Source organism: Notechis scutatus, chromosome 2 (genome assembly GCF_049901735.1).
Source record: "Notechis scutatus isolate UNSWTSFEM ecotype Mainland chromosome 2, rNotScu1.2, whole genome shotgun sequence".
NCBI lineage: Eukaryota > Metazoa > Chordata > Lepidosauria > Squamata > Elapidae > Notechis > Notechis scutatus.
The window spans coordinates 201,762,458-201,906,636 of record NC_142010.1 but is presented as its reverse complement, the minus strand read 5'-3'; the positions used below and the strand labels follow the sequence as shown (position 1 = coordinate 201,906,636).

Below are 144,179 nucleotides of genomic sequence, written 5' to 3'. Positions count from 1 at the left end.
TATGCTAGATCTGATTTTTATCTTGGGCAGTTGCAGTGCAGTCTGGCGTTGGATGATATTACCATCAATCCTTTGCATTCTTTAATTGCCTTCTGGTTCACTGGTACCACTCAGAGAGACGGGGTCTGTTACATTGGCCCAGAGCAGTTAACTGATGGACCTGATTTGAATTCCAGAGAAGCTTGGGATCTTTCTTGAGAATCTGACAGGCAGTTTGATTGGTTGCAGCCCTGGGCCAGATTACTATTGCACACTCTCAATTGTTCTCCCCACAAGAACACTGTGGTAAGGAGGGGAAATGGCCCCTAATTGCATGCATTGGGCAGAATGGAAAAGTTCCACTGTTGTTAGGAGCAAAACATTATTCCAGAGATTAGTTTCCTTTGGATTGCATCTAGAAAGGAACGTGGTTCCTCTAAACATCTCCGACACTGCACGTGAATGACAGATTAAAGATTACTGAAATTTGTGAATTTAGGATTTAAGTGGTTAAGCTTGTGTTTATATGTCTGTACCTACATATGTGAATACATGGTTTTAAGTAAATTAATTAAAACCATTTATTATAAATTGATTTGGCATTGGTGGATAAAGAGGAAGAACACAACTTTAAAGGTAACTAAGCAAGTAAGTATGGAATATGCTCTTTTAATGTATGTAGGATAAAATTGTTAAATATGGAGGCTTAAGAACAAAATTAAAATTCATAGCATCATATTGTGAATATCTATTCAGAAAGACACCACAATTTATTTATTCTCTATTCTTCTGTTTGCTTCCATTAACATGTTAGGAGAGGAATATGTTAAAGTTGAAGAAACTGGTCAAAGGAAGGAGTAAGTACTAATTAATATGAAAAAGCATGAGGAAAAAATGGTCTGTATTTCTCAAAAGCTAAGCTATTAGAATTAGAATATCAGTGGCATTCTAATTGTAATTATAATCTAATTGTTTCAATCTTATCTAATTGTATTTGTAAAGACAGATGATATGTTGAATCCTAGAGCATTTAAGATGAATTGGAGATTTATCCCAGGGAGGAAACCATAGAAAGAGATGAAACAGGAGGATTAAAGAAGGAAAGAAAAACATTTCAGAAAAGAGAAAGGGCTTCTCTGTAACAAAGACCTTGATTAAAAGTACCCCTGCAGTTTGAAATGAAATGAACCTAAGATATAAAGTATTGTATCACAATATACTGCAAAGTGTGACAAACTTAAATTGTTGGTCTTATAGTTTCATGGTATGGGCAAATTAATTTGTATTGTCTGTCCAGAGACACTGCATACAACCTTCAGACAGGAGTGTTAAATTTTTGTGGCATTTGGGAAACCTAATGAATACTTAAGATGCTTTGCAATCTGTTTTTGCCAAACTGGTGTCACTCACAAATCAGGTTTTCAGACCATCTTGTTCTTTAAATAATTATGTAAAGTGATTAAAGGCATCTATTCTCCAAATGGGTAGCTTTAGTGACCCCATTTATACAATGTTTGCTTTTAAGCATTTTTATTGCTAATTTGGATTAGCAAAAACCTGCCTTTTACCTTGCTGTCATAAGAATAAGGAATGCCAAATTCAGCTGTGAAACCGAGTTAAGCATTCCTGTCCCCCCTTGTTATAGATCAGTATCAATGTCTACCCAGTTTTGGACAGTGGTTAAGGCACCAGGCTAGAAAGCAGGCGATCATGAGTTCAGGTCCCCTTTTAGTCATGAAAACCAACTGAGTGACTTTGGGCCAGTCACTTTCTCACTAAGCCCAACTCACCTCACAAGGGTGTTGTGGGGAAAATAGAAGGAAGAAGGAATGTTGGACATGTTTGCCTCCTTGAGTTATTTGTAAAAATAATAAAGGCAGGTTATAAATAAATAAAAAAAGAAAAGTTCATAAGCTTGTCATTCGAAACTATTCTGTGAACATAGATTAAGGAAATGTTGTGTCTCTAAAATGTTATATATTGTATCCATACAATTTCTTGCTGATTCTCCCTTCTCTCCAGGGGTGGGATTCAAATCTTTTAACAACCGGTTCTGTGGGCGTGCCTTAGGTGGTGGGCGTGGCTTGGTGGTCATGTGACTGGTGGACATGGCTAGGTGGTCATGTTATTGGCTGGATGTGGCCAACTCAATATCACTCACATCGAGGCACGCATCTCCTCGCCTGGCCTCTTATGACTATGGGGATGCTGCAACAGTCGTAAGTGTGAAAAATGGTCATGTCACTTTTTTCAGTGCCATTGTAACTTTGAATGGTCACTCCACACAAGCAAAGTACCAGCAAGGGAGGGGAAGAAAAACTCCAGAGACGTTTCTGAGACAGGAAGTCTAGTCCTGCCAAGAATGTAATAAGGGTTAATGGAGAGGCAGTTTCTGTAAGCAACATCAGAATGTTTCCTTCCTGCCTTCCTTACAGGACTAGGCCAGTAATTTCTTCTAATAACTGGTTCTCTGAATTGCTTAGAATGTTAACAACCGGTTCTACCAAATAGGTGCAAACTAGTAGAATCTCACTCCTGCTTCTCTCCCCCCTTCGTTTATTGTATTAATCTGATTGCAAAACGCAAGGAAAGATTTTCAAATGTTCCCACAGTTCTTGCATATAGATCACAGAGGGGATTCAAAAATTTACTACTGGTTCTGTGGGCATAGCTTGGTAGGCATGGCATGGCTTGGTGGGTGTGGCTTGGTGGGTGTGGCAGGGGAAGGATACTGTAAAATCTCCATTCCTACCCCACTCCTGGGGGAAGGTTACCACCGGTTCTCCGAACTACTCAACATTTCTGCTACTGGTCAGAACTGGTCAGAACCTGCTGAATACCACCTCTGATGTAGATGTAAGTGTCTAATGGATTCCATGTCTTGCCATAAAACTGGCCATGAAACAAATACAATCAAGATTAGGCACTGCTTTACGAATTCCCCTTGCATCCACATGCCATTCTTTTTGGAAAGTATTTTGGCATGTCATTAATGCTTCTATGTGTCCTTCTAAATGATTTTAACCACTCACCTCTGAAAGTGTCAGGTATGGCAAATGACACACAGGTAGGTCTCTCAAAAGCAAGCCTTAAATCAGTGTTTCTCAACCTTAGAAATGTTAGGATATATGGACTTCAACTCACAGAATTCCCCAGCATAGATGTCTGGGGAATTCTGAGTTGAAGTGCACATATCTTAAAGTTGCTAAGGTTGAGAAACACTGCCTTAAACTAAATATTTGTTTTGGTTTCAGTACACTTCATCACACCCCTACGATAGGTAGTTTGGACTTTTTGTTCAACTGCCTGATGTTTTGTTGGCTACCTTATCACACTTCCAAAGCAATAGCTTAACATTGTGTTTCTCTTTTTCTTACTCAGTCCACTAACCTTCTAGCAAGCACATATATTTCTACGCAATATTTCTTGAGAACAAATATTTCTTCTTCTAGGAGATTACCAGCACTTTGGAGTTTGATACAAAAGTCATAAATTCACTGAAGGAAAAAAGCATTTTTATTGCACCTAAAACTCAACATTAGGGAATCCAATTTTACTTTTCGCACATCTGGAAAGGTTAAGAACATTTACACCCTCCTGCAGTCTTCCCCCCTCTTCTTAACAATTTTGATCTCTTCCAGGTGTTCTACAAAAACTATGCAGAAAGTTCTATTGCAATTGATTGTAGCTTGTTTGGTATAAGTGGCCAAACATTCTACCATGTTTCTCCAACAATATGACCTCCCCCAATAGGAAGACCCAGCATGTTTTCTAGGCATAAAATGAAATTAAGTCCCTCCCCCCAAATTTAGGCCTATTTTAAAACATGCAAAATGGGGGGAAGGGCGGGGGGACTTGCCGTAAGGAGCGCCCCGCGGGCAGCAATTCCTCGCCACCAGCTGCTCCTAATGGGTGATCATGGCAGAGCACGGAGAGCTCCCTACTCCTGCCAAGCACCTTTGCGGCAGACCCAAGACCTTCAGCGCCCGCTGCTGTTGATTTCCCTTCTGCCCATGCCGCCACTGTGTTTGGAGCTGCCACTTCCACCTTTGGAGCACCACTGCTGTTTGGAGCACTGCTGCTGTTTGGAGCTGCCGCTTCTGCATTTGGAGCTGCCGCCGCATTTGGAGCTGTCACTTCCGCGTTTGAAACCCCACTGCTGTTTGGAGCACTGCCGCTGTTTGGAGTTGCCATGTCCGCATTTGGAGCTGCCACCGTGCTTGGAGCTGCCGCTTCCACGTTTGGAGCACTGCCACTGTTTGGAGCACCACCGCCATTTGGAGTGCCGCCGCCACTCCAAACACAGCGGCAGCTCCAAACGCGGAAGTGGCAGCTCCAAACATGACGGCGGTGATCCAAATGGTGGTGGCACTCCAAATGGCAGCGGCACTCCAAACACAGAAGTGGCAGCTCCAAATGGTGGCGGCAGTGCTCCAAATGGTGGCGGCACTCCAAATGGCAGCAGCACTCCAAACACGGAAGCGGCAGCTCCAAACGTGGTGGTGGAATGGGCAGAAGGGAAAGCAACAGCGGCGGGTGCCAAAGGTCTTGGGTCTGCAGCAAAGGTGTTTGGTGGGAGTAGGGAGCTCTTTGCGCTTCGCCATGATCACCCGTTAGGAGCGGCTGGTGGCGAGGCTGCCCACGGGGCGCTCTAGATGAGGATACAAGGGGGTGAATTAAGTCACCCCCGAAAAGACGGCCCAGCCATTTTTGGGGGATCAAAAAAATATAAGACCCGGCCTTATTTTATGAGAAACACAGTATATTGCTGAGATCCAGCTTTGTTTTGGGTATAATCCAGTCAATCTGCTTTAACAAAGAAAAGAAGAAAAAAAAGAAAGCAATAAGAAAGGGATGCCAAAGAGCTGAAATTAGTTATCAACATGTAACAGATAGTTGATTGTGATCACATCAAGAAACACTAATGGGAGACAATGCTACTGGGTAGCTGTAGAGATGGCTATGGTTTTTGTTTTTTTGACAGTAGTACTTATCAATGGTTATCAACCAAAACCATTACTTTTTTATATATATTATTATTATTATTTCTCAGAAAAAACACAATTGCTCCAGAAGGGAGAATAAATTGAACACTGACGTATTTGAATGCCCTCCCATAGAGTATAGCACACAGAGAATATACATATTACACAAAGGGAATGTGTACAAAGTTTAACAGCAGCTTAATATTACTGAAGAAAATTAGATGACAATCTCTGTTGCACCTTACTACCTGTTAAATCAATTTAAAACATATTTCTTTAGCATCATTAGTGTTGCATCAAGTATGGATCAGACATTTTATTTAAATTATTCCTCTTCACTGCATATTTTAGCCTAGGGAAATTGTTAAAAGATCTTCTGAGCTACATTCTTCTGACAGTAAAAAAGATGAAGCAGAAAATAAATTAGCTTTTCTCCATTTCTTGCAAGGATATTTATTTGCAAAGAAAAATAGAGAAGTTCAAAAATATCCAATTCGCTTCTATGTGTGATGTGAGATGTGAGAACAAGGAAAAGATCGACTTTTACTGTGGAATGAATGCTGTATAAGTTTTTTCTCCATCAGTTGGTTTTGTTTAGCTTGGAGAGAAATATCTTTTTAATTTTCTGTTCAAATATAGAAGTTGCTGTTTCCACATATTTTTATTAATATATATCCCACCTTTATTATTTTTGCAAATAATTCAAGGCGACGAACATATTCAACAAATCTTCCTTCTCCTTCTTGCTTCTCCAACCCTCTGAGGTGTATTGGACTGAGAGAGAGTAACTGGCTCAAAGTCTACTGCTGGCTTTGATGGTTAAGCCAGCAGTAGAACTCACAGTCTCCTAGTGCCTTAACCAACAGACCAAGCCAACTCTCTCATTAATGGAATATGTTTGTTTAATAAGCTAAAATGGACATAGTCCTAGGAGCTAACTTCCCCTCTAAGTCACATAGTTGGGAATAGTTGCCAGGGGATTTTTTTCAATTTCAATTTAAACCCAAGATCTATAAGGATCTTGACAGACTTGAACACTGGGCCCTATTTAACAAAATGAAATTCAGAGGTGAGAAAAATAAAGTGTTACATTTAGGCAAGAAAAACCAAATGCACAGGTATAGAAGAGGTAGATTACCTGGCTCAATAGTAGTAACTATGAAAAGGATCTTGGTGTCCTAGTGGACAAAAATTTAAATAAGAGCCAGCACTATGTTGCAGCTGCCAAAAGAGCCAACACAATCCTAGGGCACATTAACAGAGGGATAGAATCAAGATCGCATGAAGTGTTAATACCACTTCATAATGCCTTAGTAAGTTGACACTTGGATTACTGCATCTAGTTTTGGTTGCCACAATATAAAAAAGATGTTGAGACTCTAGAAAGAGTGTAGAGAAGAGCAACAAAGATGATTAGGAAACTGGAGACTAAAATGTATGTAGAACAGAAGGGATTGGGTATGTCTAGTTTAATGAAAAGAAGGACTAGGGGTGACATGATAACACTATTCCAATTTTTGAGGGGCTGCCACACTTCTGGAAAGCTCTTAAGACATGGTTTTGCCACTGGGTCTAGAGATCCCATGGAAGCATGGATCCTGTTACATGCTTGGTGTAAGTTTAGACTGCATTCTTCCTTGTCTTTTTGTTAGTATAGTTTTTTATTGGTTTTAATGGTTGTATTATATTTATTGTTTGGCTTTTGTTTTAATTGCATAAGTTACCTGGACATGAAATGGGTAGCTACAAAAATTCAGTCAGTCTGTCTGTCTGTCTGTCTGTCTGTCTGTCTATCATCTATCTATCTATCTATCTATCTATCTATCTATCTATCTATCTATCTATCTATCTATCTATCTATCTCTAGGAAGGATAGAAAGCTATAAAGATGTATAATAAATGGTGTAAACTGGTTTTAGCTATGTTTTCTTTTTGTCATCTCATGTCCTTATTTTCTGTTTATTTCCAGGTTATTTCTCTGCTTCTGCACTTTGCGTAATGTTGCACATCCCCAAAGGGAGTAGCATAATGGGTACGTAGGTATGTATTAATGTGAAACAAATTATATGGTTTACGTTACCAGATGTCAGCTGTGAAAAATTGGATAGCTATTACATGACAATTGAGAGTTTTTGTTCTCCTTGGTTACCCTCTGGTGGTTGCCTGGGTTCCTGCAGCCCTGATCTAGCAGCTCTAGATTTACATATTTAATATTTCATCCAGTCATTCCCTAAACCAGAGCAAACTCCTTAGTTTCGGCTCCAATAACATCATATTAACCAAGTCAAGGGTTTGGGTTTTCACCTCCTTCCTCCAGTCCTGCATGATATTCATAGGTTCTTCTACTAGAATACCACTTAAATATCTGTATGTGAGTAGCCCATTCTCTCTGTTGGCTGAGCAGGCAGTAGCGGGCATAGTTTGGATGATGCAACTGATTAATGTTTCTGTTCAGGATACCTGGCTGTCTAGCTCTGGAAATGAGTTTAGAAATGGAGAGCCTTGTATTTTATCCTCATTTCTGGGGGAGAGGGGGAACTGACTGGGTTTACTTAGCCACTATTACATAGCTGGGCTTGGGGAATTAATAAAACAAATTGAGTAGGTGAAAGTAATTGATGCAGAATTGCCCTCATACACTTTTAAATTGTTAGCCTTGAGGGGTAGTTCAGATAAGCACAGCCTGGAGTACTAGCTGTATCTTTATGGTAAAGATATAGGTATCTTACCTTATTGTAAGGTTACACTAACAGAATCAGGTGATTTATTTATTTATTTATTTATTATTTATTTATTTATTTATTTGATTTGCCAATTGTTTACAAGATAATAAGTATAAGTGTATACATAGTTGTGAATACATGAAATGGGTACATATAAGAAAAATAAAAGAAGAATAAGAGAAACAATAGGACAGGGACAGTAGGCACGTTGGTGCGCTTATGCACGCCCCCTACAGACCTCTTAGGAAAGGAGTGAGGTCAATAGTAGACAGTCTAAGGTTAAAGTTTTTGGGGTTTGGGGAAGAAACTACAGAGTCGGGTAGAGTATTCCAGACATTGACCACTCTATTGCTGAAGTCGTATTTCCTGCAATCAAGTTTGGTGCGGTTTACTTTGAGTTTGTATCTATTGTGTGCTCTTGTGTTGTTATGGTTGAAGCTGAAGTATTCATTGACAGGTAGGACATTGCAATGTATGATTTTATATACCATGCTTAAGTCAGACCGAAGACGGTGTAATTCAAGGTTTTCTAGTTCTAGAATTTCAAGTCTGGTGGCATAAGGTATTCTACAACAAGTAGAGGAGTGGAGAACTCTTCTTGTGAAATATTTCTGGACTTTCTCAATTGTGCTAATATCAGATACGTAGTGTGGGTTCCAGACTGATGAACTGTATTCGAGTATTGGTCTAGCAAATGTTTTGTATGCTCTGGTTAGTAGTGTGATATTACCAGAGAAAAAGCTACGTAGGATTAGGTTAACAACTCTTACTGCCTTTTTGGCTATGTAGTTGCAGTGGGCTCTAGCACTTAGATCATTAGAGGTGAGTATTCCAAGGTCCTTTACAGAGCTTGGGTCATCAACAAGTTCTTGACTATTCAGCTTGTATTTTATTTTCTGATTTTTTTTGCCAATATGTAAGATAGAGCATTTATTTGTTGAGATTTGAAGTTGCCATTTGTTTGACCATTCTGATACATAGTCAAGATCTTTTTGTAGGGTAGCAGTATTGTCTGTGGTATTGAACAGCTTTACATCATCAGCGAAGAGAACGCAATTGCTCTTAATATGATCACAGAGGTTGTTTATGTAGAGTATGAAGAGAGTTGGTCCTAGAACACTGCCTTGGGGGACACCACCATTGACAGGTACTGGATTTGATAGGACGCTCCCGATTTTGACCATTTGTTGTCTGTTTGACAGGAATGCTTCTATCCAGTTATTCAGTTGTCCAGAGATACCATAGGATTTTATTTTTAGGAGTAGTTTGTCGTGTACCACTGAATCAAAGGCTTTACAGAAGTCTATGTAGATTGCGTCTATTGCTTTGCCCTGGTCGAGTTGTGTCGTCCATATGTTTTTGCAGTGTAAGAGTTGTAGATTACAGGATAGTTTTTTCTGAAACCAAATTGTTTATTGGAGAGTAGGTTATTTGTCTCTAAGTGGAGGATGATGGATTGGTTAATAATTGATTCCATGACTTTACAGGTGACGCAGCATAAGGAGATTGGCCTGTAATTTTCAACTAGGCTTGGGTCTCCCTTTTTGAAGATGGGGATGACTGTGGCTTGTGACCATAGGTTAGGCAAGGAGCTGGTCCTGAAAGATTTTTTAAAGATTATGCTTAGAGGTTTGGCTATGGCAGTGGATAGCTTTCTTAAGAAGTAGGCACATATTCCATCCGGTCCAATAGATAGAGATGGTTTTAGATTGCGTAGTGATTTTTCAACATTGTCTTCTGTGAAATCGATATGTATTAGATCATTATTGTTATCTGTGGTACGGCTAGGACAGGGGTGGGCAAACTTTTTGGCTCGGGGGCCGCATTGACTTTTAAAATTTGACAGACGGGCCGGGTCAGCACAAGATTTTTTGGGAATCGCCCCCCCTTTCCCCCCTTCTCCTCCTTCCCCTCCCCTCGGAGGCCCCCTGAGTCAGGAGTTGCTACCGCTGGCGCGGCTCCAGTCCCGCGTTGCCTCGGGAAGGGAAAGGCAAAAAGGAAGAGCCACGGCAGTGCTTTGCAACGGCAGCAGCGGCACCGGAGGCTCAGGTTCAGCGGCTCCTGGTTTTGCCTTTTCCTTCCCAAGGCAACGTGGGACTGGAGCCACACGGAGCTGTGCCAGCGGTAGCAACTCCTGACAGCCCCAGCCGGACACCTGAGCGGAGCCCGGGCGGAACTGCCTGTTGCTGCTGCCAGAGCACCGCCGGGTCACCTCCTCCAAGCAGCCCGCCCGCCCGCCGGGCTTCCCTTCCGCCGTGTGGCTCGGGGCCAGGTGTGAGCGCCCGCGAGTTAAAAGGAAGCCGAAAGTTGCTGGGAAGTTGCTTGGGTTTCCGGGGCTTCCAGGCTTAAACTTTGCACAGGCAAAGTTTGCAGGTGGGAGCATCTTCCCGCCGAGGAGCGGGAAGGGTTCCGCCTGGCGGGCGGGCAGGCGGGCTACTTGGAGGAGGCGACCTGGCGGTGCTCCGGGTTTCCCCTCTGCTGCGCGGCTTGGGGCCAGGCGCGAGCGCCCACGAGGAAAAAGGAAGCCACAAGTTGCTGGGAAGTTGCTCGGGTGCTGGGAGCAGGCTTTTAAAGTGCCGCCCGAGCAGGACCACCGAGCCGGGAAACAGGGCACCAAGGCAGGGCAAGGCTCCACCAGCAGCGGCCTAGCTTTAGGTGGCTCCAAGCAGCCCGCTCCAAACAGCCCGTTCCAAGCAGCCCGCCCGCCCGCTGGGCGGAACCCTTCCCACTCCTCGGCCAGAAGACGCTCCCACCTGCAAACTTTGCCTTTGCAAAGTTTAAGCCTGGAAGCCCTGGAAAAAAAAGGGGGATCGGCAGGGACTCACCTTCGGAGAGGTCGCACTCGAAGGTGATTTCGAACTCCCAGCCGAGGCCTTTGCAAAGTTCTTCTTTTCTTTCCTACCCCGAGAGTGCTCCGCACTGTTTTGCAGCTTTGGGGGCCACGTGGCGCAGGGCAATATGCCATGCCCAGCGATCTTTTTTCAGGGGCGGGCCGGATTGGACAGACCAATGGGCCGGATGTGGCCCGCGGGCCGTAGTTTGCCCACCCCTGGGCTAGGAAATACTGGGCATGATCCATTGCTGTTTACAAATACTGAGCCGAAGAATGTGTTAAAGATGTTGGCTTTAATGGTGTCGTCGTTGCAGTCTTTACCATCAGGTCCTATCAAGGGAGGGATGGACCTTGAATCTTTTAGTTTGTTGTTTACAAAATTGTAAAAAGCACGGGTGGAATTGGTGCTTAGAAGGTTTTCCTCTTTTTAATGTGATAATTGGTGCATTCGGTCTTTATCTGGTGGCATAAATTTTTGTATCGGTTTTTGAAATTGGCAACGTGACCAGATTTGTTTTTCCTCCAGAGTGATCTCTTTTTGGATTGAAGTTTCCTTATTGATATGGGTAATCTGCTTTTTTGTTTTGTTTTGGGAGTTGTTGTTGGTACATATAGTTTGATGACTCTTTTGACTTCAAGTAAAAATATGTTGTAATGGTCTTCAACAGTATTGCATCCAGTGAATAGAGATTGCCAATCCAGGGATGAGAGATCGTTGTCTATAAGATCATAGTTGCCTTTTTTGAAGTTACAATTGGGGATTACATCATTGTGGTGATTTTTGTGTGGACATATGTTGAGACAAAAGTCAATCATATTGTGATCACTACTGGAAAAGGGTTCTTTAGTTTGTATTCCGTAAATTAAATTCAAACTATTGCAGAAGATGAGATCGAGGCAGTTGTTTAGTCTAGTGTTGTTGGTTACTAGATTTGTAATAGCATTGTAGAAGGTTGTGTGTATGATTTCAGTTGTACAATCATTTAGGGTCCAGTCAATATGAGGTAGATTGAAATCACCAAGAAAGATAAAAGGGTATGGGCAGGATGCAGCCCATGTTAGTAATGTATTTAGCTTGTTTACATGTTCGATGTCATAATCAGGTGCTCTGTAACATAGTAAGAATCGAATTGTGATATTTAAGGATAGTTCACAGATGGTCTCAGGAAGAGCAAGCTCCTGGGTAACTTGGATATTTTTTAGATGTAAGGATTTTTTATAGAATATAGCAACACCACCTCCTCGACGATTTTCACGATCTGATCGGTAAACATGATAGTCTCTTACTGTGGTAATGGAGTCGGGGAGAGATGCATTGAGCCATGTTTCACAGACAAATATAATGTCGAAGTTAGCCATATTTAGGAGGATGAGAAATTCAGGTATTTTATTCACGAGGCTTCTTGCATTGAGTAGTTTGCATTTAAGGTCGGCAGTAGTTGGAATTGAGGTAGTTGGGGGCGTGCGTGCCTAGTTTTGGGTGATGGTGGATCGGTTGAGGTAGGGTTGTGGTTGAGGGTAGAAGCTGAGTATTGGGTTGCGTGATCCTGATCCTGATGCCTAGTAAGGTAAAGCATGTTTTGAACCTCAGTGGGATAGTTAAGTGAGTTCCTGGACATACCTGTGCAATGCCTTAGCAACTGTATGGAAGTGTTTTGCCATTGCTTATGTTATTCACCTTTCTTGTCTAACTTGCTGAGATTCGCTAGTGGTCTTTGGTTGAAATACTAATAAAGCCTGACTCTACTCGGCAGCTAGAAACAGATCAGCCAATTGTTGCCTCTTGCTGTTATATCTCCCTGATGCAGAAAACCAATAAGAGTCTGTGTTTCTGCATGTGTTATCTGGAGAACACCTTGAGAAGTCCATGCCCTTTCTCAGGTGGTCAGTAAGCAATCAACCCACGGAGACCAACTCAGCAAGTCATCAGTAGAAGCAGGAGGACTCAGGTAATGAGAGACCATCTCAGCAGAACACTCAATCCGACAACAATTAAGAACTTTGGAGAACCAAGTAGAGACACTCTGTTCAATTACTCAAAAATGAAAGGGGCAAATATCTGTAATAGCTGTACTTAAGCTTTTTAAGAATAACCACCAGCAGCTAGCCTCTGTGTTGGAAAAAAATTCTTACCAACCTTGGATCTTCATTCCTGTATCATTGCTTCCTGCTCTGTCTTCTGAATAAACCTAGACCAATAAAATAAAATATTTATGAACTGTGGGATCCTTTGTGCTCTCTGATTTTGGTGGTTTTCATCAATGTACTGATGATGTCACCTGGTTTGTTAATGAAACATCTTTAAGAAAACCACCAAGGTCAGAGAGTACAAAGGAACCTCACAAACCTAGACCACCTGAGCAACCTCCTTGGCATTTGATTCCTGAATGACGTGCACTATATTTGCATCTCTGAACCCTTTTGACTCTAGACCGAACCCCCTGCCTCTCAGCCAAGGCCTCATTTTCCTGATCGTATTCCTGAAATATACATGCATTTGTCTGCCTTTGGGTATGATTACCTGTTACTTGCCATAAACTATTTGGAAATTAGCATGGGCTTGCACATCCTTAGTTGGGAACAGGATAACTAAATCAATTCATATTTGTTTTATTGTGTGAAGTGAATCAGGATTTTTGGTTTGCTCCAAGAACAAGCCAGGAAAGTGCTCCAAGACAAGCAGTGATTTTCTTCTTTTCTTTGTTCGTGTCAAAATAAGACAAGCTCTCTGGTCCATGCAAGATACTGAATGGAGCCATCCATGAGGAACTAATGAACATGATCAGATCAGCATGCTGTTTGCTCATCATTGATTTCTCTTCCCTGGTCTTTTTTTTCCCCATGTCAGCACTGATACAAATTTCACTAATACACATGCTTGTAGAATATTTGAGCCAAGAAGGACTTAAAAAAACCTGGGGAAATGTATGTACTTAAAGTTAGATTGTGGAATGCACAAGTAAATTGTAGAATTTATTGCCAGAGTTCCAGAAGACCTATCTGAACTCAGTCACAAAAATTCTGAATGATCACCAGCAGGCAACAAAGAGTTAATTTTCTATATTTTTACTGCCATTTGAGGGCCATTTCAATTTTTGCAACTGGTATCTAGTAGCCCAATCTGGGTTGTTTTAAAAAAAGAACTGGATAGGTTGAGGAAGCATTGTTCATCAATAGATATTAATATTGTTTTTCGCTTGTTTAATATTTCCAAACCAAATGCAACATGTCTTAAATTGGAAATCAGCAGTTTTAATGTTTTGAATAAAAATAAAACAGAAATCAACAGTGTTTTTTTATCTCCAGTTTTATGACTTTTCCTAAAGCATCTAGCTGGCCATTATAAATACTGTGGTGAATTAATCTTGGGTCTTTCATTGTTATCAATACATATTTGTATATTGCTATGATTCTTCATCAGAAATTTTATTAATCATGTTAATGCTATATTATACCTCAGTTGAGTTGATTTTTAATTGAGTTGATTTTATTCATCTGATCAATAGTAAGATTAAAAACCACATGGTTGCCTGTTTTGCTTTTATTTATATGGAGATAAGAATAGAAGGAGAAATGGAAATAATATTACCTTCTGGAGGCAAACTTTCGCCTATTTTCAATATAGTCCTTGACTTACAACAGTTCATTTAGTGACTGTTCGAAGTTACAACAGTATTGAAAAAGTTACTCATGACAATTTCTCACACTTACAACTGTTGCAGCATCCCAATCACCTGATCAAAATTCAGACCCTTGGCAACTGACTCATACTTGTGACAGTTGAAGTGCCCTGGGGTCATGTGAGCACCTTTTGCAACCTTCTGACAAGCAAAGTCAATGGGGAAGCCATCTTCCCTTAACCACCATGTTACTAGCTTAACAACAAGAGAGCTTGCATAGTGGGGCAAAATTTACTTAACTGTCTTTCCTAGCAACAGAAATATTGAGCTTAATTGTGGCTTTAAGTAGAGGAATACCCATACAATCTACCTCCCTTCTGTATCCCTACCTCAATCTGGAATGATTCTAGGTGGTTAAGCTATATAAAAGAGTGTCAGATATCAGGCTACCTCATCTGAGCTGCAAAATCCAGATGACTGTTAGATGCCAGTGTAGAGAGACAAAAAAAAACCCCAGATGATTCTTTAGTAACCTTGATATGATATAGCTACCACGATCAACAAAAGCATGCACAGAAAAGATTCAAATACATTGTGCATATTACCATGACACTTAAAGTATGTCCAACTTATTTCATGAACACATTACCCCAAGACTGATGCTTAACACACCCATTTAAATATTCTAAGTCAATATTTGTAGCCAGCATGCACATATTAAAATGTTACAATTGAAGTCAATTAGATTCAAAACTATCAACATAGCCAAAATCAGTAATGGACAGAACACAACCAAGGGAAGACCTTCTACATCCTATCAGGGGTTCCCAAAGACCAACCAAGAAAGAAGAAGCTGTTACCTAGTTTGGTAATGAAATGTCTGCAAGAAAACAACAAAGCTCAGAGAGCATTATGGATCCCACAGGAAGTTCTACACACAAACATAGGATAGGTGACAGCTTAAGTTTACTCTTGGGCTTTGTGCTTCCTAGGCTGCATCTACATTATGAGTAACTGCTCTCCACAAGCTTTTGTCCATCAATCTGTCTCAAAATATATCAACATAATCCCCTCCAACAATTTTCTTCCCATAGTACAGATTTTATGGTATGGTTTATCTGACTTGTTTTTCAGCTTCAGTTGTCATCCTGATATTTTTTCCCTGTGAGCTAACTTGAGCTCACTTAGGTTAGAAGGAGGGAAGCAATTTGGTAATGTGTTGTTAATCATTGTTGATACTAGATAAATGAACATATAGAAAAGCAGTGCCACTTTTACCCTGGTGTTCAAAACTAAGCTGTCAGTGTACCGCTCTTCTCAACAACATAAATCATTTCAAAAAGACTGGGTAACAAAGGCTCGTCTAGGAAGATTTGAATTAAGTAATTCCATCTTTGTTTTGCTAATGTAATTAAGACTATGGTGGTGTAAAGCTGGGGTCAGCAATTCAGTGCCTGTAGATATAGATACATGTAGGTAGCAGGCTGTTCCTACATCATATAGAGTTTCTGAAAATATTTTAAGAGGCCTTTTATGGTTCTCTAAGGTACAATAATTAAGGCAATTGACCAATGTTACTATAGATGGTAGGCAGACTTTATAAATTGTTTAGTATTACTTTCATTAAGATTGCAAATATATTAGGGTTTATATTAATTTCATTCTTTTTATGCACTTTTAACTATTGTTTTGGTTCTTGTTCATTTTTACTACCTGTGGACCATACCTTGAGGGACAGGCATGCTATTAATTTATGTTTTCTTTTATTTTTCATTCTAATGGTCAAAGTTTTTAGTTTGGCTGTCACTTTGTTTCAGCATTGATTCTGCATCACTTTACAAAGCACTAAAATCAAACATTTATTTGCTTTTAACACATGCACACACATATATAAATGTACTTTATATATGATGTATTTTATTATATATATATATGTATGTATGTATGTAATATATATATATATATATATATATATATATATATATATATGTGTGTGTGTGTGTGTGTGTGTGTGTGTGTGTGTGTGTGTGTGTTTGTATGTATGTATGTGTATATATATATATATATATATATATATATATATATATATATATATATATATATATATATACATACATACACACACACACACATATATAATATTTTACAAAGCATATACTTTATGAAAGTGATTTTTGTAATTTAATAGCAGATGGTGCATATCCTTACACTAGCTTTTATATTTTTGCATGTACTTTTTCTTAATTCTACCTAATCTTTGCAAAATTATGAAAAGCAGAGATTTTGATACACACAAACATTCCAGTTACCTGCAGGTTTAAGGATGGGTGGATTGGACACATATGTATAAATATGAGATGGAACAAATTTCTCATCCGTCCTTAATTGTACTTTGTTTGGAAGGATGTATAACTGACTGTGAAAACTTCCTTTTTTATTATTGTAAATATTTTTTCTTTCTCCTTTTTAAAAAAGCCTTGGTTTCTTAAATATTATTGAATATAGTCTTTTCCTTTTCTCAGCTTGTATTCATAATAAGGTACTTTGTTTCCTTTTAGAGGAGAGAGCTGGCAAGGTATTTTGCTGTAGCCCAAAGCTGTATTTTCTCAAGCAGAAGAGGCTTTGATATGGCAAACATTACAATTGTTCAAAAGGTTTCAATTTTTGACTTCATTCCTCTTTCATTTCTCACAGGCTGGAATTTCCAAACCAATGGCTGATGGAAAAAACATCACATTCTGCACCACACTCTTCCATTCATTTTAGTCAGACGTGTGATTTCTTTTATTTAACGTGTGCTGCTATTTGTTCAGCGAAAAGAACTCCAGCATCCTGCTTTATCAAAACCATTTCGGACACCCATCATGTTCTATACAAAGTGGCAGTCATTCTAGCTATCTGTAAGCGTCCTGTTCAAATAATAATAAATTTTAAGGGTATCTTACCGTCTCTTCGGAAGAATAATTCCCAGTGTTCAGCATTAGGGTGAATTTTCAAGGCTCTTTCTCTTTTTGTGCTGTTTTTGTCTAACATGAAATAACTTCAATACATTTTGCATTTTTAAGAATCCTATTTATAATTCAGTGAAGGGCTGAAATTTAAATTGTTTTGTATTTCCAGAAATGTGCACTTATGTAAATAGTTGCGCCAGGAGCAGAAGGAAGAGTTCTGAGCCAGAAATGAAATCAGCCAAAAGGCCCTTTTAATATTGCCCTGGTGGCTGGCTGTGACCTGCTCCTCTGTGGGTCTTCTTTGAATACAAATTCCATGGTTGGTCTGAGCAATCCTATGCTGTTTTTTCCTTTTCCTATTCAACATACTCGAACAGTAAGGCTATATCAAATGGTTGCCTCAATATTAAGCTGTGAAATCTGAAAAATGAGGCAAAATGCAATAGGAATAAGTGGGATAATTTAGCATTTCTAACATTCTATTTTATCAGCAATTTAGTATTTCAGAATGCTATTTTTCAGAATACCTAATATTTTGGTAGTATAGCTTTTAGTGTTTTGCAGACTTTTTTTTCTAGCATATTAGTATTTGCAGACATACAGGTAGTCCTTGACTTACAACAATTTATTTAGTGACAATTCAAAGTTACAACAATACTGAAAAAAATGGCTTATGACCATTTTTCACATTTACAACCATTGCAGTATGACTCATATTTATGATGGTTGCAGTGCCCTGGGGTTATGTGATCAACTTCCGACAAGTAAAGTCAGCGGGGAAACCAGATTCACTTAACAACTGCAATGATTCGCTCAACAACTGTGGCAAGAAAGATGATAAATGATGCAAAACTCACTTAACAAATGCCTCACTTAGCAATATAAATTTTAGGCTCAGTTGTGGTCATAAGTGGAGGACTACCCATACTGAGTGCTTTCTGAGATCTTTTTGTTATGCAGCCTGAGGAGAAAGTCTCCTGCCGTCTTGCTTTGTGTAATGAAATGCATTTCCTCAAGACTTTTGCTCCACTCAGAAAGTTCCTCTTCGGATATGCCTTTTCATTCTGAACTGTAATTGTTAGTTATTTTAACTGGCTGTGCTTTATTTTGTAATCATTGTTTTCTGGAGTATGTGAGGTAGGTATATAAAATATTAAAAAAACGAATCAGTATGACAAAACAAACATGAAGGGATACACAGAGGAAACATGAGAAATTCCTTCTGCTATTACTAGGATAATTAACAATCTGTACATTGTATTCCCCAAGATGGATATTCTCCCATCCAGACTCTAAGCAGTTCCTTTTCTTTTAAAATACATTTTTTTTAAAAAATTGTTTCTATAAACACATCATTGTATGAACAGTGTGATTCCAGGGTGCTTTATATTTTAAAACTAACATGACAATATTTTCATATTGATATTATTAACTTTCTTACATAATTTGAGATTAATACATATCATCAGTCTTAATCATTTAATATTCTCATGTAATTTTTGTATCAATCTTTACATCCTTAACATTTCTTCTTTTATCATGGATTCTATATAAATAGTCATATTTGCAATGTTCAACAAATTATATATATGGGTTTTTTCAGTTCCAATGTCATGTACTGGATGGCCAAGTTCTACTTAACAATCTTTTGGTGTCCTAAAATAGTTTATTGGCTATTCCTGGAAAATAAGACCAGTTAAGAGAGGTCTTCAGGTATGGAAAAATATCAAGTGCAAAGTGATAATATATATAAAGTATATAATCCATCACAGCATGGGACTAGTACACTCTGGACCATTTTGACCTTCTCAGATTAATGCCTTGGAATATTTTTGCTTAGGACAGCTAGTTTGTCGCTATAGGTGGATTTGCAATTAAGTTTTGCTGTTTGCTCAGTCATGAGTTTGAAAGCCAAAGGTAATGGTGAGAAAGATTATTGTAGTGACCTGGAACAGAAAAGGAGCTTGACTTCATGAAATGTCCAAGTATCACAATGGCAAATATTTTCATCTCCAATAGATTTCAGATCAGTCCCTCCATTGTTAGCAAGCTCACTCTGTTCTGACTCTGATAAAAGGTGTTCATGCTCTCTCTTTCTATTTAAGGTCAGTTCTCTCAGCTCCCTCTCTCTTATACTGTGCAGGAATTAAATCCACCCTAGTTACAGGCCAATCTCAGGCACAAAGCCAGGTGGGTAACCTTGGGCCAGTCTCTCTCTCTCTCTCTCTCTCTCTCTCTCTCTCTCTCTCTCTCTCTTTTCTGAAAAATCTGCAAGTATTGGTCTAGGCAGTTGTTAGGAGTAAAAAATGATTCAAAAATGAAGAAAGAAAGAAAGAAATAAAGAAATAAAGAAAGAAGGAAGGAAGGAAGGAAGGAAGGAAGGAAGGAAGGAAGGAAGGAAGGAAGGAAGGGGAGAGAGTGGGGGGGATGGAGGGAGGTAGAGAGAGTGAGGGGGGGAGAAAGAGAAAGAAAGAAATTCTAGTTTCTTTGTGTAGCCTCTTCTTTGGTGGTCTACTCATTCACTCTTAGGCAGGGGTGGACAACTATGGCTCTTTTATGACCTGTGGATTTCAATTCTCAAAAGTCCTCAGCCAATCATGCTGGCTCAGGAATTCTGGGAGTTGAAGTCTACAGGCTGTACAGGGGCCATAATCTTAGGGGTGGGTAGATTTGTATGTTTTGGTCTTTCTGTTTCTCCTTCATACAGTTTTTATTGGTCTCAGTTTTTGGTTTTTGGTTTCCTTTAAAAACATTCTGTGAACTTTCTATGTTTTTAATACCCATTTCTTCTAGTCTATAATTGTAAATGCAAATTTTATACTTGATTTTATAGCATTTATAAGGCTATAAATGATTCATTCAATGAGTATGATTCATTCATAAGCATGCACATTTTTGTGCATATTTTCTACTTTATACATATTCTTGTACTGGTTGTTTATATGAATGAATTGTATTGCTCTGTTTTGAGAGGAGCATGTGCCAAAGGACAACTGTGCACTGGTTTGAATAGTCATGCAAGAAATAGGAATTTAGGAGATCTTTGTAAACAAACATCCACTTTTCTTCATCCCCCCCCAGCTCTACTCAGTTTCCACTCAGTTCACTAGTGTCCGTAATGGTAATTTACCCACCACATCAATCTTTTTACCATCTCTGACTGTCCTCCATGCTGTTTGAAATCCTGGACTGTTTATCCTTGGAAAGGGCGATGAAGTGAGCCATTTTTTAAATTAGAAATGAGGTTAGTTTCATACAACTCCCAATTGGTATGGGAACTATAATTATTTTGACATTGTGATTTTAGGTCTTACTTTTCTTCACCTGTTCATGTTCGTTTGTTTAACAAATGCAAGATTGGGTTTTTTACTTAGATGTGTAAAATATTGTCTAATGTGAGAACTTGGAGATCAGTGCCATTGATCCAGTTTGGATCAAATGGACAGGTGATTTTTCCCCCCCTCCCCCCACTAGTTCTTTTAATATTACAACCTGTTATTCCTGTAGTTTTGAAACTCCACTGTGAGATGAAATTTAAATATTTTGGCTTTAACTACATTCCAGACACTTCATTTCTCAGAAATCGTCAGCTGGCATCAACTGAATTAATAATAAACTATTGTAGCTTTAAAGATCTGAGATCCTACTTGTATGTTCCTAAGATTTTAATTTGCTTATTTTTCCCTTTTCTATGCCAGGCCCTTTAGTCTTACTTACCTTCAATTAGGTCTAATATTTGAACACTGACCACTGTTTTCCATGGAAATTAACTAATGCAGTGTGGAATCCTTATCCAACTTAAGGCAGAACTGTATTTAATTTAATTTTTATTGATGTAAGGCCAAAATAAGAACAATATTTTGCTGTGCAAACTATCTATCCCCAAAGTTAGGCCAGTCCTTCTTAAAAACTTGACCTATCCCCACAAAAAATGGTACGGTCCCTTGGAAGGAAAAAAGAGGTCTCCAACCTTGGCAACTTTAAGGTTTGCTGGCTGGGGAATTCTGGGAGTTGAATCTAGATCCGTGTTTCTCAACCTCAGCAAGTTTAAGATGCTTGGACTTTAGATCCCAGAATTGCACAGCCAGCATGCCAAACATCTTTAAAGTTGTTGAGACTGAGATACTAGGACAGTGGAGACACTGTAACACTGAACAATCAGCTGTTTGAAAAGTGGAGAAGGACAGTTGACATCCTCTTTCCTTTCCTTCCAGACTAACCAGTTTATCAGTGTGATTAAAAAAACAAAACCTTTATCATTTGTCTTTTCTTTTAAACCAGGGGTGTCCAACCTTGGCAACTTTAAGACTTGTGGGCCTCAACTCCCATAATTCCCCAGCCAGCATTGGATACCCCTACTCTAAATGCTCTAAACCAGGGCTGTCAAACTCATGGTCCACGGGCCGGATGCTTCACACACTGGCCACGCCCACACCCAGTTTAGCGAAGGGGGAAAAAGTCATGATACGTCACATGATGATGCCATGAGACCGTGAGTTTGACATCCCTGCTCTAAACACTGTCTCTCAGCTATAAGCACAAGCATTCAAATTTATGTACCTCTTTTACCTTTATAAAGACTACTGATTTTCCCAAGCGGTGGGACTAACCATTTCTCTTGTCTATAAATCTTGTCTAGTAATCAGACTCTAACAGCCATGCTCTGACCTTGCATTTCATCCAGACTGACTTAGAATTGTAGATCTCATGGTTTAAACATCTGGTCTAATTTAGGTGCTTCCTGCCTTTTCCCCTATACTCTGTTTTTGGGAAAATCCTACCGGTTGAGAATTTCTACGGGATACAGAAGTGTTCACATTCTGGAATGTCTGCTTGGGTGATCCTAATAAAAAATATGGATGGGTATTTTCTACCTTGATTCAACAAGGCAATGATTGTTTCTTAATAATCCTGAAACATCTAAATATTTCTCAGAAGTGTTTGGGTTATGTGTTGTCTCATATGATGTACTATTGATTTATTTGTTGCAGTCTCTGTAGACCAGGGATGTCCAACTTTGGCAAATTTGAGACTTGTGGATTTCAACTCCTAGAATTACGCACACAAAATGGCTGGCTGAGGAATTCTGGGAGTTGAAGTCCACAAATTGTTAAGGACACTCTTGCTGTAGACACTTCAGGTAGTTGACTGCTAAAGAAAGTTTTATTTAAATCATCAGCTTTTTCCTGCCTTCAGATTGGCTGCTGATGAATCTTGGATGGCACCAATTTGGGGAACAAAGTAAAACTTTGAGGTACTGCGGTGTCCCTGTGTTGTGAGTTTTGGTGACAAATCGGTCCTAGTTTTTCATTAGATCTGACTTGCTCTATGTATGGTACTGAATTTTGGCTTGCTCTATGTATGGTACTGAATTTTGGCTTGCTTTTTGCACTTGGTCACACTTTTGACCTGATCACAGTTTTCATTCCATGGTGTAGCTCTGATACCTTTTTTTCAATGGCTATAAGGAGATTCTACTATTATTTTTAGACATTGCAAACTGAAGGAAAGCAACAGAAAATTGAATACTGGGTTGTGTTGAGTAATCCCATCCCTGATGGGATCTGTTGCAGCATTCATTATTCATGTTGCATGGCCAGGCACTCAAGAAAGTGCATATCAGGTCCTACTAGTCATTGGTCCTTTGTTAGTAGGTGCATTATTCATTTATTTCATTGAGCAATTTTACATTCTGTCCCTTCCCTGAATAGTACCAGTGTGCTAGTGGTGAAGGGGCTGGCCTAGGAACCAGGTGACTGTGGGTTCTAGGCTCCTCCTTCTTGGTCTCTTAGCTTGTTGAAATCACTCTTTTAAAGTCTAAAACACTGGTCTGACTTGCTTTAGTTGCCTGTAGTTGCATCATGGTTTGTGTGTTTTTCTCCCCGCTCTGTTTTTCACTATAACTTGATTTATAGTTTATAGTGTTTGGTTTACTGTATGAATTTTCTCTGCCCTTTATGTTGTTTATCCTGAGTGGATCTCTTGTTCTTTTTGTCAACACTTTCGATATAATGTGTAATGTCTACAAATGTCATCTGGAAGAGAAGAGAAAACAGCAATCAGTTGATCTTAATGGCATATACTAGGCACATACCTAAACCTCCAGTTCTAAATTGCTTCAGATTCAGTGAGGCATTCTTGCAAGTTACTAAGCTATAAAATTGTTACTACTGAACTCGAATTGTACTCAGAAGGCAACATTATTGCAACATGGAGGTGAAACATCAGAAGGCACCATTCACGAATTGACTTTTGCGTTCTCCATTAATTTTACTTCTTGAAAGCTGTTTGTGAAGCATGTGAACGGTGATCACATGACCAAGGGAAGCTGCAATGGTCATAAATGCAAGAATTGGTTGTGAAGCTATTTTCCCCCCCTCCAGTGGTTGTAACTTGAATGGTCACTAGCAAGAGAGTCAGTAAATGAGGCTTAACTGCATTGCTCTGTAAGGAGCTATCTTTAAAGACCACTCAGAAATTGCAGTTAACTGTGTTATAGGTCCTGCCTAAGCTCCCAATAAGTTTCTGGCTGCCATTTAAAGTTCTGGTTTTCATCTTAAGTGCTGGCTTAGTGTCACAGAATCTGCAGGACTACATTCTTCAGTAGAATCAACACATCCCAGAGGAATCACTTCTAAGCTCCATTTATCAGGCTATCAGAAGGACTGGAGGCCAAGGGCGATGCTTCCCTGTGAGGACCCTTTATGTTTCTCTCTAAAGACCCCTCGCTTTCCTCTAAAATATTAGACTTGCTTTAAACTCTTCAGCTTTCCACAAGGAGATAAAGACGACTTCTGAAGAGCAAGAACAGCTTTTTATTTTAACAATTATGTATTATATTCCAAAATGGTGGAAAATGCCATTGACGGTTGATTATCAAACCATGGAAAATATGGCCATGTGGAAGAAGCTTGCATTGTTCATTCTTTTGCCCTTTTGCATGATTAATTCATATTCTGTCCTGTCAAAAAGACATACATTGTATAAATGGGAAATCCTTAATAGGGAGCTTTTCTTTTCTCTATCAGAAACCTGCAGTTCTTCACAGAAAAAGATACATGAAAAAATAATCCCAGTAAACCACACCTCCATTGCACTGCTTTCCTCCTTTTAATGTTCTTGCTCATATTTAAGAATAAATATTTACATTTTGTTAGGCATTTTGCTATTTTCTTTCTCCCAAATTACGTTTTTGCCATTAAAAAACCATGCAATGGTACCCTTGTCTGAGCATGAGAAACAACTTGTTTTCAATTCCAAATTGTTTCATTCCTCTTCCTCACTTTCTTTTCTTATATGCAGAGAAGCATTCCCATCCTACATCCAGAACCATGTTTTAACATTTTTACCTTGGAAAACAGTTGTAATAATCACTATTCTAACCATGTTAAAAACTATCTCAATGTACACTGTATAATTTCAGCTGCCATCTGGCATTAGACCACGGCATTTATATATCTTGCATCAGTGTTCCACTTGGCAGACAGCACAGTCACAGAATTCAATCTTTCTTCATGAGATCACCGGTTTGGAAAATATTTCACATTAACTGTATACAAAGATTCTTATTTTGGATGATTGCATTGCGCTCTCTCTGAAATAAATGGACGTAGCTCAGATAGATACTTTTAGCCTGATTTCCATGTGACAAAACTCAGCTTAGACTGTGATGGATATCTTGTTGGCTGGCATGAGACTTGGATATTGAATTACATCATTGGTAAAGGACTGATACAGATTTATAGTTTTATTGGTGCAGATGTACACACTGCTACCTTTGTACATTTTGAAACCTGCAATTTCAACCCAATATTTTTAAAGCATCTGTCTTCTGCTTTCAGTGAAAATGTTCCATATCTTGAAGTTAAATTATGGTATGTTTTAAATTTAATTATAGTATATTTTAAAATTTTCCATTCAGTTTATAATAAGTGTGAACAGTAAAAAAATTACTTTTTTCAGTTCTTGAAGCAGAAATATTTCTAAATTAATTTTTTTAACGTATATCAGAAATGAGCATGTTTCCAATCTGAAGGTTCTGCTTTATTTTTGTTTTTTTTCTAGAAAAGCATCACTCACAATCCTTCCTTTAGGTAACTATTGTTAAATAACTATTACCCTCAGAATTTCTTAGAAAAGTCTGATATGACTCCTCTCTTCCATCAGGATCAATTAGCTCTATCAATCAATTTCAATTTACACCTACACAGTAGAAGAACTTTGATGCAATGCGATCAGGATCAAACCACAGAAGGAATCTAATTCAGGGCAGGTCAAATCCAAGGAGAAGTTGTGGAACAAGATTCATAGCTTGGCCATTTAATGTCCTCTGGATTCAACATATGAATCCATAGCTGCGAAATGCATTGTGGGGTTTGGGTGAAGCCCAGACTGAGAATAAAGTCAAGGATTTGACAGATAGCACTACCCTCTAAGGCAAATATAAGTTACAAAAAGATCAGGAAGTGTCTATGGCGCAAGTAGTACCATAGTTGCAAGATCATTGTGCTAGAAGAGGGGAAGAGAGCTTTGGTTTGGCTGCCTATACTTTGGATAATCTTGGGCTCTAAGAGCTAAAGATGATAGTTTGGTGCTGTCATGACGCAATGAGGTTTTCTTTTTATAGTTTGAGAGGTCATAAAATGACTAAATAGTTACATGAAGACTTGTGGAAACTTATTGCATGCATTTACACAGGGGATGGAAACTTAAAGTATCAACTTAAACAGGAGTAGCCATCATTGGTACATTCTGGAGTGCTCCAGGAAACCAACTTTTTTTAAAAAAAAGCTTGATTTGACACATAGTCATAAGTTAGTTACCTTGGAGAAACATGGAATACTCAGCTAGTGAAAAGGAGTAAAAAATTTAAAATGGAGTCTGGGGATTTTGAAGACTCTTCTTCATCGAAAGTCAAGCTGACTTTCTCTCATTGCTTCTATTCTGCAGTGGAGACCATGGAAGGAAACAGCTGAGGGGAAAATTCAGCATTTCATCCACTGAGGCCCACTTCTATTTCATCAGAATTGGAGGGTGACCCAATTCTAGAAACCTAAATTTCCCATCTGGGAATTGTGCAACACAACATTTGAAAAGAGGCTTTAGGTTACTGTGCTTCAAGATTTTAGGGTTTTATCTCAGCCAGAAGCACTTCCTACTAGGTAGTGTAAAATTCAAGGTTTTTTTTTTCCTCAGAGGCATTCAGCATTTTGTTCCCTGTTAAAGGTTTTTTTTAAAAAATATTCTGAAACATCGAGACAATTTTCTGAAATACGTGATGTGTATGGGTCTCATCTTGTCTTTGGCATCATTCTACTACTGTGATTTGTTTTCAGGCCCTTTCCTCCACTGTTCTCTCATAAGACAAAAGCAGGTTTGACTCACAATGTATCACAAAAATGTTCAGCCATGAAGATGTTTGCATAGCTGGAATGAGGGGAAAAAAATAACATAGGCCGATTCATAGGGGTGAAAGTGAATTGTTCATGGTGCACATACTCGCCCCATTTAATTTAAAGCACGTGTTCTCTGGATAAGCATTTGCGGTATCACACAATAGGCTCAGAAGATGCCTGAAGGCTGTTGCTCACTTTGATCTGGGTTTTTGTTCTCTTGCCAGACATATGTACTTGGAGGAGCCAACTTTAGAAGTAACCACTTCGGGATCTGCACAGTGCATTTATTATGTCTCAGATAGGCAATGTGTAAACGTGCTTTATATGCAGTAAGAATAATTTTGGGACCAAGTGACGCCAGGTGCAGTCATGCCTAGACTATAATCTTTCTTTATCACATAATACCAGTTAGTATTCAAACTGCAGACTTGATTACAATTTATCTGTGCAGTTGTAGAATCCCATTCCATTTTTTCTAGGTATGAATTTTTTTCTTCCTTTTTTAGTTACTGAAGAGCAGTTTTTAATCTCCTTTAGAATATACATTTAGTTAGGCCTGTCTAATAGAGGTCGGAGTTGAATTAATAGCATAAGACAAGGATGTTCAACCGTGGCAATCTTAAAACGTGTGGACTTCAATTCCCCATGCTAGCTGGGGAATTCTGGGAACTGAAGTCTTAAAGATACCAAGACTGGACACCCCTAGCCATAAAACAATACTTTATACTGGAGGTGATGGACTATATCAAGGACTTGGACAACATGCCATTTCTACACCCTTTTTGGGGTGCTCTCCATACATCGCCCTTCTCCCAATTACCAAAATTCTTGAGCATTTTGGAAAGGAAAAGAATTACAACTGAATTGCAAGCCTTAAAAAGGCATGCCACAGTTTTTATTTTTTTTAAAAGAGCCCTCCTCCAAAACTATTTTAATACCAATCCAGGAAAATATATAGAATCTTGGCCTGACTCACATGCATAACACAGACAGACACCATCTACTTTTTATTCTCACTTGCTCGTTGTACCATGGGACCTCCCAAGAAAGATAAGTGTAAATTTCAATACAGTTGGAGAATGGAGAAAGGCTGTAAACCAAGTTTATGACTTGGCTGATAAGTAATGTTATATTATGATTTCCTAATAAAGTGACACTCAACATAATTTTTTTGGGTGTGGGGTGGATTGACATTTTTTTTTTTAACACAGCAAAGGGCTTTCTGCCAATGCTATACCATAAGCTACAAATAGACATTAAAATCACAATGCTTGTCATTCAGTGGTTAATGATTGGATCCACATATAAAATGGAATTAGCACATGAAGATCATGTTTGCAACTATTCAGGACTATAGCTTAACAACTTGGCAGTGGAGGAAAAATGCTTGAGAAAAAAGTACATAAAATTTTGGGAGTGATTACTGCTCCTTGCTTGGATGTGTGCCCTTTCTGGCTCCTGTGAACATCTGGACAGGTGTGAGCAGCTGGAGCAGGGAGCCCTTCATAGAGATCTTTCCCATTGCTTACTACTGTAGGCTTTTAAACCAAATTAGAAATGGAGCTGATCATGGGATCTCCTACACATAGGCTTCATTCAAATTGATTTTTGCATTATCTTCTTACAGCAAATCTATCATACAACAACAGCATGAATATCCCTATTCCTGAGTTTAAGAGACAAAGCTGGAGTAATTTGGCAGATCTCCCAGGTGCTTTCTGCAAATGAAATGCCTGCTAGAGATCATTGATAAGAGAATTTTGGCTGACTGCAAACAATTGATCATGATTCAGAATCACTACTCATAGGAAAAGTCCAATTATCTTGAAGCCCTTAAGTATGTAAAAAGATCCCTTCTCAATTAAAGACCCATCTACTGATAAAAGAATATTTGTAACTCAGGGTTGAAAAAAGGGTTCTTGGTGCTCCCTGAGCTTGGCTGAAAGTGGTTTTATAAGGGCTTAATTTGGATGGATCATTGCTGGTAATTAAAAAAAAAAGATTCTAGCTCTTTGAACCCTTGATTCTAACCTTGACCCCCTAAAATTATACACAAATTGATATTTTAGGAATCCACCACTTCTGACATACCGAAAAATAAATTTGTTACATTGCAATGCTTGTAACAATGCTTGCAATAGATAGTGAAATCTATTTCTTCCCTTCTCTTCTCAGTGGCTGACTAAATCAGAGGTGCTTATTTAGCAGGTTCTGACCAGTTCTGGAGAACCGGTAGCGGAAATTTTGAGTAGTTTGGAATACCACCTCTGACTGGCCCCACCCCCATCTATTCTCTGCCTTCCGAGTCCCAGCTGATTGGCTGGGTCTTCTTTTGTTGCCCTGCACAGGAGAACGGAACTGGGAAGTAGGTTAGTGGGGTGGGGAGGGAATGGGATTTTGAAGTAACCTTCCCCTGGAGTGGGGTGGGAATGGAGATTTTATAGCATCCTTCCCCTGCCATGCCCACCAAGCCACATCCACCAAGCCACGCCACGCCTGCCAAGCCATACCCACAGAATCGGTAGTAAAAAAATTTGAAACCCACCACTGGACTGAGTGAATGTTTTGTTGTGTTTGTTTCTCCTGAAACAATCTGGTTCTCTAGAATTTCCCCCAACAAATAAATTTGTAGATTTCATCAACAGATGAAAAGAAATTCTTTGGGTTTCAGTTCACATTTTCTTTGCCTCTGGACTCTTTTTCTCTGGGTATTGAAGAAACAATTTATCCATTGAAGACATTTAATGAAGTGGAAACTAAGACCAACCTTTGTTTTAGATCTTCGTCTTCAAAAGTTGTCAGCCTGGTAGTAGTTACTTTTCCTTCTCACAATCACTTTCCAGCTCATTCGATATTGTTTTGATTGGGTACAGAAAAGACAAGAAAAATAAGGCACATATAATTTCATGTAGGACATCAACAAGGTTATACATAACCTCTTTTAAAAATGTGTATTGGAAGTTATTTTATGGACTTGTCAGTGTGTGTTTGTGTGTGTGTGTGTGTGTGTGTGTGTATTTCACCTGAACTCTCAGGTCTCCAATTGAAGCTATTTTCCTAGCTTTCACATGCAGATTGGATAGGTATTCATAAGCTATTGCTGAAATATGAGCATCATTTTCCATTCTGAAATTCTGTGATGAAAAATGTATACTAATTATATTTTTAAGAATTAGTTATGTGGCTATCCTATTTATCTTATAAAGCTGTTCTGTCTATAGTGAACATGAGATTATCTTGTTAGCAGCCCCAAGGCTAACATCTTTCAGGTCCCAGATCAAAGTTACTGACTGTCAGCTATAAAGCCTTCCATTATGTGGTACATTATTAATATGATCAGATCCTCTCTAATGAGCCTGTCCAGGCATACTGGTTGTCAGGAAAAGCCTTTTAGTCCCAACAACCAAAGCTTGTCTTGGGAATATAACTGTTAGATATGAGTAATCAGGACCACACATTAAGTTCCAGTTGAGCTCATGTCTGTACATAAGAAACTAGTCAAGTAATGGTCAGCACTAAATTGGCACTAGATAAGACTTTATTTTATTTATTTTATTTTATTTTATTTATTTTGATTTGTCAATCGCTTACAAGATAATAGGTATACGTATATACATAGTTATGAATACATGAAATGGGTACATATAAGAAAAATAAAAGAAACAATAGGACAGGGATGGTAGGCAAGTTGTTGTGCTTATGCACAGACCTTTTAGGAAAGGGGTGAGGTCAATAGTAGACAGTCTAAGGTTAAAGTTTTTGGGGTTTGGGGAAAAAAACCACAGAGTCAGGTAGAGTATTCCAGACATTGACCATTCAGTTGCTGAAGTCGTATTTCCTGCTATCAAGTTTGGTGCGGTTAACCTTGAGTTTGTATCTATTGTTTGCTCTTGTGTTGTTATGGTTGAAGCTGAAGTATTCATTGACAGGTAGGACATTGCAATGTATGATTTTATATACTATACTTAGATCAGACCGAAGAAGGCGTAATTCAAGGTTTTCTAGGTCTAGAATTTCAACTCTGGTGGCATAAGGCATTCTACAACGAGTAGAGGAGTGGAGAACTCTTCTTGTTGAGATTTGGAGTTGCCATTTGTTTGACCATTCTGATACATAGTCAAGATCTTTTTGTAGGGTAGCAGTATTGTCTGTGGTATTGAACAGCTTTACATCATCAGCAAAGAGAACGCAGTTGCTCTTAATATGATCACAGAGGTCATTTATGTAGAGTATGAAGAGAGTTGGTCCTAGAACACTCCCTTGGGGAACACCACTATTGACAGGTACAGAATTTGATAGGACGCTCCCAATTTTGACCATTTGTTGTCTGTTTGACAGGAATGCTTCTATACAGTTATAAAGTTGTCCAGAGATAGTTTCTCATCAAAGGCTTTACAGAAGTCTATGTAGTTTGTCTATTGCTTTGCCCTGATCGAGTTGTGTAGTCCAGTGATCCCAACCTTTTGCCGCGCCGGACCGCATCAGCTGGTGCGCGCGGATCAAGGCTTGGCGCGCCATCTTGATGAAAGTGCTCCGACCTCACCGAAGCACTTTCATCAAAAGTGGATTGGCAGAAATGGCTTTCACCGGAAAGCTCATGCTTTGATGAAAAGCCCGTGAGCTCGAGTTTTTCATCAAAAAGATGGCGGCGCCCAGCAAACCAGCGGACCGGTGGTTGGGGACCCCTGGTGTAGTCCATATATTTTTGCAGTGTAAGAGTTGCAGATTACATGATAGTTTTTTTCTGAAACTGAATTGTTTATTAGAGAGTAGGTTGTTTGTCTCTAAGTGGAGGATGATGGATTGGTTAATAATTGATTCCATGACTTTACAGGTGACTCAGCATAAGAAGATTGGTCTGTAATTTTCAACTAGGCTGGGGTCTCCCTTTTTGAAGATGGGGATGACCGTGGCTTGTGATTATAGGTTAGGCAAGGAGCTGGTCCTGAAAGATTTTTCAAAGATTATGCTTAGAGGTTCTGCTATGGCAGTGGATAGCTTTTTTAAGAAATAGGCACATATTCTGTCCGGTCCAATAGATAGAGATGGTTTTAGATTGCGTAGTGCTTTTTCAACATTGTCTTCTGTAAAATCGATATATATATTAGATCATTGTAGTTGTCTGTGGTTCGACTAGGAAATACTGGGCATGATCCATTGCTGTTTACAAATACTGAGCCAAAGAATGTGTTAAAGAGGTTGGCTTTAATGGTGTCATCTTTGCAGTCTTTACCATTAGGTCCTTTCAGGGGTGGGATGGACCTTGAGTCTTTTAGTTTGTTGTTTACAAAATTGTAGAAAGCGCAGGTGGAATTGGTGCGTAGAAGGTTTTCCTCTTGTTTAATGTGATAATTGGTGCATTCAGTTTTTATCTGCTGGCATAAATTTTTGTATAAGCTTTTAAAGTTGGCAACATGACCAGATTTGTTTTTCCGCCAAAGTGATTTCTTTTTGGATTGAAGCTTCCTTATTGTTTTGGGTAATTTGTTTTTTTCTGGTTGTGGGAGTTGTTAATGGTACATATAGTTTGATGACTCTTTTGACTTTAAGTAAAAATATGTTGTAATGGTTTTCTACAGTATTGCATCCAGCAAATAGAAATTGCCAATCAAGGGATGAGAGATCGTTGTTTATAAGATCATAGTTGCCTTTTTTGAAGTTATAATTGGGGATTCTGTCGTTGTGATGATTTTTGTGTGGGTGTATGTTGAGACAAAGGTCAATCATGTTGTGGTCACTGTTGGAAAAGGGTTCTTCAATTTGTATTCCGTAAATTGAATTCAAACTATTGAAGAAGATGAGATCGAGGCAGTTGTTAAGTCTAGTGTTGTTTGTTACTAGTTGTTCTAGTCCCAGATTTGTTACTGCATTGTAGAAGTTGCATGTGTGGGTTCAGTTGTACAGTCGTTAAGGGTCCAGTTTAGGATGCTGCCCATGTTAGTAGTGTATTTAGCTTGTTTACATGTTCGATGTCATAATCAGGGGCTCTGTAACATAGTAAGAACCAAAATGTGACATTTAAGGATAGTTCACAGATGATGGTTTCAGGAATAGCAAGCTCCTGGGTAACTTGGATGTTTTTTAGATGTAGGGACTTTTTATAGAAGATAGCAACACCACCTTCTCTACGGATTTCACGTCTTATTAACAATATTTATTTCGATTACTATTTCCTCCAAGCTTCACCTCAATAAACATTCCTTCATTCAGCTTATCGTTTGTGACTTCACTCTTCCTCCAGTTTTTATTCACAACAGTTTACATTAGTTTTGCCACTTCTTCAAAATTGGCCATGCACTTTAGCAATGCCAATGAATCGCCACAGTTTCTTTTTTATCTTGTTGTTGTGCTGTTTCTTAGCTTAAACCTACATTTTTAAATAATACTTGTGGTCTCCCTAAAGCAGTCAGCCTCTCCTAAATAAAAATGAAATATAATACCAGTAGTAGTAGTAAAATGAAAACCTGTTTTGCTTTGATGTGAAGTTTTGATGTCATTCTCTAAACAAAATTTAACTGTCTAATAAAATTCATATCAGAGTATGGCTTCTGTTGAGCCATTCTCTCTCATATAAATTTTAAACTTTAATAAGTTATGTAGCACCTTAAGGACAAGAGCTTATTTTATTATACCCCTAACAGACAAAAATATATAACAGAAGAGGAAGGAAAGAGAAGATTGGTATATCTTAAAAACTGCAGATCAACTATGGAAGTGCTAAGACAGCCTTCCTAGCAAGTTAAATCTAAGTTACTTAACCTAGGTCTGTGATGGCGAACCTATGGCACGCGTGCCAGAGGTGGCACGCAGAGCTCTGTCTCTGAGCACGTGAGCTGTCGGCCCAGTTCCACTCCACCATGCATGCGTGTGTGCACCTCCTGCCAGCCATCTTCAGATCTCTGCCGTGCATGCTTGGAGGGTGGGGAGCATGTGCAGGGCATGCGTTTGTGTTGCATTTGGGGGATGGGCACACACGAGCATGCTTTGGGCACTTGTTGCCAAAAAGGTTAGCCATCAATGTCTTAGGCATTATCACCTTAGCAGCTTACTATTTCCTAATGCCCTAATCAATTGTCCTTGGTGCCTAAATGTTCTATGATTGAGTTGACAGTTTATTTTCTTTGGGAAACTCTACTTAGGAGGGGATGTATGATTTGTTTGGCATTCCTGACGCTATTTTTTTTTTCCTCGTTAGAGGTCTGTGCCTAACTTTTACAGTCCATAAAGCTGATTCCCAAGTGGTATGTAAGTTAGTACCAAAGATAAAATAAATGAAATGAAATGGTATTAAAATATTAATGTTGCTATCGCAAAGAATAAAGGAATTGGGTAGGTTCAGTGTCAGGCTTCCGACCAGTAAGTAAGCAAGTAAGAATCGCAAGCCATCTGGCAATAAAAATCCAGTCGTTTATTAGGAGCACCATCTATCCATCTGTCTGTCTGCCTGCCTGCCTGTCTGCCTGTCTGCCTGCCTGCCTATCTATCTCATCTATCATCTTGCTATTTAGCTATCCAGCTATCTCTCACTATCTGCCTACCTAGCTACCTAATTACCTAACTACCTAGCTATCTCTCCACTCATCTATCTATCATCTATCATCTATCTATCTATCTATCTATCTATCTACCTACCTACCTACCTACCTACCTACCTACCTCATCTATCTATCTGTCTGTCTGTCTGTCTGTCTGTCTGTCTGTCTGTCTGTCTATCTATCTATCTATCTATCTATCTATCTATCTATCTATCTATGTATCTATCTATCTATCTATCTATCTATCTATCTATCTATCTATCATCTATCTATCTATCTATCTATCTATCTATCTATCTATCTATCTAATCTAATCTAATCTAATCTAATCTAATCTATCCATCCATCCATCCACCCACCCACCCATAAATCTCCCCCAAAATTGAAGAGTGAGAAAAAAATCATATGCTACTGAAGATGATAAAAGAAAGAATCTGAAATGAAATAGATCAGGATGGGTCTAGTAGTAAAGCAAAAATATACCAGGAAATGATGCCCTAACACATTCTTATGGCAAAGGCAAGTAGTGGCCCAGAGCAGAACATCTACAGCTTATCTGTCATGCATCCCAGAAAACACCCAGAGTGGGAAAACATAAACCCAGACATACCATACTGTTGCAATCTGTTGTTTCGTGGCCCTTAAGGATAGGCCTTCAACAGCTGCTGCTGGTAAAAGTATTCAAAGGATTCCCAGAAACAAAACAAAACCAAATGGGAAGTGGGATGACATCATTATTATTTACAAAAATGCTGGTAGTAAATCCATAGCTATTTTGAGAAAATCAGAATAGTGTTTTGTTTGGAAACAAACACTTTTCCAGAGTTAAGGGAAAAGTCAGCTATAAGTGCAATAGATGCTAGACGCCATCTTGGGGAGGCTAGAAGAAAAGAGTAGCCTCTCAAAAAAAAAATTCCTGATAACTAAGATTTTCTGCTTCAACGTCTCCCTGAAGGCAGCAGCCATTTTATGATTAGAGAAGCCTTTCTTCTCTGGGCCGTATTTGTGAAAATTCCCCCAAAATGAGCCCCTTGGCTAGAAATGATTGCCTATAGCTCTGCTTAATAGCCTATGAATACTAAATTAAATAAGCCTGCAAATGTAACTTTGCAGATTTATATATTTTGAAGACCTAAACATCTTAATTCTGACATCAAATTTGCATAGACTCCTAGACATGATTACAAGGGGTGAGGAGTCTATGTCTTTTAAATACAACACCAATGATTTCAATTAGTAGTTATTGTTGCATCTTTTTATATTGCCATTGGGTCAAAATGCATACGTTAACTTTGAAATATATATTAAACAAGAGACAGAGAGTAAGAATAGCATAAGGATTAACATTCTGTAGTCTTATTCAGGCAAAACACACAACATAGGAACAACAAGGAAAATCAAACTATTAAAAAACCTGCTCCATTTGCTGTTAATGAAAATAATAAGTGTTGTGCAGTTGATCTTGGTTTATCTCTCTTCTTTTGTATAGAAATGCTCAGCTGCACAGACTTCAAAACTTGTAGCTAATTTTTGTTGGAGTTATTGGTAATTTGTATTGCTTGATCTGGCATGGTCACTTTATCCAATGTTTTTCCCAACAAAAACAAGGGACCATTATATTCTTTTTGCACATATCTATGGTATATTTATTTATTTATTTATTTATTTATTTGATTTGCCAATTGTTTACAAGATAATAAGTATAAGTGTATACATAGTTGTGAATACATGAAATGGGTACATATAAGAAAAATAAAAGAATAAGAGAAACAATAGGACAGGGACGGTAGGCATGTTGGTGCGCTTTATGCACGCCCCTACAGACCTCTTAGGAAAGGGGTGAGGTCAATAGTAGACAGTCTAAGGTTAAAGTTTTTGGGGTTTGGGGAAGAGACTACAGAGTCGGGTAGAGTATTCCAGACATTGACCACTCTATTGCTGAAGTCGTATTTCCTGCAATCAAGTTTGGTGCGGTTTACTTTGAGTTTGTATCTATTGTGTGCTCTTGTGTTGTTATGGTTGAAGCTGAAGTATTCATTGACAGGTAGGACATTGCAATGTATGATTTTATATACCATGCTTAAGTCAGACCGAAGACGGCGTAATTCAAGGTTTTCTAGTTCTAGAATTTCAAGTCTGGTGGCATAAGGTATTCTACAACGAGTAGAAGAGTGGAGAACTCTTCTTGTGAAATATTTCTGGACTTTCTCAATTGTGCTAATATCAGATATGTAATGAGGGTTCCAGACTGATGAACTGTATTCGAGTATTGGTCTAGCAAATGTTTTGTATGCTCTGGTTAGTAGTGTGATATTACCAGAGAAAAAGCTACGTAGGATTAGGTTAACAACTCTTAATGCCTTTTGGCTATGTAGTTGCAGTGGGCTCTAGCACTTAGATCATTAGAGGTGAGTATTCCAAGGTCCTTTACAGAGCTTGGGTCATCAACAAGATCTTGACTATTCAGCTTGTATTTTATTTTCTGATTTTTTTTGCCAATATGTTTCATTATTCACTCAATTCACATAGAAGGAATATTCATTATTTATTATGGCTTAAATGTGTCTAGTTTAATTTATTTAATTGTAGTGTTAACTTAGAAAAATACAATAGTGCTTGGGTATGATTAAACTAAAGCAAAATTCAAAAACTGAAAAATGGATTATAAACTGAAAACACAATTTAAGCCACTGAAGTGTACCACAATTATACCAGAAAAATAGGATGTTGTTACTGATACTGAGGATGTGCCAAGCCAATATTTTTTCTATTGGGCTAAAGCTCTTGGTTTCATGATGAACTAACAGGATGGTTTTTTTCAGTGCATTTTTCTTTATTAATTAGAGATGGGTGTAGAGGGCAAAAAGTTAGATCACCTGGGTACTCAAACAGTCTGAACAGCTAAAAATCTGTTTTGTTATGCTGTTCCTTTCAAAAGAAATGTACCTACTTCTAAATAATTTCATGAACCTTTCACTATTTGAGGAAGAGAGATTCAGTGGGATAATCTGCACTTGTGAGGAAAGCTTTGAGAGCAAAGTAAAAAAGTTTAAAAATGATAAGTTTGGCAAGCAGACCTGTCTTAGGAATACGGAGTATGGAATAGAAGGTTGGTATAATAAATAAATAAGTAGGCAGGAAAAAAATCATTCAAGCACAGTACTGAACCAGTTTTGCATGTATTTAAGCAGCAGAAAGATTATTTGCATATTTATAGATCCAATAGAAACTGTCTTAAAAATTTAATAGTGGATGACTTCAACCATATTTAACTAATAGTAGGTGTATTATTGAATATTACACACATTGTTTCCTACAACCAGCAATTGTTTTCAGGAATTATTTATGACTTTGTTGATATAATTATTGGCACTGTTTTTATTAACAATTCTGTAACACCCTGCCAGAAGTGTTTTTCATCATTAATCACAAACAATAATGGGTGATAGTGCTTCCTAGGAAACAAAAATATGTGTTCAAAAGATGTGAAAAATGACAAATGGTTAGACATTAGTATATATTTGTAGCCAAACAAACAGCAGGAAGAATAGTATAGGGAAAAATACTAAGAAAAAAATAGCCTATGTTGAATTTATAATCTAAAGAGTGGACTTAGATCAAGGCAAAGTAGAATTCATATCCATGTGCTCTATCTTTAAGGAAATAGTTTGAAGACCCAGCAGTGCTTTCACCTTTACTTTTCAAAAAAGTGTACAGAAGTTTGTCAATAAAGCAGTTTTATTGCAAAAGATGGATTACAAACTGTTTACATTTCAGCAAGCTGCTTACCAAATACATACAAATTGAATGTGTCAGGGAAAGTTGCATCCAATGATATGTGCAGATTTTCTTCTACTTTAAAAAAATAACAATGTGTAGATAATTTGATAAAATGAAAAAAGAAATGAATTCATTAATCACTGATAACAAGAAGATTTTTGTAATATGCACAACTCCATCTTAGAATAAATAACCTACAGAAAATAAACTTTTGATAGTCACAAACTAGAAGCTGTGAGTCTGTACATAAAGTATCACAGTAATTATAGAAACTCTCACAGCTTTCTTCCAAAATGTGGTCTTACACCTCTTTGGAACGAAATGCATACTTTCATTCCTATAGGACACTTCAACCATGACTTCATTTGAGTACAATTTGCCATCGGTTCATAAACAAGCACCGTGATACAAAAAATATGTTTAAGAGTAACCAGAACATTGTGTTTCTGAACGGAGAGCTCAAAATGATATAAAGCAGGCAACTGCCTTCAACAAGGATTTAAATAATTCTACTTTGCAAAAAGCCGAGGAACTCCAGACTTGATCGGCATCCAAATGAAGTTGCATCCCAGACATATCATCTCACTGTTAAATTGGTTTCCTAAGGGGAAAATAAAGCATTTGCCGCACCTCTTTCTCTTGCTTTTTACTGATGTTCTTCTTAAGAAACAATATTTTAAAAATTCTACTTGGGCTGTTTCATTTCCCCCCCTCCCCCGCGCCCCCAATTATTGTATTTCACCGTACAGTCTTTTAAATTTTTAACTGGGTTGTGAGATGAACTTAGCCTATATATAAAAAGATTAGAACTAGATCATATGTTAATTGAATAAGGTACTTGCTCCCAGCAACTTCAAGAAACGAAATTAGATGCAATTGTCAAATGTTCAGCTTTGATGCTCCAAGATAGCATGTCTACTTATTTCTTTTACAGCCTGATTATTTTCATATATCAAGCACTGACCTTACCAAATGTGGAGTACATGGAATGATCTCCAGAAATATTATCTTTCTAAAGTGTAACCTGTTTATATTAGTAGACCTATGTAAATCAAAGCAATTCAACAATTTCATTATTTTTGCTTTAACACTGGATTGAAAATATCTTCAAGACCAATATGGGCTACAAAATTCTATATAAGGGGAGGTTTTAAAGACAGCAGTAGACTTGGACTTGGACTGGTACCACATTGTACAAAGCAATATAATTTTTTTTAGATGTGATGTAGTGTGTCTTGTGAACCCATCTCATTATGATTTATTCCAGTCAAATGGACAACAACTGAACATATAATGTGAAAAGGGGTGGGTTTCTATTGTTTCTGTCCATGTCTGTAGAACCAGTAGCTCTGAAGAGCAGCAGACATAGAACCGGTTCTGCTGATATTTTTGCCCACCTGGGCTCTTACCTGATCTTTATTTCCTGATTTTTCAACTTCAGCTGCCAAACGAGGCATAGCTGCAGTTAAAAAAGCAGGAAAAGAGGGCTGTTTCAAAGGCTGCATCTCTGCACACAGCATGCTGATGACGATTTAGAGGCGTGCAGCTCACAGAGTGCAGGGAAGCTCGTAAATCCCGAACCAGTAGTTAATCCTGTCGTATCCCACCCCTGAATGTGAAGCTAAGTCAGTCACCTTTGTCAATGTAAGAATGCAGTTGTTTTTAGTGGAGTTTAAAAAGAGAAAAATGGCTATTATTGCATGCAAAATATGGTAATATTTAGAGTTCTTTGCAGTATTTAGATACATGAACATTCAACAGAGCCAACCACACATTGCTGAGTGCTATCAGAGATGTCCACAGCGACAGGGACTGGCCTCAAAGTGATGAGTACAATTGGACAACAAAAGGCCCGCCTCTTTTTAAGGTGCACCACATTTATCATACCTATGTGAAAAGGAGTAGGGCTTTGACCATCCTGTCATTTTGAAACCAATGGTTGTTATTATGGTTACTATAGATCTTGTCACTCATAAAAGGGTAATTTGATTTGAATCTCAATTTCTTCAGACCAACTCCAGCATGATATGTATTTTTATTTTATGGTATAACTTTAATTAGGTTATGTTAATTGTGGATTTTTCCATCATCAGCAATAGTAAGCTTGAGGGGGGAAATGTGCTCTTAATGGGACAACTCCAGAAAAATTAAGTGAGGTGTGGAATTGTTTGGGTCACTGGCAAAAAAATTAAAATTTAAACATTGTGATTGCAAAGTGGATAATAAATGGGGCTGTAGAAAATGATTCAGTGGAACATCAACCACCCCATGCAGCCATTCCTTTTATCTTAGATCAAGAGTAGTTCTATGTCACATCAAATCCTGTTATGGGATGTCAAGAAAATGTGTATGCAAGAAACAGACACACGGTTGTGGAAATATGTGGAAATTGTTGATATCAGTTTCCAATGTGCTGTATGTAAATCTGATTTATCTTATAGCTACATCAGGAAAGCTCACTCCTTTTTTTGAATGAGGAAGTACCATTTAGAATTAAATAAGACCATTCAGGTTATTGAGCCCAACTCCCTGTTCAGTGCAGGAATGCAAACTTGAGCACTCCGGACTGATCTCTGTTTTACCTCTACTTGAACATATCTTTTAATTCATTTATAGTTTACATTAATACATACATGGAACTGCCCATCTTCCTCTGAGAGGGATATATCCAATGAACTGAAGCTTACCCCTTCCCTGGGAAGTCGATTCCTTTGCCAAATTGCTCTTTCTATAAATAAATATTTTGTAATATTCTGTCAGGATCTGCCTTCCTATACCTCAAATCGATAATTTTGTATCATTTCCTCTGGAAAAAGAGAAATAGACCATTACCTTCTTCAATGGTATGCCCTTTCAGACATTTGAAGAATCTACCATATTCCCCCTTCAGCCAACTCTTTTCAAAACAGACATATAGTTTTTTTTTCAATCATTCATCAAAAATCTTTTTTTTTTAAATAAATTTTTACACAAGGCTACATTTAATGCAGCTCTCCAGGGCTGTGTGGATTTATCTCCATAGATTCAGCTGTACCAGGGAGAGTGAGGCAACCACCTTGGATGGTGGCTCCTTAGATATTGTGCAAAGGAAGTACTAGCTTCAACTTCTCGAATCTGCCCAGCTATACACTTTTGCCAAAAAGTGAAGTCCATGCAGTCAGTTCTGTTCTCCCTTAAATTCTTCTCAAATGTGATGAATGACTCATTCATGTTCCAAATGTTGAAGGATCCAGTTGGACTCTGTATACGTAGTAGGGAGGGAGCACCATCTTATACTTGATCTCAGCGAACACAATGTTGGGCTGAGTTTACTGCTGTCATTAAAGAAATATCTCATTCATTTCAGGGGATAATTGATTCAGTAGAATGCACACCTGGACTCAAACATTGTTTTGACTAATGGTATTGAAACAGAGACGTTGAGGACATTTAAGGAGAAATGTCAGGAATAGTAGAACTTAACTTTTCTGCCAAGGATCCCAGATGTTGGATTCACCTCATCCTGGCTGACCATTTCTTGACACAACAGCGCCTGGAAAACTGTGAGATGATCATAATTCTGCAGTTCTTCAAGAATCATCATCTCAAAACAGGCTCTCAGAATAAGTTCAAATGGTGAAGTGATTAGTATCTGAAGGTTTCCACCACCACCCCTCTCCCATACCATGGTCTTTAGTTGCTTCTGTCCCGGTGTAAACCTGACACACAAAAAACCTTTTTCTGGATTTCAATCCATTTCTCTTTTTGGCTACAGTGTTGACTAGGTATTTTGTCTGGACTATAGTTCCCAATTGATTGATTCCCCAGCTTCTTTTCCTCTTCCAGAAATGCTGGGAAAGCAAAAACCAGCTGCTTTCCACAGGACATACCTTTTGAGAAACCTAAGTGACAAACAGTTTTATGATTTTTTCCTATTACTTAGGCTAGAAGGAGAAAATGGAACAACTCTTATTAATTTCCACAAAGGAACACCCAATATCCCACCATTGCTCTTTTGGACCTAACAGGTAAACCCAGAGAAGCGAAGACCCAGGGGTGGATGGGTGGGAATGTCCCAACAGCCAGTTGGAATGAAGACATTTAGGTAAGACAGAATTCAGTGCAGCAAGAGAATAGAAAACTGGTGGAGGAATACTATTTTTGATATGCAGCAAGCAAAGTCAGATAGAGGCTGCCTTCCCAGAAGCATAGGGACAGAATAAAAATGACATGTCCTGTTCTTGGTCTCTCCAAAAAGTAGGTGGCCTGTCATACTGGACCAAGCAGAAATGTGAGTCAAGGCTGGGAAATGTTTGGTTCCTATACTGTATAAGCCACAGTTTCCAAAGAAGGATGATTATTCCATTGGCATCCTTAGTTTTCAAGAGTGGTTTAGGCATGCAAGAGAAAGGGAGTCATTCTCACATTGGCAACCATCATCTTTTCTGAAACATAACAATATCTAGAATTCATCAGACAACTTGGTGCTCTCCAGATACTTTGCACTGTCCAAGTGGGTTGATGAGAACTAAAGGCCCAGGCCACTGAGCCCCATTGCTGATGCCTGACCTAGAATGTTAAAATCTGAGAGAGGGGTATAAGCATATTCTACTTCTTACCTTGCACAAGAATGATCAAATGTTACGAAGTAATCCCTACTGTTTCAGATTGCTGCCTCTTCTTCTAATTCTTGACTGTTACAGTTTTCACTGATTTGTGAATAAAAATCTAAAAATACTTTGGAATTCTAAAAAATATTACTAGCTTCTACAAAAAATGAGGGGAGATTCCTTTTGGTAAAAGGTTAAGCAAAGGCTTAACTCATTTGTTTAAAATTAACATGCCTTTAAAGTGATTTTGCAGATTAGATTTAATTTCCCTTTGTATCTAAAAAAGTGAAACAAGAACGCTTTCTTTTCCCAACTTGAGGGCACTTGAAATCCACTATTTTTTTAAAAAAATAAGTTGCTATATGCTTTAGATTTAATTATTAACTTAAAAACTGAATTAATTTGCGGTTATTAACTACAATTATTACATAGATCTCTTTTTTCCCCTGATAAATAATTTTTCTCTTGCCACATTGGTTTTCATCACTTTTATTTCTTAATTATGGAATCACTACTTTTTTTTTCTCTGTTGGCGAGGTTCCTTTTTATTTCACCATTAAAAATTAAATGTAATAACTGTTTAAAAATCTTCTTACCCTCTTGAAGAGTATATGTTTCAGATAAGTTGAATGTTTAAGTGATCCCTCTTCTTTGATCAGGAGATCTAACCTAATTTGGAAACATCTGGGCATGGCGATGTCTGGGTTGATCAGTCTAGACTAGCAATGTGTGTGGGCCAGATGCAGAATTTGGCTGCACTTTCTGCTGAAATGCGTGCAGCTGCTTTGCCATCAAAATGCTGAAGACTTAATGTGTGTGTGTGTGTGTGAGAGAGAGAGAGAGAGAGAGAGACTGTTTGAGTCTATATGCTCATTCCCCTCTCTCTGTTCATTTATTTACACTGAATTAAAAATAACAAGAAGTCCATCAACACTAGCAAATCTCCTGGATAGACAGAGTGCAAGAATGGAAAGGTGAGGGAAACCAGTTTTATTCTTATTTCGTTAATCAACCGCACACACTTAGGAAACTTTTCAGAGGAAATGGCAGATGCTTAAGAAAATAAACCATAAAATATTGAACTACTCCAGGCAGAGAAAACAGAGACGGTGATCATTTCAGCAGGATCAGCTGAAGCCAAATATTTTAAGCAATAGCATATCTACTGCTGTCTTCTGGGAAAAGGCTGTGCGTGAACTCGCTGCTTTAGGCCAGCTGCTTGGGATCTCTGCCAGACTGGACACTCCAAGCGGTAATGCTGCTGTTTTTCTTGAGAACTGAAAAGGCACATTAAGGCAGGGAAAACAGAGACATTCTCTCTTTTCTCCCTCCTTCTTATCATTTACCTAAAGATGCAACATGTGTATGCATCTCCAAACTTGGCAACTTTAAGACTTGTGAACTTGCTCTGCTGGCTGGAGAATTCTGGGAGTTGAAGTCCACAAGTCTTAAAGTTGCCAAGTTTGGAGACCCCTGCCTTAGAATGACAGAATAATAGAAGTGGAAGGTGTTAAGCCTGGATTCCCCAACGGGTGTTAAGGAAAACAAACTAAACAGAACGTGCAGCGAAGTCAGATAGGAAGACAGGTAAATGTGTGAGATAAGTTTTCTAGTTAACACGCAGTAAAAATACAGATACGCTTGTGCTATCAAAATTATAATTTATTCCATTTAAGAATTATAGCATAGTCATTATAAACAGTCCATTAGTCATATACCAAATTCAGTCAAGTCTTGTCGAGGATACTCTAATTGCAAAGTCCATGTAGAATAGCCAGTGTCAGTACACATATAATAAATCTGTCCAAAACTTATCTTCTCTCCGTTGAGAAATATCTTCAAAGTAATCCAACACTTCTTCTCCTCCCCAATCCAGCAAGAACGCAGTCTTCAATAAGCCAGCCAGTAAGAGCCAGAGAGTGCCTTGCTGCTTATATAGTACTTTTACAGCTGCACCCTTAATTACATTCCTTTAGCTTAAAGTCACATACACTTTATGTGACAAACCATGATTCATCATTTTATTTGGAGACCCCTGCCTTAGAATGACAGAATAATAGAAGTGGAAGGGACCTTGCAGGTCTTCTAGTTTAATCCCCTACTCAGGCAAGGATCCTATACCATTTGAGAAAAATAGCTGTCCAATCTTTTCTTAAAAACCTCCAGTGATGGAGCACTGGCAGCTAATTGCCAACTGCTTCAATGCTGGAAAAAAGGCATTTGTACACTTTCAGAGAAAAGCAAAGAATCCAAGAATTCAGCAAAATTATCCTTTGGCCATGTTTTAGTGCAGCGGCTGCCAATGCCATCACACAATCTGGCCTGTGTACTCCCTAACATCCCAGAAATCTAAAACCTCACGAGGTCTCATGTGAGATCTCAAAATCAAATTGCAAACTTTTCCAACATTTCTGAAAGATCCTGCGAGGTTACAACACTTTCATATAATATCTCATTGTAAAACGATGGCAGTTTTAAACACTACTTTTGAGAGGAGTGGATGTCTGTGGGCAGTTATGAATATCAAGTTAGAATAGCCAAGGTGGGAATAATGACTTATCAATTTTCCTAGCAACTTGAGCTCAAAGCACCTCAGGTTAACTGTGAAATAGACCACCAAAGAAAACATTTTGAAACAATGTAATTACCACATCACACCAATATTAACATCTCAAACAGATTCAAATAAAATAAAGCCATAGTTCAATAAACTCACACCATACAGCCAATACACAATACAGCCAATACTCAGTTTCATACTTTTAAGTTATGCAATCCATAAGACCAGAATCCAGAAGCAGGATTAAAACTGGCAGTGAAAAAGGCCATTGCTAAGTGCTCCTTTTACTTCATTTTGCATTGATTTAAAAGCATTTTGGAATCATAGACTCAGAAAAACGTCTACTCCACAAGAGAAGCATCTGGACATTTTCTGATTTCTTCAGGTATAAAAATATAATAGAGATGAAGAGAGACAGAGATAATTGTTGAAAAGATGTAGATGTCCTAGAACACAAATTGGGAAGAAAAAGCTCAACTTAAAAGCAATGAGATTGATATATAATTACCCAAAAGCAAAATATTATAAAGATTGATAAGCAGAACTGTATTTAAATAGCAGGAAACTATGTAGAACAGAGGTTGCCTAAGACTAAATCGCTGCAGTGATGAAAATGTAAAATAATAATAATAATCATCATCATCATGATAAAATGTAGAATGTCATGTCATAAAGAATATTCGTTTTAGAACATTGGCTATATCTATATTTGGTCTTAATAAAATGTCTGAAATCTGTTTTACCTTATTGCCGACTTCAGCATTTTAGGAAATTATTAGTGAGGGATCTGGAGTGAGAGAATTTAATTTTAAATGTCTTTATTTTTTAAGCAAGAGAATTGAGAATAGGAACTGAGAAACCAGAAATAACTTGAAACAAAAAACTATTGGCTTCACTCCAAAGCCAGCACTATTTTTACCAAACTAGGAGGCATTTTGATTCTGTAGCAGTAAAGACTCTTCACTGCTCATTTGGAAGTTGAGATCCAAGTTTATGAGTGCACTTGGGAAAAAAAGGAGAATTATTAAAATGAATTGAATAGATAATACTGCTAGATAAAACATTAAGATTTCTCTAAACTAAGACAGGGAAGAAAGCTGAGACCTGTAAGTACGGTAAGTAGCCACTGAAAGCCAATTATGGTTGTCAGTAGATTAGGATTATTATTGGCACTGGAATTATAAAACTACACCCCCATGCCATCTTCTTTATCCTATAATATAGGTCATCCAGTGTTTCTCTTGACTGTTTTGGCTGCACAAGGCCACAGAAAGTGTGATGTTAGAAGAACCACCATCCATCCCAGCTGATCACTCACATTCTGCCTGGGGGCTGCTGGATTCGTTCTTTCAGGGAGTTGCTTATATCATATAGCCAAGATTTATAAACATACTTCATACTTACAACTGTTGCAGCATCACCATGGTCACTTGATCAAAATTTGTGCACTTGGCCTTCACCCATGTATCTATGAAGGTTGCAGCATCCTGGAGTCATGTGATTGCCATTTGCAATATTGCCAGCCAGCTTCTGATGAGCAAAGGGATCATAAGGGAAGGCCAGATTTGCTTAATGACTTTGTGATTCATCTCACAACCATGGCAAAAAGATGGTAATATTTGTGTGACTTACTTAACAACTGCTTTGCTTAATGAAAGCTCTTATCCCAATTTTGGTAGCAAGTCGAGAAATGGCAAGGTGGGTTTTTACTTCCTTATATTTTAGGCAAATGCAGGGTCCACTTTTTGGGGCTACCAAGTGTTGATCCATTGTTTGTGACAGGAAATAGCTTGTCACTCAAGCCTGACATTGTGGACTGAGAGAGAGAGTGGGTGTCTCAAAGTTACCCAGCGGCTTTCTGGGACTTGAACTCACTAGTTTCTAGTCTAGTGCCTTAACTACTAGACCAAACTGGCTCTAAATTATTACAAATACGTTTTATTAAATTCATTTGTCTTCACAGATATAAGTGAACTGTCTTGTCTTTTCACAACCAATAGTGGCCATCACTGAAATTACACTGTGTCATCCTAATGTATCTCCAGGGTGGAACTGTAGGAGCTCCATTCTGTTTTCTTACTTCTTTCCATCTTTCAAAAATGGAGGGCATCAACCTTAACCTTTTAATCAGAGCTTATAAAAACAAGTGCTGCCCATCATTTCAGGAGTATATAACATATAGCTGTCTTGTGGGAGCTCAAAAATAAGGCTGTTCCCAAAATAAAAATGGATGGCTTTTCTTCTCTCAAACTTAATTCAACAATTTGCTTATGTATCATGCAATTGCCCCCTTGTTTATGTTTTCAGTAAAGGAAGTATGAAATAGTCTAATCCAAATTTGCATCATTGGAGTGAGTTATACATTATTATTATTCTCAGCCATCAGTGCAGCATGAAGCTAAATATAAGACACCCTCCATGGATGTCAATGGGTTTTAATTAATTAACTAATTAAAACATGGTCTGGGGCTCATGGGATGCATAGGAGCATGAAAAGTCCTCCACCTATCTTTTTTCTCTAGATGAGGACACAGACATTAAAAGCCTTTCCTTAATCACTGTAGCTCTCATAAAGCTAAGGGCTTTTCTCTCACTAAAATTTGGAACAATTGGAGAGCTTTAGAAAAAAATGATAATTTTATAAATGTTAGTTGGTGTTTCTCATAAAGGTAGGTCTAGATGAGATGCACGTTACTCCCAGGAGATTATTGTAAATAAATGATTCTACTGAAGGTTTACTGTATCAATATAAGTTGGCAATGAATTTGAATTTAGTAATTTTCTTTACCTTGTAACTCATTTATTTCCCGGCAAAGTTACCTTCTGCCTTCCTTTTCATGAGGACACATCCCTGGATATTGAATCAAGAAGACCAGAAACAATAATAATTCAAGGCTGGTGGCCATATTTAAATTAAGCCTTCTTTAGAGATCAGAGATATATCATAGATACCTGCCAAGGAAACATGAGCATAGAAGAATTTTGAGGGGAACAGGAGAGCACTATAAATATCAAAGAGATACTGTACAAAAAAAAAAAAAGCAGAAACCTTTTGATGGGGCTTGATGTAATAGATTTTGAGGTGAATTCTGGAATGGGTATATTAGTAAATTCACCTCAACAAGGAAACTAATAGTCTAGGAAGGAAGTGAGCTATTATCTATAGTTTTCAGCCAGAGACAGTGTCCAGTGGAGTTACCAAAGCTATAGATTTTCTCCACTAAATATGAAGAGTTAGGGGAAATCTGGGAATTGAAATCCACACGTCTTAGAGTTGCCAGGGTTGAGAAAAATTGGTCTTGATAGTTGATAAAGCCTTCTCTGGGGCTATGTTCCTATGGATTTACGATTCATCCATTGATATTTTGCCAACTAGTATCATATATTATAATAATGGTAATAATATAATAATGAGTCTTACATACCACCTTGAATAAAGTTTTGATTGTTCCAGCTGAATATTTTTCAACTAAAAATGTGCTGTACCACAGACAAAATTACAATAAAATATTTACAAATTCATCTTTTTCCAATTTTGGAGACAAAAAATGGGCTTTGCTTTAATATAAGGCAACATTTGTGATGAAGGAGAAAGAATCTTAGTGCTAGTTTTGCAATTTTCAGCTTTTTCTAACAGGGGCCTCCTCGTGCGGCTAGGAAGGAGGGAAGATGCTGGCTACAAGTGGACAATCAAAGTCATCAGCTGCACAGAGATATTATTTTTGTAGTTAAGTCAGGTAATATTTGACTTATAACCATTTGTTTAGTGACTGATCAAAGTTACAACAGCACTAAAAAAGTGACTTATGATATTTTTCACACTTATGATTGTTGCAGTGTCCCGGGGTCATATGATCACCTTTTGTGACCTTCTGGCAAGCAAAGTCAATGGAAAAACCAGATTCAATTAACAACCCTGTTACTAACTTAACAGTGATTCACTTAACAACTGTGAGAAGAAATGTCGTAAAATGGAGCAAACTCAACAACAGTCTTGCTTAGGAATGTAAATTTTGGGCTTCATTATTTTTTATAAGTCAATGACTACCGGTATCTTCTACCACTGTCTTCCTCAACCAGATATGTGTATCTATGTTAATAAAAAAAGAATTGCTAAAAAACAATACTATAGCCTTTCTCAGCCTAATGTCCTCCAGAGCTGTTTGAACTCCAGTTCCCAGATTTTATTTGTTTGTTTGTTTGTTTGTATCCCTTATTGCTTTTACAAATAACTCAAAGGGGCGAACATATCCAATTTTCCACCTCCTAGTTTCCACCTCCTAGTTTCCCCACAACAACCCTTTGAGGTGCATTGAGCTGAGGAAGACTGAGGAAGACTATTCAATTGCCCAAGATCACTCAGTTGGCTTTCATGACTAAGGTGGGAATATAATTCACTGTCTCCTGCTTTATAACATGGCATTTGCTGCAAAATCCTGGGAATTACATTTCCTGTAATTCCTTCCACCAAAGGAATATAACAGATATGGTGGAAGATAACAGATAACTACAAAAGTCAGGTCACTGTATCCCAGATGCTAATTTGTGAAATTCTGTAGAAACAGAGAAGAGATCTGGCAGAAGACAAGTCTTATAGATTTAGTGTAAATAAATGTCTATATAAAATATAGCTTTTTAAGCAAACTAACTGACACATTTTTATTCACACATGTGCACAAAACAACATTTTTGCGTATAGGAAACAAAATGTTTAAGAAGCTGGATAATAGTCTTTTAGAACATTAAAATTTTCTTTCCCTTCCTTTTCATTTCAAAAGTAGGACAAAGTCCATAGGTGATAAAACTACTAAAAAAAATGAGAGAAACAGAGGTGAGCAGAAATGATTTACATGCCCTATCTGGCTTCTGTATTACAAAAACAGATGTGGAAGTTTTACTAGATAAAATCCACAGTTGCCAAAAAGGTCATGTCTGCTATCCTTACAATCTGTTGCAATAATAAGAGAAAATGAATTTTCCAGAAATTACATGTTTTATTTTACATGCTGAAATTGGAAGGAATGGAAAATATTTTAACTATGACCTCTGCATAACACCATCGAAACATTTGTCAAAAGGTTATTAGGAGTGAAACACAGAAATAATAGACGTTGTGTATTTTCAGCTGTTTTCCCTTCTGTTTTTGTTCATCTGTTTACTTTTCTTTTCTATCTCACCTCTTTCTCAACCTAGCCAAGTTGCAGACCACAAACAATCCAAACCTCATGTGGATTTTATCATATGTATCTTTGGGTAACAGTAAACATTAAAAGGCTGCATAATATAGCTTGCTGAAAATCTCATGGTCAATATCAGGTTTTCTGAATGTTTAGAACAAAAGTTAACTCTTGTGTGCTGTTAAGCATTCCAAATGTTTGTCTCCATTCTTACTTTGCAGACAGAAAAAAAAAGACATTTTGACATACAAGGCAATGTTAAGTAAGGATCTTCGCTGATGGATTTTAACGTGTTCAGCATCTGCACTATACTAAATCCATACATGTCATTCGGCATGGATTGCAAACGTTATTTTCTTCTGGCTAGGACAGAGTGCAAGAATGACATTTTGTGACCTAGATAAATTTCCCCTCAGGCCAATATCTCTGTTTCTTGCGGGAGCAAAGTCATTTTTTGTGATATTAGTAGCTTGGGTATATGATATAGAACTGATGATGACTTTTCCATTCTCCTGTTGGTGGACTGGGCAAGCCCTGGTTTACTGATTTATTTCTTTGCCTGCTCTTAGCATTCTATGTTGGGCAAGAGTGAATACAAGCACATAAGCAACTTCAAAATACTTTGGAGGATTATGGCATGGAAAAATTGCTGTGAAACTGAACAAGAACGCATAAAAAGGTTGTGTTGTGTTTTAGGCTGCTGTAGGTATACAAGTGGCAAACGTGGTGAGAAAAATGTAATAAAAGTCAAACTGATCCCTGGGATGCTTGGATCCTTTGAAACATCAAGCACTCTATAAAAAAAAATAGAAAAACCAGCTGTACAAATGCAAAAGTAATGCTTTTTTCTATACATTCCTTTTCAACATAGGTAGTCTTCGGCTTACAGAAGTTCATTTAATGTCTGTTCAAAGTTACAATGGCACTGAGAAAAGTGACATAACCGTTTTTCACACTTATGACCATTGCTGTATCCCCATGGTCATGTGATCAAAATTCAGAATGCTTGGCAACTGACTCATATTTTATGACGGTTGCAGTTTCACAGGGTCATGTGATCACCTTTTGCGAACTTCCATCAAGCAAAGCCAAGGGGGAGGTCAGATTCACTTAACAACCATGTTTCTAACTTAAAAATTGTAGCGGTTCACTTAACAACTGTGGCAAAAAAGGTTGTAAAATGGGGCAAAATTCACTTAAATGTTTTACTTAGCAACAGGAATGCTGGGCTCAATTGTGGTTGTAAATCAAGGACCACCTGTACAGTGGTGGGATTCAAATTTTTTACTGCCGGTTCTGTGGGCGTGGCTTGGTGGGCGTGGCTTGGTAGGCATGGCAGGGGAAGGATACTGCAAAATCCCCATTCCCTCCTATCCCGCTGGCCTGCTTTCCAGCTCTGTTCTCCTGTGCAGGGCAACAAAAGAAGACCCAGCCTATCAGCAGGGACTCAGGAGGCAGAGAATAGATGGGGGCGGGGCCAGTCAAGAAGTGGTATTTGCCGGTTCTCTAAACTACTCAAAATTTCCACTACCGGTTCTCCAGAACTGATCAGAACCTGCTGAATACCACCCCTGCACCTGTAGTTCAGAAGAAGAATGTTCATGTGATTAGACCGTCTGTACCTGCCTCAGTTTCCACAGGAAGCCATGATGAAGAAAAAAAATAGCAGCAGGTGTGTATACATGATCTTATGATGCAAATTCCGCTTGTTTGTTTATTTTGTTGAAAGTAAATGTGAAAGTTGTGGTGACTTTTGTTGTGATTTCTGGATGCATTTTTCCCCAATTGGCCCTCGACATAGTTGCCGAGGCAGGTGCATAAAGCATAAAGAAAGAAACATATCTGCTATGTGTTAAGTATTTCTTTTTTTAATCTGGCTTGTTATTACTTCTGCTAAGCAAAAAAAGAATAAATTTATTCCATAGCGGTTGATACATTAATGAGCATTTTTTAATCTTATTGCTATTCTTGCATTGTTGTCAGACCACCAAAAGGCTCCTGGGTCTCAACATTTAAACAAATTCCTTTGGATTGAGTTTATTCATTGAAATAAGGTGGAGTAGGAGAAGAAACATGCACATTCAATATTCTAGAAAATATGCCATAGCTCAAAGGGCCCACACTGAGGCTGCTATCCCTGTCGGCCAGATAACATATTTCAATAATATCAGAATTACTGAAAAACTAAATAAACTCAGGCCTAGTAGGCCCTAGATGCTCATTAAGTAACAGTGCACAGAGAGGAAAAAACATTAAGTCTATTCTCCTTGGTCATAATCTCAATCAAAATGTATCTCCACAAACATTAAGAAGAAATTGCCACTGGTGCCAATTCTCCTCAGATTAACTGCCATGCAGAAAAAAATGAAATCTAGGCAGTCCTTGATTTTCAACCCCTACTTGAGCTCCAAATTTCCACGGCTAAGCAAGACAGACGTTAAATGAGTTTTGCCTCATTTTACACTCTTTCTTGCCACAGTTGTTGATTGGATCACTGCAGTTGTTATGTTAGTAAACACGGTTGTTACATGAATCTGGCTTCCCACTTGGCTTTGCTTTTGTCAGAGCTTCACAAAATGATCTTGGCATAAATACATACCAGTTGCCAAAAGTATCCAAATGTTGACCACATGACCATGGGAGTGCTGCAATGGTTGTAAGTGTTCAAAATGGTCCCAAGTCATTTTTTTTTCAGTGCCATTGTAACTTCAAACGGTCACTAAATGAATGGTTGTAAGTCAAGGACTACCTATAAACTGAGAGAGGAAGGGCTTAAACTGCACTGATTATCATCTCTAACTCAGATACTTAACATTTAATTTTAGGGAAGAAAAACTTTTGGTAATCCTCTTCATGCTACCAGCCTCCAATTTCATGAAGCATTCTGTTTCTCCAAATTTGCTTTGGTCCTGACTTCAACCACAGTTTCCATGGTTTGTCTGTACTGGTAAGACAATCAGGATAGAAAAGGCATTCTCTGCTTTGGAAACTTCTAGGTATTGTCTAAGAAGAATTTCAAAAGCTTCTGCTGATTGTTAAATTGGCAACATCTCTAACAAAAATGTGCCAAGCCATTTGCTACCTCTTATGTTGGAACTGTTTAAAATAACTGTGACACCCTTTATATATAGATGCTGATATATATATATTTAATGAGGGATAACACAAAAAACTGGATATCAGGTATCTTTCATAGGTGAAGCCAAGCTATTTCTAAAGGCAGATTAACTAATATCCGAATTATGGCACTGCTTGTTACAGCAAAAGGATATTGTTGGATTCCCTAAGCACATCCTCCCTTACTGAAGGATATAATCTCTAAATACTTTTTATGCTTGCAGTGGATAAATCAAGTTATTTAATTATGCCCAACTCTCTAAGGCGCCCAGAAAGAATCACATCTTTCTAATTTACAAAGTGTTAACAACTTTGTTGCTTTTGGTTTTCCGTTCTTATAATTAAAATATAATCCTGGGATGAGTGACATGGCATTTCCATAACTTTTTATCACTCTGGGTGTGCCTGTATGTTATGTGCATGTGTACGTATCTTTTCTAATGGCACCTGCAGCCTCTCAGCCTGAATGACAGCACCTTAGTACCCAGAGGGCTATGATAACAAGAAGTAAAATGATACCACTTCCTGGAGAGAGGGAATGCAAGGCGACAAGTTCAGGTGAGATAGGAATCACTCAGTGAAACAACAGCAGCTGGCGCTTATTCGTAGTAAAGGGAAAAAGAAGAGCGTATCTTTTCAGTGAGTGAGTTTTGATACCTTATTAGGGCTGCACTGACACTTAATTCTGTTTTTGGCACATCCTTGATTGTTATTGTTCAGTCACTGAGTCATATCAGATTCTTCGCAACCCCACGGGCTATAGCATGCCAGGCCCCCCATCCTCCATGTCTTGGAATTTGCCTAAATTCATGTTCATTGTGTCAATGATACTATCTAACCACATTATCCTCTGCCATCCCCTTCTCCTTTTGCCTTTAATCTTACCCAACACCAGAGCCTTTTCTAATGAGTCCTTTCTTCTCATCAAGTGGCTAAAATTTTTGAGCTGCAGCTCCAGTATCTGTCCTTCCAGAAAAGAGTCAGGGTCAATTTCCTTTAGGATTGACTGATTGGGCCTCCTTTCAGTCCAAGGGAGTCTCAAAAAACTTCTCCAATGACTTCAATCTCTGTAAAGACAATCAAATGAGGAAAGAGGGAAAGGACGCATTTGCTTTCTGACAGGGGAAGTTCCCTATCTAAATTATGTGTGTGTCTGTTAGATGCAAGATGTAGGTTTGACCTAGGGACACATTGCCTGATGGGGTAATCCAATCCAGCTGCCATCTTCTCTTTCAAAGAAAGTCAGCAAAAGATGGTAGCTCAGAATGGAGCCAGGCCAGTTGCAAGGCCACTCCCCCTTCCCCCCTCTTCCTGAGAAATTCTGAGGGAGAAATGGGGGACAGAAACCCTGAGGGAGTTTGGTGGAGCACTGATATTTTAAGAACTAACTTCTAAAAGTCCTAAAATTTTAATCTCTGTAGTTTTAATGTTTTAATATTTACATTATATTTTTTACTTGTTTTATAATTGGTAAGCTGCTCCAGTCACTTTATAGGGGAGATAGGCAGCATAACAATTTATAAAACAAAATAAAATAAAATAAAAATTCCTGAAAAATGGTAATAATAGAGAAATGAGTTCAACAATCAGCAGTAGCAGCATATATATTCATTCATTTTTATTTTTAGTAGTATTGTGAATAATAGTTATTTCCCTACTTCTCAAAGAGGTAATACCCTACTACCTAAGGAGATAATTATACAATTTGCAAATCATCCATCAATGTTTAACTCTGTCTTCTTTTGATGGAAACTGGTATCCTCTAAGAGCAGCAAATCATCTAGAGATCTTAAATTACTGGCTTATGCTAAAGCACATGCCCATTTCTAGGAGACTTAAAAATAGTTTTTGGAACAAATGCAAATTCACCTGTTATGGACCAATATGCTCAATAGTGTTAACCAACTTAAGGTGCTCTGCTGAGGAACTTCTTTATCTCGTCCCACAGCTAAAAAGAAAGTATATAAAAGAATGTCACTGATTGTGCAAATCAACCAGAGCTAAATGCTTCCATAGAGAGCAAGATGTCACTGTAGCTCCTTTAATCAAAAATTTCCATGGCTATGAAATCTACCACTGGCTCAGCCATGAATGCAGTCAATCAGCAGTACTTGAAGGACAACTTCAAACCATCATTCACAAGATGTGTGTCTGTGTGGAACAAAAATGATACATGATTTTTCTCACAATTTGCTTCACCTTTTATTTGGCAGAACCTCAGGGAAAAAGTTCTACCACCTGTTTGTAAAGCAAAACAGACCTTCTCATTACAAAATCACTTTCTTGCTATCATCAGCCCAAGTAACAATAGCAAAGGCCTTAGTCAGTTTTTCAGGTCTGTAGCCAAATATCAAGATAAATTCACAGTGCTAGAATTATTAATAATATACTCTTGAGAGTCACAGCAGATATTTTATAACTAGTCTTAGACTTTCTTTCCTGTTTTTATTACATTCTTTTCCTCTCCATCCTTATATTTCTCCCTGTTTACAAAGAAGTGAAATGTGGGTTCCTCATCCCACTAAAAAGTCTTTCCTTCTCTTTCAACAAAAGTAGATGGAGGAGGTGGCTGTTCATCAAAGGAGAAGATAAAATCTAGTGAAATTCTAAGCTAGGCACAGCAAGGTATCCCTCCCATCTGGTCTACCTAAAACCTTTGCTGTACCTATGTGTCCATCTTCTACAAAGCACCATTTCAGCATGAATCAAATTCAACCATAGATCAATCAATAAATGTTTGCTTCCTTATGCTATTAAGCTTCTTAAGTCTTGATGGACTTGCAGTCCAAAATTGTGGTCTAAGCAGTATTATAAGTCCAGGGTGAACATAGACTCAGAAATCCATGTGACATGCAGAAATATCCTATGCAAGGACTTCAAAGCATTAGAAGCAATTCATTGTTTGGGCAGCATGGAGTCACTGCCCAAGACAGTCCAGAATAGGAGTGTCAAACTCGATTTCATTGAGGGCCGCATCAGGGTTATGTTTGACCCTGGAGGACCAGGGGGTGGGCATGGGTGAGTGTGGTCATGGTAGGTGTGAATGGTAGGCTGGGAATGGGCATGACCATAGTGGGCATGACCATAGTGGGCATGACACAGGACTTGTGTTGGGGCATGACACAGTGGGCATGACACAGGACTTGTGTTGGGGGCACCTGTGGTGGCCGGGTGCTAAGGAAGGACTTCCTTGAGACCCTCCCTCACTCTCATTATAATCTTCCTCCCTCCCTCCCTCCCTCCCTCCCTCCCTTTTCTTCCCTCTTCATTCTCCTTTCTTCTTCCTTCCCCTTTCCTTATTTTTCCTTTCTTACGCACTTCCCATCTTTCCTACTTTTTCTTTGTCTTTCCTCTTTCCCTTTCTCCTTTCCTGTCCCTTCTTGCATGCTCAGATGCAAAAGGGGAAACATTTCTCCTTTTGTTTTGTTTTTAGTTTGTTTTGATAGCTCTCTGCCAGCAAATACCACATGCGCCCCCCCCCCAAGCTTCTTTTTGGCTGGCAGAGGCACCACGTGCCAGTTCTTTGCTGTTTCCAGGCCAGCCCCACAGGCCATATCTAAGCAACCTAAGCAGGCTGGATTTGGCCTGTGGGCCTTGAGTTTGATACCCCTGGTCCAGAAAGTTCTTTTAAACAATTTTCTCTCAATTTTTTTTGCTCTCAGATTCTTCCTCAGATGCATTTCAGTCTTCCTCAAATACTCACGGTAGCTGGATATAATGTTTGTTTGAATATTTGAGATATTGATTCAGAGCCTCAGGCTATGTGATCCACATCTCAGAAGCTGAAATGTTTTGAATAAAAGTTGCATTTCATATTGATTGATTGCATTTCAAATCAAAATCAACTAAGCCTTGCCATGCCTAAGAATCAGGTGCGATCTAGAAGACAAGTTCCCTTGTTCCAAATTTTAGGAAAAAATACCTTATTATTTAGAGCATTTAAAACCTCATTAATATAGAATCCATGAGGATTCTAAGCCAAGGTTGTGAGTACATTCAATTTTCTTCTTTAATTTCTAAGAAAAACAGGAACGCCAAGAATATTTTGGATTTGAAGTTGCTGAACAAACATCTTTACAGGGATCATTTCACAATGGAACGTCAGGGCAGGTGGCCAACCAAACACTGGACAATGCCATTATAATCTATGCTTCTTGTTATTGTCTAGATATTTCTATCTCTTGTTTTGTGTTTTGTCTCACTTGCATCCAGTTGGAATCCAGCACTATGGAAATGCCAGAAATAACTAAATCAAAGCCAAAAGGATGACATGTGCACGGTGATGACATCATATAAATGCCACAATTTCCCTCTGTGCATTGAGGCAAATAACATGAATTTTAAAGTGATAATGTCATCCTGTACCTTTTTTTTATTTAATACAGACAACTTTTTATTCCCCTGCAGACAACTTTATGTGATTACATTGTAAAACTGCTGATACAAAAAATGACAATACTGGGTATCATTTCCCAAGTTACATTCCATCAGGAGAAGGAAACTGCAAAGTGATACTTGAACAGCACTGGGGGGATGTCAATATGACAGCCATCATGTGATGCAAAAAAAAAATCAGAGATGGGAGAAGATTTGATTGCATTATTGTAGCTGTTCTCTTGACTTTTTTCACCTTTTGTAGATATTTCTGGATTTAGTAGGAAGTCCCGGAATATGTCTTCTGTCAGAAGAACAGAGTTAGGAATAAGTTTAGGACTAGAATAGGTTGCTATTCTTCTGTCGTAGAAACAAGGGCACCTGTCTGAAAACCCATTTTTAATTACTTAATAAAGGTGACTGGAAAAGTTGTATTCTTCCTATTTAACCAGCTGCCTGTGGTATCATGCATTTCCCCACCCTCCATTCCACCCAAATATATTATCTTAGAGCCTTAAAGCATTTGTAAATCTCAAATAGGTTTAATGGTGGCATCAGAACAAGGAAGATAATGCAAACAGAATGCCAAGTGTGTGTTTGTGTGTGTTGTGTGGGGATGTGTGTGTGCATGCTTTATGTGTAGGGGATCTTCTAGAATCAACTAAAACAACCATGAACTGGGTGGTGCTTTGTGCTATTTTCTTAGCTGTCCTGTCCTTCAAGGATCATATCTTGAAGCAACATGTGCTTATCAAGACAGGCAGTACCTTAACTAAAGCTTATACTGCTTGACAAGAGGGAATGGGATTTTCTCCAGTGATGTGGAACATATGGTAAGGTAGTAAATTTAGAGCTGCAGATTGACTGGGCAGGAAAGCAATGTTCAAATTGGAAGGGAAGCTGAATTCCACCATTTTCTGAATTGTGACAGGAGATTTTGGAGTGATGCAGCTGGGAGTGCTATCAGACAGCAGCCAGATGCTTGTGTTTCTATCAAGGCTTTCATGGCAGGTTTTCATAGCAGGAGGCTTCTAATGTACTGCTAGGTATTTGGACAAGCTAGGTATTTGAAAGGTGATATACTGTTCCTCTGCTTTTCATACTGATTTATGTAATCTGCCAATGGTGACAATTCTAGTTATTTCTTTCTGGCCAAGAAGAAAGACCTTAGTTTGCTGATCTCAGAGACATGATGAGACATAGCAACTCTGGCAATTTCCATCAGAAAGAACCAAAAGGCAATACTTCATTAGCTCCTAAAGAAAACTCATAAATAAATGGTGTGGGAGAACAGGAAAAGTTTGTGATTTGATGTGTTGCTGGTAAAATAGATTCTGTATAGGCTAATACTGACTGGGGGTGTCTTACAACTAAATAAGAGGAATCTATTTGATTGGTCTTCCCCAGACACCTAAGAGACCTGTGTGTTGCTGATTATCTTCATGTCCGCCATTCCTTTATGGCATTTGAACTGGGCATTGACTAGTATATGATTCATGCATCATTTGAGCCTATGACACCCTAAAAAGATTCTTAGCTTATATTCAGCTTGCTTTGATGTTCAAACTCAGCTGTGAATCACAGAGCAAATGAGAAGATGATTGTATTTACCTGCCATTAAAAACCAGTCATGTTGGTCTAATTTGCAGAGGAAAACAACTTCACAAGCAGACTGCCATACTTGGAAAATGTGGTTTTGATTTCGAGACAACCAAATGTTGGTCATAATAAACCATAAAAAAACCCTTTCCTAATCTCAAGGGACTAGCAGGATAATAGAAGACCTGATTTAAAAAATGTCTTAAGATTACTTGGACATGATTATGTTACCAGAGGTGGTATTCAGCAGGTTCTGACCAGTTCTGGAGAACTGGTAGCAGAAATTTTGAGTAGTTCGGAGAACTGGTAAATACCATCTCTGACTGGAGATTTTACAGTATCCTTCCCCTGACATGCCCACATGACACCAGGCCATGCCCACAGAACCAGTAGTAAAAAAAAATTGAATCCCACCACTACACATTACCCATGCAGTTGGGTTATTGGATGGTGATGGATGAATAATCCCTTACCTGAATGCTGTTGTAAACAAAGATTAAACCTGTTTTACAAACAGAAGGAGATAGGCTATAAACAATATAATCATTTGCTCTAAAATGCATTAAAAAGTAACTTTAATATCATGTCAAGCATCTTTTACTCCTGGGCAGCACAATTTTTCAAAGATCTATTGAAATCCTTATTCTAAGTGTTTTTGAATTACTTGTCCTGCATCTTCCCAGAAGAGATGAGTGGAAAGGATTCAAATAATAAGAGAATGGTGAAGAGTGATTAGAGTTTCTGGGGTGAGAAAACTGATCTTAACACTGCCTAAGAACTGGCCATTTTCCTAGAAACTGAAAACATGGAGGAGCATTCAGGATATGCTCAAATTACTTGTTTCTTAATTAGCTTACTTGACACGCTCCCATATTCTGACCTGTGAAAAGATAGCAGTGAGAATGGTTGTTTTAAAACGTATGTTGGGAATGTTTTTAATCCTTGGTCCTTCAAATGATGCCAATTCTGAAAATGAAGATTAATCAAGAGGGATGTTTTCAAAACTGTCAAGATATCTGACATCTTGATTGCCATCTGTCCACTCAACTTGAAGCACAGTGTCCTTTCTTGTTACCTTCGGGACTCCAACTCACAATTGTACAGTGCCTCCTGCTGATCAGTAATTGTTTTGCAAATGGTGGTTTGCATGACATGCATGCATGAAGGGAACTTAACTCAGAGCAGAGTTGGGAACTTACCAGAAGTGTGTCCATTTGGCAAAATAACACAGTAATAACATAATAATAATCAAGACCATAAATTAACATCATGAAAACTTAAAAGGTAAAACATGCAAAAGGAGATTTAAAACACAGCCCAAAATGTTTTTTTAAAGGTACTTTAAAATATTTTGCTAAAAAGGTATGTCTCAGTTCCTTTCCAGAAGGTTGAGAACTGGACAATGGAATGTATCTCCTTAGTTCAGGGGTCCCCAACCTCTAGACCCCAGACCCGTATCAGTCTCTTAGGAACCAGACTGTACAGCTGGATGCCAGGAAAATGAATGAAACTGAAATCATCCCCTTCCCTATTGTGGAAACAATGTCTCTCACTTAACCGGTCCTTGGTGCCAAAAAGGTTGGAGACCGCTGCTTTAGTATATGTATTTTGCACTCTGGAAGTTAGTCAGAAAACCTCTCACTCAGAAGTCTGCTGAATGGACCACTGAAAGTAGGTCTTATTTTAAAAGAAACTCCCTTTCGTCCTGGATAGGTTAATAAGCAGATGCATAATTCTCAAAAGGGCAGGCTGTAAGTTTTTTAGGGCATTTAACAATAAAGAGGTTAAAAATTCAGGTTTAACTCTTGATGATTATACTGTATAGGCAGATCCATATATTTCCCTTCAGAAATAAGTCATTTGCCATGGCTTTCCTCCAGGAATTTATTTCAACTTCTAGGTCTAATTTACAGCCTTGGGAATTCCAGATGGTCTCCCATCCAAGTTGAATCCTCCTTCACTTTTTATTATTATTATTTTAGACCAGTCAAAGAGTTTAACTTGCCATCATCTGCTGTGACACTTAAATATGAAAAGTCAACCTGCAAATTGCATTTGGAGCACAATTACTGTAGCAACTGTAACTGCAGATTGGTCAGTATGGCCAGGATGTGATCCTAACCCTGCACCAGTTAGTAGCCTCATTGAGAGTCTGTGCCTAACTCAGAGTGGTTTGCCGAAATCAATTTGAGTTGTCACAAACATATGGAAAAATAGTACAATAGGAATGCATAAATCTTTTTATAATCCAGGCAAAGTAAAAAAAAAAAGATGGTTTGAAGGTAATATTTCTACGGTTTAGGCTTTATATGCAGCCCTTGTGTGATTTTTAAATCTTTGAGCTCAATGAGTATTTTATCACTGCTCATAAATGTAATTATAGTGTTTTTCATATTGCCTAGGAAATCATGCATGGTAAAACTTGCAGCTCTCTTAAAAAAAAAAAAAAAATCTGCCAGAAGGAATAATTGCTTCTGGAAATGTTAACACTGTAATCTTAAGTATCTCTTAAAATAGTCATTTTCATAGAGCTGGAATGATTATGTATATTCCTAATAAACATTACCACTACAAAGAGAGAGAGGGAGAGGGAAAGAGAGAGCAAGAGCAATTTTCATGCAAATCTACAACATTCCTTTTGTAAAAGAAGCTTCTCTGAAGCTAACAAGCACACTTGATTTGGCTAAGAGATATAATGCAGCAATCCCTAAGAAGGCTTTTTATAAGACAAAGTTGCTTCAAGTGATGGCAGTTCAGAAGAAGAAAAACACAACGGGAGATTGAATGTTTAATACAATTCCTCATCTAAATTGGTTCTCAACAAGCTGGCTTTTCTCCTAAAAAGGACTCCTTGCTTAGTTACCTACCTCTCTGAAGCTTTTAACAAAATCCTGGAGATTTGTTTTGCCGTCTTATATGGTTATTTTTGTTGTTTTCTGTAAGTGGCTGTATTCTGAGTGGCTTTGAATATTAAAAATATAAATAATTACACAATGCTTTAAACAAGCTCTGAAAATTAAATAGTTTGGACCAGCCAATTCTCTTTCTTTTAATAAAAAATCAGTAGTAGGAAACTTCCAATCTTAATCATTCAATCCTGATCCTCCTTTTCCAGAAAGAAATCAGCCCAATGTTGTTATTTGGATGCAAAGTTATGATCAATATTGATAAAATTATGGCTATGCCACAGGATTTCTGAGGTCATCGCTTCCTTAATTTGAAGCGAGACAGGGCTATGGGCTGCAAGAATAACCTTGAGAGTCATGAGAAAGATTATGGGGTCCTTGGTGGTCTCTGAGCTTGGTGGTTTTCTTGCAGACATTTCATTACTCAGACTACTGATGGGTAATGAAATGTCTGCAGGAAACATTACTAGGACACTACTATAGGAAACGTTTGCAAGAAAACTACCAAGCTCAGAGTGTACCAAGGACCCCACAGTTCAACCATTAGCTGCAAATATTTTCTTCTATCGTTAGAAGAGAAAAAGTGGTGGCCTAGACCAGTGATTGCCAACCAGTGGGCCAGGGATCACTGGTGGTCTGCAAGAAAATGTTGGTGGTCCACAGAGAAAGGTCAGTCCCAAAGGACCCCCCCAAAGCAATTAATCCAGGCTTGCACATGAACACAAGGCTCGGCCACTCACATGGCCCGCAGAAACATAAGGCTTGCATTGCTTGCATTGCGAATAACACAAGGTAGTGTGGGGAGGGGGGAAATGGTGAAGGAGGGAACTTGCCCCACTAGCCCCACGAGCCTCGCCTGGCCACTGGGCTGCTTCTTTCCACTTCTTTCTTCTTCTGCTTTTGGCTGCATGCAAGGAAAGCAGCAAAAGTCTTTCTTTCTCTCCCCCAAACTCCATCAGAAATGAGTCTTTGGAACCTGCAAGGCATCCTGCTCCAAGAGACTGCACCTGCATGACAAGTTTCACAAAGACTTATTTCTGGCGGAGTTTGGGGGAGAGAAAGAAAGACTTCTGCTGCTTCTGCTGCTTTCCTTGCATGAAGCCAAAAGTCTCTCTCTCTCTCTGTCTCCACCTGAGAACGGAGCTGGAGCTGGTATCCTGCGATCACAAATAAAGAATGAGAGATCGGTAGGAAAATGTGGTGGGGAATTTTCCTGCAGACTTTTTTTGGGATTTTCCCAGGGTCTCTGGTCCATGGGATTTAAAATTATGAGTTTGGTGGTCCCTGAGGTCCAAAAGGCTGGTGACCCCGGCCTAGACAAAGTCTGATAAGAACAATCTGAATCCAAAGGAGGGATGTAGGTGGAGAAAGTTCCTCAGAAGGAACCATCTCTAGTTTCCAGGAAAATAAAAGGGAGGGGAGAAGTGCTTTCAGACTTGCAAGGTTTTGATATTTTAACTTACAATAAAGGCAATACCCATAAAGAAGTTGTTTGTAGCTCAAGGTTGAAAAGAGGAGGCCTTGGTGCGCCTTGAGTTTGATTGTTTTTCTTGCAGATGTTTCATTAAGCAAACTAGGTAACATCATTGGTGCAGAGTACTGCTCAGAAAGCACGTCAATAAAAACAACAGTCATACTCATAATTTGGGTTTCCTGTCTGGACTATTTTGAAGAGCTGACAAATGAAGAGGTGGATATTGTTGATATTTATTAGCCTTCTGCAGTTCCAAATGTAGGTTTGGAAGGAACATAGAAACATAGAATTAAAGAAAAAAGGTCATTAAAAAAGAAAAAAAAGGCTGTCTGTATTTGCAAGTATATGTGGTCCTATGTGCGTGATTTTAAGGAGAAATATAAATGCTCTTAACATTCACATTTGATATTTCTGTCCCAAACATTCATATACAAATGCATAAGGAAAAGCAATATAAACACAGGCAAGAAAAAGGGGCCAGATTTGAATATATCTCTGTCTATGCAAGGTTTTTTGTCATGCTAATTTTTCAGTAAGAGCACTTTCCCACACTATGGGGGTAATAAGAAATGGAAATGTTGTTTTGCTTCAAATCTGGAAAAGACTTCACATTTTAAAAGTCTGCCAAATCATTCTGAATAGGCTATCCTTTGGCCAAAAAATATCCTGCCAGGATCCTGGCGTGATTTTAGAGCAGTGCTTCTCAACCTTGGCAAATTTTAGATGGGTGGACTTCAGCTTCCAGAATTCCCCAGCCAGTCATGCTGGTTGGGGAATTCTGGGAGTTGAGGTCCACTCATTTTAAAATTGCTAAGGATCAGAAGCACCATAAGAGTAAACAGGCAACACAGTGCCTGTTGCCCCCCCTTTTCTTCTCAAAAACTCCCATTGGATGTTACAGGTGCATTTCTTCTTGTCCCAGCCTATGTCAACCACACCAACTACTGATAATCCAGCCTATCCCATGCTACTGGCCCATCTTCCCGACCCATTCTCTTTCTCTGCTTTCCGAGGAACTTTCAAAGTGAAAAGTTTCTATTCCATTGTGGCTGTTTCTATAACATTGCTTACCTCAAAAAGAAAGCACAATGGGTACCTAGGTATGTTTTGCGAAATGTGTTCAATAATGACACATTTCCATCAATGGTTGAATCTCTTTTTTTAATATACATTTGTAATACATTTTCTTTAATATACATAACTATTCATAATTATACACAATGTCATTGTGTACTGGATACATCAAGTCCCTTTTTTCCCTTTCCGTCATGTTATACATCCTAACTAAAACTGCCATATCGTATAATCTCTCCATCATATCATATTATACATCCAAATTATATCTATTATTTGTTTGGTTCCACCATAATATTTGATCTTTTGATCGAAATATATGCCCCAAATAAGCAACAGGAAGAGTTTTATAAAAGATTGCATAAAATAATAACGGAAATGGACTATGAAAATATATGCATCATAGGGGATTTCAATGCTATTGTGGATGTTAAAAAAGATTACAAAAGTAGCAGTAAGAAATTTATTACTGACTTCAGTGAGCAAATGATTAAGCAAATGATACATTTGAATGAGCTTTATCCTTCCCTGCAGCTGTAATGTTAGGACAGCTGGCAAGATTTCCTTATTCTAAAAAGTGTAGAGGGATCAAAGACCAACCTATCGATCTTCAGCTCAGTTCATGGCATTGTTGACAACTGTTTATTTGACCTCATAGGCTGTTTATTTGACCTATTCCATGTCCATGTGGGGAACAGCTGCTTCTGTGTCACACCAACTACGAAGAACTTTTCATAATAAAGGCAACGGTAACAAGAGAATTTGGTAGCAGATTAATATAACAAAAAATAACAATAGGATCTAGGTCAAAGCTAAAAATATTGGAGCCAAACCTATAAAATATAAATATATTCTGAAATATGAAAACAGACTTTGCATTGAGCAATAGTTATTCAAGAGCAACAACTATTTATTATAACAGAATAAGAAAATGTTTAAGCAATTAAACAATTATAATGTTTTTAATAAATTAAAGAAAGAGTATATTACTAAATTTACCTGTACCTAAGCCACACATAATCTTCTGTACTGATAGTAAGGACAAAATATAATGGTACATTTTGGCCAGGATGCCACAAGGAGAACCAAAACTCACTTTTTATCCCAAACTTGTTAACAAAATTCTTGCAAAGCTAGATAATATTGCCCATGTCTTCATATGCAATATTATGACATACTTTTAAGAAGTGTGATAAAGTTTACCATACTTGTATTGATTCAAATAAACTCTATGATAAAGTGAGTAGGCTTCAGTTATGAAACATGTAGTGATTCCATATTAAACACGGAATCAATATTGGATGCTGAATGCAATGAAAGGATTGACTATGGAAGAAAACCGTACAAAACTCAGGAATCATGAATTGCTTATATTTCTGAGATATCTTTGTTAAGGCTGCTTTCATGTCCCCCATTTTTAGAGTGATCTTTATTCTTTGTAGGGTAATGCCCCAGAGACCCGAAAGGCTTGCCAAAGTAATTTTGCAGGTCTACTTATATTTAGCATCATTAAGATGGAGTTATTCTGTCTCTTTCTCACATTTCTCCCATTTTCTAAGGGGAGGATACTTTTCTCCAATGATGTTTCTTTATGTTCCCAGGGTTTGTTATAACATATCCTGTGCTGACAAAAGATGACAATGAGTTCATCCAACTAGACATGTTTCAGTTGCCCTATTGACTCCATTGTCCCTAGCTGGACACTGACCTTAGCCAAAATGAGTTGCATCACTGACTTCCCAATGATGGGCCACACTTTTATCCAAATAGAAAATGTAGTAGCGCTCTTAATTTTTGTACTTTTCACCTTTTGAAAGAGATTTTAGAATATGGATTACCTGAGTAAAAATTGAATAATGGCAAAATACAGAATAACAGACTTGGTAGGGACCTTGGAAGTGTTCTAGTCCAACACCCTGTTCAGGCAGGAAACCCTATAGTACCATTTCAGACAAATGGTTATCCAATCTTTTCTTAAAAACTGTCAGTGTTGGAGCATTCACAACTTCTGGAGACAAGTTGTTCCACTGATTAATTGTTCTAAATGTCAGGAAATTTCTCCTTAGTTGTAGGTTGATTCTCTCTGTTTCCCTCCATATTCCTGACTGTTAGCACTTGGACTGAAAACTGAAGTTTTTTTCAGCAGAGGTCTTTATGCTGATGTATAAGTCTTCCATTACTTGGGTTTGTAGCCCAATGCATTTAAAAATACACTGCTCAAAAAAAAATAAAGGGAACACTTAAACAACACAATGTAACTCCAAGTCAATCACACTTCTGTGAAATCAAATTGTCCACTTAGGTAGCAACACTGATTGACAATCAATTTCACATGCTGTTGTGCAAATGGAATAGACAACAGGTGGAAAGCATAGGCAGTTAGCAAGACATCCCCAATAAAGGAGTGGTTCTGCAGGTGGTAACCACAGACCACTTCTCAGTTCCTATGCTTTCTGGCTGATGGTTTGGTCACTTTTGAATGCTGGCGGTGCTTTCACTCTAGTGGTAGCATGAGACGGAGTCTACAACCCACACAAGTGGCTCAGGTACTGCAGCTCATCCAGGATGGCACATCAATGCAAGCTGTGGCAAGAAGCTTTGCTGTGTGTCAGCATAGTGCCCAGAGCAGGAGACAGGCCAGTACATCAGGAGATGTGGAGGAGGCTGTAGGAGGGCAACAACCCAGCATCAGGACCGCTACTTCCCGTCTTTGTGCAAGGAGGGACAGGAGGAGCACTGCCAGAGCCCTGCAAAATGACCTCCAGCGGGCCACAAATGTGCATGAGGCTGCTCAAACGGTCAGAAACAGACTCCATGAGGGTGGTATGAGGGCCTGATGTCCACAGGTGGGGGTTGTGCTTACAGCCCAACACCATGCAGGACGTTTGGTATTTGCCAGAGAACACTAAGATTGGCAAATTCACCACTCGCACCCTGTGCTCTTCACAGATGAAAGCAGGTTCAAACTGAGCACATGTGACAGACGTGACAGAGTCTGGAGACGCCGTGGAGAACGTTCTGCTGCCTGCAACATCCTCCAGCATGACCACTTTGGCAGTGGGTCAGTAATGGTGTGGGGTGTCATTTCTTTAGGTGTCCGCACAGCCCTCCATGTGCTCGCCAGAGGTAGCCTGACTGCCATTAGGTACCGAGATAAGATCCTCAGACCCCTTGTGAGACCATATGCTGGTGCGGTTGGCCCTGGGTTCCTCCTAGTGCAAGACAATGCTAGACCTCATGTGGCTGGAGTGTGTCAGCAGTTCCTGCAAGACGAAGGCATTGATTCTATGGACTGGCCTGCTCGTTCCCTAGACCTGAATGCAATTGAGCACATCTGGGACATCATGTCTCGCTCCATCCATCAATGCCACGTTGCACCACAGACTGTCCAGGAGTTGGGGGATGCTTTAGTCCAGGTGTGCGAGGAGAGATCCCTCAGGAGACCATCCACCACCTCATCAGGAGCATGCCCAAGCGTTGTAGGGAGGTCATACAGGCACGTGGAGGCCACACACACTACTGAGCCTCATTTTGACTTGTTTTAAGGACATTACATCAAAGTTGGATCAGCCTGTAGTGTTCTTTTCCACTTTAATTTTGAGTGTAACTCCAAATCCAGACCTCCATGGGTTGCTAAATTTGATTTCCATTGATAATTTTTGTGTGATTTTGTTGTCAGCACACTCAACTATGTAATGAACAAAGTATTTCATAAGAATATTTCATTCATTCAGATCTAGGATGTCTTATTTTTGTGTTCCCTTTTTTTTTTTGAGCAGTGTATATATATATATACATAAAAGTTGTGTGTGTTTTGGAACAATTGGCTAACCATGTCTGGGTTTCAGGCTAGGTCTTTTGATAAATAGTAAATACCAAAGCTTATAGATTAAACTGAAAATACATGATGTTGGGGAACCATGACAATTTACTTTTATATTGCTGCCAAGAAAACTGGACCAGGAATTGATGTTGCCACCAGAGCTGAAGTTACTTGAAGGAAATGAAATTCTACTATTTTCCCACTGTTGTTTAAATGTTAGCTGTAAATAGCAGTTTTTCATATTTTTTTAAAAGAAAAATTACATCTAACCACACATCTCTTGTTATCTTTGTTACAGGCTTTTCTTTTCAATGTCCCATTTCTACAAGATTTATGTAATCCAAAGAGAAACATTTTTTTTGACATTTTGGAAAAAATGCTTCATTTCCCCCCTGGGGTTCAATTCCTTGAATTCTGAAATAGACTAGTTCTTTGTTACTGGTTTGCCTCAATTATGTCAACAAAAATGAATCAATTCCAGTGAAACCGATTAAGAATTAGAAGCCTTAATTTCTCTAACACTTTATTTTTGTGTTTCACAGTCAATGGGGATATGCTATGATAATCATCTTTAAACATTCTAGAATAGCTCTTGCCTCCAAGTCTAGTTAAGATCATGAGACCACACACACTGTGCAGAAGGTCAATTGTTTTTTAAGCTCTAGCCTGACTTTCCTTAATAAATTCACTGTTGTTGCTTTGGCCTTAATACAACATTCACAGTTCATTGTAACTGGGCATATGGACAGTTTAATGTATTCAACTTCCATCTTTCTAATTCTTTGATGCTTTCAGGATGTCTGTGCCCCAGAAATCTCTGCCAAAAATGAGTACATTCTGTGTGTTGACCTTGAATGTTGGTTTGACTTGTTCCTCTTTATAATAAGCTGGTGTTTATCCACTTCACCCCAAGCTTTCTGTTTCTGAATTATGCATCACTTTTTCTTGAACAGATCTGTAAAACATTCACTGGCTATACACTTAATAGGCAGAAAAAAAAGTTTCCTCACTGGGATATGTGCATAATATATTTCTCAGGTATCTTTCTGTGTCTCATTGCAATTTGGGTATTCATGCCCAATTTCTTCTGCTTACACAGTTCCTTCAATGGAAAGAAATATTTTTACATTCAGACTTAACTCTATGAAAAATGTCTGATCATTTGTCAGTGACTCAAACTCTAGAATCAAGGAAATATCTTTGAAAAGTGTTGCCTTGCATAGCTTGCACCTTCATTTTTGATTTTGATTCTCTAACACTTGTGAAATGCATTTATATTCATCAATTGGCCTACAAATTCAGCATTATATTTGCTTTGGGTCTAGTTTCTAGAACATGAATGAGAGCATTGCGTATTTTTCTTCTCCAATACCACAGGAGCGGTTCCACAGTCTTTATTATAATAATAATTTCTGTCTTTCTGTAGTTTCATTTACTACAGCTTTCTCCCAAGAATAGCTTGCTACTCCGATTAGCATGTTCAGGCACTGTTTTCATTTGGAATTAATTTCATATTCCTTTTTCTGAACAGTCATTTGTTAACACAGATTATTTGTCCAGGCTGCACTAGAAAACTTAGCATAGCTATAACCTGTCTGTTTTCATTGTATTATAGCCTGGGTGATCTATTGGCCTTTTTGTGTTTGCAATTTACCATAAGTATCTTTTGATGATCATAACGTATGCATTTGGAAATTCCTAATTTCAATTCCCATTATTTAATTTAGCCACATAATGTTTTGGATCACAGTCAGTAGCCCTAAATTAGAATCTTTTCCTTAAAAAACAACAACACTTTTCTTATATACCATTTGCACTTTCCAGAAGCCTATGGGCTCTGCGCATTGGTCTTTCTGATTCCCCACCGTCTCAAAACAGTTTAAAGTTGACCCACAGATAGTAGACTTTGAAAAATTGGAAGATGAACATAACATGAAATCCAGCTTTAGACTGATCATGCAAAGAGTGGTATCGGTGCCCCATCTTGTGTTATCTCTGGATACAGAATCAAATTCTCTCCTCCCTACAACACAAAAAGAGAGACAGAAACGCCAATTCTATTTTCCTCCATCTACTTTCTTTATCCATGTCCTGCCCATTTGTCAGGTCAAATACAACAAACCAAAATAAAACGGGGTTGCTATGAGATGGAGCTGCTACATGGCCAAGCCTCCATTCCTCTTGTCAATGAAACAGTCCTGTGAAATAACAGCTTATAACAAATAACAAATAATGTATGGAAGACAAAAACAAATATATTATGACAGAATATTAAGAGGAGAAGAGGCAAAGCAAGAATGTGTTTTCACAAGAACTATGAACTCCATTAAGCTGCTTAACTGCAAACTGAAAATTGATTAAGTTTCAAATTAGGCAGGTGCAAAGTTAGAAATAATCCAACTTTTCAAATCAGCTAGTTCTTTTTTCATTTTGTTTACCATTTTCTCTTTTAAAACAATTAAATATCATGAAGTTGAAAAGGCCTCGATCTGAACTGCCACAAAGATTCTATATAGAAATTCCTGATGGTTTTTTTTTTTTACTGTATAAGCTCATTAGTATGGGCAGAGATATCTTTTGCTATGATTATTTGAGTATTTAACCAAAGTATATGAGTGAAATACTATAAAAAAAGGAGAATGAAGGAAACAAGTGTGATGGGTGAAGGTGGCAAGGTAGTTAGCAAAGGTTCTCAAACAAGACCATCGTGACAAGACAATTCAAGCATTCTCCACATTCTTGTCTTAGAAAAGAATAGTAGAAAGTGATACTACAGAAGAGCGCAAGAAAGACACTTAGGATTTAACCCTTAGGAAGCTTACATACACATGTGCAAGCAGTGCCAGCTGAAGGGTATATAGCGCCTCTGGACCACATTGACTGTTGACATCACCTGTTACTGAGGTGATGATATTTTTAAAACAATCGATGTTTTCTCTGTGTGTGGTGACTTTGGCAACCACAGTCTGGTCCATCATTATGCTGGGGCAGAGTTGCTGGTCATAGTCAACTGAAAATTATTGAGCCTCAGAGCTAAAATACCAAAAAAATCTGCATTAACAATGATTCTTGAAAGGTAGGTGAAATGTAAACAATTTTATTTAGAACCAGAGGCTAAGACACCTCGGAGATCATCTCGTCCAACCCTCTGCTCAAGGCAGGAACCTTATATTATCCCAGTCAAATGGTTATTTTTAGATCCCAGTCCAGCTTATTTTTGAAAAGCTCCAGTGAGGGAACTCACTGGAGGCAAACTATTCCATTGATTAATTGTTCTCACTATTAGAAAATTTCTCATTACTTCTAGGTTGGATGTCTCTTTAAAAATTTCCACTCATTACTTCTTGTCCCGCTCTCTAGTGTCCAAGAGAATAAGTCAATAATAAGTCAATAAGTCATTTTTTCCCTTGTGGCTTTTGTTTTTGCAAGAAGGGGTGAGATTGGTGCCCTAGGCCAGTGCCTACTTGGACTTAGTCTAAAGCTGTTCCTGTGAGCATGCATGTACAAAGATTTATATCTTTATTATATTGTAGTTGTTTTTCTGTGTAGATATGAGTTTTTTAGCTAGTGATAATGTTTTTCTCTAACTATGTTGAATCTTCAGAGGTTCTGCTGTTAATCAGTTACTAAAGGAAGGTCAAACATCTGAAGAGTTGGGAATCAAGCTCCCCTAACATGAGTTTAGGGGACATTTTCCTTAAAATGTTGATGTCTATTGGGAAATTAATCAAAACCAGTACAATAACTAGAATGTAACTAAACTTGGGTTGTAATGATGCAACACATTGAACCACAAACTAGATAGTCCAGCAAACTCAGCCTAGGTGTGATTTACACACGTGTGATTTTACAATATTCCTAATTATTAGAGCATCTTTGGCCGATCTCCTGACAAAACTAGGGTCTCACGTGAAGGAATAGTTGAATTAATCATACTGAAATCAACCATGAGGATATCTTGCAATAGATCAACAGAGATATTTCTTTGATGAATAACAGTAAACCAAACCTGCTTTAAACAGATACTGTTATATATTGACTTCCATAATTTATCTCTATAAATACCCAGCCAGTATGGATTCTGAAAAGTGCACAGTTGACTGCAATGAACTCTACCATCTATTAGAGAACTTAAAACACTTCTGCACAGGCTTTTCCTTTATGCAGTTTTCTTTGCTGCTGCTGTTTGAAGAAACTTTCTCATTTCAGGTGTATTTCATGTGAAGGGTACCAATCTGCCAGTATTCTACTAGCTGTTTTTCTCTTCAGCACCTCTGCTAATCAGCGGAGAATATCATGCATATTCACCCTTGGTATTCATCTTGCAGAAGAAGGATGTGGTAGTGAAGCTATAAATTCTGTCAGTGTAGTTTTCAGCTAGTAAGACAGATTGATTTTCTATCTGCCTGCATTGGAAAGCTTATTTCCTTGAAAAGAAACATGTTTGGACTCAGCCCTGGAAAGTAATATATAGAGAAAAATTCATTCTTGTTATATAGCTGGATCATTTTCTTGTCAAGGCTTTCTCTAAGGAAAAAGTGTGTGTGTGAGTGAGTTACACAAAGAGTCTAAATACTATTGAGCAATGGGAACACTACCAGCAATGTTAAAATGATGCTTTGCTATGTGTTGACTAAGACGAGGAACAGGGAATCTTGTTCACACTTAAAGCTGGATTGGCTTTGGAGAAACCAGTCAAGAACTGCAGGCCAAAAATAGAAGTGGTGGAGCTCACAGGAGGCAAGAGTGGACTCTTTCTATACATCTTTCACAAGAAGCATTTTCATGTTCCTTCCTTGCTCATATCGTAGCTTTTCATGGACATGAGACTAAAATACTGGCTCAAGAACTGTGTTTCTGAGGAAGATGCCAAAACAGAAACTATTGAAGTTCTTAGGAATAATAACTTCCCTACAGGCTGTAGAAGTATTAGATCCTCATTGCCTAAATGTGGTTTCTCCAGCAGTTAACTCCCCACCTCAAAAATACTAATGTTTGTTGATTTGCAAATCTTCACCTATCCATCAGGATATCTACCAAATGAAGAATACGTAACTTTAGCGAGAAATATTCTCCACTCCTGGAGCATGCCCTTCTGTGAAGGGCCAAAGGAAAGGCCTCGAGGAGCAGGAAAAAGAACTGCTTCCAAAAAAAAGAATTGTCTTGGGCCAGATATAAAATATGTAACATAATGTATATAAATAACAAACTATTTTTTGAGATCTTACAGGGCTGCATTACTAGGGGGGGGGGGGGGGGGGGGGGGGGGGGGGGGGGGGGGGGGGGGGGGGGGGTGGGGGGGGGGGGGGGGGGGGGGGGGGGGTTGGGGGGGGTTGGGGGGGGGGGGGGGGGGTTGGGGTGGGGGGGGGTTTGGGGGGGGGGGGGGGTGGGGGGGGGGGGGGGTTTGGGTGGGGGGGTGGGGTGGGGGGGGGGGGGTGTTGGGGGGTGTTTTTTGGGGGTGGTGTTTTGGTTGTTTTTTTTTTTGTGGGTTTTTTTTTTTTTTTTTTTTTGGTGTGGGTGGGGGTGTTTTTTTTGTGTTGGGGGTTTGTGGGTTGGGGTGGGTGGGGTTGGTTGTTGGGGGGGGGTTGTTTTTTTTTGTTTGTTGGGGTGGTGGGGGGTTTTTTTTTTTTGGTGGGGTGGGGGGTGTTGTTTTTGGTGGGGGTTTTGTGTGTGTGTGGTTTTGTTTTGTGGGTTTTGTTTTTTTTTTTTTTTTGGTGGGGGGGGTGTTTTTTTTGGGGTGTTGTGTTTTTTTTTTGTTGTGGGGTGGGTTTTGTTTTTTTTTTTGGTGTTTTTTTTTGTGTGTTTTTTGTGTTGGTGTGGGGTTGTGGGGGGGTGTGTGGGGTGGTGTTGTGTTGTTTTTTTTTTTTTTTTTTTTTTTTTTTTTTTTTTTTTTTTTTTTTTTTTTTTTTTTGTGGGGATTGTGTTGTTTTGTTGGGTGTTTTTTTTTTTGTTTGTTTGGTTTGGTTTTTTGTTGTTTTATGTTTGGATGTCCAGGGTCTCATGCAGGCCCTCTCTATGGGCTATGGGTTAAACACACCTGGCCTAGAAGATGATTTTTCATGGACTAGTAACTTCCTGAGCTACAATGAGATGTATGTAAGTCTACCTCTGAAAAATGACCGAGAAACCACTGTTCTTTTAAAAGCAGGTTTGCTAGTCTATCAATTGGTGGCGATATAATCAGATTTTAATTTTTTTTTATTGGAAATGGCTCACGGCCAAGCACATTTTTTGGGGGGGGGGACGGACCCTTAGTGCTTCTCTTTAATATGCTGTATGGCTTGGGGCATGGAGGAATTCAGTATTCTAGCATTGAAAGGCTTTTTGATGAAGAAATTAGGTGGTGGTGAAGCAAGACAACTTCTAACTTTAGTGTACTTTTATTTAATTTAAATTAAAAGTCTGCATGACTTAAGGCTGTTAAGGGACTGCTTCTTGTGTTATGAAACCTGTTAGGGAGTTAAAATCTGCGGAATAAGCCTTTTAAAAGATTTTTCTGCAGTCAAGGTCCGTTCCTCGGGAACATGAGAGAAGGCCTTTTTCTACATTGCTCCTAGGCTTACAATACACATTCCCTTGGAAGTTGCATTTGACCTCTCCTTAAATTGGATGCATCTTTTTTGCTGGGCTTTTAATCATTATTTTATGCCTAGTGTTAATTAAGTACTAAACACTTAGCATTAAATCTTTTGGGTTTTTACAAGTTTGTTAGTACTTGCAGCTGGAAACTAGAAAGACTATAAAAACCAACAAAATTTAACTTCAGTTAAATTAATTAAATACAATATCGTTTCATATATAGACTTGTCTCATTCAGACCTATTAAAATTATAGTTTGGTAGCAACTTTCGTAAAACCTCTGAAGCCACACGTAAAGCTTTGAAGAGGCATAGTAGCTCTGAAAGATTGTAAATTGTTCATGTGATAAGTTTTGCCTAGTTTCTACAAAGTATCTTAGACTACATGCAATAAATGAGTTGCAATTACTTTTAGCAGTATTTTTATTGCTTTATCAGTATTGTATTTTATGATATTTCTCCAGGGAAATTTTCATAGTAGAACTTTATAAGGTTTTAAAAAATGCTCAAGAGTGATATTTCATATATTTGATTTTGCTACCACTTCTGACTTTGTCCAAACTGATATTCTCAGACACTTCAGATTCCATCATTACCAAATGAAACAACAAAAGTTAGGGTACATATATTTTGTTTCTCAAAATGTACACTGTTTTCCCAGTGTATTTATATTGGTTTTTTAAAATCTGTATTGAGATTTCTATTCCTCAGGATACTGCTCTAAATTTTTTACTGAAAGGTGATTGATAAATCTGACCTTGTCAGAAATTGATTAGATCTCCTGTGATTCCTAATTATAGCTGTTATGGATGGGATTCTGGATTCACCATCATTTGGACAGCTATAGGTTTTCTACTTCTAAACCATGGTTTTAATGCAAAATAGATTATGCCTTAAGGCTTACTTGGATGTCTTATAATTAGAAATTATGCAGAAATTTGTAACTCAAATCTCCATTTCCCTTAGAAACAGTTTTTCCGAGGATGGTCACAATGAAATGTTAACTTTTAACCAGATAACAAAACCTTCATTTGTGTAGAATCTTTTATTGAAAGTCACATTTGTTTATGTTGAATGTATGCTTTGCAAATAAACACATAATAAATATTTGTTAGGAAAGATCTATTAGTTTATATAATAATAAACTAGATTGAGTGCAATGAAATGGAATTACTTGTATGAGCTGTTTACAACTCTTGTCCCGAACTTTATCTTCTATATGCAGATAGGAAAAGAACATAAAGCGAAAACCTCATAAAAACCCAAGTAAATTACTAATCCACAGAAGTATTTGTGCTGTAAACATGTCTGGAGTTGTAAGAGCCCTATAAAATAAGACAAACATCTGAAGAACTTAATTATATGTGCAAAAGGGAGGAAAGGGTTCATTCCAAGACACTGTGTTGGATGTAAATTAACGTGAAACAATAATTAGCTTTGCAGTAAAGTCTGCACCCAATCTACAATATATGCACATTTTTAAAATGGATTTATGGTTGTAGCTTCTTCACTCTCGTTTGTGTAGATTGGTTAAAATGCAGTAGTAATCCACTAAGCATTTCTGAAGCACAGCCTCTGTAACAGGCCATGATACTCTGATCCTTTAGACCAGGGGTCCCCAACCACCGGTCCGCGGACCGGTACCGGTCCGCGGAACAAGTCCTACCGGGCCGCTGGTTTGCTGGGCGCCGCCATCTTTTTTTGATGAAATAGTGCTTCCGGTGAGGTCACCGGAAACACTTTTTCATCAAAAAAAGATGGCGGCGCCCAGCTGATGCCGGTACCGGGCCGCGGCATAAAAAAGGTTGGGGATCACTGCTTTAGACAAAGCAACAATTCTGTCTTTCTCTACTAGTTATAATAAACAGCACTTAAGACTAGGGAAGTCACTCAGGCACTTAAAATAAAAATATCATCCTCTCTGGCAACAAATATGAAACTGAAGGGTAAATAATGTAAGATTTTCTGCTCTTCTATGGCACTTCCAAATCCAGTGTCTCCATCTGATATCAGGGTGGGTTACATGGTTACATACATGATCACTACTTATTTTGACCTTGGCAAAGCCATGTTGGTCTAAGGAAGAACTACAATGAAGTTTCAAAGCATTTAAAAATATTTATTCATACTGAATCTTTTTCTGAAGATACTTTTGGTTTGTAGGCTTTTTTTTTACATCGCACATGAGTTCAGAAACATATCTGTCCTGAAATGAAATACTTTAAAGGTGAAAAGAAACAGGAAAGTTAAGAGCATATGGTGGAAAGAGTCATTATCATCTTGTTACAGACACAACCATAAATATCTTCCAAATTACAGTGGAATAATGAGTATCTCCAGGTAAATTTCCTCCACATTAAGTGGACAACCTGTACAAACAGAAGATTATAAACCATGGTCCTCCGTGAATGAATTGTAGTATAAATACATGAAGACTGAGTTCAGCTGGTCCCAATATTATATACTCCAGGTGTGTTTCAATGCACCTCCCATTATTGCAGCCAGGAACACTTTGGGAAAAATGATTTACTGCCACCTCTATGTTGTAATCTACAGATATAATAAAGGGCAGAAATGGATTGGCTTATTGCATCTCACTTAAGTCAGATGCTGGATTCCTTTGTAGCAACAACTTCGACCAGACATTCAGGTGAAAACGAAGACAGGTGGTGAAAATAGTACAGATAAACTAATAGAATTCTGCATGTGTTCAGTTGGACAAATGCCATATTTCCTGGCTTATTACTTAATAAAGCCATAAAGCAAGACAACTGAGGATATCTTACTTAGTTTTCTCTCCATTTAAAATTCAGGATTTGGACACACACAAGCACATCTATACATACATACATACATACATACATACATACATACATACATACATACATACACACAGAGGGCAGTGATTCTGTGAAATAAGGGACAAGAAGATGAACCATTGGGAAAATATCTCACATATACAAATTAGAGAGAAAGAGAAGGCTCAGCTTCTTTTCATCTCCAAAATTATTATTATGGATGCCAGGTTTGATGATCAAATTCTCCCTACAGTTTTTTCATTGTTGAAGACAGAATTAGGCCTCCTTTTATCCTCCAGATCCAATTGTATTGACAAGACTCCTAGAACAGTGTGGGTCCAACTTTGGCAACATTAAGATCTGTGGACTTCAGTTCCCAGAATTCCATGGCTAGCTGACGAATTCTGGGAGTTGAAATCCAACGGGTCTTTAAGTTGCCAAGGTTGGCCATCAAGGTAAAATGGCTGCATTTTAGCTGACCAAACAATCTTCCTTTCCCTTTCTCTCTCTTCCCTCAAGATTATTCCCTCCCTGTCTCATCTGTTGCTAAACAACTTTTTTTTTGTGCCATGCGAATGAACTTACAGTAATTGCAATCACAGCCAGTTCTCAAGGGAAACATTAAAGGAGTTATTTAATTTTAGGTCCCTGGACCGAGTTTTCTTTACATAACCTGCCATTAGGAGTTCTAGCACAAAGTACATCAACTTAATGAGAGACAACCTATAAATATATATGGAGGGAGAAGAGAGAGATAAGGGGTGATATGAAAATGTTATGTGGAGAATCCAAGTTCCTGAGATGTTTTCCTCCATAAAATAGCCCAAAACATGTCCTTTTATTTCCCATCCACTCCAAAAGGCTGACATCTCTAAATGCTACATCTGTTATTTAAAAGGTGATGCCTATTTTTACATAGCCCTCTTCTAGACAAATAATTTAAAAAGCAATTAGGGAATTTATAGCCTTAATGGGGGAGAGCTTTTTTTTTTATAAGGAAGGAATGTCTCCTCATACTTAAATTATAGTAGCACATATTGTGATAAAAAATATTTTGTCACAGCAGAGGAAAAGAATGTGAGAAAGAAGAAAAGAAGAAGCTATTGATTTTCAAGGCAAAATTAAGGCAATTCAATCAGAGTCTTCATCATCAAGATAGTCTTCTGCATTGCTTAATGTTCGCAATATGTCTATAAAAAAATAAGAAACAAATATAAAATTGTCAGTTTTGAGCTAGACTGATGTTTAGAAAGTATCTCCCTTTATTACAACTTCTGGTTAAGCTAAGTTTCTCACATTTCAAATATAACCCTATATTCTTAAACTAATTATATTTCAAGCATTCTCTCTCATCATTGCTTGTTTTTACTACTTTAGTTGAGCATTATGTTATATGTTTTTATATATTTTATAAGCTTTTCTATATGTTTTGATATTGTATTCTGGGGTTTTTTAATCTTGTTTTTAATTGCAAGCCATTCAGAATTATGTACTTGAGATGGGTAGCTATATAAAATGAATGAATGAATGAATGAATGAATGAATGAATGAATGAATTGGCATTAAGTCGATCAAGGCTTTTACAGGTTATACATATTTTCTTCCCCAGAGCCTGGTATTTTTGAGGGAAAAAATAAAGATAAACTACTCCTGTATTCAAAGAACAGCCACTAACCCAGCCATATCTCCTTGGCAGTAGCTGTAGCACACAATCACAGTCACCCACACCAGTCAAAAGTCTACATTTTGGGGAGTGGTGTATCATCACTTGCTTTCTCCAATCCTGCTTGGTGTCCCATGAACCTCTGTGCTGTGATATTATTAACATTCTGTTGTTATGTTGTTGGCCCTTTTCCCATTGTCCAGGAAAATATCAGTTATATCCACGTTTGGAAATTGGACTCTGTGCTTCAGGATTTAGTAGTGAGGGATGTAACGGAGAGGCTTCTCATTATCTCCAGGTCTTTTTGGGTAGACAATGGATTGGATGGAGTTTAGAAATTGCCTAACATTGCCTAGTTCACTGGTTTGGGGATTTATATGATGAGCTTGACTGAGGGAAGGAAATTTAAATCCCATTTAAAATGTCAGTGTCTTTTGGGACAAGACTAGTTATTTTCTATTCCATTACTGACTGGAATTGGGTATTGCCATGACATGCTAACCCTAGTTAAAAGTAGAAATTGTTTAGTGTATCTTCTCTTGGGGTAACCACCTGTCTACTGAAGCCTTTGGTTGCTTGGACCAGTCCAATTGTCCTGGGAGAATATATGCAAAAAAAGTAATGTCTTACCTTGCCCTTGTTTCTTTTTAAGCAAGGAAGCACAGGCAGCATTGGTAGCCATGTCCAAAGCCAGTTTTTTCTCATTGTTTCTTAAGTCTGTTCTGGCACCTTGATGAAAACAGAATACAGGACAACACTGTCCTAAGTTTGAACAGAGACATAAAATTCCTCTCACCTTACTTCTTTTCTAAAAACTGAACTAGCTTCCTGTCAAATTTGAGGTACGTAGAAATGAAAAGGTATTTATAAAATGAGACCTCTCTAGGTCAATAAAGAAGCATGACTGAAAATATTTTTACTGTTTAACTTAAGTTCAGACTCGGGCTGGTGTCATTGTGAGGACAGAGGTTGTATTTTAAAATACAAATTTCTTGGTAAACAGAGACATTTAACCCAAAATTTGGGTTATGTTCAGAAATACAGTACCTTTTCCTAGCAAAATTTCTACAATATCTTCATAACCTTTCCATGCAGCAGCATGCAGAGCTGTGTCTCCCAGTTTATTCTGTAAAAGGAGAATAAAAGTAACCTTAAAGGAAAAAGGAAATTAGCTGTTATGTGTATCTCTATACTATAGTTTGTATAGCCAAAATGATGGCCAAGGAAGTCGCACTGTGTTCATTTGTTTTTAATGTTTATTCAATAAAATTTATATATATTTTTTAAAAAAATAAAAATAAAAATATAACCTTAAAGGTTGGAAAGGATCCGTTTTGATCATTTCAATTGCAACCTGATACATTACTGCAAAGCAATTCTTGAAAGCCAATCAGTGTATCATTTCCTACCTGTTGGTTTAGTTCTACCTTTGGCTGTGTCAATAACACTTCCACGATGTCTACACCAAATGAAGAAAAAAAAATGGAAAACTTCATGAGAAATTAGGAAAGCCAAGACTTTGAATTAATCAGCAAAAAGGCTCACTTTTTCATTGTTAGATTTGGGGAAATTAACTGGAAAAGACTCCAATAATAACTGAACTCACTAACTCAATAAACGAAACATCTAGGAAAATTACCCTTTGGTTTAATTAAGGTATAATATATGTTTTTAAAGAAAAGAGTAAGAAAGTCAAATTGTGCTTTCCAATCCAATATGTGAACAACATTTTTCATTTCACTAAATTTTGCAATCCAGTCAAAACAGACACCTAAAATTTGTGAATATATTTCACATTAAATCAATCTGTCTGTCTCTCTGTCTCTCCCACCTACCCTCCCTCCCTCCCTCCTTCCCTCCTCTCCTCTCTCTCTCTCTCTCACACACACACACTTTCTCTTTCCCTCTCAATCACTCTTTCTCTCCATTCCCCCTCTTTTTCTCTCTATGGTAAAACGAAAATTCTAAGCATAGAAAATGGCATGCGATAGTGAATATAGAAATAAATTTTTAAGAGATAAAAATACATATGCAAGTAGAATATGGATGCAAACTGTTTTTGCAAAGCGAGGGACAAGATTGGTTTTTAATGTTGAAAACAATTAGGCTCAGAAATTGAAAATAATTTCTCTACCTTTGTGTCCACCATGAGATGCCCAATACAAGGCAGTGCTTCCAGCTTTATCCAAGCCATTGACACCAACTTTGTTATCCAAACATTCTCTCAACCAGCTCAAGTTTCCTGAAAAATAAGAAAATATGTATTAAATATTAAATATAACATATCTAAAAATTAGCAGAAAACCAGTTGGAACTATCAACAGGGAATTACTTCATGGCAAAACAAAGTTGCCATTGAGGACAGAATTCACAAGACAACTTCTGTATCTTCCAACAGATGAAATAGACTGAGGTAAGAAACTGATCTATTCCAAAGCATTACGGTATTAATCAACATCTCTACAAATGTATCTGGAAATAAGTTTCTTGGAGTTTGTTCTTAATAAAACTGATGCATTGGCACTTTCAAATTAATTCCACTCATAAAACTTTAAATGAATTTTAAATGCAATACCTAATATAGTCCTTGTTTTGTTTCACTAGTTTATTTTTATTAGGTATCTGTGTGTTCATGCTAAAAAACCTATTAAGGCAAATTCTATTATGTCACATCAGTTGCCAAATCAATTCATTAAAATAATGAATTATTCAATACTATACGTTATCAGAATAGCACTTGTTTTGATCAATATGTTTATAAATATAGAAAAATAAAATTGAGTAAAATAAAGCCAGAGAATATATTCCCCTAACCTTTGACTATAGTAGGCCAAAGACATCCTTGGAATGGATACTTGTATCAACCAACCAAAGCTGCATTGCACCACTGCAACACAAGAATCTCCCCTTTTGTAAGTACATCATGATGCCATGTGTATGTACAAGAGGAGTGGAATATGAGTTGTGATACATGACACTGGTTTTTGACCATTTAGATAAAAGCCTTCAATCCTGGACCTATTTCCAGATGCTGATGAAAGAAGTTATATTCCCACACATCTGGACAGCATCAAGTTGTACAAAGGTGCATCATAAACATGGGGGCCAAAAATACAGAAATAACAAAAGAGTGGGAGGGAGATTGCATATTTTTCTTTTGAACAGAGGAAAGGATTAAAATAAGTCAGCTAACCCAATCTCTCTCCCACTTCTCACATCAAACACTTCTCACTCTCATACTATCCACCACTGTTTATCTGCCATAAAGGTAAAGATAAAGGTTTCCCCTGTCCAGTTATGTCCAATTCTAGGGGTGTTGCTCATCTCTGCTTCCTAGTTGAAGGAGCCATAGTTATCTGAAGATGCTTCTATGGTCATATGGCCAGCATGGCTATATGCCGAGGCGCACAGAATGGCGTTACCTTCTCACTGAAGTAGTACCTACTTATCTACTTGCATTTGCATGCTTTTGAATTGCTAGGCTTTGGAGGGGCTGGGGCAGGAATGGGAGTTCATCCCATCAGGTGGTACTTGGGTGTCTTGAGCTGCCAATCTTCTGGTTGACAACCCCAGCATCATTACAGCATAAATTATAAGGGAACTCAGCCCCCCCTCTAAAGCAGATGGAGAAGAAAGAAGCAAAAAAACTGGTGTTCTGCAAAAACCAGCAGAATGTGTGCTTTTAATAAACCCCAACAAATTGATCTGTTTCAGCCTAGAAATCAGATGAAGTCCTTTGTCAATATTGACCCTATACCTACCTCTCTTGGCAGCTTCGTGTAATGGATTGTCAATGGATTCTGCTTGTTCAGCCACTAAAACAAAAGGAAAAAAATACATGCCAATGTAGCCATTTGTATTAATCTGTCTCTTAATGGGCTGAAGATAATAGCACTAATATATTTAAAGTCCATCAATAAACTTGAAACTTCTACCATCATGCCCCAAAGCTCTACTGAATTTGGATATCTTTAATGGAGTTCCTTGTAAGCAAAAACTATTTACTTAAATGAGAAAAAAATGAACTATACCTGCAGTAGAACTGCACACTCTGATATTTGAAAAACCTGGGAAGGTCCAGCCCAGAACCTTGGGTACATAATAACATGTTCAGTGCATACAGAAAATGCTGATCTGTAGCATTGATTTATCTAAGAACACACAATTTGCTATGACGAATTAAAAAGATGAACACCTATACACAATTGTACTGTTCTCTCTAAATATTCTGGGATACAGTTAAAATTGTTATTTGATTAAAAAAAAACCAATGATTGCAGTATACTGCAATAAAAGTGAATCCATTTGTATTCAAAACAGGGATAGGAGTTTCCTTTGAACTAATGGTCTATGTCAGGGCTCCCCAACCTTGGCAATTTTAAGACCCATGGACTCCCAGAATTCTCTAGCCAGACTTGCAGTTTTTGAGTGTTGTTCCAGGAATGGCACTCCCCCATTCTTAAAAAAGAAAATGAAGAAAGCTGGGAAAAATATCAAATTTGATTTGATTTAATTCACATTTAGTTTAAATTCACTTTATAATATGATTTCTTCATCCTTCATCATTTGAGAATATCCCTTTTTTGACACCTTTGCACTGCATCTGGATAACAATTTTGGGATTTTGTAGGGTTGATATCCAAGGCTTTTGGGCTTCATTTAGTCTTCTCTTGTTCCTACAATAGGCATTTAACTAAAATACTATGATAATAAGAACAAAAAAATAACAGAAGTGTGAGATTCAATTCAACTATGGTTCACAATTTGGAAAATAAGTCCCATGTTTTGAGCATTTGTTTCTACAGCTCAAAAGGATGAGAGTAGTTCTAGCTATTGAACTCAGAAATGGTATTTAAAGCATGAAGTTTATGCATATCCTATGGGAATCTGCACAGGAGGGATTGATATGGTGTTTTACGCACTCTGCCCTTTTGTAGCAAAATAAAAAATAAAATATTTTTTTGATAGCAGACAAGAACACTACAAAATGCAGAAGCCTTTGTCCTTGCTCCATCTCTTGCTAAATTTGAATATGAAACAAAATTGAGTAGGACAGTTGAAATTCCAGAAGACATTCAAAACTATCTACTGGTAGAGGGATTAGAGAAATGGGCTGGAAAATGATTTTGAATTTTAACAAGACCCAAATGCTAAATTCTTCATATAAGTACATAGGCATAATTTATGGGACACTGATTTATTAATGTTTGGTGATAGATAGATAGATAGATAGATAGATAGATAGATAGATAGATAGATAGAGGAGAGAGAGATAGATAGATAGATAGATAGAGAGAGAGAGAGAGAGAGAGAGAGAGAGAGAGAGATTTGGAACAAGAGTTCATTTCAAGACTAATATGAGTCAGCAGGGTAATATAACTGCTTAGAACAGGGGTCTCCAACCTTGGCAACTTTAAGACTCGTGGACTTCAACTCCCAGAATTCCTCAGCCAGCTTAGCTGGCTTTGGGAGTTGAAGTCCACGAGTCTTAAAGTTGCCAAGGTTGGAGATCCCTGGCTTAAAAGGCAAATGCATGTTCAGATTATATCAAATAGGATTTCTAAATGGAAGGAAATCACTTCTTTCACATGATTTGCATTGGTCAGACCACAAATGAATACTGCATGCAATTCACTGAACTATACTTCAACAAAATTTTAGAGCAAGGATCTTCAAATTTGGCAAGTTTAAGACTTGTGGTCTTCAACTCCCAGAATTCCTGAGCTAACATGACTGGAAGAGGAATTCTGGGAATTGAAGTCCACAAGTCTTAAAGCTGTCAAGTTTGAAGACCCCTGTTTTAGAGAAACCAGAAGGGCCAACAGACCATAAGAATGACCCCAGGGTTAGAAACCTGAGTTTTGTGAGGTGAGACTGAGACTAGTGTGTATGTTTAGCTTTTGAAATAAGACAACTGAAGTGGAGATGTTATAACAGTTTTTAGATACCTAAAGGATTGCCATACAGAAAGCTTTCAAGATCTAGAGTGCTGGTAATAATAGGCCTTACTTTACTGAGTTCCTAAAATTAAGAGCAATTTGATTTTTGAAGGTTAAAGCATTTCAAGTAACAATCCTCAGACTGTTTCTAGTAAGAAACAATATCATATTATAATTTAATGCTTGTATGAGTTAAGTAGCATAGCAGCAGCTACATCCTTTACTCAAACTTGCTTAGTTACGATAGTTTCAATAGTCAAATCAACAACGAGAGCTTGGATATTGTGAATGGCACAATACAGTCATTCTTGAAGCAGCTCTTCATAATCTATCCAGGCTTGTTTCTGAATATCCTTTGAATCTAGGAGATGGTTTGTAGCTACTGAAGATAAGAGAAATATGAGTATCTTTGCACCATAAGCAGAATTTATCATCTAACATTTGGATCCCAGCCAAAGGATTCAATGGGCTGTGAATAGTCCAGGAATCTTGATTTCTCAGAAATTCTCATTCAGAGCAATAGACTACCAGGCCTCTTTTAAGAATCACCGTTAACTTGTTCAGAGCTTAAGCATGTATACAAAGCCATCCTGGACAGGTAATCTCAAAACAAAATGTCCCTATATTTAACTTTCCAACAGCTTCCCTTTCTGGTCAGTAAATCCTAACTTTTAACATTGCACAGGACACCCTTAACAAGACTTTGAAATTATAGCAGGTATTTCTATAATGTCAAGGGTGCTATGATAAAATGGTAACTACAATCAGAAAACAAATTTTCTAAAAGATAAATGGTTGAACTAAAAAAAAAATCAATAATCTAAAATCAAGGGAGAAGTTAAACAAAGCAAGGACCAAGAAACTTGGCCAACAGAATATAACGTTCCTAATGTATTGCTCAGAATCCCAGTTTTAATTCTACTCACAGATGTACCTGAAAAGGGCATTATTATTCTTATGGTTGGTCACATAGTTAGCCGGATGTTTAGACTGAATTTTGCACTTTTATTCACCTATTGGATCCTTCCCAAGGACCTGGTATAGGCCAGGTGTTGTTGTCTCATGGTGTTAAAGGACCATTATTTTTATTTTGCTTCACAACTATCTCTCGGAACACTATTCACAAAATTACCATAGTTACTGGGGATTAGTCCAGTTCTTCCTTTACAGGTTCCTTTCCACCAGTTTGTGTCACTCTGGAGAAAAAAGAAATCAGTGCTGAAAAAGGCAACTAGGAGTTCAATGGTCACTTTATTCTCTTAAGGACAGAGTGGTTTAGTGCAGGGGTCTCCAATCTTAGCAACTTTAAGACTTGTGAACTTCAAGCAAGGCTGGCTGAGGAATTCTGGGAGTTGAAGTCCACAAGTCTTAAAGTTGCCAAGGTTAGAGACCTCTGGTTTAGTGGCTTTATTTATCAACTCACCATATCAGAAATGTAGATGATGTCTCCTTCTTCAAAATACAGTTCATCTGGCTGGAGCAATAAATACATTGCATTAGTTAAAGAATTGACTTAAATTACATGACCTTTTTTCACTGACAACTCCAATTCCAATCCTTGCATCCCAAGTCAAAAAAATTGCAATTGTGCATCCTAGTACGCATGGTTAAGAGACTCGGTGGCTTGTATGATTTAGCCCTGTCCTTTCAGAGGACAATATCCCCGCAATCCATCTGCTGGTTAGTAAGTCCTCTTTGGGTTTTTTCCTGGAAAGAAATTGTGCAAAAGGACTTGAGATTCCATTTATCTCCCTGTCAGCAGGATTTCCATGGAAAACTAAATAGAACCAAATTATATGGGGGTGGAGGGGACGGACAAGCCAGCAAATAAAATACTGAGTTCCAAAAAAGCTTAGATGTGGTGGGGAAAGGGGGGGGGGGGGAATTACCCAATTGTTGGGCACAGGTCCATTCTAAAATGTTATCATTCCTCCCTCCCAGTTACAAGACAGATTTGATCGAATTACATAATAACAGAGTTGGAGGGGAGTGCGGAGGTCTTCTAGCCCAAACCCTTGCTCAACCAGGAGATCCTATACCATTTCAGACAAATGGTTGTCCAATCTCTTCTTAAAAAATTTCCAGTGATGGAGCACCCACAACTTCTGAAGGAAACCCATTCCACTGATTAATTGATTCCATTGTCAGGAAATTTCTCCTTATTTCTGGGTTGGTTCTCTTCTTGATCAGTTTCCGTCCATCTTCTCCTGCCTTCAGGTGCTTTGGAGAATGGATTGACCTCTCCCTCTTTTTTGAGGCAGCACCTTAGAAATTGGAATATTACTAGAACACCACTCCTAGTTCTTCTTTTCATTAAACCTAGAGTGGTGTTATTTTATTTTATTAATTTTTAATTGCTAAATTTCACATGAAGTCATAGCAATGTACACTAACAATAGAAAATAATTGTAAAAACCACTTTGCCCTTTGATTCCAAGTGTGCACGCCCACATCCACTCAATGCCTATATACCCATGTTTTCAGAAACACACATATGCTCACATATCCCACAAATTGAGGCAAGATATATATTGTATTCATATTGTAATCACTGTCCTTCCACTTGGGATACAGCAACAAAATGAGAATACTGTCGTCTCTTGCTGCCATCTACTGATTACTGGTGGAAAAATACAGTACAACAGAAGAGTAAAACTGCATATGAATCAAATTGAAATAGCAAATGCTCCTTATTTTTATTGATCTATTGATGCTGAAAAATAGCTATGTCATTGTGTTGAAGGTGGAACCAAGTACAAGAATGAATGTTGATGATGTGGATTTTGCTGCATAGCTAAGAGCAGCCATCGGAAGAAGGTAATGTAAAATACTTGTACCACTTTATACTACACTGGTTAAGACCATACTTGGAATACTCCATCCAGTATGGGTCATTACAATACAAAAAAGATGTTGAAACTCTAGAAAAAGTGCAGAGAAGAGCAACAAAGATGATTAGGGAACTGGAGTAAAAACTTACAATGAACGTTGGCTGTGTCTAATCTAACAAAGGACTAGGGATGACATGATAGCAGTCTTCTAATATTTGAGGAGCTGTCACAGAGAAGAGGAGTCAACCTATTATCCAAAGCTTCTGAGGGCAGGACCAGAACTAATGGATGGAAGCTTATTAAAGAGAGATCCAACTTAGAATTAAGGAGAAATTTCCTGACACTGGAATCAATTAATCAAGGGAATGGGTTGCCTCAGAAGTTGTAGGTGCTCCATCACTGGAGGTTTTTAAGAAGAGATTGAAGAGACATAGGGACTCCTACTTGAGCAAGAGATTGGATCAGAAAACTTCCAAGATCCTTTCCAACTCAGTTATTCCAGAGCAGGGATTCATAACTAAAGGACTGAACATCTGCACTGCTGTTGTAATCAGAATAAGAGGCCACAGACCTGTGTCATGTGCTGTCAGTCTGAAACTCTCATATCTCTCTGAGGGAAAACACTTTGAGAGTTGGGCTGCCAAGAGCATTCTCAGTCTGCCTTTGAGCCATCCCCAGCTATTCTTTCACCACCTCTCTCTTCACTGTCATTCACATACAGCCAGTAACAAACCCCAAAGCAGTCATATAATGAGATCACAGAAGTGGCTAATGGCTCTCCAACACTATTTGCGATCTGCTGCGGTTTAGCTGCATCTGTGAGTCTCTTGAATTATAGATACACAGGAAAGGGATTTATAGGGGCCAGCGAGGTTCTGTGTTTCCCTAGACTAGGAGCTAGGTTCCCTGGTTTTGTGGTGAGACAGAGGTGAAAAACGCTGATTGGTTTTGCAGTTCTCCCTCAGGAACTTGGACAAAATAAAGAGGACCTGCATGCAAATGGCAGATTACTGAATCAGAAGTATTGTAAGGAGTAAAAATAAGGGCAGTGTAGAAGTATGGTTTTGAGCATACGTGTAATTTTTAAAAAATGTATTGGTTCCTTCTAAGTATGTGAAAAGGGAAAATAAAAGAGAGCATGGGGCAGAATAATTTAATGGTCAATGAGATAGGAAATAAGCCAAATCAGGAGTGTCAAACTGAAGGCCGGTGGGCTAAATCCGGCCTGTGAGATATTTAGTTCTGGTCCACAGGTCTACCCTAGAAACAGTGAAGGAATGATCCAAGGTGCTTCTGCAGTGAAAACAGAGGTTGGGAGGGATGCATGTGACCTTCCCCAGGGTCCATTTTCACTGACAGAATGCTGGAGGAGGCCGTTGCAGCCGAAAAGGGAGCCCGGAGGACAATGGATCCCCCCAAGTGCCCCCCCCTCGACATGAGTGACACCGATCTGGTCATGCCCCCGGCTTCCTCAAGGTCAAACACAACCCTGATGCAGCCCTCAATGAAATTGAGTTTGATACCCCTGACCCAAATGATCTTATTTACAAATTTACTTGAAACTGGGACCTTACTGAGCAGTTTATTATTCAACATTTGCTATCTTACCGTGTTTCTCATATAATAAGGCCGGGTCTTATTTTTTTTTGAGCCCCGAAAAAATGGCTAGGCTGTCTTTTCGGGGGTGACTTAATTCCCCCCCCTTGCATCTTTGGGCGGGTGGGCAGCGACGGCTTGGATGTTGACCTCGGCGTTGGTGGGGCACTTCGTATTGGGGTCAACGCAGGCAGCACCATATCTGGGTGTGCAACAAAAGTAGTTCCTAATGGCAAGGCCCCCCACCTTTCCCCCCCATTTCGCATGTTTTAATATGGGCCTTAATTTCGGGGGAGGGGCTTAATTTCATTTCATGCCTATAAAACATGCTGGGACTTCCTATTGGGGGAGGCTGTATTGTTGGAGAAACAGGGTATTTCTACGCTAACCTAACGTTTAGCGAAAGTTTAATGGAGAACTGGTAAAATGCAGGATCCTACAAGGCTTGAGCTGAACTGAAGTAACTATATCTTTCCAAACAGCTCATTGATTCAGTTTATTTGAATAGATTTTGGTGCGTGCGGCTTTGTGGGTGGGTATTTTAGGGAAGTAAAATAGAAAAAAAAAAATGAAGTGGGAATTTACATTTTAATGTACCAGTGGTACAGCATAAATACAGGAAACTGGCAGAAATCCAGAAAGGGATATAATGCAAAGGTTGTAGCCTTCAATAGAAGGTAATGGCTGGCCTTTTTCTCAGATCCTGACAGGGATCTCAGCTAAAACCCATTTATTGCCTTCTATTGAAAGCTATAGCCTTTCCATTACCGTATTGCCGGCGTATAAGACGACTTTTGCCCTAAAAACATGCCTCCAAGTGGGGGTCGTCTTATACGCCGGTAAATACATTGTCACTCGGTGCAAGAGCGACGGGGCGGAGCTCCGCAACTTGCGAAGCCCCTTCAAGCCCAGCCGGAGTCTCTCTTCCTCCTCCTCCCACCCACCCACCCACCCTCCGCCCGGCTCGGGCGCTTGCGAGGCCAATCTGGAGGTGGGGTGGGGTGGAGCCGGAGGGTCTCTGGTGGGGCCGTCGCCCAGCCAGCCCGAGCCGCGGTAATGGCCCGGGGAGTGGGGGAGAAGGTGGTGGGGGTGGACTGTGGCGCCCCTCCTTCTGGGCAGCGGGGCGGGGGCGGCAATTTGCTCCTCCCGCTTCTCCCTCCCTCTTTGAAAGACCAGGAGGGCTGTGCTTGGGGCGGGGGGTGTCCTCAGGAAGTTCCTGATGGGACCCCGCTGGGCAGGGCCACCCGGCTCCCGAGCTGCTTTCCAGGGTCCCCTTGGGAAGAAAAGGGTCCGGTGGGCGGTGGAAGAAGGCGCGCGCCCTCCTCCCGCCCCTGTCCCGTCCCGTCCCTCCTCTTGTCCCCTCCTCCCCCCGCTTGAGAAAAAGATATATCCCTTTCTGAATTTCTGGTTGCAGAAGACTTAAGGGTAGGCTAATGCACATACAGACAATGTAATGAAGAAATGGTGTAGGGTCTCCTGCTCGGGCGGGAGGTTGGACTAGATGACCTACAAGGTCCCTTCCAACTCTGATGATCTGTTATCTATTAAATGGGGAACTTAGGGGCAAGATCACTTGCTCAGCTTAAAGCTTAATGAAAGCGTTATAAGTTTGCCTTAAACTTATTTGGGAAAAATAGCCTTCATTCACAACCATAACTAGAAATTCTGCCCATTTTATTATTGCAAAAGAATAAAATAAAATCTTTTTCGGGTCAAACTTGACACCCAGAATCAGCATGGATACTTTTGTCAGAGTTATCTATCAGAGAAAGCAGCAGGGAAAAATAATAAAATTGTGTTGTCAGGCTGCAAACTTTGCTCCTTTTGTATGGGTGTTGTGATGTCACACACAAATATGGAAGGGGCAGACCTTTTGTTGCAATGCCCGTTTTGTAATTTGGATGAAATGGTCAAATGTTTAGCTTTATTCCTGGTATAGCTTCAGCCCTGGTAGTATTGAGAGGCTCCCATCCAAGTACTAACCAAGCCTAAACCTAGTTATCTTCCAATCACAGACAATATCAGCTAAATGATGGCTCTGCTTAGATGAAATGATGAAATAACAGCTAAGAGAATATTATCTCTACAATTTACCCAAGCCACAACAAAGGCTCAGAAAGTGTGCACAAGACAGTGTAATAAAAGATACAAACATCTTACAAGCAAGAGTTGCATCTTTCATCCCAATACTTTTATTTGATCGATCGGAGCAAACAAGCAGAACCCTAATCTCTTCCTGGTCTCCCTAAGGTGCATCAAAAGTAAGCGATGAGGCTTAGATTCTTTCATAATCCTCTAAATTCCAGATTTCTAAATGTCACAGGTTAAGCTCAATGACACTGAGGAAAGACAGACATTGGGAAAAACAAGATCCAAGACATGATGTAACTCAGCACAATAGCAGACTAGTAATTTCTCTCAGGTTACAGAAATGGATTGATTTAAAACATTAGCATACCATTCACCATTACAAAATCTCAGCGAGGTTACACTCAAATTCAACTCATGAAGACAGTTAGGTTAAAATAACCAAAGAACGCGTACCTCAAAACTTTGTATAAAATCTGAAGATAAATGCAGAGGGAGGAGGTGGACCCAAGATTGTTTTAAAAGAATTTCTTCTTAATTCTTAGTGGTTACAAAGGCCGCTTGCAATCATGAGACACTTCCTGTTATACTTCTGTTAGCCGTTTGAACTGTTTGTTCAGGAATGACTGGATCAGTTGGCAGGATTTGCACAATCAAGGCCTGAACCGCATGCCAAAATATGATTTAGCAATGAAAAGGCTGAGCTGTCTTACTACACATAGCATCCATTTTTATTTGGAAGCCAAAGCACAATCTGCAGGTCATGTGATGAAATTCTCGGTAAATATGAATGAAGAACAAACAACAGCTTTAATCTAAAAAATAAAAATGGGATGATATTTCATCTCCTCAAGGGAAATACGTATATTCCTTCCCATCTTTCATGTTCACAAAAAATAGGCTGGACCAAGTTACCCCTTAATATGCAAATTTTCCTTTTTTACGTATCTTTAAAAAGTAGAAATATACTTACTGTTCTGGGTTCAAATGTATATAGGGCTCGAAAAACTTTCACCTGCCCTAAAATACAGAAAGAAATAAGCATTAACCAGAGAATATTTCTCCTTGACAGAGTTGAAGTACAGAGTCTGGATTCCTGTTTTTTTAATGTTTATTTTCTTCCTTTTTCCTTGTAGTATTACAAGTTGCATGAAAGCTGACATGAATTTCATTTCTTCCAGTCCCTAGAGGAAAAAAAACCCCAGAAAATTGTGCTAATGCTCATAAGTTTGCTACTAAAGTGTGACAGTGTAATTCTCTGTGGGCTAGAAACATGGCATTTGGAGCATATATGATTGAGCACTTCTGATTGATCAGTATGGTTCCCAAGCAAACAACAATACTAGTTTAACTGCAGAAATTCTATGGTTATTCAGTATGGTATAATATTAGGGGCATTTATAGATGACAACTAATTTTGGATAGCCCTTAAAAACAGGGAGAAAATCTACAAGTCAGCACTGACCAAATAGCTCATGTTAAAAACAGCGGTGTACTGGCCATCTTACCTGCCAACTTAAGAATCTTTTTGGTGACCAGGAAGCAACAGTTAGAATGGATTAAGGAGCTATTAAAAATTCAAATTTGGGAAAATCTGTAACATATGGTCCCTCTATGTATCTAATCTATGCAAAATATATTCTAAGAAATGTTACAAGATTTCAAGAAATAGATATAGAAACCTACTTTTATGTCAAAAGAAAAAATTAAGCCAATGCAAATAGGCAGCTATAAAGTTGAATTAGTAACAAGAGTTGATCTTCCTACGTCAAAAAAATTCACAGGAATGGTAACTGCAGATATAATATAAAGAGATGACTGCTTCTTGGAAGAAAGAATATGACAAATCTAGACAAATATTAAAATATAGAGGCATCAAACAGACAATAAAGCTACTATGTATATATATGTATGTATGTATGTATGTATGTATGTATGTATGTATGTATGTATGTGTATAGATATATATATATATGCATACTGTATGTATATGTATTATCAGCTTTGTTTGGTATTTCCCACGTCATTATAGTTGTGCTTTAAAGTTGTAGCAACGTTTGGCAGAATCTCATCTGCCATCATCAGGCTTCTGTATAGTGTTTGTACAGAAGCCTGATGATGGCAGATGAGATTCTGCCAAACGCTTGCTACAACTTTAAAAGCACAACTATAATGACGTGGAAAATATCTGAACAAAGCTGAATACCATACATATAAATACCCGCAAAACTTAAGAAAACACACACACACACACACACACACATATTTGTTTTCGTAGATTTTCATGGGTACAGGTATGTAGGTCTAGGTGTGTTCGGGTCTTTTCCCGTTAAGAGTATCTTGGTGACGTTTCGGCGAGGTCCCACTCGTGTTTTAACAGCTTGGGTAATGGGTTGTGTGATGGACTTGCGAGTTCTTTTGTTGTGGTATCCTGGGTCCTGCGTTGTAATCTCCTGGGTCATTTGTGTTTTGATCTCTTTTCCATTAGCCTCCTGTGTAGTAAGGGCTTGGGTAATGGGCTGTGTGATGACCTTCTGAGTTCTATTGTTTTGACATCCTGGGTCTTGTGCTGTAATTTCCTGGGTCGTTGGCTGTGTTGCAACATCCTGAGGTTTTGTGGTGTAACCTCCTGAGTTCTGTGATGTGATATTCTGAGCAGGTGGCTGTGATGTGACATTCCGGGTTTTGGTTTGGCTCCAAGTTTGAGGCCTGGATATGTCTTCATGGCATGTGTCCGTTTGCTTGGTTTGGGGGTCAGGGTGTGTGGCAGCTGGTGATGCAGCTGTGGTCTGGTTTCTGGACAGTGGTTGCCTTTCATCTATGGGATGGGTTTGGGTTTGAGTCTGGTGAGGGAGATTGGTGGTGGCGTCATGTGTTGTTTTGGGTCTGGTGTTGGTTTTCATGGCTGGGACTCACTTGTTGATAAGGGCTAGTTTCCAGATGTCTGGTAGGCGGGAGGTATCGTCCTGTTTATTCATGTTATGGGGGTGTTTCATTATTTCGATGGCTTCCCTGATTATTCTCTTGTTGAAGTGTTCAGTATTGGAGATTAATTTGGTTCCCTCAAAATTAATTTCATGTCCTGTGGCTTTAAGGTGCTGGAAAAGGGAGGAAGTTTTTTCTTCTTTTCTGATTGCATTCTTGTCTTCTGCGATGCATGCATTTATTCTCCTGTTTATTTGTCCAATGTATGTGGCTGGGCAATTGTTGCATGGTTTTTCATAAGCTCCTTGGTTTTCTAGCTGGATGTTGTCTTTGGGGTTTCTTAGGATGTTGTTTCTCAGTGCCGAAGGCTGTCCTGATACTGTGTTTGCGGAGAATTTTGCTGATTTTATCTGTGGTGCCTTTGATGTACGGGAGGAGGGCGATACCGTTGTCCTGTTCTGTGTCTCGGTTTCTGGGGGGTGTCTCCTTTAGGATTAGGTTGGTAATTGTGTTTCTTTGGAATCCGTTGGAAATTAATACATTAGTGAGGGTGTGTAATTCTGTTCTCAGGTGGTCTTTGTCAGCTAGGCATTTGGTTCTGGTGATGAGGGTCTTGGCTATGGAGTTGATCTGTGTAGGGTGATGATGGGATTGTGCGTTTAAGTAGAGGTTGGTGTGTGTGTTTTTCTGGGGATGGTGTGTCCTAGGGAGCCATTGGTTTTTTTGTAAATTAGGACATCCAGGAAAGGAAGTTGGTTGTTAGTTTCTGTTTCCATGGTGAATTGTATTTTGGGGTGTAGGCTGTTGAGGTGTGTAAGGAAGTTGTCTAGTTTTTCTTTCCCATGTGGCCAAATTACGAAAGTGTCATCTACATATCTAAGCCAGAGTTTGGGTTTGTGTTCGGATTTGTCTAGAGCATTGGTTTCAAAGTGTTCCATGTATAGGTTAGCGATGACGGGTGAGAGGGGTGATCCCATAGGTACTCCTTCTGTTTTTATCTTTGTCCATTGTAGATGAAGTATGTGTTGGTTTGGCAGTGGTTGGTCAGATCTAGGATGTGTTTAGCGGGGTTGTATTTGTTTTGGGTGGCTGTCAAGGCTTCTTTAATAGGTACTTGGGTGAAGAGGGATATGACATCGAAGCTCACAAGTAGGTCGCCGGGTTGTAGATTTTGTTTCTTTATTGTTTCTATGAAGTGGAAAGAGTTTTGTACGTGTGACGTGATGGATTCTGTGTAGGGCTGGAGTTGTTTGGCGAGAAATTTGGCAAGATTCTGTAGAGGTGAGCCTATGGAGCTGACTATGGGTCTGAGTGGTGTTCCTTCTTTGTGTATCTTGGGGAGGCCATAGAGTTTAGGGCATCTGGGTGATTTTTCTCTGGGGATGATTCTTTGCTGGATCCCTTCACTGATGGGGGAAGGCTTTTATTTTGGATTTGGTGGTTTTTTTCCAGGTAGGTGGTGGGGTCAGTATTTAGAGGTTTGTAAGCGGGGTCTTGGAGTAGGTTGGATAGTTTGGATTGGTAGTCCGATGTGTTCATCATGACTGTGGTGTTGCCTTTGTCTGCTGGGAGAATGATTATGTTGTCTTTCCTCAAGTTGGTGAATGCTTTTTGTTCTTCTCTGTGTAAGTTGCTTCTGGGTGGACTGCTGGAGCAGATGACATTGGTGACTTCAAGTCTAATTTTATTGGCTATATCTGGGTTAATTTTGGTTAGGCTAGCTTCAACTCCTCATATAATGTTTTCGGTGGGGATGCGTTTGGCGGTGACTGCAAAGTTGAATCCCTTGGAAAGGACATTGGTTTCTGCTCTGGTGAGGGTTCTGTCTGATATGTTGTGTGCTGTTTGTTTCATGCGCTGTTGTGGGGGGTGGGGTGGGCTTCTGGTGTTTCTCTAGTCTGTGGAGTTTGCTGGTGTGTGTGTCTATCTTGTGGGAGGTTTCTGTTTTGGCTCTCCATAGGGCTAGTTGTTTGGATTTGTCCCAGAGTGCTGGGTGGATTTTGTTGCTGAGTTTGAGGTGGAGAGTAAGTAGGTCCCTGTTGGTTTGGTCTAGTAGAATCTTTTCCTGTGGAGTTTGTTTCTGATTAGGGCTAATTTCATTTTTTTCAGGATCCTTTCAGTGGCTGAGGTTTTGGAATGGAATTTGAGTTGGAAGCATGTGGGGATCACTTTTTTGTCTCGGCAATTGCGTTGGAATGTGAGGTCACATAAGATGGTGGCTCTTCAGACTTTGAGTTTCTCGTAGGTCCTGGTCAGCTGGAAGGTTTCAGCCTGAAGATGGCGAGTGGAACCTCAATGAAACGTTGCCAAGGTACTCTCAATCTTACACGGGAAAAGACCTGAACACGCCAAGACCTGCACACACACACACACACACCCCTGGTAATTATTTTTAAAAATATCCATATATCCCATTAATGGTCATGTATAAGTCCAACTGCAGTTAAGCTGACCCTCAATACCAATGAAAAATATATACTTTTGGATTATTACGGATAAGCCAATTATTAAAATTAGAACACAAAACATTTTGAGGTTTAGTTTTATTTTTAGTGGTATTTTGTTAAAACTTCAAGGGTTGGCTTATCGTAGATAGGCTTATATGAGATTATATATGGTACATATACACTAGCACTGATTTAGCTAGTCAGGATAATGAAATGTCTGCAAGAAAACAAGCAAGCTCAGAGAGCATCAAGGGTCCCTCATACATGTTGCTAAGGCTATGGTCTTCTCACTGGTCACACGTGGCTGTGAAAGCTGGACCACCAAAAAGAAACATTGCTTTTTTTGAATTGTGGTACTGCAGAAAATGGTTGAGAGTACTTTGAACTGCAAGAAGAACATTTGATTAAAAAAAAAAATAGCAACAATATGACAAATACATGCATATCCTTTCCTTGGGACTTTTATTTCCTCTATCTGCATTTTTGGATAAATCTATGACAAATATAACTTCTCCAATTGCTATAGCTTTTAATTATAGCTAATTTGGATGAGGTACTAGACTACTCAAATCACAAAAAGACGGGTACCGATCTGTCTGGCCCGTTCTACCCATTTGAGATGGTATAACATCTAACAATTAGGTTTTACTATTCGTTCTTCCCATAGTGAAATAACATTATATTTAAAAAGCACGAACAATATGTTTTATTGATTTTGGTGGGCCTTAGGGTCACAAACTAGATGGGACTATTACAAATCTCAATGTTTGTTTTGCTCCATTCATACAAACAGTAGAGGTGTACAAACAGTATTATAGAGAATAAATCATCAAGAGGCACCATGCAACATCAGAACAAGGAAGCCCCTATTATCTGGCAGTAGATATCTTGAAATACTAGTACAAGTGTGATCAAGTGTTAATCTGTAATGTGTGTTATTATTTTCACTCCTTTCATCATAGAAAACTCATGAGGAAGAAAATTACACGCCGATTATTTCTGTGTTTTCTTCTGCTTATGTCAACAGGAACCACAAATGATGTGGACTGGTTTTTTTGGGATTTTGCTGCAGTGCAGATTTCTTAAAAGGACATGTCCAGGCAAAAAGTGGTTATATGGATTTTCAATCCATTTCTTTATAGCTTGCTTTAAAAAAATGTTAACTCCTGCACAAAGTTCATAAAAAGAAACAACCCAGCATTTGGATATCACCAGCAGAGATGGGATCATTGCAATTAGCCTCTACTCATCCAAAATAAATGTTTATGTTCTCTCAAACAATTTTGGGCAAAAGTAAATAAATTACTTTTTTTAAATCAAAAGTAAACTATTTTAATTATAAGGGGGAAATAGCCCTTTAAAATGATCTGAGATTATTTCAATGGAAGAATTTTATGTTCACCGCTTTCAACTAAACACTAAAGCTTCCTGAATAATAGGCGATTGTTTCTGAACACTAGAGCTTTTCTTCAATTTATTTATTTTCTTCAACCCTGCCCTTTATAATAACTTATTCATTATATAAAACCTCATTCTTGAGCAATCATCAAATTTACTGGACTGCAACTCCTTCTTTATGAAAAGAAGGACTAGGGGTGACATAATAGCAGTTTTCCAATATCTCAGGGGTTGCCACAATGAAGAGGGATTCAAGCACCTGAAGGCAGGGCAAGAAGCAATGGGTGGAAACCAGGGGTGGGATTCAAAATTTTTAACAACTGGTTCTGTGGGCGTGGCTTAGGTGGTGGGAGTGGCTTGGTGGTCATGTGACTGGGTGGACATGGCTTGGTGGTCATGTTATTGGCTGGGTGTGGCCAACTCAACATCAGTCACATCGAGGCACGCATCTCCTCGTATGGCCTCTCATGACTGAGGGGATGCTGCAACAGTCATAAATGTGAAAAATGGTCATAAGTCACTTTTTTCAGTGCCATTGTAACTTTAAATAGTCACTCCACACAAGCAGAGTACCAGCAAAGGAGGGGAAAAAAACTCCAGAGATGTTCCTAAGACAGGAAGTCTAGTCCTGCCAAGAATGTAATAAGGGTTAATGGAGAGGCAGTTTCTGTAAGCAACTCCAGAATGTTTCCTTCCTGCCTTCCTACAGGATTAAGCCAGTAATTTCTTCTAACAACCAGTTAGAACTGCTTAGAATGTTAACAACTGGTTCTAGCAAATAAGTGCAAACTGGTAGAATCCCACCCCTGGTGGAAACTAATCAAGAAGAAAAGCAACCTAGAACTAAGGAGAAATTTCCTGACAGAACAATAAATCAGTGGAACAACTTGCCTCCAGAAGTTGTGAATGGAAGTTTTTAAGAAGAAATTGGACAACCATTTGTCTGAAATGGTACTATAGGGTTTCCTGCCTGGGCAGGGGGTTGGACTAGAAGACCTCCAAGGTCCCTTCCAACTCTGTTATTCTATTCTATTCTAAACCTCAACCAATGTCATCATCTATACAAAGTGTAGTTAGCTGTATAAAGTATAAGCTTAGTAAACTTAATATACTTTATATATTTTATTTTCTATTTTTACGCAAAGTTGGCATTTTTATATTGTTCCCATTTATTAAAATGCTACTGCCACTTATTCACTTTCCTGCTTTGCACACCAAAACAACACATGCTTACACAATTTTAACTTCTAAGGAGGAAATATTTCCAATACTAAATAAGAGGGTCTGAAATGGCCTTTCTGTTATGTTTAAAAAACACACACCTCATTGTGAAGAATGTATTTCATTTCAGAAATACAACTATAGTACTGCAATTGATAACATGATCATTCAACTGAATACAACAACGAGACGTGGCAGTTCCATACATGGCAAGCCTCTGTTGTGGCAAAGTAGCCCATATTTAGATGTACTCAGGGGTGGGACACGACAGGGTTAACTACTGGTTCGGGATTTACGAGGTTTGGTGATTGCTTCCCTGTACGCTGCAAGGGCACGCACCTGTAAATCATCATCAGCACGCTGCGTACAGAGAAACAGCCTTTGAAACAGCCTTCTTTTCCTGCTTTTTTAACTGCAGCTGTGCCTTGCATGGCAGCTGAAGTTGAAAAAGCAGGAAATAAAGGTCAGGTAAAAGCCCGGGTGGGCAAAAACATCAGCAGACATAGAACCGGTTCTATGTCTGCTGCTCTTCAGAGCTACCGGTTCTACAGAGGTGGACAGAACCAGCAGAAACCCACCCCTGGATGTACTGTTCTTATTAAATAGGGGGTGGGAAGAATGGAGGCAACACGGAGCAACATTCAGCTTAACTTTATTTAAGAATAAAGGGTTGCCGCGGCTGCCGCGAGCTAACAGGGTGGCTGGCTGACAGGCAACAGCCGATGCCATTTGACAGCTCCCTTTTATAGTCAGTGTCAAATGGCATCAGCCAATAGGAGCAGTCCGCGTTCCCGCTGGAAATGCGGACCTGAGTAAGAACTTCAGCAGTCTTAGAATGCAATAGTTCTTATTTTATAAAGCTGTGAAATATCCTTTATAAGCTCCTATAAAATAAGGATTCAGATTTATTTTATATACATTTGTTGGGGTACAATTCTCTTTCTTTCAATGTGGCAAAATCCTATTTTTATTATTTACGGAACTTGCTATGACTTGATTGCAGTGCTAATACAACTGAATCTATTTCATTTTTGTTTCTATATGGTATTTAGAACATATCTTACTTGTGGAATTCTGACCACAACGAAGTTGTAGTGCTGTGTGGTTGTGTACATAATGCTTATGTACAAGTAGCCCTCGAATTACAACAGTTCATTTAGTGACTGTTTAAGTTAGATGCCATTCAAAAAGGCTGCGTTCCACTGGCGCTGAATCCATAGTCACATGACCAAATCGGTGAGCGGTTGCAGTTCTTTTGCGACCTTCTGACAATTGGGAAGCCAGATTCACTTGACAAGCATGTTACTAACAGTTGTTAAGTTAGTAACATGCTTCTTAAGTGAATCTGGCTTCCCTATTGACTTTGCTTGTCAGAAGGTTGTAAAAGGATCCCAGGATACTGCCACATTCATGATTCACTTAACAACTGTGACATGCAAGGACATAAAATGGGACGAAACTCACTTAAACAACTACCTCATTTAGCAAGAGAACTTTTGGGTTCAAAAGATGCTGGCTGAGGTATTCTGGGAGTTGAAGTCCACACATCTTAAAATGGCTAACACTGATGGACAGGGAAGAATGAGCCTAAATGTTTTTAAGGGTTCTACTTTGGTAAGAGGTCATACTATGGTTTTCTGCCATAAATGTTAAAAATATTGGTTGGGGACAGTGGTGGGATTCAAATTTTTTTTACTGCCGGTTCTGTGGCTGTGGCTTGGTGGGCGTGGCAGGGGAAGGATACTGTAAAATCTCCAGTCAGAGGTGGTATTTGCCGGTTCTCCGAACTACTCAAAATTTCCGCTACCGGTTCTCCAGAACTGGTCAGAACCTGGTGAATACCACCTTTGGTTGGGGGAAAAAAAATAACAACTGCAGTAGAGACAATAAAGCAATCCTTAAAATGGCAGACTGAAGGAAGGGTTCAAAATAATCCAAAATAACTTAATTACAACAATGATACCCATTTGAAAAAGATAGCAAACTTTTAAGGCCAGATGTTTGCATCTGGGTAAGAACAGAAAGGGAACAGGTTTAAAGGCCTGAAGGGTTTTTTAGTTTTCTATTTCAAATGCTACTCCCTCAACACATAGCCTTCCAGCTGCGGGGCAGAAAAAAAACACCACATTCATTTCCTTTTTCTCAAAGGAGAAACTGTTTCTTGACCTAGCACTACTTTTGCATAGATCTTCCCTCTGCAGATATGTGTGCTTGCCACACAGACTTCAGAAGGAGAAATAGCACAATCCTATTCTTGCTCCATTGTAGCCAGGCCTCATGCACTACATCGGTTCCTGAAAACAAGACTGCATTCAGGGTTCAAAGGGTGCAATTCAAAATGTCCTCAGGCCGCCCTATGGAGCAGCCTAATTGGAATACACAGAGGTGACACAATTAAAAAAAGAAAAGGCATCTGGAAAGACCGTGTTATAAGGCTTTTTCAGGCTTTTTCAGGCTGTTCGCAATATGGGTAATCCTTGATTTACAGCCATTCGAAGTTATGGCACTGACAAAAGTGACCTATAACAGTTTTTCACACTTGTGACCGTTGCAGCATCCCCACGGCCACATGATCAAGATTGGTGTGCTTGGCCACATGATCAAGATTGGTGTGCTGGAAATGTATTTATGATGATGTCATGCCCCTGTCGGAATCTGATTCTGAGGGGGAAGCCGAGCAGCTGACAGGGAGTGGGGGTGTGGTTCCATTGGCTGTGGAAGAAACTGGGAAAGGGCAAAGTCCAGCTGGGCAGAGCAGGGATGAGGTAGAGCAAGGCAGAGGGAATTCAGAGGAAGATCCAGGCCCACCCCCTCTTTATCCTAGGGCATGCAGGGAGGAACGGAGAAGGGAGCAACATGAGTTGCATGGCTTATGGGGGAGGAAAGGGCCCTGATTAGCTCATTAGCTAATATAGATTCATTAGCTGCAGCTGGGAACATAGTGTTTAAAAAGGAAGATTGCGCACAGCAACTTGTTAGAAGCAAATCATGAATTACCTTTTATTGTCAAGGCTTATCTGGGTTCCTGGCGTCTTCCCAACTGGGTGTGTTTTGTTGGCCTTTGAAGTCTACAATTCCTTATCCTGCCCTGTCTGGTTAATTGCTACAGTGTGGTTTGTGTGGATTTTCATTTACAGTTTATATGTATTTTGTTTTCAGAAAGAATTTCCTCCACTTAAAGACTGTTCTTGGGAGAGTTTTTTCTCCAGCCGTAGATAACTGGACATTGGGGGCAAAATTGGAGGTATTAAAGGGACTTTTCTGACTTATGTGACTCTGTTGCCTTTGTGCCACGTCCCAGGTCATCACAGATGGCTGCAGTGTCACGGGGTCACATGATCATCTTTTGCAACCTTCTGATCAATGTTCTGTCCTAGGCCTCCCCAAAAAGCACTAAGTCAATTCTGAGTCCCAACAAAAAAACTCTTTTATTACATTAATGGGAATTTATTTCATTCACAGTCAGCCAACGGCTTGGCAAACAGTCTTGAGAAGGTAGACTAATGAGCTCAGGCCTTTATCAATCCTGGAACGCTGCCCGGCAAATAGTTCCACACTCATTGCTGGCAGGGAAGGGCTGGGTCATACAGACAAATCTCCACAAAGCTGGAACAAACAAATGACCACAAGAGCGAGTTGTTTCCTGCAAAAGTCCCCTCCCCTTTTGCTTCTCTTTTAATCCTGATGGGAGGGGCCATTCATCATTCACCTGTGATCTTACTCCCACGTCGACCCTGAGTTCTTAATTGTGCCTTCCTTTCGGCAGCTCTGTGCATGCGCAGGCTGGGAACCGGTTCCAGAAGCTCCCCTGCTTCACTGCTGTCCGAGCCCAAAGGTAGCTGATGACTGCCAGCCTGCCCTAGCCCCATTTCTGCCTCTGACACAGAGCCCTCATCCAAGCCTTCCTCAGCCTCCAGGAATGGCCCGGGTTCCTCCACAACCTTCTAATTACAGTCTGACTCTGCTGCCAGCTCTGCCAGCGGGCCACAACAACCAGCGAAGTCAATGGGGAAGCCAGATTCATTTAACAACCATGTTATTAACTTAACAACTGCATTGATTCACTTAACACCTGTGGCAGGAAAGGTCGTAAAACGGGGCGCAACTCACTTCAACACCTGTTGTTAAGCACCTTATGCTTAACAACATAAATCTGGGACTCAGTTGTGGTCCTACAAGGAACTGCTGCCTCACAAGCTTCTGCTGCTGAATGCACACGTGAAAATTGTCTGGAAAGGATGCCAAGCCTAAGAAATGCTTTTCCAGATTTCAATCCCTTCCTCCCCTTTCATCATTGGGATATAGCCTGGGGTTCTGCATTTGCTACGGATGACAAGTAGTGGATTATCTTGCATTTTTACTTGCCTACCTGTGCCAGGCCAAGCAAGTGCCAACTGCTTTGCTCTCCAATATCTTTCAGCAGTGGTATATTAACCAATAAGCAGACTAAGCACGTGCTTAGGGCACCAGGCCCAAAGGGGGAAACACAAAATTGAGAAAGAAAAAAAAAAAAAAAACCAATGAAGGTTTGTTAAAAATCTTGTATGTACAAAGGAAGGGGACACCAAGATTTGTCAATGCTTAGGGCACCCGTGAGCCTTAATCCATCACTGGCTTTCAAGACCTATGGATTCTACCGATGGATCTTTTGCATGGGTTTCTCCCACCTTTCTCTGAACTTCCCTGCATTCACAGGAGGAAAAAGAAGGGGAAAAGGAAAAGACCACAGTTTTATCATTCTTTCACTTGGCTAGAAGAGTGACAAAACTCTTGTCGGCTTGACCTAGTGTTAAAAAATGGCTCATTGTTTCAGTGTGAGTTAGAAAACAAAGATAGGTCCAGCCCACACTTCACTGTTCTATCAGCAAACTTGTTTTCAAAAGTGCCCGTCGCAGGCAGTGTGCAGACCCCTAGCAATCATTCCTGCTGTTGTGTACTGTAGCTCAGGGGTCCCCAACCACCGGTCCGCGGACCGGTACCGGCTCGCGAACAAGTCCTACCGGGCCGCTGGTTTGCTGGGCGCCGCCATCTTTTTTTGATGAAAAAGTTATTCCGGTGAGCTTTTCCGGGTAGAAAGCTCACCGGAAGCACTTTTCATCAAAAAGATGAGCGGCGTCTTCGGTGAGCTTTTTCGGGTAGAAAGCCATTTCTACCCGGAAAAGCTCACCGAGCGCTGGCGCCATCTTTTTGATGAAAAAGTGCTTCCGGTGAGGTCACCGGAAGCACTTTTCATCAAAAAGATGGCGGCGCCAGCTAATGCCGTACGGCGCGAAAAGGTTGGGGATCGGGCCGCGGCATAAGAAAGGTTGGGGATCACTGCTGTAGCTAATTGGAGCACAGTGTAGTAAGTGAACCAGATGGCCCTAAGTGTGCCAATTCAAGTTGGAAAGCCCAACATTTGGTCCAATGGAAGTAGGACACTACGCATTTTTTACTTGCTGTCTCTTCCATTTCCATATATCTGTTCTCTTTCTTTCTGATCAGAGCGCTGGGCAGCATCTTCTCTCTTTGCTGTCATTTTTATTTTCTAAGAAAACTATTTGGGGCATTTTGAGATGTAGCACAGAATCAGTCCCAGAAATATAGCTTATACCCCAAAAGGCTGTCTTTTTGCTTTTATGCAGGCCAGCTTCTCTTCTATTCCTTTTTCATTAAAAGCATCTAAATAAATAAGCAACAAGTGATCAGGTGAGGCACAGAGTTTCAAGAAAGACATTTATGGTTGGCATGTCGGTGACCCAAAACCTAAAGCCATAATTGGTGAAATGCCTGGGCCTTGGTGCTGAGGTCCCAGTGGCAGAAGGACCAGCAGATAAGAGCTGTATGAGCAGGAATAGGATTTGACCGGTATAACTACCGGTTCTGTCAGTAGTCAAGTCGCATGAGTGCAATTTACAACCTGCTGAGCTGCCCAGACAGCTGAGCAGCGCTGCATGCAAGTGCACAGCGATTGGAAAAGATCTTTCTTCCAAGAATGGAAACTTAGATTTCATGTTGTTCTTAGAGTTCTATCTAAGGAGGGAATCAAATGGAATTAACTTTTTCTGAAGAATCAGTTGTTCTACCATGCTCAGTTGGCAGAAGCAACATCTATAGTAGTACAGGCAGTTTTGGACTTCCAACTACAATTGTAAGCAATTCTGTTGCTAAGTGAGAAGTTTGTTAAGTGAGTTTTGCCCAATTTTAAGATCTTACTTGCTACAGTTGTTAAGTGAGTGACTGCAGTTGTTAAGTTAGTAACACAGTTGTTAAGTGAATCTGGCTTCCCCATTGATTTTGTTGTCAGAAGATCTTGTTAGATCACGCTGATCACGTGACCTTGTAACAGTGCCACCATCATAAATATGAGTCAATTGTCAAGTGTCTGAATTTTAATTACATGACCATGGAGATGCTGCAATGGTCGTAAGTGTGAAAAATGGTCATACGTCACTTTTTTCAATGCCATTATAAGTTTGAATGATCACTAAACAAGCTGTCATAAATCGAGGACTTCCTACATGAGATACATTCATTGTATGGCAAATAAGCACATCACTAGTATATTGCATAGCTAAAGTGTTGGCAATTGGCTGGCTGTCTATACCGCACACCTATCAGTCTGAGTTGTGTTAACAAAGGTCAGATGAAATGGGCTGAATGCCACGGCTGAAAATAGATCTTTATGCTTTACAGAAATGAACTTAGTCAGCAGAGATGAAGTAGAAATAATCATTATTTTAGTCATCCTTGCAGTCTGAATCTTGCAACTGTTCTGAAACTAACTTTGAAGTAGGTCTGTAGATTCCGCTCAGAGAAAGGAAACTGATAGTGGTACTTGCGTTTCAGGAAGACTAAAAAAATGATTAGGTCCCAGAGATAGGCTTCATCATGGGACCTTCAATTTGGAAAGATGGATGAAAGAAAGCATACTTGCGTCTTGGCTGTTCAGTTTCAGGCATAAGCGAAATATTATTTTTATTATTGGAGAGCTAGTTGTTTTGGTGACTAAGGCATCACACTAGAAACCTGCCTCCACAGTGTACTTTTATTGTAAATTGCCTTGATTATGTGAATAATGTAAAATACTTATTAGTGTTGTAAGGCTACTAAAATATGCCTCTGAGACTATGGTAGGCTATTCCCAAGGACTGGACTATTCTAAATCTGCCAGTTTCCCTGGGCAGACTTTAAATACCTTAATTTAAAAATAAGAGTCACATACTTTTTGTGGAAAATAAGTGTTCTGCAAACAATTGAAATGTGGCAATGGATTTGTTAAGTAACAAAATATAAAGCAAAAGCCATGCCTATTAAAATTTTAAACTGTACTTGGATTCTTAGGCCAAGCTAGATGTTGCATATAGGTTGTATGGAAGGGTCTCCACATTTATATCAGTTTAAAAAAATTAAATGGTATGTTTTGACTGAGATCAGGACTGCTGCATAAAAAACTCTTCCCTATTCTTTGAACATGTATTGAAAATTTGAAATGCCATCAAAACTGACCAAGGAGGAAACAAATTATAGTACATTTTCTTCCTCAAAGTAAGAGGCTATATTGAGACACAATTCTTCCAAAGAGACAGGAGATCCTGATACCATCATACTACCTAGCCTGTTTCAGTATATAGAGTATATTTCAAAGAGAAATACCGAAAATGAAACTGATTCAGAAAATTAAAATAAAACCTTTCTGCCTTTTATTATTCAGAGACACAAACATCCAGGCTGGGGAAGAAATGTAGTACAAGAAATGGGAAGGGCTGTGGAAGGCTCGTGTAAAGCAGCTTGATTTTGTGAAGTTGCTTTGCCATCATCTGAAGCTTTCTTATATGCCTTGCTAGGCCCCGCTGTCTAAAAACTATAGTTGTCTAAGTCACAGGGGTCTCCAACCTTGGCAAGCTGGCTGACGAATTCTGGAAGTTGAAGTCCACAAGTCTCAAAGTTGCCAAGGTTGGAGATCCCTGTTTTCATCTCAGACCAATTGTCTTTAATTCTCTCCACCTCCATACATTTCGTAGGGCTTTCAGGAAAAGATTAAGATTTGGGAGAATCCACAGCTGATATGGCATGAACCTTTCACTATTGCGTGAACTATTCTTAAAGGTTCTCCACTGTTGTTATTTTAATTGGCGTACTGATATTTAATTGATATTAGTACTGGTGCCACTATAAGATGACTCAGAATCTATTTAGGATGCATTGTTTTTATGAAGATATATGATGCTTCTTATATTCTTCTAATTTAAGAAATAATGGGCATTTGCTGGGTTAAAATTTTTAAAAGTTACCGTTTTGTAACTTACTACATTTTGTAATGTGGTCGAACATTACGTGACTTCCTGCTGTAGGAATTAATCTAAGTTTTTCCAATATTTCACTGTCTTTTACTTTACTTTCAGACACTTTCAATCCTTAGGAGCAAACTAATTTTACTTTGGGAATTCCTGTTACAGTTTAAAATTTGGGGTCCTGCTCTGCCCCATCCCACAGTGACCCCTCACAATCAATGCAACCTCTTTGCAGAAAGACACACTCAAGTCCTGGAGTATTTCAACATTTCTATAACTTCCTTCTGTCACACATTCTCTTGTATCAGGCAAATGCTCTGTTGGATTGCATATTACCTCTCAGTAAATATCTGTGCTATAGATCCCAGCAGCTTAGTATCCTTTCATTAAATCACAATCTGGTGCAACTGAATGGTTTGGAAAGGGCCTGATTTGTAGAACCGAATAGTGCAAAATAATTGATTTTATGCACGATGTTATGCTACCCAGCTCTCTTTTTTTTTTTCAAATAACGTCTTATGTATGAATTAGGCTAGCAGCTTATCTGTCGAGTATCTTAATGGATACCAAGCACTTTTGGCTAAGCAGTCTGCGTGTCAGGACAGTTTTCTCTTCCCACCTCCCTGATCCGGAGGAAACCTGCCGCTTTCTGACATGCCTGCGGACGAGGGTGCGGAAGTCTTTTTGGTGTTGCTGGCGATTTCGCAACCGACATTCACGCCCCAGAGCTCGGTCCGATCCGGCCCGGTTCGCTTTCTTATTGCAGCCCCGGTTGCACCGACTAAGACGAGGGTCGTCTCCCAACCTTGGCAAGTTTAAGACTTGTGGACTTCAACCCCCAGAATTCCTGAGCTAACACGACTGGAGGAGGAATTCTGGGAGTTGAAGTCCACAAGTCTTCAAACGCTGTCAAGTTTGAAAGATCGCCTGGAGTTAAGATCTCAAGGGGATCGATCCGTTTTGCCCGAGCTTCCGCTGTCTCGCAAGCCGCCGCCCCCAGGTGGCTCCGGCGGGAGCCTGGCCGGGCTCAGCAAAACTCAACTTCCTGGCCTGACTTTTTGACAGTGACAGCCTCCCTCCGGGCCCCACCCGACCCAAGGAGAAGCAGCTCTTCCTCTTCTCCAAACGAGCCTCTTCCTCGCCCTCTCCAGCGCATCGCAACGAGGAGAAGGGGCAGGAGAAAGCCAGCCAGCTGGCAGAGCTACAGTAGGGGGAGGAGGGCTGAAATCTCAGTTTAGGACGCCGAATGCACCACGTCCTGCGGGGCTCTCCCGGCTGAGCCGCAGCAAGCGCCGATCCACGTGTCAGGAAGGACCCCCTTGCCCACTTCCCCAGCGGGACTCTCCCGCTTCCAATAAGAGGGGCGTCGGCGGCAGCAAGATCAAGATGACGGCTTCCAGGAAGAGAAGGAGAGCAGCGCCTCCCTTACCTGGCTTAGCTGGCTTAGGCGGCGGCTTGGACATCGCTGCGTCCAAGTTTGCACAGCCAAGCCTCCGCGATCGCCGATCCTAGCGCTGAGCCGGCTCGCTCGCCGCCTCCAGATCGCCCGTCAGCCTTTCCCCGGCGGAGGATTTGGGGAGCGGCGCGGCTCGGGAGCGACCGACGAAGCTCGGAGGGAGCGGGGGTGGGGTGGAGATCGGGTGGACGTCCCAGATGAGCTCTCTCGGCGAGGGCACGAAAGGTGCTGTTGCAACGACGAGGAAGTGCGGCTTGGTCGCAGACTGCCTCCCCCTAGAGGCCAAGGGAAGCGCACGGCAGGAAGAGCGAAGGGAACCCGGCGAAGGCGGAATCATCCCAGGAGGGGCGTTTCCCGCGCGGGAAACTGGCGGGGGGAATCGACAAACAGGGCGACGAATCACAGCGCGCGAAGCTCCAATAAGGGGTGGGGCGGTCCCCTTAAGGCTCCCGGACTGACTGCGAGGGTTTGACCAATCGGAGCGCAGCGGTGCGGCCTCGTGCCCGCGTTCTTGGTTGTACAAGCAAGGTTAAGCGCCTCTGCCTTTTTTTTTTCTGTGGTAGCGGCTTCTAATGGGGTGATAGAAGTGGGAGGGGCTTGGAGCCTCTCTTTGCGGGCTGAAGGCAGGCTCCGCTTGGCTTGTCTGAGGGAGGTGTTTGCGCGCTTTGCTCTGAAGAGGAGAAGTGTGAGTTGCTTTGTTTGCGTTGCTTTTGCTTCTCTGCCTTAGGGCATCTCTGAACAGAAGCCCTTGTAGAATTCACCTTCCTTTAAAAAAAATAATAATCCGAAAATCTGACCTCGTTCTCTGCAGTGTGTGGTTGCAAACGCACTAAAAGTGTGTGATTGCAGATTGTGGACGTTCTTGGGCAATCTGTACTTTTGGCCCCTTAATGATGTGTTTGTGTTTTGAATGCGATTGTCAGCATTCCGGGTCTTTTCTTGAGTTGAGTAACCTTGTGCTATCGGTCTTCCTTAATGGTGGTTTTTGTTTTCTATGGCTGCTTTCAAACCAGCGCTTTATGGTAAGAAAAAGATAACATAAGTGGGGGAAGGAAAGAAGGGTAACAAACATAACTGAAATTATGTTTAGAAAGCCGAGCCAATACTATATGGGGTAAAAATCCTATTCATAACCATTTATGTTTCTGTACAAAACATCCTTCCCTCAAAACGACACTATAGAGCACTGCACACCAGAACAATTAGACACAAGAACAGTTTTTTCCCAAAAGCCATCACTCTGCTAAACAAATAATTCCCTCAACACTGTTCAACTATTTACAAAGTGTGCACTACTATTACTATTAATCTTCTCATCACTCCTTGTCACCCATCCCCTCCCACTTGTGGCTGTATGACTGTAACTTTGTCGCTTGTATCCTTATGATTTATATTGACTGTTTCCTAGTATGATTTGATTGCTTATTGTACCCTATGACTATCATTAAGTGTTGTATCTTATGATTCTTGACTCTTGATGAATTTATCTTTTCTTTTATGTATACTGAGAGTATTTACACCAAGACAAATTCCTTGTGTGTCCAAGCACACTTGGCCAATCAAGAATTCTATTCTGTTCCTGTTCCTATCCTATCCTATCCTATCCTATTCTAAAAAGGGTTTAAACATCACCCATCAAACCCATTTGTAATTATACCATGTTTCCCCCTTATACGGATCATTCGTGGTTTGGATGAATCAATGAGAATACTGGACAATTATAATGGAAATTGCTTAAAATTCTGCCTTAATGAATGAAATAAGTAACTGTAAATGAGAAGATAATTCATACTGCACTTGTTACTCATTCATTGATCATGTGCCATTAAGTCTGTGTTGACTCTTGATGACCATATATAGACTTTTCCCAGGGTGATCTAAACCCAACCTGGCACTTCATATTGTTCAATTAGGACACCCATTGTTGCTGTAATTTCCGTTCACCTTCCTGATCGTGATCTTCTCTTTTTTCCTCCCACCTTTCCTAGCATCGTAGACTTCTTCACAGAACTATATCTTCACATAATGTGTTCCAAATACAGGTTGTCCTTGGCTTACAATCTGAATTGAACTGGAATCTTCATAGCTGAACAAAGCAGTAATTAATCAGGATGTCACATGACAGTTTTGCTCAATGAGTGCAATCCCTGCACACCCAATTGTGGTTAATTTGTGGGTGGCCAACAGGAAGGAATAGAAGGTAAGATAGATACCACAGAAGGTAAAGAGGACTGGAAGCCTTAGAGGTGGGAAGGCCAGCAAAGACCACATGCCAAGTGCTTTTCCTTCCTGCTAAAATCCAAGCAACATTTTTAGCCTTAAGCAGAGAGACACACGTGCCTAACCTTCACCTGGCCTCCCAGGGCCTCTCCATCCCCAAAGCACCCTGCACTCCTTTTCTTTACTGTTCTGAGTCTCCATTCTGGAATATCCTGTTTAAATTTGGGGTTCCTCCCTGCTGAAGGATGTCAGCTCCTGAGCTTTTCAGGTATAGATATGTCACAGTACTTGATTTCTTCCAAAGCTTTTGCTGCTACCCTACCAAATTCTAGTCTATGATGTAATCCTGGGTTCCATTACTGTTTATACAGATAGTCCTCGACATACGACCACAATTGGGCCCAAAATTAATGTTGTTAAACGAGACATTTGTTACGTGAATTTTGTCCCATTTTAAGTCCCATTGACTTTGCTTGTCAGAAGGTCGCAAAAAGTGATCACATGATCCCAGGACATTGCAGCTGTCATAAATATGAGTCAGTTGCCAATTTATGCCAATAGTCATAAGCAGGGGTGGGCTGCTGGGGGTTTGCAGGGGTTCGGGAGAACCCTTAGCTAAGATTCTGTGCAGTATGGAGAACCCCCAAACCCCACTCCTGGCTGGCCCTACCCGCCCCGCTCCACCCCTCCCAGGAGTCCCCACGTGGCCTGTTTTGGATGCAGGTAAGTGCAGGGCGCGCACAGAGGCTTGGGGAGGGCGAAAATGGGCCTCCCGGAAGTTCGGAAGGCCAGAAACGGGCACATTTCCGGCTTCCAGAAAGCCTCTGGAGCCTGGGGTGGCCGTTTTTGCCCTCCTGGAGGCTTGAGGAAAGCCTCTGGAGCTCGGGGAGGGCAAAATGGCCCATCCCCCACCATGGTACAGGAGGCCGACTAGGCCACGCCCACCATGGCCACACCCATCCAGCAACCGGGCAGAGAACCCGTTGCTAAAATTTTTGAAGCCCACCCCTGGTCATAAGTCACTTTTTTCATTGATGTTGTAACTTTGAACAGTCACTAAATGAACTGTTGTAAGTCGAGGGCTATGTGTATTCAGTCCTACAAAGCAGGAGCTATCCATTACTTCAATATGTTCTTTGGCAAGTCTGAGGCTGGTTGTTGTATCAGTTGCCATTAATTTAGCCATCTTTATATTTAATCAGATTGGTTGTCTTCACTTGGCTCTTTGATTTACAATAATAGAGTTAGTAGATCATTTACACTTTCACCTTTCAAAGTAGTGCTGTCAGCATGGCACAGTTCTCTTCCTCCAATTTAAAAATCATGAGCATTTTCAATTAATAAATAAGAAAACAAGGAATCTCCTTTGCAGACTTGGAAAAAGTCGATTACACCATGTTCCATCCTGACTGTAACTTCCTTTCTTGTTCCATTTAAGTTTACTTGTATTAGGAACTGCAGTCTTATTCAACAAACACGGAGCTTTTATTTACAAACAATTGTAAATTGTTGGTATAATTTGAATAGGGCTGTGTCTTACAGTCATTTTGATATCAACATCAATCTTATTTTTGCCGGGTTCAGTGACGATGGGAAAAAATACTTTGTTCTGCAGGTGATAGTGTTATTCATGAATCATTTCTGCTTATGTAACATTGCTCTTTACAGTTTATTTTGGAGCCATGTTCTACTGTTTTGAAATACTTTTTGCATCCCAAAGGGTTCAAAGCCCTTCATCCTTATGTAACTGATAAAAGTCTTGGAAGCACTTGTAAAATAATAGTTAATTAACAGCATATAATCCAGATGCATTCAAGGTTATTAGTATTCGTAGTCATAGTTTTGCCTATTTTATAAAAGCACTTAAACCTGAAAAAAAAACCAAACCATTGTGAAGTGTTCGAATTTAACAAAACAGCCTATTTTATGTTCATGTGTATTAGGGCTAGGCAGTACTTCAGATTCCGTTCCAAAAAGGTGTTTTGAATGGTATAGCTATAAAAAGTAGGATGCCTAGTTTATACTGTGGAAAGAACCTTGGAACAGAAGATGAACACAAGCTGCAATGTAACATAAATATTTAAAAGTCCAATTTTATGCCACATCAGTAGAAGAATAATGTCCAAATAACAGAAAGTAATAATTAATAGTAAATATTAATAATTAAACCTGTGACTATCACTGACTCTGGGTAATTTAGATAATACCAATGGCCAGGGCATCTCAGGGAGAACGTCATTCAAGAGGGGAGGTGCTATGGCAGAGAAGGCACACTTCCTGAGATTAACTGAGGAACCAGGTGAGTGCCCATCTACTGGAACAAACTGGCTGGCAGATACCATGGAATATAGATGGACCCTCAAGTAATCATGCCCTTTGCCAAATACAGAACACAGTATATTTTTATGTATTATTTTTCGTGAAAGATTCAGAGAATCTGGATGATTATGAGCCATAAAATAATCAAGGGATTAAAAATCAATTGTCAGGAGAAGAGATCCAGTACGTTTGGCTCAAAAAAATATTAACTCTTCCAGGATCTTTGGATAAACAAATGATTCTCACTAAATAACACACAGCACATAACTGTTTCTTTTGTTATTATTTAGCTTTATTATTTTTTAGATTTTTTTTTAATGCCGCCTTTATTGCTTTATAAGTAACTCAAGGTGAAGAACATCCAGAATACTCTTTCTCCTCCTGTTGCGTCCACAACTCTGTGAGGTGGGTTGGGCTGAGGGACTGGCCCAAACAGCTTTCATGTCTAAGGTGGGATTAGAACTCAACAGCCTCCTGCATGCACTTTTATATTTTCTCGGGGCATATATATAGGGGCATAGCAAAGATGATGATTATATGTACGTAAAATGTCTCCCCACCAGATCCCTGTCCAATCCTCCTTTTTATAGTTCATTTACTTTGTGTCTCAGCTGAGATTTCATTGATTGCTCTCACTGTTGAGCCACGTAGATTTTCCTCTTTCTTATGTAGTTTTTCAAACAGTGGCCAGTCTAGCCCGGTTTTAGAGTCCCTTGCTGGCGTAGCTCAATTTAAAAATATACAAAGGTTCCATAAGCTAAAAAAAAAAAGCTAATGGACATGCTCTTGATTTTATCTTTTCAATTTAATGTTTAGGTTGTAAAGGAACAATGAAAACATTGGTCATTGGACTTGGAGGGTAAGTATGAATAGGAATTTGAAATCCTCTTTTCTTATTTTATGTATCAATATATATAAATACAGATGGTCCTCATTTAATGATCATTTGCTCAGTATGTATTCTTTTCACTGCATGTTAAACAGTATTTATATTTTTTATTTATATAATTTACATTTATAAAGGCTGCCCTATTCAGCTTTGGCTATTATTGGCATACAATACCAATAAAATACCATTAAAAATTATGACACTTTCTGTAATAATGATTGCCATGTCTAAATCTATGTTCTAGTGTACTATGAAATTTGTAAATCACTCGTGGCGTGAGGGGGTGGGTTGTCAAGCGCCGCTGCTGTTGCTGTCTGGGGTGGGGGTGGGGGCCGCCGCCATTTTTGAAAAGTTTTCCAAAAAGTGGCGCAGCAACCAGCCCCGGTAGGCTTGTCCGGTGCCGGTCCGCGGACCGCTGGGACCCCTGTTCTGGTACTATGAAAATATTCAGTGTATATGAAATTGCAGTTTCCACTGCTGTTGCAATCCTAGTTCTAATATTTTTGCTGTTGCAACCACACAAATACTTTTAAGAACCCTGCTCTCAGGAAGGAAAATGACAAATACTGAATGATCATTGTGCATTTATTCTGTAGAAGATAATTGACAGAGAACGCCCTTATGCAGCTATAATAAATAACCTTCTGGCTACTTAAAAATTAAAAAAATCATTACATTTGACTAGATACAAAGCAATTGCAGAGTAAACAAAGCTATTAACAGTGCTCTCTACTGTACAGTTTGTTCTTCTCAACATTTTTTCTCCCCATTTCCAATTCAGTGTAACAAATGGAGGCAAATCAACCCTGGCAGGAAAGCTGAAGAAATTGTTCCCCAATTGCACTATAATTTCCCAAGATGACTTTTTTAAGGTAACAAGTTTAAAAAAACTTTACACTTTGATACTTTGCTTTGTTGCAGAAGTGGATTTAACTTTGTTGATTCCAGTGCCCACAAAGATTCTCTTTGCCCTACAGTGAGTCTATGCAGTGATGGACATCAAAAGTTAATATGACTTACCCAGTGTGATTAGAGTTCTCAATTAAATAGGGCAATATTTCTTAGTCTCAGCAACTTTACATGTAATCCTTGTTTACTGACCACAATTGGGACCAATAACTCCATCACTAATCCATGGAGTTGTTAAGCAAGACATCATATGGCTGCAACTTGTGATTTTACTGCTAGCTTCTCCATTGACTCTGCTTGGCTGTGAAATATGCAAATAATAATAACATGAATCACAGAATGCTGTGATAATTATATACACCCATTGGCTGTTAAGTGCCCAAATGGTGATTGTGTGATTGATTGTGGGGTAAGTGCAAGAATAGTCATAAAGTTACCCTTTCAATGCATTGCAACTTCAAACAGTCATTAAACTAAAGCAGCTGTTAAGCAAGGATTGCTAGTATTTGAACTTCAATTCCCTAAATTCCCCAGCCCTTTTAGGCAGCGTCCTAAAACTGCTGAGATTAAGAAACATTGATGTAGGAAATTAATGTGTGTAAAAATGGTGCCTCATTGCAGAATTTCTCCTCACAGTATAGAAGTAGGTCAGCATGTAAAGCTCTAGTTATTTTGTCATGGAAGTTTTAATCCTCTGCACTTTGGAATGGCTGCTAAGTTTCTAGAAAATCAGCCAAATTGACCTGATCTCAAAATTACCAAAACAATGATCTCAAAAATTGCGGAAAAGACTCTTCCCTTCATTTGTTTTCCTGAATTGTTTGTCTATTCAAACATTTCAAACTTTGTGTCAACCCTGGAGCCATCTTTGAGCATCTTCAGGGTTGCCACAGTGAGGCTGGCTGGAGCTGTGGGAAAGGAAAGGGGGAGTAGAGATAGCTGTGGGGAATATGTAGCCAAAATAACATTCTTTCTTCTGTGAAGCAAGGACATTGTCACCAGCACCTGGAGGGGCATGGATGGAAGGCATCCAGGATGGGAAGAAAGACCTGGTGGGAGCATGTGATAGTTGTGTGTAATGTGGGGAAGAAATTTGGATTTTGAACTGGGTGGGGAAAACCCAGGGGACTTCAGATTCGGGTTTTCACCAGCTGTACCAATATGACATGCCTAATAAATCTATACTTTGAGGAACCCTGCCTTGGAGTTTTGATTTCCTATGGGCTGTTACTTGGAATCCTATTTTGATTTTTCTTGTTCTGTAAATTATTATCTCACGAACTTGGCAAATACCAGTTTTTAAATGAAAGAATGTGGCTTGTGGGAGGTGTTTTTTTTTAATTATTAATGCACAGGAATTGAATTTACTTGGTACAGAATGATAGCGATAATATCATTAACGTTAAGTGTAAATTGCCTCTCTGTGTTAAGATTTGCAGCCACTTATCCTGTGGGTTTGTACCATACTCTCCATAACGTTAATATGTTTGGTTTTCTTTAGCCTGAATCTGAAGTAGCCAAAGATGATCATGGATTTCTGCAGTACGATGGTAAATATTCTGGGTTTTTTAAAATATATATTTTGAAAACTCAAAAGAGAGATCTGGATGGCCCCCCACCCTTACGGCATTCAAAAAACTATTAAAAGGCCTTGCTATTTTCTCAAGGTTTTGGGCAGGATGGTTGTGCCCCTTTTGGATGGGCTTCCTGGCTCAGTCATAATTTCTCTTCTGTTTTTTTGTATTGCTCTTACTTTTCACCTGTAAGCCACGTAAGAGTAATCAGGAGCCAAGTGGCTTCTAAATTATATATACATACCTGCAAATGTATAAATTATAAAATGTAATACTGAAAAATACAATTTTCAACAAGATATTTCAATGATCTGAGTCTTTGTACCATAGCACAAAGGCATCCAATTTATAAATGAGAAGGCCCTTTTTGTTTCTAGACAGCGAAGGTCTCCTCTGCTCAATCTGGTTCTCCCTTTCCTAGATGTCCTGTACCAGCAACCAAGTGTTCAGAGGAAATCTGCATTTTACTTTGTTTAACTACTTATAAAGCTTGCTCTATTATGGAAATAGCTTGTTCTTGGAATGCAAATGTGCTACGTTTGCCTACAAAAACAACTAGCTGGTTTAAAAGCTGTTAATATAAATAAGATACTAGGCAGCAATAAATGTGATCAACTTGTTCAGGTTCAGACAGCCCCAATTGTTGTGCAATGCAGCCAATTATTAAATTTTTGAATTGCAACATAATAAGCATTCACCATAACTTGAATTGGCTTAGGAAAGCATAATCAGCCTTTGGGGATTGTGGAACGTCATCACATATGAATGAGATGAATCACATTTTCACCTCCTTCATAGATCTGAATTGAACTAGCAGAAAGAAATATATATGAGAAAAGAAAAGACAAAGGAATTAATCTCGTTCTAGGATAAAGATAATTTATGTAAAAGCTTTAGGCTGTCTTAAAGCTGTCTGGATTTAGAAAGGACTTGAGTGCCTACAAAAGTCAGTTTATTGTTGGAATATAAATATTTTCATTAAGTAGTTAAATGGAAAACAGTTAATCATGAAAATACAATAAGTAAGTTTACAGCTAGCATTAATGAAATTCAGTAACACTCTGCCCCAGTTTGACTGTAGGGTAGTTCATCTCAAACTTGTTCATTAGAAAGATAATATTTTGATTCCACATTTTTGCCAAGCAGAGAAACTTGTCCAGACTGTTCAGATTCACTTTTTAAAAAAACATTTTAAAGTTAGGGAACCCTCACTAATATATTTTGATTATAAATAAATGTGTTAGTTTACTTCCTTCATATAGCTTTGAAAAATGAAATGTAACCAACTGTTCTAAGTATGATGTTCTACTGCCTTAAAAGAATTCATATACTTATTTTAATTCATTTTGCTTAAGGAGAACATAATATTTCACTTTATATACTAAATGATAAAGATTTAAAATTTAGTACAGTCCAAACTATACATGAGAAGCTGAAACTATTGGTTTTTTTTTCCTTGTTATTGTTTGGAAATTATTGATCTGCTGGGTTTTTTAATCTATCCTTAATTCATTACCACCCATTTTTCTGCTATTTGCATAGAATTTCAGATTTGAGAACTATAGTAAGATCACTGGATCACTCCTATACTTTGCTATCACTTTATAAACTTTCCTGTTTCCAGTCCTGATTAATCAACCGTAAACATACTTTGCATTTTCTCAGATGGTGCTGAATCCTCAAAATAACAAAATTTTCTAACATTTAAAGTAATCCCTAACCCTCCCATTCTGTTCAATATAAACTTCAAGCTTTGGCCCGTGAGTGTCTCATGAACAGAATGAGTGCCGACTGGGAATATTGCCTTACATTTTAAGATTTAAGTGTCTCTTTTAGTACTTGATGCCTTGTACATGGAGACAATGGTGGCAAGCATACGTTCTTGGATGACAAAACCAGAAGACTCTGCATTGCCAAGACCACCCAATAATACACATGATGATCAGACAGGAGCAAAAGATATTCGGGTCTTAATTATTGAAGGTTTCCTTCTGTTTAACTACAAGTAAGCAGTTGTTTAACATTTACAAGAACTGCAATATGGCAAACCAGCATCCCTTACTTGTCATTTTACTCTTGCAGGCCCCTTAGTGATATATGGGATAAAAAATATTTCTTAACAATTCCCTATGAAGAGTGTAAAAGGCGAAGAAGGTATGGCATACTAAAAGCAATGCTTAATATAAAACTTTTTTTTCTTTGTCCACTGTTTTCTTCTCTCTGTAAAGCTGCACATCCTACTTCAAAATAAGCTCCACTTTTAGGCTGTCTTTGTGTTGTATATTCAGCCCATGGACCAGATTTCCCTTTGATTGGAACTGGTGTTTGGAAAGGGGAATCGACCAGGGGTGGGATTCTACCAGTTTGTGCCTATTCGCTAGAACTGGTTGTTAACATTCTAAGCAGTTCGGAGAACCGGTTGTTGGAAGAAATTACTGGCCTAATCCTGTAAGGAAGGCAGGAAGGAAACATTCTGGAGTTGCTTACAGAAACTGCCTCTCCGTTAACCCTTATTACATTCTTGGCAGGACTAGACTTCCTGTCTTAGGAACATCTCTGGAATTTTCCCCCCCTCCTTTGCTGGTACTTTGCTTGTATAAGTGACCATTCAAAGTTACAATGGCACTGAAAAAAGTGACATGACCGTTTTTCACACTTACGACTGTTGCAGCATCCCCACAGTCATGAGGCCAGGCGAGGAGATGCGTGCCTCGATGTGATACTGAGTTGGCCATTCACATGACCACCAAGCCATACCCACCAACTAAGCCACGGCCACAGAACTGGTTGTTAAAAAGTTTGAATCCTGCCCCTTGAATCTACTATCTGTCCTTCATTCAGAAAGATAAAGGGAGTGATTGTCTCTTCTTTCCTTTTTTTTACTAAAAGAGAAAGCTTTCCTTCATAGCAGAAGAATGTATCAGAACTGCCACCTCACCCCTGAGCTCCTGCTGTCGCTGAGTGCCAGTCTGTCATGGATCCTGGGGGGCGGGGGAATTCTTAGGGTAGTACCCCAACCTTTGGGCACTAGGGACCGGTTCCGTGGAAAAGTTTTTCTGTGGACCAGAAGGGGCATTTTTGTGTGCTGCCTGCATTCCATGGATGTGTGTTTGTGCAGCCTGGCTTCAGGCATGCCGTGGACTGGTGCTGATCCACAGACCAAGCGTTGGGTACCCATAGCTTAGGAGGAAAGTGAAAGTAATGGAAGTAACTGCCTTTCCGAGTCACATTTCAAGGTCGCTCCCCTGGGAGAAGAATGCAGCCTATACCAAGAGTGACCGTTTCAAAAACATATTGTTCAAAACTGATTGGACGATCAGAGGAGGGCAGTAGTGGGAAATGCTTAAAAAGGAGGGAAATTACACTTGGGGATTTGGCACACAAATTTCAGTTCTGGCTTTCTTTTACTGCAGTTCATTTGACTTCTAATAAAACTATATTTTGCAACGAATGGCGGCAAGGATCATTTTTACTTAGAGGTGCAAGCTGAGGCAGAGCGGACAGGATGCTTTTCTCAATGGAAAAAGATAGGATGATCACTTCCAGCATTTTTTTCATTGAAGGAGATCAATCTAGACAGAGCTTTAGGGAACAGTAGGTCTTTAGCACAGATCTTCTAACAGAATCCAAAACACTGTGGAATCTACTTAGATCAGCATGATCTTTCCTTACGAGAGTTCCATTATTTGTTATTTGCTAGTAAAGCTTGAGGCACATCATTATGGAAATTACCTCTGAATACTGCTGTGGATGCTGTGGGCTTTATAGCTATTTTAAAGGTTTTATTTGAGGATGGTTAATTTGTGATCCCTCCTACATTCTTGATGGTAGAATTCAATTCATGATAGTTGGGGCTTTTAGGGACTTGTAATTTAGCTATATTCAAAAAGTCATAAGTGCTCAACTATTCTGCTAAAGCTACAAAGGGTTCAAGGATCACAACTTAAAAACATGTTAAATTTCTTTAAGTGACCCATTATGCTTGAGTGACTGACAAAAATTATGAAAATGGCTTAAAAATAATAGCATTAAACAATATGAAATGCGGGACTATAAATCTAGGAGTGAAATACAGAAAAAAGAAACTATTTAAACATTATCAAACTAATAAGAACCACTTTGGGTTTTATTTTTGCTTAATGTAGCAACAGAATATACAATCCACCAGACCCACCTGGTTACTTTGATGGACATGTGTGGCCCATGTATCAGAAACACAGGAGAGAAATGGAAGAAAATGAAGCAAGCATTGGTACAGCTAACATTCTTATAGTTCTGTCAGGTGTCTGACATTTGCATAAAGTGCATAGCTACTTATGCACTTCCTATATTCTTTTCTTTAAAAAATGTCTTAATATTTCTTTGCATTTATGTAAAAGGTGAATAGCTATGAGTGTGATGAGGGTCATTAGTTTCCAAATGATTAGACATTTATATGCTCACACTTTTAGTGGTCAAACTTGTTTGGATTGCACGGGACCTTAAGTTATATATCTCTGTGTGCTAGTGGATAGGTTATATTTATTGATTGATTGATTGATTGATTTATTGATTGTATATGCCACACTTCTCAGCAATAAAGTGATTCTGAATTTTTTCCTCTGCTGAAAATAATTTGTATTTGTATTCCACCTTTTGCAGTTTATTTAGATGGAACAAAACCACAGGAAGATCTCTGTTCAAGGATATATAATGATATAATACAGGAATTGGAAAAGACAAGTAAGTAATTAGCCTGAGTTAAGATAATTTGCATCAAGAAAACTGCTAATAATGCCAGATGCATCATTAGATTTGTATGTGTATGTTTCCCAATACACCTGAAATCAAATGAAAGCTGAGAAACATAATCTGGTCCCACTGAAGTACAGTTCAACTCTTGGGTTTTCTTGGACAGCTGCTAGGGCTTCAGTGTTTCACTGCCTTGTCTAAGATTTTTCCTCTCCACTAAATCCTACTACAGGTACAGGCAGATTGGGGACAGCAGTTGATGGCTATTAAATCTTCACCTTTAATTTTTTCCCCCAATGCCCAGAATATTAGGTCATTCAGGTAATAAATATATCCAGTCATCTGCATGTGTTGCATATAGATCAGTATTAGTAAACTTGCTGGAAAAACCCCATCAATATTCGGAAACATATCATTACATAAGTCTTACAAAATGACTGTGCCATAAGCACAGTCCTTATCCTTATCTTCCCCTAGCTGAGGTAATGATGTTTTATGTCTGGTACTCCTAATACCATTGTATTGTGGTTTTGAAAAAGAAAATACCTCTTACATTTTACCTCTTAAACACAGGTTTATTGTAATCCTCTGAGAGCACTTCATTTTCCCTTTTACAGCTAAAACTTAAATGAGCAATCAAATTCATAAGTTTTTATGTTACTTATGGGGGAAATGATTGCATTGTTCTTGCAAAATTATAGTTTCCAAAATGTTATGTGCATGTTTGACTAACAAGTTACACCAAAATAGGTTTTATTAAATTTGCAATTGCTACACAAAATAAATCCTTTTGAATGAATTTATACTTTGTGTTGGAGGTCTTTGGGAAAGCAAAAAAGTATTACGATAAATACATTTTTATATGTATATAAAATACATATAAAAATGGTAATTTAAGGATATGTTAACATTGGAAATGGATTGAGTAGGAAAAACTGCAGCACATCTTCAAACCAATGTAGGTTTTGTTCTTTTTTCTATAGGTGAGCAAGGCATTATTATGCATGCATAAATTTGCTTTCATTACAACTTGCTTCATGAATTACTGAAGGCCCCCTTGCCAGTTGACAGAAAAGCACTAAAAATTAAATGAGGAAAAGCCAGCTCTTCTGTACAATGGGATATATTGGTTGTGGTTCGGTACCAATTCAGTTGCTGCAATTCTTCTTAACTCCTTTCTTAATAAATATTGTCAAAAAATGAGAGGTTGTTATATTTTATAATTGTGTCTCTACTGAATAAAGTTGGAGGTTACTTTTTGCATATATTTGTTTATGTATTTTTTGGGTCACTTGTTAACTTTTCCCCTTTATCCTTTCCTTTCGCTATATATTAGTTTGTTTTTAAATTTAATAAAGCTCTCTATTATAGATATATATGAAAGACTGAGAATCATGCTTGAAAAACAGATTACTGTTTTAGGCAAGTGCTAAAGTGCCTATCTTCTTAATGACAATAGTTGACCATTAAAAGATTTATAGATAAAAATTACTTAAAATAATTTGAAACAGAAGTATATATAAAAAGGGGACCTGTAGAGAAATCGATTACATACTGTAGTAGTACTAATATTTCAATGTAATTATTACTCCATCAATATTGTCTCTACCTTATTATCATTACCACTATGCACACTATTAAGAAATCTATTTTTCTCATTAGGATACAGAATACATTGCGATCTCAAGGAAGAAATAGGTTAACATTTTCTAATATGCCCTTGTTATTATTACTTGTTTTGTTTTTCTAAGAGAAAAAAATGGAAAGTTATCTTTTCATTTCACATTTTGGGAAGAAAAAAAAAAGGAGCCATTTATTAACGCATCTTTGGATCCTTAAGTACTAATTTCGGTCCTGAATTTAAGAATATTTTTCCTGTGACTTGATCCGTACAGGTAGCTGAGCAAACCCCTATCGTGAAATTCAATCAATTCAATCAGAATAGAGCTGAAAGCGACCTTCTAATCCAGCGCCCTGCTCAGGCAGACCCTTTCTTTCAAAGGTTCTTTTCCCGATAGGTACACCATGCAAATTTTTCCAGGGGGATGGAAATCCTTTGTTTATCAAAGCGCCCCAGATGGGAATTTGAGTTACATCGTAGGTTAAGATTCGCACTTTAGAGGAACCTCTGCAAATATTCAACACAGGATGGGCTTATGGCGAATAGCTCAATTGCACCCATGCTTACGAGAGAGTCCTATCAGTTATTGTAGGATTTGGAAATGCAGAACCCCATCCTCTTCGTTTCTGGCTTAGCAACAATGGGTACGAAATGCTGAGCCAGGTCGGAAACAAATCGCTCGGGCCATCAACGGGAAGCGATGCACAGCTCTAGCCAGCAGAGCTTCAGCCTTCATTCCGCTCATTTTTCTGAACAAAACGAAAGATGATCTGCCTCGTCCCTCATCATCTCTAACCAGGCGCGGGCGGTAAAACGCGCATGCGTGGCGGGTCGTTCGCCTACCCCCCCCGTGTCACGCGCTTGCGCATTGGGTAGCCGTGCCCGAGCGAGAGCGGTAGAGTCGTGTTCGGCGGAAGGCGGTAGGCTGACCCACCGCCTTAACAGCTGTTCTCTATGAAGCCGGAAGCTCGTCGGCATGCGCGGAAAAAGGCGCGTGGAGGCCGAGCGGCCGTTCGCTTTCGGCGTCGGAGAAAAGCGGCCGAGATGTCTGTGCCCACCGCGTGCGCTCTGTCGCGGCAAGGACAGCAGGAGACGCCGCGGGGCAAGGCGATGCGCGGGGACAGCCGGGAAAGCGAGGAAGACGAAGAACAGGCGGAGCCGCCCAGACGGGATGGAGAAGCGGCGGCAGGGAACACCTGGTGCGAGCAGGACTCCCTGCCGCAGTTGGCGACCACGAAGTTGGACGGGAAAGAGGAGGAGAAGCAGGAACGGGAGCACTTCCGGAGAATTATCAATGCCTTCCGTTACTATGGGTAACCGATTCACTCCGCGCTTACTCTGATACCCTTCATCCCATTACCTGGGTGGAGTATAGGAGCCCTGACTTCTGATCCACCAGTTCATAGCGATATCTACCCACGGAGGCTGGGAGGTGGTGGTGGGGGGCTTAAGTGATCAAGGGCTGGAAATAACACGTAGTCCTCGGCTTACGACATTTCTTTTAGTGACCATTTCGAAGTTGCAACAAGGAACTTAGGACTATTTCCACACTTATGACCGTTGCAGCATCACCATGGTCATGTGATTTACATTCGGAGCTTGACAACTGGTTCATATTTATGACACTTGCAAGCGTCCCGGCGCTCATTTTTTGCGACCTTCTGACCAGCAAAGTCAATGGGGAAGCCAGATTCACTTAACAACCATGTTACTAATTTAACAACTGCAGTGATTTGCTTAACAAATGTGGCAAGAAAAGTCATAAAATGGGGTCAAAACGCACTTCACAAATTTCTCGCTTAGCCACATAAATCCTGGGCTCGATTGTGGTCATAAGTCAGGGACTATCTGCAACCCATTTCAAACCTGTCCTCAATCATGGAAGCACATTGAGCGACTTGGGACCAGTTCGCTTTCTTTCAGCCCAATTTGCCTCACAATCAACCTTAAGCTCTAAGGGAAAAGCTGGGATACCCCTTTAATAAATATTTACTCAGCCGTTAACCCTGCTGAGTACATTGGGACTTAACTCTGAAGTAAATAAGATGCCAATGTGGCACCATCCAGAATGTTTTGAAGCCTAGCTCTTAGGGCCTATTGATCGTTAACCATTGTGAGTGGGGATTATGAGAGGTCTAGCATGGAAGTATTTGGTACTACAGTTTTAGATTGGAATACTGTTTTTGAGAACGTCTTTTCTATTATGTAAGCCATGAAATGAAGTGATGTCTCCTGTTTAAGGGAATTATGGCAGATTTAGATAACTTGTTAAACTGCAGAAACATTACACCTAAGTAGGTGCATGTATTTTGAAGGCCATGGTTTTGCCAGTTGCAACATATGGTTTTGAAAACTGGGTCCTCAAAAAGTCTGAATGAAGAAAGATTGATCTCTTTGAGTTGTTCGTTTGAAAAATTGTTGAGAATGTCTTGGATTACATAAAGAACAAATAATTTGTTCTTTATGTAATCAAAATACACTACATAAACAAGCAAATTGTTTATATACTGTTTATTGGAGGTGGTGATCCTTTGAGAGCTGTATGCAATGAAATTTCATTTTAATGTATGCCGATTAGTGACAAAGTTATTCTAAGTAAGTTTCTGATATAAAAAAAAAAATGAGGCTACTTGTGGAAGCACTCATTTAAAGTGCAGTTTAAATATTTGGACACATAATATGAGGGCAAGAGTCACAAGAGAAGGTCATCAATAATATCAAAGTGAATTTTAAAAAAGAGGCCAACAGAAGACAAAATGGGTAGATAATAACACTGATCACGTATGCATAACCTTTCAAGAAGGCAGTAAGACCTATTGAATATTGCAACATTCTGAATAGCTGTGGACAGGATTGTTTAAATCCTTATCATTTCATTTCTGTTTCCAAAATCATAGAAAGAGTAAATGAAGATACCAGTGTCAATTACACAGCACATTAAGTTTTCTAAATCAGGGATCTCCAATCTTGGCAACTTTAAGACTTGTGGACTTCAACTTTGCTGGGGAATTCTGGGAGTTGAAGTCCACAAGTCTTAAAGTTGCTAAGGTTGGAGACCCATGTTCTAAATTACCACTTCCAAATGTATTGCCATGTCCATATTGATTGATGTAGTGTTTCAGTTTGTGGTTAGTTTTAGAAATCAAGATGAATTTCAACAGGATCCTCTTTTTAACACTTTTTATCATGTACCAATTGTGTCTGGGAAAGTAATGGAACTGCCAAATCTGCAGGTCCTAGTATAGATTATTGGTATTTTAATTTTGCTTTTAATAAAAATACTGTGTTTATTAATTGCATTTTTACAATGTCAATGCCTATAATTTAAACTATAAAACACATTGCCTGTCCATATGTTAGAACCATTTGAAACAGCCACAGAATAAACCTAAACCAATTTAAATGAAATCAACAATTCAGCAAAAGTTTTAAAATACATTTATCTTCTGCTTTAAAAGTTTTCTGAAAAAATATCTGTGTGCTGTTTTACAAAGTTTATAAATCTAAATGGCTACTGGTGACAGGCCATATGCATTTGTCATTTCTTCTAAAACAACGTGATTTAAGTAACAAATATATTTGTTATTAATATAAAATAGATTTTGGAACATTGTTCTGTCTAGCAATAAAATTCATTTAGGGATCCTAAATTGTTGATTTTGACAAGATTCTAAACCGTGTGTATATATTCTCATATGCTGGCATACTGACTTTGGGATGAAACTATATGTGATAAATTTATATATGTGATTAAAAAACATTTCCAAATGGGAATCAACTGAAAATTTACAAAACTGATACCAAGAGAACTTTGTTTTACTCATTATTTTTGATTTTTTTTAATTTCTAGAATTAATATGCATGAAAGAGTGACTCGTGCAGAAAGACAATTTAGAACACTTCCAGCCTTGCAACAGAAATTGTTACCTCAGTTTCTTCCTCATCTTGACAAGATTCGAAAATGTGTTGACCACAATCAAGGGATCTTGCAGTCTATTGTGAATGACTGTACCCGAATGTTTGAAAATAGAGAATACGATGGTGATGTATGTTGAGCATTTTATTTCTAAAAGAGCAATTTTGTTGTATTCAACTTATTTTAATTTTTTTAGTGATTCATAAATGGGTTTTTTTACATATGGAAAAGTTTTCAAATTACCTGAGTTAAATTAAGAAAGTTCTAGGAAAATTGATAAACCCTTTCTTAGATTTTACAAATGAAATATCTTTCTAGTCCATTCTAGTAAACCATGATTTTCTTTCATTAGTGATAAGGAGGAATGTTTCCACACGTTACGTAATTTATATTTCTACAAAAGCTATGCCCACTCATTCAACTTTGGTCTTATCTTTTAAAATAAAAGTAAATAGATCTTTTCCAATTTTACCTTGATTTTTTGCTTGAAGCTGTTTATTGCTTTCCACAGGTGCCCACTATTTATTTTCTTCAGTTTATCCCTATGTCCTGGGAATTACTGAAGGTTTTGACATTCAGTTATAGTGCAAAACAGTATTCCAGTTTTTATTTTTCCCTTTACATTTAAACTACCATTCAAAACATAAATAATGGTTCCTTTCTTTAGCCTTAAATTTTTCAAGTGTAACAGGAATATATGAATAGTTCCATTCCCCTTTTCAGATAAGGAATATTTTTAACACCCATTTTCAGCTCTAGTCACATTTAAGTATGGATGTGTGAGCTGATTATTGTTCAATTTTATTTATCTGTGCTCTATCCTAATTCTACTTAATTTTAGAATTAAAAATACCTTTAACACTTTAACACAATAAGATCTCTGTGCCAGTCTTCTTCCTCTTCATCACTCTGAATTATCTCCTGGATCATTTAATGAACTTTAGAAAATTCATGATCTAATAGACTTTCAGCAGCACAAATACTGCCTGATTTATTTTAGGATCACTAGTCTTTTTTCACTGGTTTTAAACTAACAGCTGTTTTCAGCAGCTATTAGACATATCTAAGTATATGTTCACCATTTAATTGCCAGCCATGACCTCCATTTTTAACCACCTCAGTCTCCTTACTTCCTTTTTTGCTAGTCCATATTTATCAGTCCTCTTTTTAAATATAAACTAATGTAATATGTACTCTCAGCATCTTATCAACAAAGCAAGTATTGACTTATATTTGGATAACTAGGAATACATGAAGCAGCAATAAGAAGCTATGGCTGAGAAAAGGCTTACCAGACAACTTCTATTCTGAATAATGAATGTCAACTTTTTGATGTGTTATATATATTATGTGACAGTATCATGTAACATGTGACGAGTTGATTTAGGATGTCAGTCTTAATTTAGTTTCCAGTTATTAGTCCTACATTTTTATATTAACCAAGATGTTATGATAATGTATCATATTAATCTGTAGCTAACTTTTTTAAAATTAGGGAAATGGAAAGATTACACCAGCTTCAACTTTTGACATGGATAAATTAAAATCCACTCTGAAACAATTTGTAAGAGATTGGAGTGAAACTGGGAAACCTGAGAGAGATTCTTGCTATCAGCCTATCATTAATGAAATTGTAAGGAACTTTCCAAAAGACAGATGGTAAATACCTTTTAAAATATTTATTTAAAGAGAAGATATGCGCAATAATGGATTTCTGGTAAAGGTTACTGGAACTTGTCTTTGAAAATTTGTTTAGATCATAAGGAAAAAATCATCATGAATGTTTGCCGTCTTTTTAAATGGCTTCGCATAAAATGTAATTGTGATTACTAAACAGATCAGCAAAGAGAGTAAAGTTTATAGTTACAAGAATAGCATACCACTTAACTTTGATAAGAGAGTTTTTTTTACTAGCTGTAACAGAATCTCATAACTTGGAAATATATGTTGAGAAGACCACAGATCACTCAGCTGTATCTTTTAATTTTTTTTAAGAGCCAGAAATGAAAGGAACTAAAAGCTCTCTGGTACCCCAGTTCTTTTGTGAGATCTAATACTTGTATTTTATGTCAAGTAGAGAGCAAATAAACCATGGGAAGGCAATAGCAGTAGTATTAGTGGTCTCTTTATAGGTAAGATTTAGTTATTTGAGATTCTTTATTAAATGGACATAGCATGGCAGTCTTGATCCACAGTCTAATGTTTCCCTTGTCTGTTGAGAGAATTCATTTGATAACTGGTGGGCTAAGATAAAAAAAGAAACTTGTTTTAATCTCACTTTAACACAGCTTGTAATTGCTACTGCATTACTGAAGAGAAAAAAAGCTAAAAAGCTCATTCATAATATAACATGAATACCCTTCCCTTGTTAGATTCAAGGCATTCAAGAATGTCTTCAAATATAGAAAAATTTACGGTAAGTTTTTATATATTTAAATAAAAGGGTTTGACTTTCTCAAGGACCCCCACTTCCCCACTCAGCTTTGTAAAAAAAAAGGGATATGTATATGTGAATTTTTAACTGTGTAGGGATATTAGTAAATGTTAAGGACTAGCATTTTTCTTTTTTCCTTCTTTTGAAATATTAATGTTTTTTTTCTTTCTGTTAACAGTAAGGGTTTTTTTTAAAATTAAACTAGGTAGTGAGGTTGATCATCTGTGATCTATTTTGAAATATTTTGTCCTATAGACAAAATAGAGCAAAGTCTCAGCAAAGTTATAGTGCGACCAGCCTAAATCATTTGACCACACTGGCATGTCTTCTGCACAATAAAAGACAAAGACAACAATGTTACAGAAGTAGAAGCATGTTTTTTGAATGTAATATGGCTTCTTGATTTGGAAAGTTAAGGAATACGTTGTCATTCCTTAGCACACACATTGAAGCAATACATAAATAAATCATCCCAGAATGTTTTGAATGTTTACTTCTTTTTCTAAACAATATCTAAACACCACAGTCAGATGAATTTTTTAAAATGCTATAATTAGTAATAAATACTGTGGTGAGGGTTGGGCACTGAAGTATGCTACTTATTTTTTTAATTAAGCTTAACCTTTATTGCAGTCCTGTCAAACTGGTGGCCTGCTGGCTGAATAAGTCATGCACAGGTCACACCCACCCGAGCTCTGCAAAAGCAGAAAACGCTGCATGACTCAATTGAGTTTCACACCCATGCTCTATAGCAGGGGTGTCCAACCTTGGCAACTTTAAGACTTGTGGACTTCAACTCCCAGAATTCCTCAGCCACAAGTCTTAAAGTTGAAGTCCACAAGTCTTAAAGTTGCCAAGGTTGGACACCCTTGCTCTATAGCAACTAAAATGATAGGATATTGTGACTTTATAAAAGTTCACATTTCACATTTATTATTTTCATTGGAAGTAATAAAAGAATCAAAAAGTATATTTTTAATGGGAAGAATGAGCTCCTTAGTTTTGCATATTTTTTAAGATTTAGCTTTTATTTTTGAGAAAACTAATTTAACTTCTTGTCTCACATTTATTTTGAATTAAGAGTTTCAAAATCAATTGTAGAAAATCTTACAGTTGTCCAGGGAGAATGACCCCCCCCCCGGTTTATAATCCTCTCAGATTTCTTTATGTTCCACATTTTGAAAACCCCTTTCTTAAATAATTTGTCTAGTCTAAATAAGTATAATCATTTGTTCAATTGAAAAAAGACTTTGATTTTTCAAGTGCAAATTTATTCAATTTATATTTTACTTTTCTGCTCAGTCAGGAACTCGGGAAAGCTGAATATTAGATTCAATATTCCAAGAGCAGTTTTCTGCTTATACAGGATCTGCCCCAAATCTGTTAGAGAAGGGTCCTGGAACATGCTTGAACCTTTACACAGAAACATAGGCCGAGATTAACAATCCTATCTACTGGCTGGAACAGAATCTTTCAGTGGAATGACACTGGATCCAGTATGACACTGGTGGATGCACATAGTCATAATAAACTTTGGTGAAATTCAAACTGGTTTGGGTTTTTACAAAATAAGTATATATTATTCTTGTGAATTAATATTAGGATTTAAATCGAGCAAAAGTAGAGCCAACAGCCAAGGCCAAATAAACCTGGTTCTTTGTTAATTATTTTCTGAACAAGAAGACTTGAGATTGCCCACAAGTACTCCAAACAGATAATTCCTCGCAAGAAGCCTGTGAGACAGGTTTCTGGCGCGTTTAGAGCTCTGGGACACAGTGAAATAACCATTTTGCTGAAATTGTGCTTTATGCATTTAAAAAGGATACTGGGTTCACATACTTTTCAAATCACTTTTGGCTATTGCTTGTTAACTGCTTTTCAGCTATTAAGAATCTTTGCTCTGACAAGTTTTAGGGCATTGCATGACTTTCCTTCAATCCTTAGCAAAATAAATTTTAAATACAAGTTTAAGGACTTGTAAAAAGTATCTTATTTTTTGGAATAAACAGCAAGTGATTATAACTTTGATTTTTGAAAGTTACAAATGAAGGGTCCAGATGGATTTGAATTAAGAATCCTTTCTGTGGTAAAATGCTTTGGTTTGAATACTTTAAAAAAAGGGATGAGATTTGGAAGGCTGAGAGAGAACTACAAGGAACTAAAGATTATAATTAGAGAAGCATAATACCTAAATTTGATTTACTAATACAGAATGAAGCAAAATATTTTGGACATTGGACATATTGGACATACATAGTGTTTTGGGACAATTTTTAGATTTTTTTTTAAATTAATTTTTTAAATTAAAATTAATTTTTATTTGATACAAAAGGGAAAGTTATATAAGTTGCAATTATTTAAAAGTGGATTTTAAAAAGCTATTCTGTTGGATATATAAAATGCTATTATAATTATATTTTAATTCTAATTAAAAAGATATAAATAACAAAGCAAAGCCTTCCTATATTGGATTTACAAAAGAGGCTTGTTAAAGCATTTAAGCATTTTATGGGAAAGATCAAAGAAATAAAAAGTAATAAAGCTCTAGTACATTATTTGAAGGGATTAAAATCAAGATTGTTAACAAAGGAAGGATTCTAAAATTGATTTCTTTGATCAAGGTTAAAATAGATACATTGTTATTTCTGGTAACAGACATTTGCTGATTAGTACTGAAATGAGACAGTTAAAGTTTTATATATTGATAAGATATGGAAAAAGACATGAAAAAAGAGATCTCGTTTTATTTAACAGAAGGTTGTAAGTTGCTAAAATTGCTTAGACTTGTTGGGATGAAGGGAAATGACTGGCTGATATATATCCCCTTTACTATATTCTTTTACCTTAGTTTCTATACCTTTTTTTCTTTTATGAACTTTTTATTTTTCCTTTTATTTCCTTTATTTCATTTTTTAATTTGTATTGTTTATTATCTTTCCAATTGTAATGTTTAATACAAATAACTATTTAAAAGGTACTAATGTTTGGTATAGTGGTTAAGATGCTGGCCCAGAAACCAGGAGACTCCCATTTTAGGTATGAAAGCTGGCTGGGTAATTTTGGGGCCAGTCAATCTCAGCCCACCTCACAGGATTGTTGTTGTGGGGAAAATAGGAGGAGGAAAAAGTATGATGTGTTTTCCACCTTGAGTTACTTATAAAGTAATAAAGGCAGTATTAAAAAAATTAATATATAAAAGACTTATTTAAAATACTGATGAGCTTCTAAAGCTTAGTGCTGTGTGTCTAAAAAAAGTCATCATCTCTTGATTGTTTATATTATACATTTCACTTGATTAAAGATTGAGTTACTATTCATAGTGATTTGATTTTATTAAGTCTTTCCTAGTATGTGTGCCTTATCCAGATGTGTATAGAGGTGTTTCTTGAAGATGGGCAAAGAGCATTATAAACAAATAGGTTCCTGTTTTTGTACTGAAATAAACTTGTTAGGAACAATAATGATATAAGTTCTAATATATTTCATGTAACATTAAAATGAATCATTGAGCCTTTTAATCAGTTAACTGGGATACAGGTTAATTGATGACCATAAGTCCAGTTGATTTTTATTTTATTTTTTAGAATGTTCATTTCTGTCCAGTATCAGTTTTTCAGAATCCAAGCAATTTTTTCCCCTGTGTATTCATAGTTGTATCATTTTATGTATTAAAACTTATCATTTTTACATGGTCATTTCAGGACTGTTGGAAATTGTCTAAAGTTTATTTAAGCTTACGTAGCATATTTTTCATATTCAAGGAAAGGAAGTTATTTTGCTGACTGTTTTAATCCTTGAAATAATTCTAATTAATTCAGCTCTTAGACAACATAACTGTTGTTGAGAATTTTGGAAATTAACTCCACACATCTGGAAAGGCCAGAAGCTGGGAAAATCTGGTTCAAAAGGCATGGTAATGCTCAAGGCTCTCAGGGTTTAATATGTACCATTGCAGAAAGTAAAGAAGCATTTTGTATGATGGGTTGGCTACAGTGCTGTCAAGATTTGTATTTAAAGATTATCCTAAAACATTACAGATGGAGAATCGTAAAACATCTGTTAACCGTCTGCATTCTGTTAATAGCAAGAGCAGTTAGACTTATATACTGATTCTTAGTGCTTTACAGCCCTCTCTAAGCAATTTACAGAGTCAGTATATTGTCCCCAACAATCTGGGGTCCCCATTTTACCGACTTTGGAAGACTGAGTCAACCTTGAGCCAGTCACAGTCGAATTCCTGGCAATGACCAATGTGTTAGCATGCAATACTGCATTCTAACCACTGCACCTCTTAATGGAATGGAATGCAAAGTAAAACACACATGCAGAATTTGAATAGCAGTATACTATGTTTATTGGGATCCACCGAAATCACCAAGTAGTAAGATAGTATTTCATAGAATGGTATGGACATAGAACATTTTGTAATAGAATAGAATAGAACATTTTCGTAAAGGATATGGTCATGACTGGTCTCTGGTATGTTACAGATTTTCAAAAATTATTAACCAAGCTAATTATTCAATGCTGTATTTGTAAACTTGAAAGTAAATCACTGTCTTAAGTACAAAGTATAACATAGCTGACTGGGGAATTCTGGGAGCTGGAAGTCCACAGGTCTTGAAGTTGCCAAGGTTGGACACACCAGTCTGGATAGTAATAGTAATAGTGCTCAGACTTATATACTGCTTCACAGTGCTTTTACAGCCCTCTCTAAGCGGTTTACAGAGTCAGTATATTGCCCCCAACAATCTAATCTGGGTCTTCATTTTACCCACATCGGAAGGATGGAAGGCTGAGTAGATAGTAATCTTACCATTGTTCATTTATTTACACATTTACCTGGGAGGAAATCCTTTTAAATAAAGTGGAATTAAAATGTTACAAGACAAGGGTAGGTTTACATTTTAAGTTTGTGCAAAGTGCAAACAAAAATTACAGTATTCTTCAGTGCAATCTGAAGAATGAAATGAGTTATTTTAAAAAAGATACTTTATTTTCTGAAATTATATTGCTGTAGTAGCTTTCCAGTATTTAAAAGAATCAGGCCACTTGCAGGACTGAGACCAGAAAAAATATACATTGGAAACAAGTTTAGCAAATTTAACTAAAAAAACCGAATAATTTTCTATGTGTAGAGTCCGTAGACACATTGAAAACAACTTTTTGCTAGAATAAACTTGGGAAATAGAAGACATGATCGAAAATGAATTGGCATTATTTCTCTCAAATATATTTAATTAAAGATTAATCCTTTTTCTTGTTTCAGGGATCTCTCCAAAGTAAATGTCCTGGTCCCTGGTGCTGGGCTAGGTAGATTGGCCTGGGAAATAGCTATGCTTGGTTACACTTGCCAAGGAAATGAATGGAGCCTCTTTATGCTCTTTTCTTCTAATTTTGTATTGAACAGGTACATATACCGTCTTGTACATGTGGTTCTACGCTTGTATTTTTGAACTGGCCAGCACTGACACTGTTATTTCACGAAACTCGGGTTCTTTAACTGAATGTTTGGGTGTTTGATATTTCACATGCTTCTTTAAATTATTTAAATGCTAAACTAATATGCCTCATGGGTGTTATATGAGGGGAATTTATTGTATTTCATATGTGTTCATTTTAATCGGCTACATTTAACTGTTTTCAGATGCCATTTTCAAAGTGACAAACAGTGTTCAAATTGGTTAAATAGTTTTTCAGTTGTATATAATAGGAAATGATATAGTAATAGTAAGTAGTCCATGGTTGCATGATGCTTCTTAGCACATCAAGATTCTACTACCAAAATTCATCTTCAAAATGGCTAAAAGGTTTCTTCCATGCTTAAACCCCCAACACTCATCACTAAATTGCCATGTTTTTGCCTTATTCCAGAGTTCTTTTTAAAAATAAAAGTGGAAAACTCTAGAAAGGCAATCTGCTTACTTGTAAGTTCCTGAATACCCTGGAGAGAAAAAAAGGTCCTACCCTTTCTAGATCACCTACAAGAAATCACCTACAAGACATTTCTAGATCACCTACAAGACATTTGAGGTGTCTGCAATCTTGTTTTAATTTTAAAGATTTAATGAGATTAATTTTAAGCAATGAATGAAGTTGTTTCAAAGTTGTTTAAAGTTGCTTAAAAAACTAAACTCCATTTCTTTAAGAGTTTTAAAGTTTTAAACAGCAAATGTTTTTTTCTAGTTGCTTCTTTGTAGGTTACAAATAATAAGTGAAATCTTACAGCAATTATTTTTAAGAAAGAAATGTTAATTATCAAGTTGTGTTTGAAAAAACACAAAATGAAAGATTAAAACTTTGTATTGTTTAATAATAATAAATAACAACTTTTTGATAATTATATGTTTCAGATGCTGTGAAACTAATTCATGTAAATTATATCCCTGGATTCATCAGTTTAGCAATAACAAGAGATCTGCTGATCAAATACAGCCAATTTATTTCCCGGATGTTGACCCTCACAGTCTTCCTCCTGGTGCCAACTTTTCTATGACAGCAGGCGATTTTCGAGAAATCTACTCTGAGAGTAGTAAGTGGAGAGGGGAAGTAATTAGACTTGGAAAATGAAATTTGTCAAATTCTCAACACAAGGCAATATTAGACAATTAGAATTACTTTTGTAAATAATTTTAAAAAGCCTTAGGTTAAAAAAAAAAAAGAATACATCTCCCTTTGTTTATTAAAGTGTCTTATAATTTTACTGAAAGATATTTAGTTGTTCAAGGACTCTCTGATCTGGGTTTGGGTTGTTTTTTTTTATCAGTTAGCAAATAAGATTTGATTGTGCTTTAGCATTACAATAAAGAATAGGAAAGTCTTTGTGCAAAATAATAAGATTAGATTAGTTTCTTTTTCCTTTTCTCCCAGATAGAAAATAAATACAGACAGTTCTCAACTTATGACCATTTATTCAGTGACCATTCAAAGTTATGATGATGCTTAACAAATGATGGTTACAAGCAGGCTTTGGAGTTGTGGCCATCCCAACACTCCTGTGATCTTATGATTGTGATCTGGTCATATTTAATTAATAGCAGTGCCCCACGACATTATCGCCTGTTATGACCTTCTCTGCTAGCTTCCCCAGAAAGTCAGTGGGGAAGCTGGCAGGGAAGGTCACAAGTTGCTGCAGTAAGTCTCCTCCATCCTTGCACCTTTCCCCATCCCCTTTGCACTCATGTGGCATCTCCCATTGCACATCACCATGCACCTTTCCTGTGTCTCCCCATGCCTTCCCAACACTCATGCATCTTTGCTCGCCTTCCCCAAATCTTGCCATGGCCCTTTTGCATCCTTGTGGAAACTCCGGAGCTTGTATGTTTTCCTTGTGCACCTTTTGCGTACTCCCTCATACACTACTCTGCACATTGTGTTCTCCCATTCCTGGCAGCAGCCACTTGCCAGCTACTTGCAAACCACCCAGAACTTGCAATTTCCTGCTGGCTTCTACACTGACAGGAAGGTGCCTTACATAACAACTGTGGGATTCAGTTCACAGTGGCAACAGGATTGCAGGGATTGCTTTACTAAGCAGTGTGGGTTGAGCTTTTAAGACCACATTGCTTAATGACATAAATTTCAGTCCCAATTGCCGTCATAAGTCAAGGAGTAACTGTAAATCAGAATCACTTTAACAGTACCATCTACAGAACAAGTAATGATTTAAAATAGATTCAAGCTTTCTTGTTAAAAGCTTACAAAAAACACAAATGCAGAACACAGTACTTGGTCTTGTTTAACATTTGACTAGAATTCATTTTACCTTTATATGGCTGTGTGTATTGACAGAGGGACAAACCAATCAACTGAATTGGTAGTTCCTCTAAATAGATTTTACACATGGGGCACTTCTGGAAGCAGAAGACATTGCTACCTCTTTCATTACATGACTGCAAGCTTCTTGAGGGAGCATCTTCTGCTTTTAGTTTTCTTTTCTCTATTACTAGTAATGTCTAATTAAGTATTATTACTACAGATTCTTGCTAGTTACTTTAGGCCAGTGATGGCTAATCTTTTCTGGACTGAGTGCCCAAAGTGTGCGTGCGCGTGTGCCTAACCCCCAAAACACACTGCACAGACCACCTTTGCACATGCGTCCTGTGCATGCACCGACTGCGCATGTGCACGTGACCCATGTGCATGCATCCCACGCATGCGTGAGAGAGCCCCTCACGCACCCCATGCATGTGCAGCAGAGACCTGACAACCAGCTGGCCAGTGGGAGGCGTGCGCGTATGTGCGGTGGAGCTGAACTAGGGCGACGGCTCGCGTGCCTACAGAGAGGGCGCTGCATGCAGCCTGTGGCACATGTGCCATAGTTTTGCCATCACAGCTTTAGGCTAATGACAGTTAAAATCAGATGGTTCAATTCTACAAATTATGAATGTGTTAGATTCTTCTGCATAAGTAGACTCTTTGGAATTTACTATTTACAACACATTGTTGCAGCCGAGGAAATGGGTGAAAATTAAGACACTGAACTGAGCACAGATAACTATCACTCTTAAGTCTTCTTTATGATGGTAACCTGCAAGCTTCACTGCACAGCTAGACTGTTCTCTGTTCCTGTTTCTATATACAGATATATGGGACTGCATAGCAACCTGTTTCTTCATAGACACGGCACACAATGTCATTGATTACATTGATACAATATGGAAAATACTTAAACCGGGAGGAATATGGATCAATTTAGGTAATTTACTAGATCTTTTGAGTTTAATAGAAAGGGCTGAAGTATTTTGTACATTGTAATTTAAGTAAGATATGAGGGAATTCCAGCTTAATCTCAACCCTTTGAATTAAGAGCATTGTCAGTTTATAGGTTAAAGCTTTTTGATAGTCTTTTATTTCAATTATTTTGGGGAAAGAAACCAATCAATCAAGCAGAATAGAACTGAAAGGGACCTTGGAGGTTGTCTAGTCCAACTTCCTGCTCCAGCAGGAGACCATATACCATTTCAGACATTCAATTCAATAAAACATTTTAGAACAGAATCTACCTTTAAACTGGAAGAAAATGCAAATGTGCTTCAGGTACTACTTACCTGTGTATTTACCCAGGCCTTCAGATCATCTACAGAGTCCTTCAACTCTTTTCATTAGAGGAGGTAAGTTCAGAGAGAGAACCTTTGGGGTGGGACCCCATTCATGGAATTTCTTTGCCAAAAAACTTGAGTGATGATCATGCTAGCAGCATTTCAGTGCCAAATGAAGATCTTTCAGGATTTTTGTATTTATATTTGCATTGTCTTTGAGTACAGTACAGTTGTCTTAATTCATATGATGTGTTTATTTTGCACTTTTTATATTTTTTTAATTCAGACTGTATTTTTAGTAAATCGCCTGAAATATTTCAGCTACTGGGCAGGGTTTTTTTAAAAAATAAATTATTCTGGATTTCAGAAGGATTTGATAAAGTTACTGCTTTTTCTAATATATCCTAGGTCCTCTTCTTTATCATTTTGAAAATTTAGCAAATGAATTATCTATTGAATTGAGCTATGAGGATATAAAAAATGTAATATTACAATATGGATTCCATATTGAGGTAAGAAATGTTGATTTTCACATACCAATAATAATGTTAATATATAATTCCTCATCCTGTTCATTCTTCATCACATGATTAGTTACTATGATAGTAACAAAGTGATTAATTTATCAATATTCCATAATGAAGCTTTGGGAACAAAGTGCCTTTTAGGCAGAATTTTAAAAAACAAACAAAACAGTCCATCAGAACATGATTTTTGCATATTTTAGAGTTGCCTAAACATGCAAAGATGGATGGATGATGGGGACTATGAATAAAAACAAAAAGAATAAAAGAATTCCCAAGATAAATGGAATATAAATCAAGTGTTAGTGGAGAGCAAGGGAGAGTAAATGTTTGTGTTGGGGGACAGGAGAGGCATAGCGATTGATTCTTAATTGTTTACAGGCATGTTCTAAAGGGAGAGAAGGGCAATTGGGAAGAACACATGAGATTAAATACTTTTTCACCCAATACTGACCTGCTACAAATTTCAGTTGTGTAGCATTACAGTAGCATTTCATGTTTCAGATGAAATGCAGATAACTAAACAAAACACTGTTTATTTTTCAGATGGAGAATGAATCTGTTTTGACAACATACACTGTGAATGAATTATCTATGATGAAATACTATTATGAATGTGTGATGTTTGTGGTTAGGAAACCAGAAAGCAGTATCTGAAACAGACTGTCGAAAAAGAATATTGCTGGCATTTTTGTTAACAATGTTAGCAGAACATGAAGTGGCCTGTAAGGGATGACTGGACCCAGCCTCTTATTAGTGGTGCCTTTTTATTCATAACAGAATATAACGTTCTTTATTTTCTACACTCCTTAATGATATCCAAACATGCATTTCTGCATTACTTACATTTGGGTTATTAATGTGGAATTCAAATATTTATGTATCTGCTCTTTCTGGTTTATTTAATTGGTAATTTTGGAAATATTGATATTTTAATACATTATCGACATTCATCATTCTCTGTAATATACAGAAATGTTTACTACATTTGTATGAAAGAAACACTACTGGATACAAAACTGGTCCCCTCCCCACAGACATATTGTTTAGAAAACAAATACAAATTTCAATTTTGATCAGTATTTTAGTGAATTTTCTAAAAGGGTCCCCCCTCCCATTGCAAATACTGCAAGAAGCATCATGTGAATGTGGCTGTTTACATCTCAAAGCTTTAGAAAAAGTAAGAAAACTTTTGTAAAAAAAAAAAAAAAACCTCACATTTGTCTTTATAAGAATTTTATACACAAAATTGACACATAAAGCTTCAATCAATATTGCTTTTGCTCATACCATGTTGAGCATATGGATAAATAGTTTGAAGCACTGATATATGGAAACTGTTACTATAAATGTATTACTTGTCTAAATGAGACTGTAGATAGGTTTGTAATACTTTGTCACAAATCCCAAAATGAAGATCTGGAAGTATTCCTAAAAGATGTCTGGCATTGATTCATACTGTTGTTGCAGGCATTATTTTTTCATAGAACAAGTTCATACAAGGTAAAACCACTTTTTTTTTAAGGGCAGTGCTATTGGTAATTGTGTGAACTTACCCACATTATGATATACTGACACACATACGCAAACAAACTGGATAATTGTTTTCAGAAATGTACTATCATTCTCATGATGTAACTTGTTAGAATCTCATAATTTTGCACTAATTACCATATGATCAGCTTTACTAGGCATAATTGAGCACCAGCTCTGTTTGGATTCATGCATTACTCACTGCCATGAATTCTAGTTATTTAAGTACAGTTTATGAAAAATTTCTGTAAAATTAACTCTAGGTAAATTTATGGAAATTAATATACCATCTCTCAAAACCAAGTTAGGCATTCTTCTATACACCTCCTATATCAACTTAGCTTGCAAATACAGTCCAAATATACTTCCAAGTGAATTGAGCTAAGAAGATATAATCTAGGGCAGGGGTATCAAATCCGCATCATCACATCGTCATCACATGACATATTGGGACTTTTCCCCCCTTCGCTAAACTGGGCGGGGATGGAGCCAGCGCGTGACACATCTGGCCCATGGGTCATGAGTTTGACACCCCTGATCTAGGGCACATGACTGGCTTTTGAAATACCAAATAATGCAAGAGAATCTCTTATGCTACTAAGGCCTAGTTAACTATTATGTGTCCTTTTTCAAGTTGAAAGGTTAAAGAATAATTTTGCTTCCTGCTGTACTTGAACTAGAAATAGAATATATTGCTCTATGAGCAATGTTGTTAGTTATTTAAACTCATAGTGCAAAAAGCCAACATTCATATTTGCTTTTTAAGTTACTTAGCTCAGTTTAAACTGTAGAATATGAAACCTTCATGCTTTCTTAAAATTGATATTTTAAGGAAAACTGAATTTCCATATTAAATCAAGCTGTGGCCATTCTGTTATCCTCAGTAACTCATATAGATGCATGTTCAAAGTTGCCTTTCAGTACAAAACTTACCTGAGAGTAAGTTCCATTGAAATAAGTGGGGTTGATTTCTCAGTGGGTATTGGATTGTTCTATTGATAATTTCCTCCTATCTTTGCTAAATTCAGGGCACAACTTCCGTGTCAACTTTTCAATCCTAGAAAATGTTCTTTTACAACTTAAACTGTCTGAAATTACTTTGGAACTAATGTAATTTAAGCATTAGTGCTCAAATAAGTTTTATTGTACATCAAGTGTCTTAAATTTATCATATTTATTTGTTTTTTACATATTTTTGTTAAAATTACAAGTATAAATCCTTTAAGTCATTAACATTTTCTTTCCAACTTTTTTCCATTCCCCATTCAAACTCATTTTCATGTAAAGTATGTGTGTGTATTCTTTGAAATTCAGCAGTAACTAATTTTTGAGGAATATTAAGATTTTTTTCCTTCTACATGTGTACAATACTTCCAGAGAACAAACATGGCAAAGATTTCTGAAAATTAGGAATTAGGAATCATTTTCCAATACTGATATGTAGAATTCATATTCTGTATCTTACAATAGAACTATCATGGGTTAATCTTTGTTAATTCTTGTATGTATGTTTGCATACTCTTTGTATATTTGCACACAATAGGAAATTATCAATTTTGATGAAAGGAGGCTGGCAGTTGTGATCATTTTATGATCATATGATGTATAACATTAAAAGGTACATATGCAGCCCCATTAAATGAAAGTAAATTACAAAATGTAAAGTATCCTTTATTTCAAATAGTGAATTTGCAACCATCTGTGAACATTACTTCCAAGTAATGTAGCAAGTGAAGTTTAATATTTTTCTATTGATCTGCTGTTTTTTCAGTATTACTGACCTTGTTTCCATTGTGTAAATTATCTTTGAATACCTTTTCATCATCTTTTTATTAGCTGAAAATGACATATCTTGGTGCCTGAAAGTTTATCCTGCCTCCTTTAAATAAAAAAAATCCTGGGTATTCAGTATCAAAGCCTGATTTTCACAATGCAAGTGTGATTAAACGAGAGATTTTATAGGATTTTTTTTTTAAATACTGATACTCACTAGTCTGGAAAAGATTATAAAACTACAGATAGTCCTTGACTTACAACAGTACATTTAGTGACTGTTTCAAGTTACTGAAAACAGTGACATGATCATTTTTCACACTTAACGACTGTTGTAACATCCCCATGGCCATGTGATCAAAATTCAGACTCTTGGCAACTGACTCGTATTTATGACGGTTTCAGTGTCCCGGTGTGATCACCTTTTGTGACCTTCTGATAAGCAAAGTCAATGGGGAAGCCAGATACATTTAACAACTGTATTACTAATGTAACAACTGCAGTGAGTCACTTAACAATTGTGGCAAGAAAGGTTGTAAAATTGGGCAAAAATTACTTAACAAATGTCTCACTTAACAATGGAAATTTTGGGCTCAATTGTGTTTGTAAGCTGAGGACTACCTATATTTTCAAAGAGTTTGGATTCCACCGTCAGGCAAATTATATACAAATGAAGGCAGTTCAACACCATTATTATATTAAACAATAACAATACAATACATAAAATAATGTATTTGATAGTGCCACTATTTGGTAAAAAACATTGTTACTCCATCCCTCAAAGCCTTGTTGAAAAATCACCTTTTAACCATTTTTTTGAAAAAAAAAACAGAAGAGACAGGCAGCTATTCCATAAGTTCACTAAAAGAAATGCTTGCTTCCAAAATTTTACGACAAATCAGAGTAAAACAATGAGGAGAGCTTTGGAGAAAAATCAATAGCATTTACTCCAATATACAGTTTAATAGAAAATTAATGTAAAATGTTG

General features: G+C 38.3%; 3 protein-coding genes across 16 annotated transcripts; 2 read left to right on the top strand and 1 right to left on the bottom strand.

The window, feature by feature from the left end:
• Positions 1-77,170: 77,170 nt before the first annotated feature.
• Positions 77,171-110,016, bottom strand: OSTF1 (osteoclast stimulating factor 1). Its single transcript, XM_026675171.2, has 10 exons — positions 109,681-110,016; positions 92,961-93,007; positions 86,896-86,946; positions 86,605-86,668; positions 83,295-83,348; positions 81,668-81,775; positions 80,943-80,992; positions 80,581-80,659; positions 80,164-80,262; positions 77,171-79,060 (listed from the first exon to the last, which is right to left on the bottom strand). Exons 1-10 carry the CDS (start codon positions 109,712-109,714, stop codon positions 79,002-79,004), a joined length of 645 nt encoding a protein of 214 aa, XP_026530956.1. The 5' UTR covers positions 109,715-110,016; the 3' UTR covers positions 77,171-79,001.
• A 249-nt stretch (positions 110,017-110,265) lies between these two features.
• Positions 110,266-123,610, top strand: NMRK1 (nicotinamide riboside kinase 1). 14 transcript variants are annotated; one of them, XR_015748043.1, is made up of 11 exons: positions 110,310-110,392; positions 111,750-111,907; positions 115,063-115,105; positions 115,917-116,007; positions 117,546-117,594; positions 119,455-119,623; positions 119,701-119,772; positions 121,764-121,870; positions 122,260-122,340; positions 122,582-122,670; positions 123,333-123,458. XR_015748043.1 is itself a non-coding variant. In XM_087957821.1 (10 exons), exons 3-10 carry the CDS (start codon positions 115,077-115,079, stop codon positions 123,359-123,361), a joined length of 627 nt encoding a protein of 208 aa, XP_087813947.1. In that variant the 5' UTR covers positions 110,310-110,392; positions 111,750-111,907; positions 115,063-115,076; the 3' UTR covers positions 123,362-123,610. The 14 variants fall into 14 exon arrangements, 8 of the variants coding, with proteins under 8 accessions (XP_026530917.1, XP_087813949.1, XP_087813947.1 ...); XR_015748044.1 differs by lacking the exon at positions 111,750-111,907 and having other exon boundaries at positions 110,266-110,392; XR_015748046.1 differs by lacking the exon at positions 119,701-119,772.
• A 90-nt stretch (positions 123,611-123,700) lies between these two features.
• CARNMT1 (carnosine N-methyltransferase 1) lies at positions 123,701-142,645 on the top strand. The gene is made up of 8 exons (XM_026675183.2): positions 123,701-125,283; positions 127,821-128,016; positions 129,382-129,545; positions 135,590-135,730; positions 136,674-136,852; positions 138,905-139,018; positions 139,770-139,873; positions 140,432-142,645. The coding sequence occupies exons 1-8, from the start codon at positions 124,925-124,927 to the stop codon at positions 140,540-140,542; spliced, it is 1,368 nt and encodes a 455-aa protein (XP_026530968.1). The 5' UTR covers positions 123,701-124,924; the 3' UTR covers positions 140,543-142,645.
• Positions 142,646-144,179: the final 1,534 nt, after the last annotated feature.

Coding starts and splice junctions, on each gene's coding strand:
- NMRK1 (XM_026675122.2), top strand. CDS start 114,184: ATGGCAGAGAAGGCACACTTCCTGAGATTAACTGAGGAACCAG. Junction 119,624..119,700: donor TTCCTTCTGTTTAACTACAA/GTAAGCAGTTGT, acceptor TTACTCTTGCAG/GCCCCTTAGTGATATATGGG. Junction 121,871..122,259: donor AGAAAATGAAGCAAGCATTG/GTACAGCTAACA, acceptor CACCTTTTGCAG/TTTATTTAGATGGAACAAAA.
- OSTF1 (XM_026675171.2), bottom strand. CDS start 109,714: ATGTCCAAGCCGCCGCCTAAGCCAGCTAAGCCAG. Junction 86,947..92,960: donor ATACATTTGAACCCAGAACA/GTAAGTATATTT, acceptor TTATTGCTCCAG/CCAGATGAACTGTATTTTGA. Junction 80,993..81,667: donor ATCTCATGGTGGACACAAAG/GTAGAGAAATTA, acceptor CATTTGGTGTAG/ACATCGTGGAAGTGTTATTG.
- CARNMT1 (XM_026675183.2), top strand. CDS start 124,925: ATGAAGCCGGAAGCTCGTCGGCATGCGCGGAAAAAGGCGCGTGGAGGC. Junction 129,546..135,589: donor AACTTTCCAAAAGACAGATG/GTAAATACCTTT, acceptor TTCTTGTTTCAG/GGATCTCTCCAAAGTAAATG. Junction 136,853..138,904: donor AGAAATCTACTCTGAGAGTA/GTAAGTGGAGAG, acceptor TTCTATATACAG/ATATATGGGACTGCATAGCA.